The 144,179-nt window shown below is 37.3% G+C and overlaps 5 protein-coding genes across 8 annotated transcripts; 3 read left to right on the top strand and 2 right to left on the bottom strand.

Moving 5' to 3' along the window:
- Positions 1-15,362: 15,362 nt before the first annotated feature.
- LOC137760680 (olfactory receptor 6K3-like) lies at positions 15,363-18,418 on the top strand. The gene is given in 2 exon segments (XM_068537601.1): positions 15,363-16,329; positions 18,240-18,418. Coding segments are annotated over 2 exon segments (1,128 nt in total). The 5' UTR covers positions 15,363-15,380.
- A 5,383-nt stretch (positions 18,419-23,801) lies between these two features.
- On the top strand, positions 23,802-24,715 carry OR6K2 (olfactory receptor family 6 subfamily K member 2). The gene is given in 3 exon segments (XM_068537600.1): positions 23,802-24,125; positions 24,127-24,645; positions 24,647-24,715. Coding segments are annotated over 3 exon segments (912 nt in total).
- Positions 24,716-41,371: 16,656 nt separating this feature from the next.
- SPTA1 (spectrin alpha, erythrocytic 1) lies at positions 41,372-105,648 on the top strand. 4 transcript variants are annotated; one of them, XM_068538280.1, is made up of 51 exons: positions 41,372-41,611; positions 42,688-42,813; positions 44,474-44,614; positions 45,407-45,553; positions 47,362-47,495; positions 48,048-48,192; positions 50,744-50,898; positions 51,846-51,981; positions 52,083-52,184; positions 53,671-53,808; positions 54,400-54,510; positions 55,850-55,927; positions 56,073-56,228; positions 57,572-57,776; positions 59,172-59,353; positions 62,233-62,476; positions 63,748-63,870; positions 65,469-65,686; positions 66,506-66,598; positions 68,682-68,819; positions 70,044-70,195; positions 70,827-71,013; positions 72,221-72,322; positions 76,700-76,791; positions 77,671-77,815; positions 79,337-79,518; positions 81,489-81,588; positions 81,703-81,900; positions 82,700-82,843; positions 83,380-83,483; positions 83,924-84,086; positions 84,349-84,480; positions 84,994-85,131; positions 85,317-85,421; positions 86,478-86,686; positions 87,878-87,998; positions 88,596-88,717; positions 89,210-89,342; positions 89,856-89,954; positions 90,724-90,886; positions 91,486-91,562; positions 94,463-94,672; positions 97,037-97,333; positions 98,162-98,273; positions 99,407-99,452; positions 99,922-99,973; positions 102,377-102,564; positions 103,460-103,513; positions 103,903-104,049; positions 104,830-104,974; positions 105,523-105,648. In XM_068538280.1, exons 1-51 carry the CDS (start codon positions 41,375-41,377, stop codon positions 105,646-105,648), a joined length of 7,254 nt encoding a protein of 2,417 aa, XP_068394381.1. In that variant the 5' UTR covers positions 41,372-41,374. The 4 variants fall into 4 exon arrangements, with proteins under 4 accessions (XP_068394381.1, XP_068394380.1, XP_068394379.1 ...); XM_068538279.1 differs by having other exon boundaries at positions 41,375-41,611; positions 98,162-98,274; positions 99,435-99,452; XM_068538278.1 differs by having other exon boundaries at positions 41,375-41,611; positions 89,856-89,958; positions 90,719-90,886; positions 98,162-98,274; positions 99,435-99,452.
- A 5,837-nt stretch (positions 105,649-111,485) lies between these two features.
- OR10Z1 (olfactory receptor family 10 subfamily Z member 1) lies at positions 111,486-112,399 on the bottom strand. The gene is given in 2 exon segments (XM_068538276.1): positions 111,486-111,931; positions 111,934-112,399. Coding segments are annotated over 2 exon segments (912 nt in total).
- A 24,167-nt stretch (positions 112,400-136,566) lies between these two features.
- LOC137760678 (olfactory receptor 10R2-like) lies at positions 136,567-138,363 on the bottom strand. Its single transcript, XM_068537598.1, is given in 3 exon segments — positions 136,567-136,650; positions 136,652-137,596; positions 138,358-138,363. Coding segments are annotated over 3 exon segments (1,035 nt in total).
- Positions 138,364-144,179: the final 5,816 nt, after the last annotated feature.

Here is a 144,179-nt window from a genome sequence, read left to right as displayed (position 1 = left end):
TATAAGATAAAACAATTGTGCACACATCCTGAGATTAGAAATAGCTGGGTTTCTAGGAAAACCACTGTAGGAACAAAATGCACATGTGCAAATGAAACACAGTAAGAGTCATGAGATGAAGATTAGAAGCAAAATATGCAAACTTGTAGGCCATGTTATGAGATACTGGAATTTACTCCAATTGCCAAGTGAAGACACTGAAGAGACTGAAGTAAGATATTAGATTCTTAGAACAGCATTCCTGTTGTATGAATACAAATTAGAGTGGAGCAAATGTGGAGGTGGAAAAGATGATTTAAGGCAACATAGTAATGCTTTTCTGCTACAAAACAGACTGCCCCCAGAATTAGAGCTTAAAACAGAAACTATCTCTTTATCTCATAATTTATGTGTTAATTTTGGCTGGAATCAAATAGATTGTTCTTTTAGTCCTGGTTCGCTCGTGCATCGAGGGTCAGCAACTGTTTGCCTAGAGCTGGCTGAACTAAGACAATGTTAGCTAAGACGGTTGCACTCTTTCCCAAGTCTTTCCTCCTGCAGCAGGCTAGTCTCTATTGTTCACATAAAGGCTGGTTGGAGTGTAAATACAGAGCCTGAATGCACGGGCTTCTTGAGACTCGACTGAGAAATGAACACACGATGTTTTCTGTTGCATTCTATAACCAAATTAATTCACAAGGGGGACTCAGAGGAGGGAAAGAGATTTCATTTCTTGGTAGGAAGAGCTGCTAAATCACCTTGCAAAGGGCATGGATACAGGGAAGAGTTAAGATTGTGCCATTTTCTTTTCCATATGGAGATGATTGGTATCCCCACATTACGCTAAAATCTTTATTGGAACCATTAGGACTAATCCTGTATGTGTGGTCTCATATTGAGGGGTAGTGGTCTATATTTAGAGCTTGTGGTAAAGGAGTATCTTCAGCAAAGTAGACACATTTATCATGGCATAGTGTGTTACAGTCAACAATGTTATTGCAATGGATATTTTATCTTCCTCAGGGAAATTTAACAGGCCTTGAAAAATGCCACTATCCTTTCAGAGGGTAGGGAAGTTAAAAAACAAAAAACAAAAAACCCTAATCCTGTTGAAAGAAATTCTTCATAATAATATGTATTCATGTGTATTGATTCTGAGCAAATCTATCAAAAGAGGCCAAACATAAGGAAGACTTGGAATTCTTAACACAAAGGAGAACTAATGAGAGAAGATCAGAGGAGGAGGTTTCTACTAATTATCCTATGGGGAAATAGAATTGCTGTTTTTCTCTAGTCATCAGGGGAAATCTTCCAGTAGAGAAATCTCCCCAAGAAGGTTTCAGAAACAAGTATAACAGTCTTTCCTGATGTACTTAAGGGACTTGAACTGCTTAAACACAGAAAAGGGAGCAGACCTCATTGTCTCTGTCAGAGGTAAGAGGAGAATGCACGTGGGTCCAAGATGCAGGTTTGTCCAGTGTTAATGAGAAAGTAAATTACCTACTGGGTAGAAGGGAAGGACACTTATCTAGTGCTCCTTCTGTTGACGTAAATACCAAATATTTGGGGACATATTTGAGATTGCATGAACAGCTGAATGGAATTAGGTTCAGAGGGGAGGAGATATAAGATTAAAAATTAGTGAAAATGTTATGTTTTATCTGGGGCATGATGGGCTGAATAATTAAGACTTTTTCCCTAATAATGATATAGTTCCTCTGCTTTTACACCTTCAGATTTTCTCTAAATTAACTCTGATCCAGGAGATACCGTTTTACACACTGGCTTCTGTTCCCAGTGAAGTGAATATAAACCAAACGAGAACATGAAATAAAGAGAGGTTAAGTATATCAGTAGCCTATTTCTGAAAATCATATCCCAGAATATTGACTCAAACTAAACAGTCTGTAACTCCAGATCAATTTTTTTATGCACATCTTCCTTTCTCCAGTGGGATTGGGTCAGCTCATTTCTCTTCTCCCAGTCTCCAACAGATAAATTTCATATTAAGTTCTGTAGAGCACAATATTGATTTTGCTAAAATATAAGCACCTAGATTCTATTAAAAGGATTAATACCAGTCACTCAGGGGAAATAGAGATGCAAGAAACACAAGAAGACAACAGCTCTGATTGCTTTAGAGGTCCAAAACCTCTCCATTTTAAGGAATTAGTAGTAGTTATCTCTTCACTGATTTGTAATTGGAGATAATATAAATCTTCTTTGCCCCTTCCCTTAATCTCTTTATGGGTATGTGCCAGGGCTCAGCTGAGCTAAGAGAGAGTTGAACTGCCAGGGGTCAGAGTAGTGGATTAAAGCAACAACTGAAACAAGTGAAAGTAACAGTGAATCTTTGAATCATTTACTGTGATAGTGTGATGAGAGAAAGTGCCAATTCCCACCTCCTCACCTCCGTTTCATAGCTCCCATGAAACTGAGCACCAATATAGAAATATTTTAAACCAGGCTTCCAGATAATATTTGGACACCTTTTTCAATCCTAACATATTTGGCCATTATCTAGTATAATAGTCTTTTATCATTTGTCTGGGAGTCTCATCCCAATATAGCTCTGTCCTTACTAATCCCGACTAATATAATTCCTTCCTATTCTTTCCTATGACTCCCCAACAGCATTTTTTCCCTTGGCAAATAACCTTCTCTGTGTCTATAATGTCTATTTACCTCCTCGCTTAACTGAAATCAACCTCTTTTCTAAAAACAATACCTTTTTCAGATGAAAGTTGCCTGTTCTACCACTTCCCATGTGCCTCTAGGCTGAGGAAAATTCTAGGGAAAATGTCTTATTGGTATTCTCTACCTCCTTATATTGCTGCTACCTAAAGATTGTTTCTTTGGCATATAGTTTGATACCTTCAGTCCTAGTTGGGTCATCCAAAGACATTAAAGTCCACAAGAATGACTCATCTAACAACTTTTCTCAGAAAATTTTACTAAATGCCCTTGAATTTATAGCATCGATTTTCTCCCATGTCTAGGACTTTAGACATATAGTAAGTATTCCATCTTAAATATTTTAAACTTTAATATATTTGTCTTTAAGAATATGGTCTTTTCCTTTTAGCTCATTAATTAGATCATTTCTGTTACAATTCCTCTTGAGTCTCATTGAAATATCAGTCTCTAGACCTCTATCTATTTTCGCAGTTATCAATGCCTTATTGTCTTCACATTCTTTTCCATCCATCTTAAACCCCCAAATCCACAAAGCTAAAGAACTTATGCCATTATCTTTGGGTGTTTTTCTCTCTTGGACAAGTCTACCTCATTCTATCAAGTGCTTTGAGTCAATGTCACCATGTAATGTTTTAGATACTACAACTAGATTCCTGAATGCTGCTGAAGGGAAAAAGAAAGTGTGATCTCCATCCTTAGGTAGGCCATGAATATAACACAGAGAACACTGAATGTATTAGTTAGCTCATTTTTTTTCCTTGAGGCATTTCAGCCATTTTCTCCAAATCTCCTATCCTTAAAATTCTAATTCTCAGAAAATTACCTCGTCTGTAATTCAATTGAGGAACTTGAATAGGAAGACTTATGTATTCATTAAGAATCTCTGATTCTTTTCAATATCTCCAATGGATTGACTCTTTAGGAGCCTGACTGAAAAGATTTCAAGAACAGATTCCAAAGAGAGAGCTCATAGGTCACCTATTGGGCCTTCTTCCTACTTACAAAATCTTCTACTACTCGATTTTTAAAAGAATTTATTTATTTTTCTTTCTTTATTTTTGTCTGCATTGGGTCTTCATTGCTGCCCACAGGCTTTCTCTTTGTTTGCTTATTTTGAAGGCACATATGTCCCCATCCCATCCCCCAGCACTGTGTATATGTCTCTGTTTATGTTTTGTGTGCGCCATTTAGGGATGTATGTGTGTGTGTGTGTGTGTGTGTGTGTATGTGTGTACATGTGTGTGTATGAGAACTCTACATTGGAATCTGCATTTTCAGGTATGGTACAACAGTTGGACAGAGGTTAAGGTATGTTAAAAATGTGCATATTCTGTTAAAAATAGCAAATATTTAACCATAAGTTGCCCTAAGAAAGAATTACAAAAATAATTTTAAATATTCTAAATTTAAATCTATAAAGAAATTGGTAGAGGTCTTTTAATGTATGAAATGTATTATTTTGTTACGGTAATGTTAGTGATAAATAAAAATCATTAAAAAATATAAAAATTCAATGGAAGAAGTAAAGAAAATATTGACCACTAGAAAACTAATCTAGAGTTTTGACTTGAGAAAATATCATAAAATTCAAAGAAAATATAATGTCATGCAAGATAGATTATGTGAAAACTAAATCCTAGAAATGCAATATTAATGAATTGAAATTCTGGAAATAAAGAGACTATAACATGAGGAAATATTAAAATTTCTACAACAGTTATAATAAATGAAATTATCTTGAAACAAAGCCATACAAAAATCAATCTGTTTCTAACTAAAATGGAATACACTGTATTGTCTGTGTTTCAAAAAACATAGGCTTAAGATTTATGACAAAAATTGATAGAATCCAAATGAACAATGGAGAAATTCACAATCAAACTGAAGGTTAAAAAAATAGGTTAACAGAGGACCTTCAAGATGGTGGAGGAGTAAGACGTGGAGATCACCTCCTCCCTACAAATACATCAAAAATACATCTACATGTGGAACAATTCCTACAGAACACCAACTGAATGCTGGCAGAAGATCTCAGACTTCCCAAAAGGCAAGGAAATCCCCACGTACCTGGGTAGGGCAAAAGAAAAAAGAAAGAACAGAGACAAAAGAATAGGGACGGGACCCACACCTCTGGGAGGGAGCTGTGAAGGAGGAAAAGTTTCCACACACTAGGAAGACCCTTCACTGGTGGAGATGGGGGGTGGGCAGGGGAAATCTTTGGAGCCACGGAGGAGAGCACAGCAACAGAGGTGCAGAGGGCAAAGCGGAAAGATTCCCTGACAGAGGATCGGTGCCAACCAGCACTCACCAGCATGAGAGGTTTGTCTGCTCACCTGCCAGGGCAGGTGTGGGCTAGGAGCTGAGGCTCGGGCTTTGGAGTTCAGACCCCAAGGAGAGGACTGGGGTTGGCTGTGTGAGCACAGCCTGAAGGGGGCTAGTGCACCACAGCTAGCCAGGAGAGAGTCTGGGAAAATGTCTGGACCTGCCAGAGAGGCAAGAGACCTTTGTTTTGAGGTGCATGAGGAGAGGGTATTCCTTCCCAGTGTGCTCACAGAAGGCAGAGCACTGCCTAAGTGAGCTCCAGAGACAGGTGCAAGCTGTGGCTATCAGCTCAGACCCTAGAGACGGGCATGAACCACTAACGCTGCAGCCACTGCCACCAAGAATCCTGTGTGCAAGTTCAGGTCCTAACCACATCCCCCCAGGATCCTGTGCAGCACACCACTGCCAGGATCCCGTGATCCAGGGACAACTTTCCCAGGAGAACATGCAGCCTGCCTCAGGCTGTTGCAACCTCTGCTGCCTCAGGCTTGTCCCGCATTCCAATTATGACTAAGGTATCCCTCCCTCCCCCCCCACCCCCCCACCCCCCGCCCCCGGCCTGAGTGAGGAAGAGAGCTCTAAACAGCCGCTGCTTTAACTCCCTCCTGTCTGGGTGGGTAACAGACCCCTGAGGGCAGCCTACAAGCAGAGGGAGGGCCAAAACCAAAGCTGAAACCCAGGAGCTGTGCGAACAAAGAAGAAAAAGGGAAACTTCTCTGTGCACCCTCAGGAGAAGCAGATTAAATCCCCACAATCAATTTGATAAACCCTGCATCTGAAGAATACCTGAATAGACAACGAATGTTCCCAAAATTGAGGCGGTGGACTTGGGGAGCAACTGTAGACTTGCATTCTGCATCTAATTTGTTTCTGGTTTTATGTTTATCTTAGTTTAGTATTTAGTGTTTATTATCATTTCTGGATTTGTTTATTGGTTTCATTGCTCTCTTCCTTTGTTAAATATATATATATTTTTTCTCCTTTTTCTATTTTGTGAGTGTGTATGTGTATGCTTCTTTGTGTGATTTTGTCTGTATAGGTTTGCTTTTACCATTTCTCCTAAGGTTCTCTCCGTTTGTTTTATTGTTTTTCTTTGTTTTTGTTTTTGTTTTTCATTCTGCTTTTCTCTGAGCCGTGTGGCTGACAGGGTCTTGGTGCTCCGGCTGGGTGCTAGACCTGAGCCTCTGAGGTGGAAGGGCTGAGTCCAGGACCTTGGACCACCAGAAAACTCCCTGCCCCACATAATATCAATTGGTGAGAGCTCTCCCAGAGACCTTCATCTCAACGCTAAGACCCAGCTCGACCCAATGGCCAGCAAGCTCCAGTTCTGGATACCCCATGCCAAACAACTAGCAAGACAGGAACACAACCCCACCCATTAGCAGGGAGGCTGCCTAAAGGCATACTAAGTTAACAGACACTCCAAAACAAACTACTGGATGCAGCCCTGCCCACCAGAAGGACAAGATAGAGCCCAACTCACTGGAACACAGGCACCAGTCCCCTCCACCAGGAAGCCTACACAAGCCACTGAAACAACCACACCCACTGGGGGCAGACACCAAAAATAATGGGGACTACAAACCTGCTGCCTTAGAAAACGAGACCCCAAACACAGTAAGTTAAACAAAATGAGAAAAAAAATATATGCAGCAGGTGAAGGAGCAAGGTGAAAACCCACCAGGCCAAACAAATGAAGAGGAAATAGGCAGTCTACTGGAAAAAGAATTCAGAGTAATGATAATAAAGATGATCCAAAATCTTCAAAATAGAATGGAGAAAATATAAAAAAAATTTAGCAAGGACCTAGAAGAACTAAAGAACAAACAAACATGAACAAAAATAAATGAAATTAAAAATACTCTAGAAGTAATCAATAGCAGAATAAGTGAGGCAGAAGAATGGATAAGTGACCTGGAAGATAAAATAGTGGAAACAACTGCCACAGAGCAGAATAAAGAGAAAAGAATGAAAAGAATTGAAACAGTCTCAGAGACCTCTGGGACAACATTAAATGCACCAACATTCAAATTATAGGTGTCCCAGAAGAAGAGAAAAAAAAGGGTCTGAGAAAATATTTGAAGAGATTATAGTTGAAAACTTCCCTAATATGGGAAAGGAAATAGTCAATCAAATCCAGGAAGTGCAGAGAGTCCCATACAGGATAAAACCAAGGAGAAACATGCCAAGGCATATATTAATCAAACTATCAAATATTAACTTCAAAGAAAAAATATTAAAAGCAGCAAGGGAAAAGCAAAGAATAGCATACAAGGAAAGCCCCATAAGGTTAACAGATGATCTTTCAGCAGAAATTCTGCAAGCCAGAAGGGTGTGGCAGGACATATTTAAAGTGATGAAAGAGAAAAACATACAACCAAGATTACTTTACCCAGCAAGGATCTCATTCAGATTTGATGCAGAAATTAAAATTTTTACAGACAAGCAAAAGCTAAGAGAATTCAGCACCACCAAACCATCTTTACAATAAATGCTAAAGGAACTTCTCTAGGCAGGAAACACGAGAGAAGGAAAAGACCTACAATAACAAACCCAAAATAATTAAGAAAATGGTAATAAGAACACACATATTGATAATTACCTTAAATGTAAACGGATTAAATGTTCCAACCAAAAGACACAGACTGGCTGAATGGATACAAAAGCAAGACTCGTGTATATGCTGTCTACAAGAGACGCACTTCAGACCTAGGGACACATACAGACTGAAAGTGAGGAGATGGAATAAGATATTCCATGCAAATAGAAATCAAAAGAAATCTGGAGTAGCAATTCTCATATCAGACAAAATAGACTTTAAAATAAAGACTATTACAAGAGACAAAGAAGGACACTACATAATGATCAAAGGATCAATCCAAGAAGATGATATAACAATTGTAAATATTTATGCACCCAACACAGGAACACCTCAATACTTAAGGCAAATGCCAACAGCCACAAAAGGGGAGATTGATAGTAACACAGTAATAGTAGGGGACTTTAACATCTCACTTTCACCAATGGACCAATCACCCAAAATGAAAATAAATAGGGAAACACAAGCTTTAAAAGACAAATTAGACCAGATAAACTTAATTGATATTTATAGGACATTCCATCCAAAAACAACAGAATACACTTTCTTCTCAAGTGCTTATGGAACATTCTCCAGGATAGAGTATATCTTGGGTCACAAATCAAGCCTCAGTAAATTTAAGAAAAGTGAAATCTTATCAATCGTAAAATCTTTCCTGACCACAACGTTATGAGACTAAATATCAATTACAGGAAAAAGACTGTAAAAAATACAAACACATGGAGGCTAAACAAAATGCTACTAAATAACCAAGAGATCACTGAAGAAATGAAAGAGGAAATCAAAAAATACCTAGAAACAAATGACAATGAAAGCACAATGACCCAAAAACTATGGGATGCAGCAAAGGCTGTTCTAAGAGGGAAGTTTCTAGCAATACAATCCTACCTCAAGAAACAGGAAAAATCTCAAATAAACAACCTAACCTTACACCTAAAGCAATTAGAGAGAGAAGAAAAACAACAACAACAAAAAAACTCAAGTTAGCAGAAGGAAAGAAAACATAAAGATCAGATTAGAAATAAACGAAAAAGAAATGAGGGAAACAGTAGCAAAGATCAATAAAACTAAAAGCTGGTTCGTTCTGAAGATAAACAAAACTGATAGACCATTAGCCAGACTCATCAAGAAAAAAAAAGGGAGAAGACTCAAATCAACAGAATTAGAAATGAAAAAGGAGAAGTGACAACTGACACTGCAGAAATACAAAGGCTCATGAGAGACTACTACAAGCAACAATATGCCAATAAAATGGACAACCTGGAAGAAATGGGCAAATTTTTAGAAAAGCACAACCTTCCAAGGCTGAATGAGGAAAAAATAGAAAATATGAACAGACCAATCACAAGCACTGAAATTGAAAGTGTGATTAAAAATTTTCCAACAAGCAAAAGCCCAGGACCAGATAGCTTCACAGCTGAATTTTATCAAACATTTAGAGAAGAGCTAACACCTATCATTCTCAAACTCTTCCAAAATACAGCAGAGGGAAGAACACTCCAAAACTCATTCTACAAGGCCACCATGACCCAGATGCCAAAACCACACAAAGATGTCACAAAAAAGGAAAACTACAGACCAATATCACTAATGAACATAGATGCAAAAATCCTCAACAAAATACTAGCAACAGAATCCAAAAACACATTTAAAAGATCATACACCATGATCAGGTGGGGTTTATCCCAAGAATGCAAGGATTCTTCAATATATGCAAATCAATCAATGTGATACACCATATTAACAAACTGAAGGATAAAATCCATATTATAATCTCGACAGATGCAGAAAAAGCCTTCAACAAAATTCAACATCCATTTATGATAAAAACTCTCCAGAAAAGTAGGCATAGAGGTAACCTACCTCAACATAATAAAGGCCATGTACGACAAACACACAGCCAACATCATTCTCTATAGTGAAAAACTGGAACCATTTCCTCTAAGATCAGGAACAAGACAAGGTTGCCCACTCTCATTGCTATTATTCAACATAGTTTTGCAAGTTTTAGCCACAGCAATCAAAAAGAAGAAGAAATAAAAGGAATCCAAATCAGAAAAGAAGAATTAAAACTGTCACTGTTTGCAGACGACATGATACTATACATAGAGAATCCTAAAGATGTTACCAGAAAACTACTAGAGCTAATCAATGAATTTGTTGAAGTAGCAGGATACAAGATTTATGTACAGAAATATCTTGCATTCCTATTCACCAACAATGAAAAATCTGAGAGAAATTAAGGAAACAATCCCATTTACCAATGCAACAAAAAGAATAAAATACCTAGGAATAAACCTTCCTAAGGAGACAAAAGACCTGTATGCAGAAAACTATAAGATACTGATGAAAGAAATTAAAGATGATACCAACAGATGGAGAGATATACCATGTTCTTGGATTGGAAGAATCAATATTGTGAAAATGACTATACTACACAAAGCAATCTACAGATTCAGTGCAATCCTTATCAAGCTATCATTGGCACTCTTCACAGCAGTAGAACAAAAAATTTTACAATTTGCATGGAAACACAAAAGACCCCGAATAGCCAATGAAATCTTGAGAAAGAAAAATGGAGCTGGAGGAATCAGGCTCCCTGGCTGCAGACTATACTGCAAAGCTACAGTAATCAAGACAGTATGGTACTGGCATCAAAACAGAAATATTGATCAATGGAACAGGATAGAAAGCCCAGAGATAAACCCACGCACATATGGTCACCTTATTTTTGACAAAGGAGGCAAGAATATACAATGGAGAAAAGACAGCCTGTTCAATAAGGGGTGCTGTGAAAACTGGACAGCTACATGTAACAGAATGAAATTAGAACACTTCCTAACACCATACACAAAAATAAACTCCAAATAGACTAAAGATCTAAATGTAAGGCCAGACACTATAAAACTCTTAGAGGAAAACATAGGAAGAACACTCTATGACATAAATCACAGCAAGATCCTTTTGACCTACCTCCTAGAAAAATGGAGATAAAAACAAAAATAAACAAATGAGACCTAATGAAACTTCAAAGCTTTTGCACAGTAAAGGAAACCATAAAGAAGACAAAAAGACAACCCTCAGTATTGAAGAAAATATTTGCAAACAAAGCAACTGACAAAGGTTTAATCTCCAAAATATACAAGCAGCTCATGCAGCTCAATATCAAAAAAACAAACAACCCAGTCCAAAAATGGGCAGAAGACCTAAATAGACATTTCTCCAAAGAAGATATACCGATTGCCAACAAACACATACAAGAATGTTCAATATTATTAATCACTAGAGAAATGCAAGTCAAAACTACAATGAGGTATCACCTCACACCGTCAGAATGGCTTTCATCAAGAAATCTACAAACAATAACTGCTGGAGAGGGTGTGGAGAAAAGGGAACCCTCTTGCACTGTTGGTGGGAATGTAAATTGATAGAGCCACTATGGAGAACAGTATGGAGGTTCCTTAAAAATCTAAATATAGAACTACCATATGACCCAGCAACCCCACTACTGGACGTATATATCCTGAAAAAACCATAATTCAAAAAGAGACATGTACCACAATATTCATTGCAGCACTATTTCTAATAGCCAGGACTTTGGAGCAGCCTAAGTGTCCATCGACAGATGAATGGATAAAGAAGATATGGCACACATATACAATGGAATATTACTCAGCCATAAAAGAAATGAAATTGAATTATTTGTAGTGAGGTGGATGGACCTAGAGTCTGTCATACAGAGTGAAGTAAGTCAGAAAGAGAAAGACAAATACCACATGCTGACACATATAAGTGGAATCTAAAAAAAACAGAAAAAAAAAAAAAACAGGTTCTGAAGAACCTAGGGGCATGACAGTAATAAAGACGCAGACGTAGAGAATGGACTTGAGGACGTGGGGAAGGGGAAGGGTAAGCTGGGACGAAGTGAAAGAGTAGCATTGACATATATACACTACCAAATGTAAAGTAGATAGCTAGTGGGAAGCAGCGGCATCGCACAGGGATATGAGCTGGGTGCTTTGTGACCATCTAGAAGGGTGGGAAAGGGAGGGTGGGAGGGAGGCACAAGAGGGAGGGAATATGGGGATATAAGTATGCATATAACTGATTCACCTTGTTATACAGCAGAAACTAACACAACATTGGAAAGCAATTATACTCCAATAAGGATGTTAAACATAAAAGAAAAAAACAGGTTAACAAACAGGACATGTTTGTTAACAGGATAAAATAGAAGTCATACTTGATTTGTGTAGAGTTTAGACAAGTATGTTCACAATGTAAAATTTTATTTAGATACATATTTATAAGTTTTGCACTTTTGTACATGAATTATCATTAAAAAATTTTTTTCTGAAAAAAATACACTATTATATTTCCTTTGGGGAGGGGATAAATTTTAGTTAGCCAACTATCTCTATATTTTTCTTTTTGGTTTTATATCTTTTTCTTGATTAAGAAATTCTTCCCCATATATATTTTGTCTAATTATTATTTCCTTTCTTCTCTTTTTTAATCTCTTTGAAGTAAATTTTGGGTGTGGTGCAAAATAATGATTTAAAATTATTTTGTTTTTTATGTATCCACTTATGTCCAGATCATATTAAATAAATCATCCTCTCCAGTGATACAATACCACATTTTGCCACAAGAAATGCTTCATTTCTTCCCCTATTGGTTTCTGGAACTAGCTATCTACCCTCTAACATGTTGACATATGCATGTCCTTACACAATATTGATAGGATAATTGTAGCTTTACAAGAAGTTTGAATATCTAGCAGTTAATTATTTCTCTAAGTAAGCCTTCGTTATCCAAATTTTCATGGTTATTTTCAAACATTTGCTGTGCCACATGAAATTTAAATTTTTTTTTTTTTATAGTTACTCATCCTACCACAAATAGACTCCATTGAGTTTGCTTTTAAATGGGCAGATATATTTTGTTACATTGGAACAAATACAATCTTATGTTAATAAGTCTGCTCACACACAGAAGAATTCCATTTTTACAGCAAATAGATATGTTTTTATTTATGTTCATAAATTCATAAAATTTTTGGAGGTATTTCTTATGGCAGCAAGGTGAGAAGAAATTATAGGGATTTCAGAAAGAATGAGTGGAAGGAAGTGGTATACAAGAAGCACATACAAATCTTTAACACATTTTGTGGTGAAAAACTGGGAATATAAAGAGTTCAGCAGAATCAATAGAAACAATCTGAAGGAAAACCCTGTGTATATTGGAGAAAAAACTTGCCATTCTTCCATCTTGTTTAGTGTGGCACACTTCCAAATCACCTGTTTTCATGGAAACTGTTCCTTTATCTATTCATTCATTTATTCACAATAATTAACATGCCAGTAAGTCTCCTTCAACATGTCTTATTTCTAGTGTTTTTGAAAGCAAGGGGTCCAATCAAGGCTCTTCTATATATGATACACTTTCAATTCCCTACCTAAATGGAGACTGGCTGGTTAAATCATAATGATGACAAGAAAAGGGGTAACAATGGTTACCAGAACCTGTAAGTCTTCCTTGGAGCACTGATTCCCCTTTGATCTGGAGATCTACTGAGAAAAAACTGCAGATGCACTCTGATAATTGACCCCATGGGGAAAAATAAGATTGCTTTCTATTTATTACCAATGGATGAAGCCCCTGTGGAACTCATTTCTTTTTTAGTATTTTTCTTAAGATGGCTGTAACAACCCTTCCAGAGAAGATGAAGGAACATTTAAGAATTCAGAGGGCTTCCCTGGTGGCGCAGTGGTTGAGAATCTGCTTGCCAATGCAGGGGACACGGGTTCGAGCCCTGGTCTGGGAAGATCCCACATGCCGTGGAGCAACTAAACCCATGTGCCACAACTACTGCGCCTGCGCGTCTGGAGCCTGTGCTCCGCAACGAGAGAGGCCGCGATAGTGAGAGACCCGCGCACCGCGATGAAGAGTGGCCCCCGCTTGCCACAACTAGAGAAAGCCCTCGCACAGAAACGAAGACCCAACACAGCCATAAATAAATAAATAAATACTTAAAAAAAAAAGAATGCAGAGACCCAGGGAAAAGGATGACCCCTACTGTATCTGGCAGAGGTGAGTTGAGGGTCACTGAGGTCTGGAAAGGAAGTATTCATTTCCTATGTTGGGGATGAGACACACTCTAAAGATTCAAATAATGAAGGTTTGGACAGGCTTGAATTTTGGCATTGGACTAGGGTTTATGAGAAATCGCCATCTTTGGAGTTCTGGGCTCTGCATATTTATAATCAGAAATAACATCTAGTTATTCAGAGTTTACAGCTGTCTAAGATATAAGTGCTTATAAGTTTCCTTCCTACCAATCTTCTGGATTTTTCTACCTTTAATTATGTTTGTAAGTCTGATCCAAACATATTCATTAAAAAATAGCTACTTTCAAGTGCTTAATACATGCCAGGGGTTGTGAAAGACAAAATGTTGATACTGCTGTAATAGAAGCTCACAGTCTAGTGAAGTTAAACAAATAAGTTACAATAAGACATAATAAGGATTATGGTAGAATCCTTCTGTAGGACACACAGATGAGAATAAACCCAGGTGTGTGTGTGTGTGTGTGTGTGTGTGTGTGTGAATGTAGGGAAGGAGATGAGACCACAGCAACAGTTGTAGAGCTTCTGATAGGAGGCAATGGCTGAGCTGAAACTTGAGGAAAGCCTAGGAAGTATTCAAGTGAAGAAAAGGGAGTAAGAGTGGCTTCTAAGAAGAGGGTTAACATTCACATAAGCAATGACCCAGGAGAAATCATGGTGAACTCTGAAAACTTCCATAGTGCAGCATGAGAGAGTGGCAGATGGGGAATATTGGATATACAGGTCTAAAGTTCAGGAAACATATCTGTGCTGGAGATCTGAAAGAACGGAAAACTACAGAGAGTATGTGTTCATCAACAACAAGGAAGGACATGGTTTTAGGGACCACAGCAGGAAGTTGGAGCACAGAGCCATTTATAGAATGGGTCAAGAAAATGAGTTTATAACACAAAATAAGAAACAGTGTTACAACAAAACACCCGAGAGGAAGCTTCCATTCAGGAAGAAGGCAAACCTGGAGACGGTGGTTTCATGAGAGCCAAGGAAGATAATCTTCAAGTAGCAGCAATCAGTAGTTTCTGATGCCAAAGTGTAGTTGTAATGTAATGACTGAAACTTTTTCACTGTTTTGCAGTTACCATGTCACTGATACATAGGACAGAATGGCTTCTGTATAGTAGTAGAGAAAGCAGTCACACAGCAAGTGATTGAGGAGTGAACAAGATCTAAATGACAATTAATAAATTGTTAATGACAATTAACAGTTAATAAATTGTTAATATTATTCTTTTAGAAAGCTGTTCAAGGTAGGAAATGATAACTAACAAATATGGATCAATATTAATATGATGGACTTTGATACATTAATTCCTTTAATACTCATAATTCTGCACTAATATTTTTCAACTACAGAAGACTCTGAGGCTCAGAGAGATTATGTAACTTGCTTATTTACCCAACTAATAAGTGGCAGAATGAAAATTCAGGCTCAGAATGTTTGATTTGAACCCATGCTACTAATCATCATGCTATATTGTCTCTCAAACAAAAAGATGAGAGATATAGACAAGTTATCAGTTATTTTGAATCTGGGAAATGTCAAAACACAAAAATACCAGGTAAAAAAATACCATTTACATTTATGCTGCACTGATTTTCTTCTCTGTTAGTTGGGTGTACCCTCTTCTTCGTTCACAGGTAGCTCTACTGGGGATATGGAGAGTGGAAATCTATCGGCAGTGACTGAGTTTATCTTCACTGGGGTCCCCAAACTCCAGGATGGTGGCCTCCTATACTTTTTTCCTTTACTTTTCATCTACACATTTATTGTAATCAAGAACCTAATGAACCCAATGATCTTCTTTGCTGTAAGGCTGGATGCCCATCTTCACAATCCCATGTATAACTTCGTAAGTATCTTTTCATTTCTTGAGATCTGATACACCACAGCCACCATTCCTAAGACGCTCTCTAATCTGATCAGCAATAAAAACACTATCTCTTTCATTGGCTGCCTCTTGCAGATGTACTTCTTCCATTCACTCGGAAACACTGAAGGAGGCTTGCTGACTGTCATGGCCATTGACAGGTATGTTGCCATCTGAAACACACTCCACTACCTGACCATCAGGACTCCCCGACTATGTGCTCAGCTTTCTGCAGGATCTTGTATCTTTGGTTTCCTCATCCTTCTACCTGAGATTATGTGGATTTCTATCCTACCTTTCTGTGGTTCCTACCAAATCCATCAGATCTTCTGTGATTTCACTCCTTTATTAAATTTAGCCTGCACGGATGCCTTTGTGGTCTTGGTGCAAGATGTGATTCATGCTCTCGCTATTCTAATAACAGGTCTGATTATTTCTCTTTCTTACATTCGAATTGTCATTGTTATCCAGGGCATCCCTTCAGCTGAGGGTCATAAAAAGGCCTTTTTCACCTGTGCTGTGCACATTGCTGTCTTCCTGCTGTTTTTTGGCAGTGTGGCCCTCATGTATCTTAGATTCACTGCTACTTATATACCATTCTGGGACACCACCATTGCTCTAACATTCTCTGTGCTTGCTCCCTTTTTCAATCCCATTATATATAGCCAGAGAAATAAGGACATGAAAGATGCTATTAAGAAGCTTCTTTGCTCCCCAAAGGTGTTTAATATATCTGGTATGTAATTTAGGCTGCAGTCCTCTATACAAATGGAACTTCTTCACAAAATATTGAGCCCAAATAGACTAGGGTTTCAAAGAATTATACAATTAGTCCAACTTTCTTCACCATAAGCTGGTGAATAGACTGGTAAAGAAAGTCCTCCGAGGATTTACAGAGATGACAACAATAACAATTCTATTTCTGACTTTCTAAGGTCAGTATAATTTTTTTTCTGTATCTATAATCTTGTTTATTTGATTTTAATTTACTCTGTTATTTCAAAATGATTAATTGTATAAATGTTAATATAATACTAATAGGTATTACCTTTACTACTCAGTGCCTTTCTTTGATATCTAATCTGTCTTTACAATACTCTTAGTTTCCTTACGAAACCCATGTAGTTCAGTGACAGTACATGATAACTCTCTGTGTTACTAAGGTGATTTCTCTAAGCCCTTTCAATAAGTTACTGGACATTAAGAAGAAGCAAGAATTCCTGGCACCCAGGCCATTGACTTTATCCCCCTATCTTTGTTTCTTTTTCAGTCAGCTTTGCTGACATTTAAAATACATGTACTGGCTGGCTTACTTCACTTAGTATGATAATCTCTATGTCCATCCATGTGGCTGCAAATGGCATTATTTCATTCTTTTTAATGGCTGAGTAACATTCCATTGTATAAATATACCACATCTTATTTATCCATTCATCTTTAGATGGATATTTAGGTTGCTTTCATGTCTTGGCTATGGTAAATAGGAAAGAATATATATATGTATGTATGTATATATATATATACACACACATACACACACACATATATATGTGTATATATATATATATATATATATATATATATGAATCACTTTGTTGTACACCTGAAACTAACACACATTGTAAATCAACTATACTTCAATTAAAAAAAGAAAAAAATACATGTACTGATGTGATCTGCATGTGATGCTATCATGACTGGGACATCATGGACTACATTTGGTATTGTGTTAACTACTATAAAAAAACAATTAGGAAGGTCAGATTCCTACCCATGGAAACTTATTATCTTATTTAGAATCAATGCAAGAGAGCGTTAAAACATAATAAATGCATATATTTCCATCTAAAGTCAATCAAATTTATTAATGACTTAATCCACCTCTCTAAAACATTGTTTATTTTCCTTCCATGTTGTGTTAAAATATGTAATTTGTATAATATTTTTAAGATAATATATATGTGATATGATAATAAATATGTTAAAACAAAATTATGTACTAAAATGTATTCATGTTTCCACAATATATTTAAAACCATCAGTTTAATTATGGTAAAGTATTTCACTGATTGGACATACAAATTATTTCTCCATTTTGTTTCTCTATTGTTTGTTTCTCTATATTGTTTTTTGACTATCACCATTCTTATAAATAGGGCAATTATCATTTTCTTGCATAAAGTCCTTTCCATTTTCAAAAACTTCTGTTTCAAGGTAAATTTCAAGAAATTGACATTAAAAGCAAATGTGCAAATATGTTTATAGCTCTTGGTAAAAATATTGCTTTTGTAAATGGTTGCACAAATAATGTATCAATGTAACACTTATGATACAACTTCAATAGTATGGAAACTGATGTATAGATTAAATGAAAGTCTAGTTATTCTGTGGAGCATATCAATTCTATCGCTGGCAAGCTGAAACTGTAGTACAACTATAATAAGAAACTGTGGTAATTTGAGTCTTTGGTCCCAATTCTTCACATCCCTGCAACAGATTTATAAATTCATAACTTTACAACGAATGGATTCATGGTGGGTAGCATATACTTTCCTGTAACACAGATTTGGATTGGGCTTTTCCTTTAATTGACTATTGAGACATCAATGAATGTTACAGGTATTGAATATGTTCCTTTGTAGTTAGGTTTGCTTCAGATAGCTGCTTCCCTTTCATCACTGGACCCATATGAAGCCCTGCCTCAGAGTCACTGGTTCAGAGAACAAGAGACATGTGGAGCTGACCTGAAGTCTGGTGCCTGGAGCCCAGAACGCAGAGCCCAGAGCCTGAAGTTGAGCATAGCTCATCCTATTGCAGCTGACTAACAGACTTATGTGTGTGAGGATAAATGATTATTGTTTTAAAAACCATGTGTGAAACACTTAATAAATTACTGTACTCTGCTGTGTGTGGGCTTTGTCTGACATTGTACCATCCTGAGATTTCAGAAATTTAATAACTAATGCTTCTTATCTGAATCTTAAGATATTCTTTCAGGTTGTAGGTATTTTAGAACTGTATTGTTAATAATCTTTTAAAATAATTCCATTATTTCCAGAAAGGCTACCTGCATCAGATGTGTAGTTATTTAACCATGCTACCTGTTCTTTTGTATGTTAAAGAACTTTTACACATTAAAGGGATTTGAGATCATTTAGAAATAGAGCAGGGGCTGAGTAGTGGAAAGTAAAGAGATGCAAAGGAGTCATTCTTTGGACATTACATTCTCCTTCCTACATTTTTTCTTCATTGTGTGGGTGGCTTAGAGTCACGTTGCACTTGATCTGTGCTTGAAAATAAAGTTATGGAATTAAAAAATCTTTCAAGGTAAAATGAATGCTAAAAAACTCTTCAAACCATGTGGGAAAAAGAAATATGCACAACAGATTGAATTTTAACAAGTAGAAAAGACAATTCTACATTTTTATCCTTGTTGCTTGTCATATGTGCATAAGCAAAATGTTTTGGGTTAGTCCAAATGTGGCACAAAATTCTTATTAATTCTATGTGATATTCTTTAACTAGTAACTGTTGTATTAGGAAAATTTGTGAGAGTGTTTTTGTCTGAAATCATAATACCACTCATTACTGCATATTTATTTAGCTTATTTTGAGTAAGAAAAGTCATTACATTTAAAGAAATGAAGGAAATGGATTACATTTTATTAATCTTTTTTATTCTCAGAAATTTTAGTGAATAAATGAATGAAAATGGAAACAATCTTAATAGAAGTAACATACAAAAACTATTGATTTGCTTTAACCTTTGGGGCACTGTCCTGCCTGTCATTTCTCTTCCCTGACCTTTATGCACAAAAAAAGAGGCAAAACAGGGAAAAATCAACATGATTAGCTAAAACACTGGCTACAAATTTCAATATGGAGCTAATAGGTGGAGCATATGGGAGGCCAATTATTTTTCCAAAATTTGGCTGAATGTCTTAGAAATAAGTAAGTAGATGTAAGCCCAGATCACTCTTTTTATTGTTCCACAAATCTCCTCCCCTCTACTGCATTAACATTCTTCAGATCTGACTCTTGGAATTTCAGCTTTTGATTTAGTTAAAAGCTAATCCAATCAGAAGTGCCATAGAAAAGGAAGTTTAAAAAAAAGCAAACATTTATTTCAATGACTCAAGTTCCTGGATTTTCTCATTTTTCCTGGATTGGAGTTGCCTCAGATTGGGGTTCTCCTAATTACAGGCCTGAACTTTTTTCCTAATTGGAACCATTACATGAATGATTGTTTTCTTACTTATCTTAACTCACTTGTGTAGAATTCCCAAGAGTCCATCTTCTCTTTCTAGTTAGGCTTAGGAAAAGATATACTTGTATACACAAAGGTGTGGGGGAGAGGGAAAGAGCTCTACAGGAAAGTCAGATCTTTTTAATCACTGACTGATGAAGGAAATATAGTTTAGATGGAGAGCTCAGGGTAGAAACATAGCAGCAGAGAAAAAGATGCTTGTCTCTTGTCTCAGTAGCTTTACATGGTTGACCACATCAGGGTAGAGAAAGATAGAGTCTTCACCCATGTTTATTCCAACTTTGGAACCCAACAGCAACAAGGTCAGTAAATTAACTAATTTTGGGGAATGGTAGATACCCAGAGAAAGAAAAATACTCACACATGACAATAGACAGCCCTAGTATGAATGTAGATACTGTGAGTAACTGTTGGGAAGGCTGGGCAAGGGGGAATCAGGAAAGATTGTTATAAGGCATGTTAGTACAAAGAAAAATGATTTCAGTTACTAAATTTCCCAAGAAATGGGTGGGATACAAAGGGGGGTCAAAGCTCATGGGATGGCTTTAAAACAACAAATGAGCATTGTGATTGATTTCTGAAATGTTTCAGGATTCAGTGTTTCAGGAATCAAGTGAGATTTCCAGTTCACTGTTAGGTATTAACGTCACTGACAATTGTACTAGACTTTACTGAGTTTTGGATAAAGATAGAGTGTTCACTGGGGAAAGTCTAATAGTTTTTCTTTTTGGTTTCGATTTTCCTTACCTTTTCTTTGGCTAGGCCACATCTCTTCAATAGAATAGGGAATTAGACCTGGGTCTGCTCAGGGGCACTTTCTTGAACTAGTAGACCAGTTTAGTTCATAGAACCATAGCCACAAGATGTGGTGACTACTACTGGGGACATCAAGACTTATGGGAAAGATCAGATATGCATATGAAAAATCAAGAACACTTAAAAGGGAAAATTATTTTAAGAGGAAAAGATATATAGATATATAAATATTACAGGAAATAGAGTGATTAGAGACATGTGGGATTAGCTTGGTAAAACTAGAAAAAACACATGTAGAATTTGGTTAGTTTAAAAAGGAGGCAGATTGGGAGACTGGGATTAACATATATCCACTAATATGTATAAAATGGATAACTAATAAGAACTTGCTGCATAAAAAAATAAATAAAATTCAAAAATTCAAAAAAAAAATAAAATAAAAAGGAGGCAGAGCTTGGAAAGAACAAGAGGATATTTCAGGCAGGAAAGATTTCTTTCAGGAATATTCAGAGACCAGAAAATGAAAGTGACATGTTTGGATTAATAACAGGTTTACCAAACTGTATTGGTAATGAATAATTTTTACAGCAACAGTAGATAAGATGGCTTTGTTTTCTGCTGAAATAACAAAAAATCGTTTCAGTGCAATATTAAAGAAAGACAATGTAGTTGGGAGTTTGATGGGACTTAATCACATAATCAATGAAGAAATATATCTATAGCTAATATAAATAATAGACCATTAATAAAGTGCCCTTTCCTAATGCACACACAACACAAGGTTATTAATCAATGACAGACAAAAAGGGAGCTTATTTTTTCCTATCTCAGTGATTAGAAAAGTGTTATCCTAGAGGATTTGAGATTGTTTCCTTTTTAAAGAAGGGACAATTTAGAGGAAGAAAATGATGAGAATGTAAAACTTAAGTATAGGTGTAGAAGGGGAGTCACATGAGTAAACTGATGCTCTAGCAAGATTAATCTTGAGGGAATGGAGGCTTGTATGAGAAAAGTAAGACTGGAAGCAGAAACATTTGGAAACCCATTACAATAATGTAGACATTATGACTAGACATTGAATTAGGGGTAAGACAATGGAAATAAAAGATATTGATAATACAGCAAAAAAAAAGTTAAGCAGACTTTGATGATTAATTAGGTTTAAGACGTGATGGGACAATAGATGCAAAAATGTGTAAAGTTGGTATCTAGAAGAAGAAAAATAAGAAAATCAGCAAGGGAACATTGTTGAGTGTCGGGGGTAAGGATGGTGTATTAATTTACTAGGGCTGCTATAACAAAGTATCAGACTGAATGGCTTGAACAAGAATTTATTTTCTCACGGTTCTGGAAGCTAGAAGTCTGAGATCAAGGTTTTGACAGAGTTGATTTCTTCCAAGGCCTTTCTCCTTGGCTTGTAGATGGCTGCCTTTCCTTGAATTTTCCTATGACCCTCCTTCTGAAACTGTGTCCAAATTTCCTCTTCTTATGACACTGGTCATATCAGATTAAGACCCAACCTAATAACCTCATTTTAATTTAATTATCTCTTTACAGACCTTATCTCCAAATACAGTCACATTTTGAGGTATCAGGGTTAAAATTTCAACATATGAATTTTGGGGGAAGGACCCAATTCACTCCATAAAAGGTGGAGGTGGCAACTTTGGGTCAAGGTGATGCGTCTAAGTGGGAGAGTCCTAAAGAAAATGTGGGGCTCAGGACTGAGATACAAAGCAAGGAATTCTGGAGTCACATTAATTAATGAGAGTTGAAAACCTAAGGAGCTGATCAATAATCTTGAATAAATGAGTTCTCTCTGAAGAAGGGAATATGGAATGAGAAACAAAGAACAAAGATAGAATTTTGTGTTATTTCCATAAACTTGGGAGGTGGAAGACAGAATAGCCAATGAGGTAAACCTGTATAATGTAGTGTGGAATAGGCAAAAGAAGGAAAGACTTCCAAGGATTGGGTGATTGACCTTCAAAGGTTAGTGGCAACAAAGACAGAGGGAGGCCATTGAATTTTCAGTCAGAAAGTCATTGGTATAATTTAAGAAAAGAGATATGGAAAGTTGAAAGATAATTGATTCAAAGGGATTCAGGAGGGAATGAAGACAGTAAATACGTATTAACATGATAGGAAATAACGATGTTGATACAAATGAGAGAAATAGTCTGAATAGAGATAGGACTTTCCTCTCAAGATAAGATTTGTGCATATTTGATAGCAGAAGAGAGGAAATCATTAAAGAAAGTAAAACAAATGGTTCTGAACAGGAAATAAATGAATAGGACAATATATTAAAATGTGTTGTATTTAAACTGTATTCTACAGAACACTACAGCTCTCTATCTCCACCTAACAACCCAATATAATTATACCAGAAAAGCTTTGCATTTATTGTTTGACATAGTCAGTTTCCATCAATTATTTCATTTGACTAAAGGCTTCTGGTACAAAATACATTTCAGATCCATTTTCCTAGAAGATGGAGAAGGAAAAGAGAGATGAAAGAAAGGATGTGTTATTTAGAGGCAGAAAAAGGAGGAAGAGGGTGGAATTTATTAATGATGTCTGTCTTCATCATTAAAATATTCAATTAAATCATATGCCAAGAATCAGATGAGGAACTGAAAGCTTAGAAGGAAGAATTTTGAAACAGTTATGGGGAGATTGTTAGAAAATCAATAAGACTTGAATATGGGCAAAAACATCACTTTGCTATTCTTTCACTACCTCATCTGGTTCTTTCTTTGTCTAAATGCAGTGGTTTTAAAAAATGGTCCTCTGATCAGCAGGATTAGCATTGCCTGGAAATCTGTTAGAAATGAAAATTCTTTGACCCTACCCCAGACCTACTGAATTAGAAACTCTCAGGATGGGGACCCGTAATCTCAGTTTTAACAAGCCCTCCAACTGATCCTGATGCATTCTGAATTTTGAGAATCATTGGTCTAAAATACTTGCTGTGTTTTCTGACTGTATTTTTTTTTCCATACTCCAATTTTAGTTGTAAGTATCTATGGAATATGGAATATTCCTTCTTCTTCTACAGCCCAAATACAGGGATTTATTCAGATGCTGGCATTTGGTAAGTGTACTCACTCTATGACCAATAGTAAGCATCTCCTAGAAGGCTTGAGTGCAGTAGGAATTGAAATGTCATTTCTCACCTGGAGATGGAGAGCCCCAATCAAACCACAGCTCAGTTTATCTTCTCTGCTTTCCCTTATTCCTGGGGAGATCCTGTCATCTGTTTTGTTCCACTGCTCTTCATTTATGTTTTCATTGTTGTTGGAAACCTAGTCATCATCACAGTGGTCCAGCTGAATACTCACCTCCACACTCCCATGTACTTTATTAACGCCCTTTCTTTTCTGGAGATCTGGTAAACCACAGCTACCATACCAAAGGTGCTGTCTTGCCTGCTTAGTGAGAAGAGTATTTCCTTAAGTGGTTGTCTCCTGCAGATGTATTTCTTCCATTCCACAGGCATGAGTGAGGTTTTGTCTCCTGACAGCTATGGCTTTTGACTGTTACCTGGTCATCTGCAGCCCTCTTCATTATCCCACTATCATAACCCCTAAACTATGTGTCCTGCTGACTTTAAGCTGCTGTATTTGTGGCTTTATCATGCCCCTCACTGAGATTGCCTGGATCTCCACACTGCTATTTTGTGGCTCTAATCACCTTGAGCATATCTTTTGTGACTTCCTCCCAGTGCCAAGCCTGGCCTGCCCAGACACACAAGACATCATCATGATTCAGGCAGTGGATGTTGTCCATGCAGTGGAGATCATTACAGGTGTGATGCTCATTTTCATGTCCTGTGTTGGTATTGTGGCTGTAATTCTATGTATTCGTTCAGCGGAGGGTCATTGCAAGGCATTTTCCACATCCATCTCCCACCTCACTGTCTTTCTGGTTTTCTTTGGCAGTGTGGCTCTCATGTACCTACACTTCTCTGCCACCTACTCCTTATTCTGGGATACAGCCATTGCTCTGGATTTTGTAGTTTTGTCTCCCTTTTTTTAACCCCATTATCTATCTGAGGAATAAAGAGATAAAGGAAGCTATAAAAAAAAGCACATAAGTCAAGCTAACATCATTTTTCAAAAGACCAGGGACCTCAAGTAAGATCTAGCAGTTGGGAGTCTATATAATTGTTGGAGCCTTTTATCCTCAACTCTCTGCAATACGTCTTTCCCATCAGCCTTTTGCTAAAACGGGTCTCCCAAAAGTCACCAATAAACAAAATTCACTAATAACTGAACTCAATAGTTTCTTTCAAACTTTATTCAATTTGACATATTTTGGATCTGACTTTTTTGATTAAGTTTTCCACCACTCAGTTTATTCAAGGTAAATTTAATTTGTGGAAGTAATCTGGGTAAAAATTTACTAATTTTAACAGAGTCGAGAATTCTGTTTGTAAGATATGGTAATTGAAAAACCATCTTCATAAGACTAAGTTCTCTCCATGGTATTCCCAATGGATATACCTGAAGGATAACCCTAATTTCTAATTGAGTATTCATGTATTGATAAATAACAGTCTAGATGTTTTTCAGCAGGTTCTATTATGAATCCCTTGTATGATTTATATCTTGGCAGTACTACACAATATTAATTCCATGTCTGTGTCAATAACAGGCACTAAGCCCTGCGTCTACCTCTAATGAGCCTGTGTGTGTCAAGTTAGTGGAGGCTGTTTTGCTGAACCCCAAATCAACTTCATTAATATCAATGACCACTAGAAATGAGGAGAATGGATAGGCCTCTTTAAAACTAACAGAGAGAGAAACCCCGTAAAAGGGTTGGTTGCAGTTCTGTGGTAGTTAAGGACTATGGCAAAGAATCTCAGGCCAAGAAGGTCACTGAAGAATATTTTAAGTGCAATAAATGAACAAACAAAAACCTTGGCTCTAAAAAAAAGTAAAGTAATATAACTAATCTATTCATTAGCTAATCAATATTTTTTCATGATAAATTGAAAAGTGTAATCCTTGGTTTCACTGTAATCAAATGTTTTGTACTTATTAATTAAGCAATAATATCAATAAATATCTACTAAGTAGATAAACCAATATCACCATGCTGCATTCTGATTGTCCCAGACAACTGATCAACCATATTGGACAACAGTGCTTCCCTTTCAACCTCTTCTCCCTTGGATTTCAGGGTGCTGGACTCTATTTTTTTTAATCTTATTTTGTTTGAGGGCTCTTTCTCTTGTGGATTCTTCTCTTTATGCTTCATAAAAGGTGCTTTTCTCCAAGGCTCACACCTCATGGGGATGCAATAATAAAGCTGATTACTATGCAAATATTAGTAGATTTTCACTCTTCCCTAGCCCACCTAGGAATCCTATGGTAGTCAGCCTCACTTCCCCACTAGTGTGCCAGAGCCATGCCCTCATCCTCACCCTTGTCTTATGATGCAAAGACAGAAGTAAAGGGAAATGTCTTATAAGACGAGGATAATGCTATCTGATAAAGAATTCAGATAGAGAAGAGAGAAAATGTGAGAAAAATCATAGGTTGTGGGTGGAGAGGTCTTGGTACAGGAAAGTCTTCAGAAAGTATACTTAGTGTAAGAAAATAAGGGAAGAGGGAAAAAGGGATATGAGAAGTGTTGCTGGGTTTAAATAGTGTATGTATTTTTAATGTTCTACATAAAACATGAGGAATGAAATTACTGATTGATTAATTATTTTAACTGTACTTTTCTAAGTACAATATTGTTACAGAATTGATATACATAAATCTCCAGCATATGAAAGGGTTACACAGTTTTCTTATCTGTTTTGTCTGTTTTAAGATTTTGTAGTATATAATCAATTTCTCAATAAAAGTCCAATTAACAATCAAGTTAAGAAGAATAAAGGGAACTTTATTTGAGCCAAACTGAGCATTACAACCAGGGAGACAGGCTCTCAGAAAGCTCTGAGAACTGTTCCTCCTGTTAGAGGTCAAAGGCACAGTCAGATACATTTTCGAGACAAAATATCATGCATCAAAATGGCATATTGATATTTTACATAAAGTTCAACAAGGATACATAGTCCAGGCAAGCAGTTACAAAGCAAGCATCAAGTCATCATGACTCCCTACAGAGTTGGGAAAGAACAATATTTTTTTTAAAGAAGTTACATTGCTAGGGTCAGAAGAAAGGAAAAAAAACGATCTTTACGGTCCAGCAGACACTCCCATCTTTGAGAAGTTCTTTTTGATGTGTAATGCAGATGCACACTGCACATTATGGAGAGAGAGAGGAGGCCCAAATGGACAAACAGAGAGAATTTTATGTTTAAAAGTTCTTGTACTGCCTTAAAATATAAAATTTATTTATCACTTTCCTAGTCCCTCAAAATTTATCATTGTCCCTAAAAATGCATATAGCTGAAACTACCTTTTTACATCCATACTTTCTCACCTTCTATCTGCTCTCCCAACTGAGACTACTTTATTTCTTAAAACTTAGATCTTATTGCTTTACTATACTGCTTATAAAGGTTCTAAGATTAAATACACCCTCACTCCAAATTGTGAATGTAATTTTCCTAGCTAACCTGTGTGTATCTGTGCATGCGTGTGTGTGTTCATGTGTGTTGAATAAAGAAGATTCCAAACTGAGAGAAAAACAAAAGGAAAAGAAACAGCGTATGGCAGTGTCTGATGGTCAAAAGTAAGGACACCATTCAGAGGGGAGATCACGGCGCTAATCTACTGGTGGAACTTCTTACAGTGATTTTTTTTGAATTCACGTTGCTGAGGGTTGAGCAGTGAGTTCTCTCACACTGCTTCCCACCTCACCAACCTGCTTATTATATTTTATGATATTTTGGGGAGATTATATTAAATACATAAATAAATGAATGAAAGAGTATATAATCACTTACTGAAAATCCTTCATAACTAATGACACGTAATCTGAAGATGGCTATTTATGTTCACTGTTAACTACTTTCCATCACTTTTTTAAATGTCAGAAATCTTATCTGCATGAACATATTGAACAACTAATTATTGAGCAAATTTTACATGTCAAGCAGTGTGGTACGTTCTGGACAAAGATACAACCTCTACCTAAAAGAGTTTCCACTAAGGAATTGGAGAGGCCCATAGAAGTACAATATAAAAAGTAATAACAACAAAATTCATAAAATCATGGCAGAATTAGTAACTGTGCTGGAAAATCAAGAAAAATTGCAAAGAGAAATTGTATTTGTTCTGAGACATGAAGAATATTTATTATATACTTACCTTTATTTTTTAATCTTTATTTATATACCTTTAGAACTCTACTTGCATTTAATTTAGGAAAAGTTTTTGGTACAAACCAACATGGGCTTGAGGACTTGAGGCTGGTTTTAATAAGAACTATGGCCTATAAACCAAGTTTTCACTGGATTAACTCACTTAATCCTCATACAAACTCATGCAGTTGATATTATCACATCCATTGTGCAGATCAAAAAACAAAAACCAAGAAAACAATTGAAGCAAACAGACTTTTTAAGTTCACATAGTTGGCTAATGATAGAGCAAGTAACAAAAATGAGTCCAGACTTCAAACTGCCATGCTTTTCTCACCAAAGCAATACTTAATAGTATTGTCTCAGCATAACTGACTGTGCTGTTCTTAAACTCTCCTAATAAGCATATTTTAACTTATTCATCCCTTTAAAAAATGAGAATAAATAATTATTTTGATTATAACTAACATTTATTTTCTCTATGTGCCAGGCATATAGTGTTTCACATCTCTTACTTTATTTAATACTTACAATATAAGTCATCTCATCATTTCTAATTTGCAGTTGAAAATACTGAGACAAAGAGCAGGTAAGTAATTTACCCATAAAAGTAGCCAAACAAGGACAGGAATCCCAACACTCTGACTCCAGAGACAATGGACAGTAACTGCTCTGAAGTTTCATTGTACTTTATCTGTGCCACTCTTATGACACTGCTTGCTTTCTACCTTGAATTATCATTAATACATCCTACTTGAAGCACTGTGTCATTGGTTCATATGTGCATTGCTCCCTGTGCCTAGCACTGGGCTCTACATAATAATGGCCTCAATAAATGACTATTGAATTGCTTCATGACTTCTGATTTTCTGTACTGTCACATCTATGGAGAGTGCAAAAAGGAGGAGATGCTATGAGTTACCGTTCCATTGCTGACATTATTTTGCTCTTGTTAACTTTCCTGCAGTTTGAATAATAGATTTTCAGAGGTTTGTCTATTGAAACAAAGCATCTAGATTCCTAGAAAAAGAGTGTTTGTTACTCTTTTAAATTCATTTACCTTAGGGCAAGTAGGTATGAACAATCTAAAACTTAATGGCAGGCTGAAGGTTTTAAAAATGTTGATCATTATATAGCTAGGAAACAATTTCTTAGATATTTTACTTATAAGTTCAGAATTTCTCCTCCCATCACTATTCTAACCTATTCATTTGCACATATTCATAGCCTGACGCAATTAACACTTTCACCACTTTTCCTCTGTAATATGAGTATGGTTACCTAATTATATCTTTTCCATCAGCCATAGGGACTTTGAACTATCTCTGTCTTAGGCATTTCAAGAAACTTGCTCTGTATGTAACAGCAACCTGAAAGGAATAGAAATGGTATATATCATATAATTCTAAAGAGGGAATTACATGCCAACTCTGTACCACTTGCTGTTCTAGGCATTACATATAAAACTATTTTAAAAAGAGAAAAAAATCCTTGTACTCACGGAGTCTACATATGAAAGGATGGTGGACAATAATCTAAGTAAAATGTAATTATATTTTAAATGGTAGTAAGAGATGGTAGGGAGAAAAAACAATAAGATACGGTTAGCGAATAAGGAGTTTTGGGGCTAGAATGTGATTAATTTTAAGTAGGGTAATCAGGAACGGCATCTCTCAGCAAGTATTATTTGAATTATGGCCAAAAGAAGTACAAGAAAATAAGTTCTAGGCATGTGAATATTTCAAGGAAGAATGTTCTAGGTAGAGGGCATGGAAGTGCAAAGACTATAATGTAAGGGCATTCCAGGTGGCACATGGATAGAGTGATTGGGGTGGATGTGGAGACATAGATGATGAAGTCAGAAAAAGTTTTGCTGGGCCAGATTACATAAGAACTAAAAGACCATTGTAAAGGTTTTTGCTTTTCATTTGGAGTAAAGTAGGACCCATTGGAGGGTTTTCGGCAGAGAAGCAAAATTATTTCATTTACCTTTTAATAGGATTTATCTTAGTTTGGTGCTGAGGATAGACTGAAAGAGGGCAACAGCAAAAGCAGACACTTTTGGAGGTTATGCAAAATCCAGGCAAGGGTTGATGGCTTGGGCCAGGGTTGCAGTATGAATGTTTTAAGAAGTAGTTGGTTCTAAAGGAGGCAAGAACATACAATGGAGAAAAGACAGCCTCTTCAATAAGTGGTGCTGGGAAAAATGGACAGCTACATGTAAAAGAATGAAATTAGAACACTCCCTAACACCATACACAAAAATAAACTCAAACTGGATTAAAGACCTAAATGTAAGGCCAAACACTATAAAACTCTTAGAGGAAAACATAGGCAGAACACTCTATGACATAAATCACAGCAAGATCATTTTTGACCCTCTTCCTGAAGAAATGGAAATAAAAATAAAAATAAACAAATGGGACCTAATGAAACCTAAAAATCTTTTGCACAGCAAAGGAAACCATAAACAAGGCATAAAGAAAACCCTCAGAATGGGAGAAAATATTTGCAAATGAAGCAACTGACAAAGGATTAATCTCCAAAATATACAAGCAGCTCATGCAGCTCAATGTCAAAAAAACAAACAACTCAATCCAAAAATGGGCAGAAGACCTAAATAGACATTTCTCCAAAGAAGATCTACAGATTGCCAACAAACACATGAAAGGATGCTCAACATCACCAATCATTAGAGAAATGCAAATCAAAACCACAATGTGATATCACCTCATACTGGTCAGAAAGGCCATCATCAAAAAATCTACAAACAATAAATGTGGAGAGGGTTTGGAGAAAAGGGAACCTGCTTGCACTGTTTGTGGGAATGTAAATTGATACAGCCACTATGGAGAACAGTATGGAAGTTCCTTAAAAAACTAAAAATAGAACTACCATATGACCCAGCAATCCCACTACTGGGCATATACCCTGAGTAAACCATAATTCAAAAAGAGTCATGTACCACAATGTTCATTGCACCTCTATTTACAATAGCCAGGATGTGGAAGCAACTTAAGTGTCCATCGACAGATGAATGGATAAAGAAGATGTGGCACATATATACAATGGAATATTACTCAGACATAAAAGGAAACAAAACTGAGTTATTTGTAGTGAGGTGGATAGACCTAGAGTTTGTCACACATAGTGAAGTAAAAGAGAAGTGAGAGAGTAGCATTGACATACATACACTACCAAATCTAAAATGGATAGCTAGTGAGAAGCAGCTGCATAGCACAGGGAGATCAGCTCAGTACTGTGTGACTACCTAGAGTGATGGGATAGGGAGAGTGGGAGGGAGGCTCAAAAGGGAGGGGATATGGGGATATATGTATATGTATAGCTGATTCACTTTGTTATACAGCAGAAACTAACACTACATTGTAAAGCAATTATACTCCAATAAAGGTGTTAAAAAAATAAAGCATATGGGAGGAAGTGCATAGGTTATATGCAAAAAAAATAAACACACCTACACACACACACACACACACACACACACACACACTATTTTAAATAAAAAGGATGAATCCTGTGGCCTGCCATTTCCAAATATTAAGTCATACACCTATGAGTAGTAGGTTTAAAAGAGAGAAGATGGTAAATGAAATCAATATATTTTTATGAGTTTTGTTTTTAAACCCAGAGTTAAACCCGACAGTAAAATATGCTACATATAAAGCCTTCTTACCTGGTGGAGTTCCATAATACACTGCGGTGTCCTTTTCTCTGTACTAGCAAGAGAGCAATTCAGCAATTTGGCTTCCTTTTGACAATTAGAATGAGAAGTTCATTTGGTCATTACATCTGAATCCTAAGAATCAGATTCCTTCAAATATCACCAGGCATCATGGGGCCCTTGGCATTGCCTTGGCTCCTAAAACCTGAGTCCCTAAATTCATGACTCACAAACTACTATAATATCTCAAGACTATAGGGGACTCTTTCCAACAGTACCAGGAGTGCTGTTGTGACATTCCCAGGACTTTCAGTGGCAAAGGTGACTTCTCTCTGGTTCTGTTTGAAATAATTTCTGCCCAAAACATCCAGTGATCTGAAATCATATCACAATAAACTTTTAGGATATCTGGTATGCAAAGTGAAGAGACCCCTGAAGCAGTTATATTAGGTCTATTCTTGAGGAGAGGGATATAGTTTATATTGTTTCTTTCTTTAAAATGTTATCTGTTGTCCAATGAGTAAGTACTAAAACTCTATATAATAAAGAAGTTGTAATTAAAAAAAAAAAGTAGTTGGTTCTAGAAATATTGTGAAGGTATCACTAATTGATTTGCTTACTGATTGAATATGGGGTGTGAGAGAGGAGACAAGCTTGACTCCAAAGAATTTGGTCTAAAGAACTGGAAGAATGAAGGTTCCATTAAGTGGGATAAGGCATTTGTTTCATTTATATATTTATTCCCTATCTTCTTCCAAAAAGTATTGGAGATCAAGTAGTCAAACACTCTTTCCAACTCCAATTACATATATCATTTTCTTTCTCCATGTTATTTGTTTGCTCCACATAGGACATGCCCACTGAGAAGAACTGAATTTATTGCGCTCATCTACAGGAAAAAGGGAGATGACAAACTTTTTCTCACTTTTCAAAATTCAGGTCAAAGTTGTCATAGTTGTGAATTCAACTTGCTCAGCCATATGCTATTTACCTCTCCACTTTCAATAAAATTCATTTCCATTCATATATTTTTTATTATGTAAGTTTCAGGTGGAAAGCATTATAATTCAACATCTGTATATGCTACAAAGAGATCACCACCACAAGTCTAGTTACCATCCATCACCATTTTACCCTCTCCCCAACTAACCCAATTAGCGGTTAGCCTTCCCCTCTGCTAACCACTAATCTGTTTTCTGTATCTGTTTTTTTTTGCTTTATTGTGTTTGTTTTTTTAAGATTCCATATATGAGTGAAATCATATATTATTTGTCTTTCTCCATCTGACTCATTTCATTTAGCATAACACTTTCAAGTTTCCTTCATGTTGCTGCAAATGGCAGGATTTCGGTTTTTTTTTTTTAATTAATTAATTTATTTATTTATTTTTGGCTGTGTTGGGTCTTCATTTCTGTGCGAGGGCTTTCTCTAGTTGCGGCAAGCAGGGGACACTCTTCATCGCATTGTGTGGGCCTTTCACTGTCACGGCCTCTCTTGTTGCGGGGCACAGACTCCAGACGTGCAGGCTCAGTAGTTGTGGTTCATGGGCTTAGTTGCTCCGTGGCATGTGGGATCTTCCCAGACCAGGGCTCGAACCCGTGTCCCCTGCATTGGCAGGCAGATTCTCAACCACTGCGCCACCAGGGAAGCCCAGGATTTTGTTTTTTTATGGCTGACTAATAATCCATTGTGTGTGTGTGTGTGTGTGTGTGTGTGTGTGTGTGTATCACATCTTCTTTATCCATTTGAGCATCAATGGACACAGGTTGCTTCCATATCTTGGTTATTGTGGATAATGCTGCCATGAATGTAAGGGTGCAAATATATTTTCAAATTAGAGTTTTTGTGTTCTTTGGTTAAATATCCAGGAGTGGAATAGCTGGGTCATGTACTAGTTCTATTCTTAATTTTTTGAGACATCTCCATACTGTTTTCCATAGTGGTTGCACCAATTTACAGTCTCATCAACAGCGTACAAGGATGTCTCCTATATGTGGGCTGTGTATGCCTTTCTATTGTGTTGGAGTCATGACTGCTTAAGTGTGCTGGTGTGCAAGCCTGCCTCCCACATTCACACATGTTTACTGAGCACTTATTAGTGTAAAACATCTGATTAAAATAGAGTATAAAAAGGAATTGGAGAAGCAGACAAGGTATTGTATTATTAACCATGATATAGAAAGTGCAAAATTAATTGCTATGGGAGTACCACAGAGAGATAAATTTAATCTAACTAGAATAATTCATGGGAAGTATTATTTGAGCTGAACCCTGATTTATTCTTTATTCTGAGCAGGAGAGGGGCTGATATAGAGGAAAGAAATGAAGGAAATATAAAGGGGACAATTCTGCTAATTATAAAGTTGTGTTCTTGGGTAACAGAGGCAATTGACTATATAAGCTGAATCTTACGGTGTGGCTAGCTAGGAGAAATACAGCAATTTATGCATTTGGAATATTGGTTCTTTTTAAGTGATCCCTCCCATTTGACCATATTACACAGCACATGGAACATAGTAAGCTCTGACCAAATACTTGAATGAACAAATAAAAATATAATAAATGAATGGATTATCCAATTACTACTTCCTTTTTTCTTTCTATTTTTTTTTTCTGCCCCACATTGAGAAGATTTTAAGTAAAAGTCAGACAGCAGTGATTGAATTCATATTCACTGGATTTTTTTTTTTTCATTTGCAGGAAGATGAACTCTTATTTTTATCTCTTGCTCCTAATTTACCTGTTTATCATCACTGGGACGCTTATGGTCTTCTTTTTCATCAAACTGGATTCCCACCTCCACACTCCTGTGTATTTCTTCATCAGTGTCCTCTCCTTCCTGGAGATCAGGTATACTATAACCATCATCCACAAGATACTCTCCAATCAAGTCAGCGAGCAGAAGACCATTTCTCTGACTAAGTGCCTCCTGCATAAGCATTTATTTTACTCTCTTGTCATTTCTGAGCTTTACAAACTCACCACCATGGCTACAGGCAGATACCTGGCCATCTGCAACCCCTTCTATTACCCCACAATCATAACACCTCAGTCTTACACTCAGCTGACTGTAGGCTGTTGTTTCTGTGGCTTCTTCATGCCACTTCCTGAGATTGCTTGATATCTACACTATTATTTTGTGGTCCAAATCAAATTCAATATATCTTTTGCAACTTTGACCTCATCCTGAATCTGACATGCATGAACACTGATAGATTATTTTAATCAAGGTTTTAGAAATTGTACATGCTGTGGAGATCATCATGGTTATACTGCTTGTGGTTTTGGGTTATGTTTGTATCATTGCAGTAATCCTACATTATCTGCTCTGTTGGCTGAAACCAAAGGCCTTTTCTACATGTGCTTCCCACCTTGCTATTTTCTTGATATTTTTTTTGGAAATGTAGCCTTTACATCCCTGTGCTTCTCTACTAAGGATTCCTTTTCCTGTAGTGGCCATTAGCCCACTCTTTGCAGTGTTATGGCCATCCTTTAACTCAATTATCTAGTCTAAGGAGCAAAGAGATCAAGGAAGCCATAAAAGTGCACACATGCCAATCTACTATCAAATAAGACAAAAGACATACCCATTAACAAAGTATATTTATGCCAGTATCTGTATTTATGTTTTCAGTGTGTTGCTGCTGTGTTTATTTTTTCTGTGCACTGATTCTATGTGGGACATTTATCCATCCAATCTCTGTTCACTTAGGAAATGTCCTCAGAGATTGATTAATCATAGAATACAAAGAAAATGGGGCAAAGACTCACACAGTCCCGTCGTTTATTCTTTGAATCCAGAAGGACTCATAAAATTCTACCTCTGTCCTGACACTGTTGCAGCAAAAATAGAAATGAGACTTTTCTGATAAACAAGGAAAATTTGGAAATGATGAACAGGCTGGAGAAACAACATAAACAGGCCTGAAAGAGTTAAGCAATCTTGGTTATTCTTTAGCTGTTACTACTAACAAACACTTGTAGCTAGACTTGTCCTTCACAAAACTGATTATTCTCTGACTCCATATGAATTACTCTTTGCACTTGGCATTTCTTCTCCCCTTACACTCCCTTGTAGCACTCTTCATTTCAGAAAGAAGGTCACGAGCCATAACTTCAGGGACAACAAACCAGTTTGCTGAGCTGCCTGATGCCAGCTTTGGCCATGAATTTGCAGAAGAAAAGAAATGCAAGACCTTCACTACTTTGATCCTTATCACCTACCCCAGACCATGGGCCCCAGGTATAAAATCTTTTCCGATTCCCCAAGGAGGGGGGCACAGTTCTCGAGGTGTTAGCCTACTGTGTCTTCCCTTTGCCTGGCAAAGAAAATAAAAAGCCTCTCTATTTCTTATCTTCCTGTTCTCTGTCTCTGTATTTTTATTTAGCATAGGTGCACAGGGGGCCAGATTTGGCAAAACATCTCCTGCTATAATTAGCTGAAACAAGAAAGAAACAGTCTTTGTTTTGTGTTTCTGTAACACATTTCTTGAGCTTCAACTTAGTATGATTTTTATTCTATCCTGTGTCATGGTTTACATGTCTTCTGTGAGCGCTCTAGTTTGTGAACTCTTTAAAAGTAGGTATCTTATTTTGTTCATCTCTATATTCCCCATGCCTGTTAGAATTCTTTGCCCAGAGAAATGCTCAATAATGGTTCACTAAAAGAGTAAATAAACAGAGGTATTCTTTGTCTCCTGACAAAATTATAATTTATAAAAAAGTTATGTTATACAAAACTAAGGCTATTCACACATTCAACAGAGGATGGCAGGGGAGCCAGCGATAATGAATAAAGATAAGATACATAGTGTATTTACACTTAGAGTAATTTTTAATAGTGAAATGATGCAATGTCACAGATAATCCACTTAAATTTCAATGACTGGCCTTTATTTACATGTTTAATAAGATTTTATTGATATCTTGGGAATCTAAACCCTTAAATATAAGAATTAAACTTCAAAGTTTAGTCATGGTTATAAAGGAAATAATGTTTAGTCCTGGCTCCTACTTTTCTTTATTCTAATAAGAAATATTTTTTTTTAGTTGTGCTCTTTCTTCCCTGAGTAGGACCATGTCACCAAAAATGCCATTTTTATAAAGTTTGTAAAGATTTAGGCCTATATGGTTTCCTTAAGGGTTGCTGTACTCAGAGATAATTATCACTGGATGGAAACATTCATCAATTTTATATAAGAATTTCTAATGATACATTGCAAATCATTCTTTAAATGATAAGCACTTCAGATTTCTGATTCAGAACAAAATATATGACTTGAAGTAAATGAAATATATGTGCTTGGCATTATTCATAACAATAAAAATTATTTTTTGTGTATATTTAAATAAAGTGCTTTTTAATCAACCATCTAAATTAAGTCATATAAAAATTCTCTGGAATAAGTAGCCTTGTCATTACTATTCCCATTATATACTTAATAAAATTTAAGCAAATTTCCAATATTCATCTGATTATAAAATGGTAGAATTGAGTCTTCAGATTAGATGGTTTCAGTTTCAAGTCCAGTGCACTTTCCATTATCCCAAGGTCTTTTTCAATTATAATTACATAGTTTGTTGTTAAAGGAGACATCATGGGTTTTGTTTTTTCTTATTCGCATTGAATAATAATACCAAATAAATAAAACAGAAAAATAATAAAATAAGTAAGGGAGAGTGAGAGAAGATAATGGTAAGGGAAAAAAAGAGTTTTATTTTTTTTTATAGGATTGTAAACTTTAATTATGTAACTTTCCTTATAGAGTTAAGGGACAAATAACTTTAGAGGACCGGAAGAGATAAGAGTTAAAGTGGATACAGTTCACTGCAAAAAGGTCTTTCTATTTTTTTGAATGACAATATTTAATATTTTAACCCATTTAGGAGACAACTATTTGAGACCTTTTAAAATGAGAACTAACTAGAGAAACAAAAATAAAATTTTAAAAATAAAATAATGACGACTTCTATTCCATGGGAAAACTTAGTTTTACGTTAAAGTTAACATATTTTTCCTTGTTGGTAAATGGGCCGAGAAAGTTGAACTCCAAAATATCCACAGTAAGCGTATGAATTTTAGTGTTGCAAATTGGAGAGACTTTAGAATTTGGGGATATAAAGTATCTCTTGGAGTTTCTGAGTCCAGGAAAAGAAGATCTGATAACTGAGAAGAGACTCAGGCAAGCTGGGCAGTGCTGATAAAACTAGTGTGTGAAGTACAGTTCTTCCCAGAGCTGATAACCATGATCAAATAAAACAGCTCTCCAAATTACTCCCACCCTGTAAAACTGAATATAAGACTTCTCTTTAATGAAGCTGTCTGTGATCAACTCACGCTTTCCCTGTAACCTCTTAGCACTTATTTATATACATGGCTACATGCAATTTTAAAGATTATACATGATTCTAAACATCTACAGTGTCTCTCATACATTCTTTACCTGTGTCCCCTGTACTCAAGGCCTCCATGTCCTCAGAGCCAATAAGCATTCTTGGAAAACTATAATAGTGGCAAGAAGGTCAGAGGTCCAAGTGTTAAGCTACCAGGGTTTAAGAGTTTTCCATCATGCCCTTCCATCAATCCCAAGGAGACACCCTGATACTTGTACTAATAATGGTAAACATGCTCAGAGACTGAAGAAACTCTGTCAATCTAAAGGGAGTGAGAAGATAAGGTGGGACTGAATTTAAAGTCAGCAGCAGCCAGAGTGGCAGCCAGGGTGTTGGTACAGAAACTATTAGCATGGATCTCTCCTGGGTGCAACAACTGAAAACTCAAAGAACACTTCTGTCTTGATGTATAAATTCTCTTCCTTGTCTCCTGTGCACTTTCACATTGATACCTGCTCTAATGACTATTGTTCTGGTCCACTTTTATTCTATTTCATGATGACCAATCCTGCTAATTGGGTCCTAATATTTCTTTGGTTACAATGCTATCACATGGTTGACACTCTTGGTGAGAAGATCCTGGAATAAGTCAACCAGAAATATTGGGGGACTAAGAGAAGATTGACTAAAACAGATGAGTGGCACGATGGTCACACTCACATGGATTTTATCCTTTGTTTAAATACTTACAAACCAAACAACCATGGCATGAGACTACCTCTCAGAGACTACTTTTGTTTTCTCATATAAAAATGAGGTTGATAATATCTGCTTCACAGAATCTTCTAAAGAGTAGAAATTAATGTAAATTAATCATGTCAATATATAAATTAAGACATGGTAAATTTGAATTGATTCTTATCTCTTGGATAAAGATTAAAAATATATTTCCTCCCTAACCAACTCCAGTCAGTGTTTCCCTGGTTCATGTAATATAATGTATTCTCTAAGATTTGTGTTCATGCCTTTAGCACCCAAATTTGATTTTAATATAAAGAAACTATGTGAAAAAGTAAATATTATACTTTCAAGAAGAAAATTTAAAGCTCTCTCAATTTCATTGGGTGAGATGATCCAGGAAGAAAGGAAACTAGAAATGTAGAACCTTGATCTACCCTAGTAGACCATGAAAGCTAGATTGTTCAAATTGGATTTATATTGGAATGAAGTTTGGCATGGATAGACCCACTGTTTTTTAGGAGGGTCTGAAACCATCCCACTGTTTTCTTTTGGTTTGTTTGTTTCATTTTTGTAAAGTTGCCTAAAAGAACTATATGTTTGGAGAAGGATTTCTGTTTCTTTTCTCTCCATTAAAAATAATACATAAATTAGGATGACTTTTATCCCACAGTTTAGAACTCTGTCCAATTTTCAAATATTTTATGACTTCTTTAGTTTGTCAAATGAAGTATCCTAATTTTTGTTTCACAAAATACAAATAAAAAAGCATATATCTTACTTCCTTTGTTCTTTTTATTTAAATGATTAAGGGTAATGCTAAATCAGACTTTTAAGAACCCAATCTGCAAGGCAAAGAATAAAATTTTCTTTCTATTTTGACAAAGGCTCTACAGCCAGAATTAGGATGTCTTGTTGCTTAAAGGCTGCTAAAAATTTGTAGTTGGGTTTTGATGGAGTCGTTGATTTGCTTTTCCTAGAGATAGGTTAGAACAAGAGCATATGTATGCCCTGAGTTCTTGTAATTCTGCACAGAGTGTGAAGAATGGGCATCCCAGAATTCCTTCCTGATTTACAATTGTCAGATATAAAACCTAAAACTAATCAAAGAAACAAAACACCATCTTAACACTGCCTCTATCTTACGTCTATAACTGAGATTTTTTCTAATTTTTCATCTAAAAATTTTGCTTTCATTTTTTAAAAAGTCCTGTTGAGAAACTTTGAAAACCATAGTCCCGCAAGCCGCTGAGTCACCCAGCATCTGTGAAAGTTAGCAGCTGCTTCAGCTGTATCTGTCTCCTGAAGATAATGTAGATTGTAGCTGGCGGGATTCTGGCCCAAGTAAAGGGCTATTTTTTTCTTTGTCTTGCCACATATGTAACGTTTCTCTCATCTCTATCTGAATTAGACTAGACAACTACATGTGAATTGTTTCTCTTTCTCTCTCTTTGTCTCTCTCTCTCTCTCTCTCTCTGTCTTTTGGATACATTTTATTTTGACAGGTTCTTGACCTTTAGGAAAAGCATAACACTTTCCAAAGGAAACCGTGAGTACAGAATTCTTTACAGTACAATTTGTCACCAATATAATTAGGAAAGCTGTCTCCTTTGACTTTTCTGTACTATCTTTGACAGGATCAGCAAGAATTGTTTCTTGATTCTTAAGAAGTAAAGAAGTTTAATTTTAACTCTTTTTATGAATGTCTCACTTTAAACAGTGACCTTGAGCTTTTGACTATGCAGCACCAAAATCTAGCAATGACCTATTTACATGGGTTCACATGGAGAACAACCTAGTAACTTGGAGCAAAGTAACACACAGTAAAAGTTTGAGTCTCCATAGAAGGATTTAATTCTATAGCCAAACTTGTAAAGGCCATCCACAGAATAGCAATTATGTATAGCAGAAGGAGACTAAAATTTAAGCTTTATATTGAATGTTTTCATTGCGGTAAGCTAGGAAAACTGTGCTTATATCCAGAAGAATGAAGGTGGACCCTATGGAGATTTTGCTGAATGTTGTCACAGATAGGTTGGATTCTACTATAGGAAAATAATATTTTATGTTGTTTGATAGTAATATAATGTTTTATATAGCAAAAGCCAATTACTGAGATGATAATAATTTGAAATTTGTGATAATTAGGTTGCAAATGTGCCAAACTTTTGATTTGTAGTGTTTATAAATAAAGCAAATAAAAAGAGTAAACAATATATTAGTTATATTTTTATGTAAGAAGAATTCAATCTTTTCAAACTTTGGGATATATCATTCATCAAGTTAATTGCAAGTCATTTTTATTTATTCATTAAATTAAGTTCATCCTTATCAGTACATGTTAACACCTTTTCAGCCTTTGAAAGCAATAAAATTATATTTCTTTTTTATCAATCTGAAACTCTCTGATTTTGCTAATTTAAACTTGTCTTCGATTATTAGTCCAATAATAAGCATTTATCGAACTTTATTAAGTTTATTAAATTTATTAATGTTAGCACACACTTATGTGAAAAGTTGGAAAAGTTTTCTGAATGATCAAGAATTATTAGCCTAAGTTGTAGCTGTTTATGGTTAAAATTATATAAATGTACTACAGTCTTTCTAAAAACAGGCTTTTATAGGCTTAAAGATATCTGAACATAAGTCCAATACGAGTAAATGCCTTGAGACATATAAAAGGACAGTATACTAGAGATCTGAGAATCAGCAATAGGTAGAAGCTTTTTAACTTGCAGGCTATGGAGAGTGGTGGACCAAAGGTGCTGGAAACAGCAGAAGAGATCCAGGAGAGGCGTCAGGAGGTGTTGAACCGGTACCAGAGGTTCAAGCAACTGGTTGCTGAGAGGGGTCAGAAGCTTGAAGATTCCTATCACTACCAGGTTTTCATACGAGATGCAGATGACCTCGAGAAATGGATCTTGGAGAAAATCAAGATTGCAGGCGATAAAAGCTATGAAGACCCAACTAACATACAGGTCATTTAGTTTCATTGACTTCCCCAGAGTAGACTCTAAGATCTCTAGGGAGGGAAACATTTTCATAATGTAGGTGTACATCTGGTAAACTGTAGAGGGATGATGTAACAGAAAGATTAGACTTTGGGGACTGTAATTCTGTCTTTAAATAGCACATGTTTTCAACTCCTTAAACCTCAATGTCTTATTTACAAAGGGAACTCATTCTAGATAATACTTTATAAACTCATTCTGAAGTTAACCCATGGGCCAAACACTGAGAATTCAAAGAATTTATGACACACTATGTGATTTCAATATTTTGTGACATTAAGGATGGAATTGAGGTGAAGAGACATCAATGTTTCTGAAACAACTGCTCTTCGCTCTCCTCAGAAAGATATGAGTTAACCAGGGTTTTTCCCAAATGACTATTCATGCCTCTTGTTAAGTTCAAATGAGAGGTGTCAGGTGGAGAGCTTTGGTGGAAGCTCCCACTCCTACTTGTACAATGTTATAGAAAGAGGCACAGTCAGGATCAGAAGAAAGGCTTGCATGCCTAAAATGTGCAATGGATATTGGAGAGGAAGCACCTGGAACAAGAACAAAGTGTTATCTACTAAATGGATCAATTTATATATGACAGCAAAAGCATAATCTGGCATGCAAAAACTTCTCAATTAAAAAAAAAAGCCATTGTTGCCATGATCATCTTCCTCATTGTTCACTACTTTCAGTAACGTTTAGTTCCTCTTTTCTGAAGAGGAAAAACTCTGTGTTACATTATTTCATTTCCACAGAAGGCAATTGAGAATTTAAAATAATATTTACTGGAAATTCCTCGAAGGCAGTGGGGACTGGAAAAAAACTTCCTCTGTGGTCCTGGACATTGAGCCTGGGACCCTTTGAAAACCTAAGTGCAGTGGTGCCACCACCTTCTTTTAGAATAGGACTCCTCCAGGTATGGTCATAGGTTATCACTTAATCTAGGTTGGGAAACAAGTAGTTCTGACTGCAAGAAAGAAGACGAATAAAAGAACCTCCCTTCCAGGGAGACCAGGCTGCATTAGCCATAAACTCTGATTTCTAATCTTCAGGGGAAATATCAGAAGCATGAATCCTTTGAAACAGAGGTGCAAGCAAAATCGAGGGTCATTCCTGAGCTGGAAGAAACCAGGAAAGTTCGATTTCCTGAGGGGCATTTTGCCCATGAGGACACCAAGGTAAATTTATGGCAGGGCTCTGTGAGAGATGTTTATAATTAAGTTATTATGTTGATTATGTTACCAGAGTTTTAATTGATTACAACACGTATAAACCTTGATATAACTGGCTTGGAACCATGGTACTGCCTTATATCTTTTACTTGGGTTGGGGCAGGAAAAATGATGGGATGTCCTAGTGTTCCTTGGAATGGGGAGAAGAGCTATGATACAAAGCTGTCATCAAATAGCATGACATTCCTGCTTATGCCACCACAGTATAGGTGGCTCAAGATCAAACCCACTTCAACCCAGATGAATTGGTTTTCTGAAATGTCCTTTCTACTTAATTCTTCTAGCCTCAGGGTCCTTGTCCCTTAAACTCTCTAAACAAGGGATGCTCTTTCTTTGAATCTTCTCCGAAATCTTTCTCCCTTTGTCTATGATGCCTCTTTCTCTTCACAGCCCACATACTATGACTACTATTGTAGTCCTCCATACCCTCTCATCTGTTCATTTTGGGGAAAAAAAAACCTCCTAAAATCCCTTGTATTCCCTAAACCCTGAAGACTGAAGATCACCACCACTATGGAACCCATTATTAATGTATCAGCTTTTTTTCTGACTTAATTCATATACTTTTCCAACAAGTTTGTGTTGATACAGTCAATTCAGGTTCTTTTTTGTATAAGTGATTTATTTTACTGTTTAAATATTAAAAAAAAATTTCAAAACAAATTTGTGTTATATTTAAAAATTAGGGCTGTAGTTCCATATTTAGCATACAAATTCTAGCTTGCTTTACTGTCAGCAAAACATGGTCAGGCGATACAGACATTAACCAGAATAAACCTTATTAGAAAGAAGACTCTGTAACAAGAAAATCTCAAATTTTATTTATTTTCATAAAATAGAAATCATTTTGTATAATTTATACAAAAAACAATCCCTTACGTTAATTAAAACATTCGAGAAATGTTTGAAACATCTTCACATCTATCAGAATCACTGGGGCTATATCAGTCTGTACCACGGCAGGATGCAGAGATGAATGTGGTCTACATGTTACATGTTACCTTAGGGCCATGAAGTAGTTGAAAAATACAAGAATCTTGAATGCATAACATATATGACACCTTCAATTTTACAGTATATGTAAAATCTGGTCTTCTAAGCTAACTTGGCATTAGAGTCCTCAACTACATACTCTCAAATTCTCATTGCTTTGGTGCCACTATTTCTTTTATAAGTCAGAAAAACGTTGTAACGCTTATCCTTTCTGACAAACAGTCCATGCTAAGTTTTTTCTATGCCTTTTTCAGTACTTTGAACACCCTCTGCCCATTGTCTACCTATCAAAATTCTACCTATCCCTCAAGGTCCAATTCAAATGAGCACTCTTTCATGAATTCTTATCCTATCCTGTCTTATTGTCTGTAATCACTTCATCCTCTAAAACCCCAAAACATTATTAAGTTTATTCTATTATGGAAGATCATATGGTTTAATTGCTATTCACATACATGTCCTATTTCCTCCTTTAAATATCTGTTGCTCAATTAATGCCCAAGTGAAGGGGAGGAGGGATTTTTATCCAGGTCCCTCTCTGCACAGGTTTCTGAGTCTATACCTGCTTCTCCACAGCAGGTACTGTGCCTGAGTGGTTTTACTTTCCCCATAGGTCCTTCTGGAGGAACTCAGCCACCTGTGGGACCTGCTGCTGGAGCTGACTCAAGAGAAGGGCACCCTGCTGCTGCAGGCCCTGAAGCTTCAGCAGTACTTACAGGAGTGTGCTGACATCTTGGAGTGGATTGGAGACAAGGTATAGGACCAAACAGTATACATATAAGACTTCCCATCCATCTGCCCCAGACATCCCATAGCCATTTAATGCAGACCTTTCATAAAGAAGTCAGGATGTCTCTTCCTGGGCTTAGTTCCTTGGAAGAAAGAGGAATGTTGGCAAAGATTTAGGGGTATTCTGGAGGTAGTTAACATTGTAGGGGGATAAGTCTAAGTGTATGACTCTGAATATGAAGAAGGCAAGACTTACACAAAAACTGCATTGAAAGATGATCTAGGATTGTCCCCGTTCTACCTTCCATGAGCCTTCACTCCTAGATTTTCGCTCTTACTCTGTGTCCAGCTTAGAGCATTGCAGTTCTTTACCTAATTCTTTGTCTCAGTACCTATAACTAGGGAGGATTTTATTTTCTACATACTTAAAGAATAATCCTATGGTTAGGACTGAACATTTACACAAGCAAGTGCATAGCACAATACTTTTGTAAATGCTCAGTATGTTGAATTGAGTAGAACCAGGATGAATTTATTTTTCAGGTTCCAAAACACAAAAGGGTGTTCCCAGGGGCTTTTGCCAACAATGTTCCTGGTCTCTCCAAAGAATTACCCCAAAGACCACTGTTCCCTGGGCCAGAATGCCACCTCAGGAAATACACTGCTGCTTCTGGCTCTTTCCTGAAGGGTTCTCCCAAGTTCCACCAGTATCTACTTCTGAGTTATCCTGGGAACGTGAGCAAGGATTTTGGGCATTTGACCTGCAGGAATTCCTAAATGTTTACGGGTGACTTAACGGAGTTTTCTCTGTCTACAGGAGGCTATAGTGACATCAGTGGAGCTGGGTGAGGACTGGGAGCGCACAGAGGTTCTGCATAAGAAGTTTGAAGATTTCCAAGCGGATCTGGCAGTTCGAAAGGAGAGAGTGAATGGAGTGAACCAATATGCCAATGAGTGTGCTGAGGTGAGGTGGGGAACAAGAGAGCCAAGCCAGGGAAAGGGTCTGATCTTCAAGAAGACTCTCTGGCCATTAGTAGATGGGACATTGTGAGAAAGCAGAGGTATGCCTGTCCCTGGAGCAACATGCCCAGAGCAGTTTCCTTTCCTTTCTGAATTTATCCCTTGCCAGTCCACGGAAATGGAGATGTGAATGAGTGAGTGTATATGTGTTTACATAAAGGAATTCAATCCACAATGGGGTTACTCCTGCACCATGCAGTACATTGATTTCTCAAATTTATGAAGCACTCTTTCTTCATGAAGAAGAACCAGAATAAAGTGGCAAAGAATATAAAATAATGGTGGGCTATCATAATATATATGATATCATTAAACTAATTTTTTTGTGTTTTGGGGGGAAGGGAAAAGGAGGCAGATTTACCTTCATTTTCTTAAGTGCTTAAATAAGTTTTTAATTTCTGGGCATCTAAAAACTCAGTGTGTGAATCAATAATCCTAACATATGTGAGAACTGGGAAGTCAGTCTGATTTTATATGTACATGAAGGAATTAGAAATTCTAACAGTTGGCTATCATGCTTTTCCATTTAAGGTTTCATTATCACTGCAACTTTATAATGGGAATGATGTTTCTGTGTTAATAGAACCAAGATTTCAGGATGAAAGGGTACTGGAGTAGGGGAAAATAACATATTTCTCAATTTTTTTCCAGGCCACGTTTCCAACAGTCCCCAAATTTTCTCCCTCTATCACCTTTTTCTTATTGTGGAGATTTTTAAGTTAGCTATTACTATCTACCAAACTACCACAAACAACCTATTTTTTTCAGTGAAGTAGATTCACTGATTCATGATTCAGTGACTCAGCTGCTCAGCTGGGTTATTCTGCTGATCTCACCTGGTATTCTTAAGTAACTGCAGTTATACAATGAGTCAGTTGGGGTAGAGGGTCTAAAATGGCCTTGCTCCCATGTCTGGAGATTTAGCAAGGAAAATGAAGGTTTTCTCCATATGCTCTCTCATCTTTCAGTAGATCATGCTTTTTTATGTGTTCCAAGAAGGTAAGAACAGAAGCTGAAAGGCCTCTTGATGCCTAAGTGCTGGGGATCATAGAATATCATTTCTATTTATAAGCGAGGAAGGAGAAGCAGAAAACTCAGTCCGATGAGGCTTCAAAATAGAAATGGAAATGGGAATAAATGGGGATAGGAGGAGTAGGGAGACTTGGGCATTTGGGAACTACTCAAAATTGTCAAGTATCAAAATGGGCTGATGCTGCTAGTTTAATCTAGTATTCATAAATCTCATTGCTTCAGTTAGTTTGCAAAAATGTGTGAAGTTTTCTGCAAAATTAAGTTTATCTGCATGTCTGTATAATTCTGCAAAGAGGGAAATAGCTCTCATTAGATTCTCAAAGGTATCAGGACCCCAAAAGAACCAAGACACACAGTATTAGAGTTTTGAAAAATTAAGTCAGATTTCACAAAGGGAATTTTCTCTTCTTTTCCTTGGTTTCCAGGATCTTGAGGGGAGTTAGCAGACATCAACATGATGGAGCTCTGAAAATAATGAGGTTGGACAACCTGTGTTAGTAGGCTAGTCTGGAGCTGTGGGCAAAAGATACAATATCTGGCGGTTTGGTTTTCTAGATTTTGGTGATGTGGATCAAGTAAGAGTTAGGGAGCAGGGCTAAGGTGAAGTGTAATATCTGGCTAAATGGCCATCCTCCACTTCTGACAAAGTATGGACCAGTGTGAAATAAGAAGTGTTTAAATGATTTTTTGCATTAGTCCAGCATTGACTTTCTCCCACAGGAAAAGCATCCTGAGCTGCCCTTGATTCAGTCAAAGCAGGAGGAAGTGAATGCAGCCTGGGAGCGGCTCCATGGTCTGGCTCTCCAACGACAGAAAATGCTGTCCAGTGCTGCAGACCTCCAGCGATTCAAAAGGTAGGAATCTCACCAATGAACTGTAGGAAACTGCAATAGCACCATGTTTGTTATTTGTGTTAGCCTCTGTCTACTGTTAGCAATTAGTGGCCAATACCTCTAAAAAAAGAAACTCATGTGCTTGCCTTTAAGACAACAAGGGAGAGAGTAGTTAAGAAAATTGTGACCCACTCTATAGCCAAGTATGTGTCTAATGGAGCTTAAAGCAATACAAATAGCACTGGTAAATTAGTGATGGAAGCTCTGCAGAGGCAAGAAAAACAGATTAAGAACTGGAAGGGAATGGAGGGTGAAGTTGGGAAGAAGGACATTCGTGAAGAGCTGACCCAGGTATAGGAAGTATATCCGGAGGCTCAGTTGTCAGGATGCCCAAGTCTCTAACTCTCAATGGAAACCATTAAAAGCAAGAACACTTTACATTACTTTTTTGCTAGTGTGGGGGAAGATAGGGTAATTTCTGACTGAGTGAGCTAGACTGGTCCTTGCTGTGTGCTGTTTGCCCTGGAATGCCTGCCTTCTTCCTTTGCTGGAGCTCATGGAGATGTCTGACAGGGATGTGACTGAAGCCATCCAGTGGATTAAGGAGAAGGAGCCTCAAGTCACCTCTGAGGACTATGGCAAAGACCTTGTGAGCTCTGAGGCACTGTTTCACAGTCACAAGACACTTGAGAGGAACCTTGCAGTCATGAATGACAAGGTAAGCCTGTTGGAGGAATGGCTAATCCCTTGAGCTAGAAGAGGCATTTGGTGTTCATCTCGTCTCCATAGGACACAGTAAATTCACTATTTCAATGAAGGAGATATTTTGTGCCACTTGAATATACCTCCTTATTCTAGTTTATAACTTTTACATGAATCTTGGATATCTCTTATTTTATTTAATTATTTTTATTTAAATATACATATATGTTTTATATATGCTTATGTTTTTGTAATATATTTCATAATTTAAACCAAAATAGATAGCTTCAAGAATGGTTTCCTAATCTCACTCAGTACCCTATGGCCAGAGAGTCTTTTCTTTTATCTAATTACGCTTTCTCCTGTTGGAACTGAACCTTGTTTCTTTTTGTCCTTCACTCAGTCAAAAAAGGAGTAAGCTTCTTCTTCCCCTTTTATAATAAACTCAGACAGTTAAAACACATTACTAGCTCATGCAGCTGAATATCAAAAAAACAAACAACCCAATCCAAAAGTGGGCAGAAGACCTAAATAGACATTTCTCCAAAGAAGATATACAGATGGCCAACAAACACATGAAAGAATGCTCACCATCACTAATCATTAGAGAAATGCAAATCAAAACTACAATGAGGTATCACCTCACACCAGTCAGAATGGCCATCATCAAATAGTCTACAAACAATAAATGCTAGAGAGGGTGTGGAGAAAAGGGAACTCTCTTGCACTGTTGGTGGGAATGTAAGTTGATACAGCCACTATGGAGACCAGTATGGAGGTTCCTTAAAAAACTGAAAATAGAACTACCATACGACCCAGCAATCCCACTACTGAGCATATACCCTGAGGAAACCATAATTCAAAAAGAGTCGTGTACCACAATGTTCATTGTAGCACTATTTACAATAGCCAGGACATGGAAGCAACCTAAGTGTCCATTGACAGGTGAATGGATAAAGAAGATGTGGCACATATATACAATGGAATATTACTCAGCCATAAAAAGAAATGAAATTGAGTTATCTGTAGTGAGGAGGATGGACCTAGAGTCTGTCATACAGAGTGAAGTAAGTCAGAAAGAGAAAAACAAATACCGTATGCTAACACATATATATATAATCTAAAAAAACAATAACAACAACAAAAAATGGTTCTGAAGAACCTAGGGGCAGGACAGAATAAAGATGCAGACGTAGAGAATGGACTTGAGGACACAGGGAGGGGGAAGGATAAGCTGAGACAAAGTGAGAGAGTGGTATGGACTTATATATACTACCAAATGTAAAATAGACAGCTAGTGGGAAGCAGCTGCATAGCACAGGGAGATCTGCTCAATGCTGTGTGACCACCTAGAGTGGTGGGATAGGGAGATGCAAGAGGGAGAAGATATGGTGATATATGTATATGTATAGCTGATTCACTTTGTTATAAAGCAGAAACTAACACATCATTGTAAAGCAATTATACTCCAATAAAGATGTTAAAAAAACACATTACTAAACCCACCTTTGGGTTTTCTTCTGGAAACTGGAAAACCCCAGTTCCTATACCTACAGTAGGTATAGACACACTAGAAATTGGAGCAAGCCTGTTTTCTTGAATGATTCCCATTCTTACTTCTTCCCGTCACAACTTAACCATAACTTAAACTAATTACGCCTGAGCTTCTACAGTGGAGTCAGCCCACAGGAAGATCCCTACTTGCTATGCTTTAATCATAGCTCTGTCCCTGGGTCCAGTTTCTGAAAATGATTTCACCATTCTACTTCTTTTGTTCTTCCTCATTTTTCCTCTTTGGTCTTTTTTTTTTTTTTTTCTAATTATGGATGATAAAATACCATGATTTAATGAATAATGATAATGAAATCTCAAGTCCTAGACAACACCTAATTACAGTTGGGTATAGTAGAAGGTCTAATGGTAACATGTGGAATTTGCCCTAGTAAGCCTGCTCTTCAAGAATTGTGCTCAAAACGGCCTGGCATTACTGAAATTTTCTTGGCAGAAATTTTCCTTGGCAGAAATGTCTTTCTGATTCCCACAATAATATTTATGGAGTTAGTATAGAGGGTAATGAAGGACAGATGTATGTCTAAACATTGCTTCTGACACTGACTAGCTCAATGACCTTGGGTAAATAAAATACTCAACCTCACAGTTTTCACATACAAGGGGAACAAGAATAGTTTTGCCTCACAGTATTATTAAAGGAAGACTATAAAACAAGAAAATGCATATGAAGTGCTTAGCACAATGAAAGACAAAAAGTAATCAGAAAATTATTATTGTTAATATATATATTAATATAAATATATCAATATAAAAGCACTAATAAATTATTCTAATTCTTATGATTATTATGTTACATTCTTCCCATAAAACTTTGCCAAGAGGACCAGAATGCTTGGATTTCCCACTGTGTTTCTTTTTCTTTTTTCTTTTTTTAAATTATGTAAGTTTCAGATGTACAGCATTATAATTAGACATCCGTATATACTACAAAGTTGCCATCCATCACCATACAGTTGACCCACCTTCACATACTAGGTTTCTTTTTCATCCCAAAGGTGAAGGAGTTATGTGCCAAAGCAGACAAGTTGAAGCTTTCCCATCCTTCAGATGCAGCGCAGATCCAGCAGATGAAAGAGGATCTGGTCTCCAACTGGGGACACATTCGCACCTTGGCTACCAGCAGATATGAAAAGCTGCAGGCTTCTTATAGGTGAGAAATCCTTCTTCTCTATTGCTTTACCTATCTCTAGGTCAAAGTATAACATCAAAAGCAGAAATAAAAGAGTGAAAGGAGTAAAATAATGAGTGACCCAACCCTCCTGCTTGCTCAGTAGAGGCAAAAGAAATTTTAATTTGCCAGGAGAAGTCCTTTGCAGGCTGATATAATCCTCAGCATGACACCTCCTTTCACCTGTACCCTTCCTGTTTTCCTCTGTTTGTACATTTGTAAGAAGCTATGAAGTGGTCCATGGAGCTGAAAAATTAGCTGAAGAAACATGTCAAAATCCTGGCCCTAGCTAAGGAACTGGAATTAATTTGCAAGCTGAAGAACACAAAATAAATCTAGAATTATTTCCTGAATGTAGGTCAGCTTACAAAACACCTGGACATCATTTCAGTAGTTAATTTTTATGATTAGTTATTAAATCACGAGGAAATAGTGTTTATCTTATTGATATGATTTAAAATGAACTGGTGAGCTTTTGATTTCTTTGAATAGGTAATCTTTTTTTTTGTAGTTTTTGTTTTTACTGATATGGTGAAGGGTGAACTAAAATACATGAGGGCTCCTAACCCTAACTCTAGTCGTCCCTTAGGCTTCCTGTTGGTTATGTTATGTCCTTATTTATTGGCCTCCTTGTGAGTACTTTATTCTACTTCAAGTGCATCTGGGATGTGACTTTGTGATGTTGGAGATGTCATGTCCAAGTGCTTCATCACACAGTGACACATCTGCCCTAGGAATACATAACCTGGAGTGAAGGATTTACAACCTGCACTGCTAAAGGAATAGGAAGTACATCAGAGGAATGGGAGGTGTAGGATTAGGGCAAGACGCATGTTGTACATCTTAGCCCAACCCAACCCTGACTCTTTGTTCAAAGTCCATTTGTATCTGGTTCTTCCTTCCTGTCTTTTCCCTTACCTTTCCCTCAGGTACCAGAGGTTCTTATCTGACTATGATGAGCTCTCAGGCTGGATGAAGGAGAAGACTGCTTTGATCAATGCTGATGAGCTGCCCACAGATGTGACTGGTGGGGAAGCCCTACTGGACAGGCATCAGCAGCATAAGGTAGAGAGGAAAGGCCTCCCTAGTAGGAGGAAGAGGGCGGTTTCCAACAATGCCAGAAGGTTTCTTGCTGCATTTTAAAACATTTTGTCTCGTGACCACAGAATGAGATTGACTCTTATGATGACCGATTTCAATCTGCTAATGAGACTGGTCGAGCCCTGCTGGATGCCAATCACGAAGCATCTGACGAAGTCATGGATAAGGTAATCTAGTTTAACAGAATTTGTGAAATTTTAATACATATTAAGCCTTCACTTAATCCCATACTAATATAACAATCTCTGAAAGAGGACAGGAGATGTATAAACATCTTAATATGGGCCCAAATATCACCCTGCTTCCTTCATATGTTGCTTTAGCTAATTTGAGGCATTTGAAGTTCTCAGGACTTGATGTGTGCTTCCTCACCTCTGAGACATTACTTCATCAACCTAACTAATTTCATCACCTACCTTCTACCTAATTTGAAACCTCCATACCATCTTGCCTTGTCACATGTGCTCTGTTTTATCACTTTCCCATGCTCATCTCTAGATTGTGAATTCTTTGAGGGCTACACCTTATTCATCTTTGGGTTCCCTAAGGTACCTAGTATGGTTCCTGGCACATGGCTCCCTTTCTTATCTCCTCTATACAACCTCAAATCAAACTGATTTTCCTATATCTGTGTTTCTCAAGTCTCCATTAAGCAACAGGAAAGCTTTAAACACTCAGAATTCCACTGAATGAAGATTCAGGTTTGCCATCATCCTAACCTCCTAGATCCCAAGGGCTCAGCTAAACCTTTTGATCCCTGAGACATTTTACTCCAGTCACAGAGTCACAGGAACTCCTTGGGATGACAACTGAAATAAGATTTGCAGGCTCTTTACGTATCATTAGATTCCAAGCACAGCCCCCAGTGCTATATGATGAAGGTTGAGATGACCATATTTTCAGTTCATCAAGAACTCTATGGGAAAATTATAATACGGATTTTTATTTTTAACTATTTCCTGCCAAAGGAATAGTGGGACCCTAAATCCTTGAAAACTTACTTATTATCCTGGGATTCTGAGAATTGTTACTGTCTTTTTAATGGAGTTAACACAGCACCTGTTTAATAAGCTGGAATTTCTTGGGCAGATGCTTGGGCAGAAACAAAGGCTTTTATGAGTTTGAGAATGTCACTTTCACCGTGATGGTTCTTATTTGCTTTTGGAATAGAATGCAAACTTCTCAATCTGCTCATTTAAGTGCCCTATAAACTTGAATTTCATTAAATGTTTACCTTTTTAAGATATTGCACTTTCCTCTGGAGCACTTCATATAATCTAATGATTACTTGGAGTAATTACTTGCTTGGGGTATTATGTCCTCCTACAATCCTGATCCACACCTCCCTGCCCTTCAAATCTTTGTTTGATACAATATTTTCTATACTTCTACTCCCTCGTTCTTCGAATTGGAATTAATCTTTTCTTCTTTATTTATACATATTAAGTGTGGTGTACCTCTGTTATGGTATTTATCCCGTTTTTCCTATACTACAGTGATTCACTTAGATGTTGCAGCCTTAAGAGGAAAGCCCATTTCCTATTCATTTTTGTATCCTTCAAAAAGCCTTGCATTTATTAGATGCTCAGTGAATATAGGATAAAATAAATTAATTTAATATCTTCCTGGCACATTATCTCTTCCTTTCCAAAGATGGCAGCACTTACCTCCCATTGGGATGCTCTGCTGGAACTGTGGGACAAGCGTTGGCAGCAGTATGAGCAGTGCCTGGAACTGCACCTCTTCTACCGTGACAGTGAGCAAGTGGACAGTTGGATGAGTAGACAAGAGGTAACAAAGGGGCTCAGAAAGTGTCCAGAAGCCATTTCTCCTTCTCCTTACTTACTACTATCAACACCCTTACAACCACTTCAGTTCACCTGGGAACTGGAGGGTGAGCCACAAGGAGGAGAAAAGATTGGCCCTCTCTGTGGGGCTCTTGAAGTTCCCTCGTGGACAAATGCACAGAAAAATACCTAAATACAAAACAGAGTCTTTAAGCTCTACTGAACATGAGGTGAAATGAATATCCAGTTGTTAAGAGTTCAGCAAGAGAAAACGTAATGAGTCAGGAAGGGTTAACGAGAGATTTCCTGGAGGAGGTGAGTGGTCCTCTTGAGTATTTGAGATCTCAGAATTGTGCCTAGATTGGTTGGTTCAGACACAGAGACAAAAGTGATAAAGTTGTATGAGAAGATTGGGAAGGGACTCAAGCTCCTGCTGCTAAATGTTAGCCTCTATCTCCTCTCCTACTTTGTGCTAATTCCCACCTTGCTCTCTATTCCCCTCACCTCCTTCCTTACTCCTTTCTCAGAGATATTCTAAAGGGAGTGTTTCTCACCAGTGAGGTACAGCTGGGACGTATCTTTCTGTCTTCTATAGGCCTTCCTGGAAAATGAGGACTTGGGAAACTCCTTGGGCAGTGTTGAAGCCCTTCTTCAGAAGCATGATGACTTTGAGGAAGCCTTTACTGCCCAGGAGGAGAAGATCACAGTAAGAAATGGGCCCTGGTTTGGGTATTGGCCTTATGTTTGTATATATCATCTCATAAAATACCAATCCTTAGAATCACTCATACCTGTCAGACATAACATGAGGGTTGTTCTTTAAAGAGAAAACATCCAGAAAAATAATCATACCCATTTTTTATCAATACATTTCTATTCCACAAAATATATTTAGAAAGTTTTAATGATTTTGAGCCATTTATATTTTCTGATGAAGTGCATGATTGTCTTATTTTTTTCTGCAGTATAAATAGAAACTATTGGATCCATATCTGACATAGAATCATAACTTAAAAGTTTGAATGTATTATTTACTTTTTATATTTATTCCCCTCCGATAATATCTCCATTTGGTTTTCTTTAGTAATATCTAGATATCTAAGTAGTATCTACTTTTTCCTGTATATCTTCATCTATATGTTTCTTATTTAATGCAACTATAGTCTTCCTGTGAACTGTAAGTACAATGTCCCAGAAAATGTCTTATATCAATACATAAGCAAGTCTCAGAGAAGTGTGAAGAAGACTTTATTTGTCCAATCTACTGTATGTTCCCTAGGACAGTGCTGACTTTAAACTTGTACGTATGCATGTATACCACCACCAGCAGCAACAACCACACTAACAACAAAATTCCAAGTCCTCTCTGTTAGTCTTCAGTCAATACAGAGCTTAATATGGTCATCCCCGGTCCATATGCTTGTTAAGTTGATTTTCACTGGTAAAAGCTAACCGTGTAAAATAAATTACTGTTTATAAAATGCTGTTGTTTATTTTAGATCACTTTCCTATTCCCAATCAATTAATCCATCCTGAGCCCTAGCAATTTTGGGAATCACGAATGAATATGAGTAAAAATTCATGTCTATAATTTGTGACTCCATTCCCCATGTAGCTAGAGATATAGATGTAGATAAAAGTATATATGATATATGATGGATGGAAGGATGAATAGATAGGCAGATAGATAGATAGGTAGATAGAGACTGGTGGCACTGGACGTGACTATATCAATAATGCTTCCTCTTAAAAATTTAAGACTAGATCAGATATGCACCTCGTAGTGACATCAGGATTCATTTACTGTAAACTAGATTTAAAAAAGAAAAATTGTGACATAGAGAAGGTAATTAACCTGCCTGAGATACAATACATTTTGAAATACAATTTATAACAGAAATCAGAAGTAGGACCTAGATCTTCTGACCCTGAAACTTGTCTACTTCCGACATTATCATGCTTCCTTTTTAAACAGCTAGCCAAACTGGGGCCACTTACTCAGTGGCCGCTGAGGGAAAACCACTCCTTTTCTTTTTTTTTTCCAGACCTTAGACAAGACTGCAACCAAACTGATTGATAATGACCATTATGATTCAGAGAACATTGCTGCTATCCGGGATGGGGTATGTCCAAGGTCCCAGATGTGCCTCTGCCTGCTTATGCACGGGATCAGGGAAAGTGTTAGAGCATGATAACCTTGGTGGGCAGTGAATCTCATGTATCCATATTTGATTTTGCTGACAGTGAGTTTGTTTATGGTTTTTGCAGCTGTTGGCCCGACAGAATGCTTTACGTGAAAGGGCTGCCACTCGACGCAGATTGCTGGAGGATTCATTGCTTCTGCAGCGACTGTATCAGGACTCAGATGACTTAAAGAACTGGATCAACAAGAAGAAAAAGTTGGCAGATGATGAAGATTACAAGGTAGGCAGGATTTGCAAACTGCAGACCCTGGACATACTCATCGGGACTGAATTTCATGGAATTAGTCTTGGAACTGAAAGGACAATAGCGTTCAGCTGGTGAGCCTCGTTTTACAGGTGGAGAGACAGAGTCTCAGAGAAGGGCAATGACTCCTCCAAGACTGTACATCTAGTTTCCGGTTTTCCTACACCCTGTTGCCCATCACCCCTTTTCTCTGGCACAATTTCCAGTGGTCCTTAACAGAAAGGAGGAAGGGAGGAACTCTCCTTATTTAGCTGCTTATCCCCTTTTCTGTTGCCCTCTGCACGCTTATAGTAGGAAAATGTTGTGTCTAATCATAATGTACATTCAAGCTACCTGGAACTCAAAGGTAACCTAATGGTTTGATATAATATAGACTTACACGGTTTTGTAGCTGGAAAGGAACAACTCCTTATTTTACAGATGAAGAAACCAAGGATCTGAATTGTGAAGTGAGTTGCCCAAGGTTAGCCAAGAATCAATGTTTAGAATGCAGTTTAACGTAAGGGGTAGAAGCATGAATTCTTTTTGGAGAAGGTAAAAACTGGGCTTGAATTCTGTCCCTCTTCTGTCTTAGTTTGTATGACTTTGAAAAATTTCTGAATTATCTCTGAGCTATACATAGGTTTCTTTACCTTCTGCTTGTGTAAACACATATTTTTCACTCACAATATAAACTATTATGCACACACACATATATACTCACAAATTTTTGCATTTACAATCAGGGCTAGAATTAGTCTCTTGATTTCTAGGCCAATATCTATTCACATTCTAGATATCATTTAGTCTTAAATGTATACCTCTGATGTTTTTGTTCTTACATTTTTTTATAGAACTTTGAGCATCTAATCTGTACCTTTCATTCTGGGAAACTCAGCACTATGTGCTTGTGTTCTCCTGAGGAGTTATGGTTCCAGTGTATGCAGGGTAAACAGAACTTCTGTATATGCGACAAAAGGATGGATGTTTCATATACTAGGACAGGAATGGAAAATAATCTCCGTCTTTCATGACAGCTCTGATAGATTGTTAATGCTTGCATGGGGTGTCGTATTTAAAATGATCTTCAGACTATATCCAGACTCAATAGAAATAAATTCAGGGGTTGATTAGCCATGTCTGTCATTTGTATAGAGGAGGGATTGGTCACACAGTTTCCTAAACCTCTCCTGGCTCTATACTTGGACTAGGACAGTTCTGCCTTATATCCTCTTCTTAGTTCAGTTAGATTTATAGTGAAAAGAAATTCCTGTCCTCAAAATGTCTGCCCCTCATTCTTCAAGGAATGGTTTTCTTTAATTGTTTTCATTTTGTCTTAGGATACACAGAACTTGAAGAGCCAGGTTCAAAAGCAACAAGTCTTTGAAGAAGAATTGGCAGCTAACGAGATCCAGCTCAATAACCTACAGAAAACTGGCCAGGAGATGATTGAGAGCAATCATTATGCCTCTGAAAGTGTGGATGTTCGTTTGAGTGAAGTTGCCAAACTCTGGATGGAATTGCTGGAGGCTACAGCACAGAAAGGTTAGAAGCAGAGTCTTGTTGAAAATGAATTCCTAAATTCTGAAACCCACCTTCTTCATCTTTACCACCTTGAGTTTACCTAGTGGCCTCTATAAGAAGGAATGCTACTCATTTGCTTCCCTGTGTCTTCCTCTATTGGTCAAGAAATTTAAAAATCTAACCTAAATTTGTCACATTATATATTAACACAATTTTATGTTTTCTTCATGTATGTAGGTCTTTTCAACTGAAATTACTTTTGTTTTCCTCACTTTTTTTTCCACTTTTTTCTTCCTCTTGAATAAATATTCAGATACCATGAATTCAGTATTGGCTATGCACCTAAAACTAGTGTCCTTAAATTAGATTATACATATTTTGGTTCTATAGATGAAACAAGGTTTTCTGGCCCAGGGTATAAAATTAGACATTAAAATATTGTTGGTGCCTCATATGATGTTCCCATGATATTTTATTCTTACGAATAGGGCTTAATGACTTGTTGCTTTTTTTTACCTATCTGAGCATGTTCAGGCTTTGTTGTAAGCTCCTAGAAAATTCCCATGTCTGCTTGAATAGCCTCTACTTAAATTTAACTTCACCTCTTATTTTGGAAAATTAATCAATTGTCATAATTAACACAAATAATGAAGTTTCTCTGTCAATCTCCCCCTTGTTATAAACATCATCTATAGACATGATTCTGCCCTGGTTATAGAAAAGATACATCATACTGATTTTGTCAGATGTCATCCTGATTTTTGGTTTAGGAAAAAAAAAATTCAACTTGATTGTAACAATAAGAAGTTGCTGCTACTCTACATCATAGTAATTGCTTCACAGAAATAATGCAAATAATTGCTCTAAGATCATAGAATAAAGAATTTAGCTGAGAACAATGTGGATAATCAAGATATTCTCTGGAAGAGAAAATTGTAGGGCATGGTTTGTGATGAAGGACAGGCACTAAGAGAGGGGCCTAGCAAAGTTCTGAGAAAGATATTTAGGAAAAGACACTTCAAAATTTCAAACTGAGCCAACCCCAAGTTTTATACTTCTCTCAGAAAATGCAGTGTTTGTGTTTGAATCCCTTTGAAAAGGAGGTCTCAATAGAGAGTAACAAGTGACATGAAAATACCCAAGATAGTTAAAATCTAACATAGCAGCACTATACCTCAACAAGAAAGGAAAAAATTGTTTATCTTTGCTTTGAGAACACTACTATCTTCAAAAACAAATACCACCTGAATTCTACAAATTTATGGTAAGTTCTCGTATAATCACATGGGAGACAGTTATACTTTTTCCCACTGGAGGGTCAAAATATTATATTGCTCCTTAAGTTGATGTAACATGTTTTAGCATGTAATGAGGATCAGTTATGACACCTGTCTTATACTTGCTCTCTTTTCCTAGGGACCCAGTTATATGAAGCTAACAAGCAACTGCAATTTGAAAATAATGCAGAAGACCTGAAGCACTGGCTGGAGGAGGTAGAATGGCAGGCTAAGTCTGAGGATTATGGGAAAGGTCTGGCTGATATACAGAATCTGCTCAGGAAACACAGCCTCCTGGAGTCTGCTATGGCTGCTCGTCAGGTTTGTTGCTAGCTCTTTGGCCAATTATAGGCCAAATCACCTGTATATGTTCTGAGCACACTGATCATAAGTAATTATTGTTTTAAAAAGAGAGAGAGAGAGCAGGAAACCAAAGGTAAAAATTCAAAACTTTTAGTTGGTCAACTATCTCTTTCCCATATCTCCTTTAATCCAGCCTTTCTCCTGTGTGCCTTGTGTCTTTTGTCAGAACCCCATGGTTGATAAAAGACTTTATTGAGTCTTCTAAATACAACATTGTACTCTCAATCCAAAAACCTGGGTTTTATATATAGCCTTATCACTTACTAGTTCTGTGAAATTTGGTGTATCTTTTCACCTTTTCACATCTCTGTATCCTCACTTGTAAAATAAAAGTTTTTATAAAATTGCCTCTTTCTATTTTGGCATCCTGCAATTCAAAGTTTGAAAATATTTTTAATCGTACCATTTTTTTTTTTCTTAAGAAAATTGAAACCCAGAGAAGTGAAGTATCTTCCCCAATGTCACAGAGAAAATTAACAGCAAGGCCAGGACTAAGAAGCAGATGTCTAGGCCCTTAGTTTCAGAGTTACCCACTGAAATCCCACCACACTGTTATTTTAAATAAATTTATCCAATGAGTTTCTAGAGTATAGATACTGCATGTGAGTTTCTGGAGAACTCAGTGGAAATCCACTTCCAGCTGACTCAATCTCTCATCCTAGGAATCCTAGCTTGTATTTAAAAGTTATTCTGCTGTTCCCTACAAAGTCCCACTGATTTGTCCTGCTAAAATACACTTTTATGATGTCTGCTCTTTGATTACTCTTAGTTAAAAGGAAAAGACAGAATAATCTACAGAAAATAGAAATAAACAAAACAAACCCAGTCACTTACATAGCTCTAGGTATGGTTTGATGGAGCTTGAAGTAAAAGGCTGGAGTTAGGAAAACCATATAAAGAGAGCTTTGAAATCTACATGGATGAAGAGAGTTTGCAACAGATTTTCAAAGAAGGAAAAAGAAAAGATTTGGTGAAAAGTAAATAAAAACATACAAAGAAGAGGAACAGCATATGTAAACATGTAATAAATGGGAATATTTGACCTTATTTTGGAAAGTTAGGACCCTATTTTGGAAAGTTTGGAACAGAATGTATAAACATGTAATAAGTAGGAGTATTTGACCCTATTTTGGAAAGTTTGACCCTATTTTGGAAATTCAATCACCAGGAATTTGTTCTCCTGTTATGGAACACAAGCTCTTGTGCCCAATGCACAGTGAGGCCCCACAAACCAAAATCTCAGAGTTTGGAGCAGAGAAAGGTTTATTGCAGGGCCATGCAAGAATAGATGGCTTTGATTTCAGATGGCCTCAGCCTGTAGCAGCTTGGAGCAGGGTTTCGGTTCCCGGAGAGGTATTGAGCTCGGACTGAGGCAGTGAGAGCACTGAATCCTAGCCACTAGACCACCAGGGACCAGGAGCTAAAACAGAGGGTATGGGAGGGATCTGTCCCGGGAAGGTCCCATAGGATTCTCCTTAGTTACACTCCTAGTTGGAGTAGTGGCTAAGATATCATGCTTGCAAAAAAAAATTTAGTTACGGACTATTAAAGCTGGAAAAGAGCATGAGTATTCTCTAGCCCAAAGTCCTTATTATATAGATGAGGAAACTATTATGAAAATAGGTGAAGAGCTGGATAAAATGGCAATTGACTACCAGCCAAGTCTATCTCTTTAGTCTGAAGCATCTTGCACTACATTAGCTTTCAAATAGTACAGTGGAACCATAATCATGATGACATTTATGATGTTTGAAAATCACTCTATTACACAATGATGTTTTTCAAAGTTAAAATGTCCTAAGAGATGAGAACAGTTGGCTAGTAGGAGATTTTAATTTTAACTCTTTGCGGAGCCTTTATTTCTTTATGGAGAAGTGAGTATACATTTAAAGAAGCTATTGATGATCAATGGTTTGTTCCAAATTAAGAAGAGATAGATCAAACCCTGTGTAGGTTGAGCACTGGACGGCAAAATAGAATAAGTAAAACCAATACCTGCTGCTCATCCATTTTTTGAAGAACTTCTCTTATCACCACCACCCCCATTCCAACATCAAAATGAAACAGCAGACAAACAAAAATCCTGTGTTCTGTGCTCCTGCTAGACAAGTTACTGTTGACCTCATTTATAAAGATGAAATGAATCTCTCGTATCTATTTTACCATATAGTAATACGATTAAAATTTTATTTCTGGGAAGATCCTTCAAATTTCTGCTTCTATTTTCCTCCTTTCTCAGATATGACCCGAATGGGGACCGTTATTTACTTAAATTCATACAATTAGTTAGTGGCCAAAGAAAGGCCTTTTAATTTCTCTTTCTGAGGTTCTGACATTTGTTTTTGTAACGTCACATTTCATCTCATAGGCATGGTTCCTGCTATGCAACAAACTTAAGCCTCAGAAATTTCCTTGTTATTTACAGTTCCAGATCATTTTAAAGGGTGAGAAAGAGGCTGGAAAGGGAACTGAGATAGAAAAAGCCTCCTGCTGTTTTCTTTGGGGCCTCAATTTATCACTACTCCCAAACAAGCAAGCATTTGTAGTTCTGGTTTCCCTGATTTCTTTGGCACACTCTATACATATTTTGTCCTTTCTAACACGTGGTTTCAGAACTACTTTCTTATAAATAGCCTTTAGCTTGAAGAATTGGTTCTTAGTGTAGCAAACTTTCCCACTCTATTTCACTGATTAGAAGTTTATACATGAGTACATATAGAGCTGATTCTCCTCATCACCACCCACCCCCCGTCCTGCCCTCCATGCCAGATGCCCAACTCTCATCCTTTTTTACTGAATGATGGGATTTTCTAACACCGATGCTATTTTTTCCTCAGGACCAGGTGGACACCCTCACAGACCTGGCAGCATATATTGAAGAAATAGGCCATCCCAATGCTGGGGACATACGGGCAACGCAGGAGTCCCTGGTGTCTCGGTTTGAAGACCTGAAAAAGCGACTGGCCAACCGGAAGAATAAGCTCGTTGACCTTCTCCTCCTGCACCAGATCTGCAGAGACACAGAGGATGAGGAGGCCTGGATCCAAGAGACTGAACCTTCTGCAGCTTCCACCTACCTTGGTTAGTACAGCCGTACAGCCCGAGCAGGCAGAGCCATAAGGAGAAGACCAAGGTCTGCAGATAGTTTGAGAGATCTGGGATACAGTAGCAAAGTTTGCCCTCAGGTCTTTCCCCTTAGACTCTTGAAAATTTTTCCTGCTTTCCAAAAAAAAAAAAAGATTTTTTAATAATTTATACTGAGAAGTTTACCTCCTAAAACCAGACGTGAAGAATGCCATGAATTTAAGGCCTCTGGGAAGAGCTAAAGTGACCAGCTTTTTGCTACTTGCTTTAAGTTAAGTTATAGCCAAGGTCCTTGGCTGAGCGGTCATGGTTAGCGTTTGAGGTCACAAGTGTTTTTGTTTATATTGTCAGTGACTCCCTTTTATAAGAGGAGCTATCACAAGGATATGTATGAGCTATTACAAGGATAAAAGGGGTGAAGCAGCAGATAAAGTACATAATTTCCTTTCCTTTGGAATCTATCAGTCCACCATTGTTAGTGTCAGGACACTTGCATTGAAATACAGAAAAAAAGTGCACATAAATATAATGCAAACTTAATACACATGTATTGGGTACATCTGTGAGAGGCTGGACCATATGACAACAGAGGGGCTTGTCTGGGAAAACATCCTAGAAGAGAAAAGATCTCTTTGAGGGAGAGACGGGCATAGAGGGTTTCTGGAGACATTTAGTGTGAAGTATATGGAAGAAAATTTTGGAGGAAAGAGAGTTGAAGTGTGGACGGGAGACAGGGAGGATGAAGTAGACAGCTGGAACAGGGGATTTTAGAAGCAGGAAATTAACGGTACATAGTATTTATTATGTGCTTGTTAGGGCACTTTTTGTAAGTTTTGTCTAATCTTTACAAAGAAAACTACAAAACGTTTTTTTTTAGTTTAGAGGACTTAATAACTTTCTGGCATCCATAGAAATAAACAAGTGGAAGATCCTGCTTTTTATACCACAGTATGTTGAAAGAAAATTGGTTGCATGAAATTATTGGAAGTTTGAGCTGAAGAGTTATGTGCCTTTCTACCTATCATCCAAAGAGAAGAGTGATTTATTCATTGTCTTTTGTAGAATAATGCATTTTCTTAGTACAAAGAGGCAAGGGGAAGAACAAAGCTGAGCAGAGCTAATTCAGACAAACAGCATAAATTTTAGGAAGCCCACTTAACGAACTTCAATGGGAAGAACTTGTAGGTCCCAGAGTTAAAAAGAAGTACAGTAGCTTCTTATTATTCTGTGCACTATAACAATGACCTTGAAATTATTTTTATCTCTAGGCAAGGACCTGATTTCCTCCAAGAATCTTCTGAACAGACACCAAGTCATCCAGGCTAATATTGCCAGCCATGAGCCACGCATCCAAGTGATAACAGAGAGGGGGAACAAAATGGTAGAGGAAGGTATGTATGATTCAGATTGAATTGACCTGTCATCACTGTGCCAAATTTATGAGAAGTTTTTTTTTTCAATTTTAGGGCTTCATTCCTTTATCTATGTTGATACTTTTACCTGTATAATTTTCCTTCTACATGAAGTTCCTCTAACATTTCCTGTAGTGAAGTCCTGCTAATAATAAATTATCTGGGCTTTTGTTTTGGTCTAAAAGACTTCCTTTTGCCTTCATTTTTGAAATACATTTTCACTGGATATAAAATTCTTGGCTGATATTGTCTTTCTTTGAGCATTTTAAAGATGCTGCTGCACTGTCTTCTGACTTGCCGAGTTTCTGGTGAGAAGTCTGCTCTCATTACTATCTTTGCTCCTTTGTATGTAATGTCTTTTTTTCCTCTGACTCTTTTATCACTGGTTTTCACCAATTTGCGCCAATTTGATTACAATATAACTTGGTGTAGTGGTCTTTGTTTCTTTAGCTTTGCAATCGTTGAGCTTCTTGGATCTGCTTTCTTATGGTTCTTCCAGGGAAGTTTTTATTCTGGAACTAATTTAGAGACTAGTCCACTACTAAGGTGTAACCCTTCCGAGGATATTACTTCATGTATTATAATATCTTTTCACTTTGGTAGGAGCTAATTTTAATTATTCACAACTCTATGTGACCTTAGGAGTTTTTTGGCCTATTGCTTTCCAGTCTTCTTTGCCTTACCCTTGAAGAGTTTCCTGACACATGTGTGCAAAGGAGTAATCAGTCACATACTTCACGGGACCTCTCTGTGTATCCCCAAAACTCCATCCCCAGTACAGCACCCTTCTCAGTACTCTGCTCCACAAGCTCTAGCTGTCTTGTCTTCCCCCAACTCTGATCTCTGTCTCCTCAGCATGGTGTGATTGCTAGTTCTATTTGGGCTAGTCCTCCCAGCACTGCAGTCTACAAACTGCCCCAGGCATAAACTGTGGCAATCATAAGGCATAGCTCATTTCTTTCCCTTCTCTCAGGAGTCACACTCCTCTGCCTATCTTCTGAAAATCATTGTATCTTACACTCTGTCTTGTTTTGTAGTTGTTTAGGATGGGAGAACAATTCCTGTAGTAATAAATCTTTTATGGGCAAAAATGAAAATCTGCTTGTTGATTTTTGCCAACACTTCACTGTATCTTCTTGGTTTATCTGTGGAGGTGTTCACCAAATTCTAAAAAAAACATACTTAACACAATCCTAAGAATGAATTTTAATTCACTGATACTAAAAAAAAAAAAAAAGAAATGAAAATCTGTTGAATTTTCTGCTTAAGCTAGAGAATACACGTTTTTGGAACTCTGAGCAGTACCCACATATAGGTATTTTGTTTTCAGTCTGTATATCAGAGATTGTACCACCCAATTCACCACCACACATATACCCTATCCCCCATTAGCATCTATTGATGCTTAATCTCACTTATGACATCCCAGTTCCCAGGAACTTAGGTGAAATGTCACATTGACTACATGCAACATCATTCTCATGGCTCCCTCTCTCTCTCCCAGGTCACCAAAAGGATTAAAGTATAATGGACATTAATGAGGGTAAAACTCTCCTTTTCTATAACTTACTCCATAGGACACTTTGCTGCAGAAGATGTGGCCTCTAGGGTGAAGAGTTTGAATGAGAATATGGAATCTCTCCAGGCTCGAGCTGCTAGACGGCAGAATGATCTTGAAGCCAATGTCCAGTTCCAGCAATACCTAGCTGACCTGCATGAAGCAGAAGCATGGATTAGAGAGAGGGAACCTATAGTAGACAACACTAACTATGGGGCTGATGAAGAAGCAGCTGGGGTAAGGTGGGCACAGGGAAGGATATTGTCTAGTACTCACCAAATTAGTACCAAATTAGTACCTGATTAGATTGTGTGACAACTACAGGTTTTCTCAGATTTTTTGGAGTTTCCAGAGTGATAACTTTTGGCCTTCATCTGCTGCGATAACCTGAGTTAACAGAAATCCCAAAAGATACACTATGTTTTCCTTACCCCACAGAGATCCATATTTCTTACAGATTATCTAAGCCCAAAAAGGCATGACCAGACATCTATGCCTGCCTTGGTCCCATCCTAAATTTCCCAGACTGAGCTTGGGATTTCACAAACCAACTATAGTTTTAACATATACTTAATTACTTTATTGTAATAAAGTCAGGCAGACACATTGGGGCAAGAAGAACTTCAAAGGTCATAATTACCCTTTATACCCATTTCTTTGTTTTGCTCATTGTCCTATGGTCAGCCAGTATAGTATTTCACAAACCCTATGCACTAGAAATACTTGACATGGGCATCTAAACTTATGCCAATATTTAATCCTACAAAGCAATGTTTTCAGCAGTATCCTTTTTCAGCTGTGATGTGCATTGAGAAAACACTTGCAATTTGACTTTATTTTGATTAAAGCGAATATATTGATATTGTTGTTCATTTAACTCTTATTTTCTTGATACTTGCAAATTTAGAGTTAAAAAATTTATTATAGGTGGAGAGTGTCTCATACCAGGAATTAGGACAATAAGTATAACACAAAACAATAGTTGAAACCCTCCCCAGTGATGCTTAGTGTTCTTCCTGTATTTGCTTCTGATGACCTTCCCATCAACAAATTCAGGCTCTTCTAAAGAAGCACGAGGCTTTTCTGGTGGATCTGAAGGCTTTTGGAAACAGTATGCAAGCTCTTCGGGATCAGGCAGAAGCCTGTCAGGTAAGAAGGACTTAGGTATGACAAGAATCACATTCTCCACCACAGAGTAAAAGGAATTAATTAGGAGATTCTCTTTGTTACCAGTTTTTACTTTACATAGTCCAGGAAGCAAATGTAATAGAAAATAGTCCTGTGATCTTTTTTTTTTTTTTTTTTTTTTTTTAATATGTGGGAGGTTCTTGGTATTTTGATTATTATTTATTTATTTATTTATTATTTATGGCTGTGTTGGGTCTTCGTTTCTGTGCGAGGGCTTTCTCCAGTTGCGCCAAGCAGGGGCCACTCTTCATCGCGGTGCGTGGGCCTCTCACTATCGTGGCCTCTCTTGTTGCGGAGCACAGGCTCCAGACGCGCAGGCTCAGTAGTTGTGGCTCACGGGCCCAATCGCTCCGCGGCATGTGGGATCTTCCCAGACCGGGGCTCGAACCTGCGTCCCCTGTATCGGCAGGCAGATTCTCCACCACTGCGCCACCAGGGAAGCCCAGTCCTGTGATCTTTAGGCAGGCACTGTAGCATCTTTGTAGCATCTACAGAGATTTAGTTTATAAGAATTTCTCAGTAAGTATTATCACTTACTCACTGGTATATTATTTTTTTGCTTTCCTTTTTCATTTTATATTTTCATTCTCCTTCTTTTCTTACTTCTTTTATTTGCATCTCTCCTCTTATATTCCCTCCTGATTTATTTCCTCCCTTTCTTAGTTTTTTTTTTTTTTTTTATATACTGACACTTATTAAATGTCTACCATGTGCAAGCATGAATAAAAAATAATCCTGACTTGAAGGAAAATTACAGTCTATTAGGTCATAAATTTTAACAAATAATTGCATATAATAGATATATGAACAGGAAAAAGAATCTCAAAGAAAGGAGTCTTTCATTCTCTTGAAATAAGAGTGCTGGAAGATAGGAAAATCTTCATAGCTGAGGCAAGCCAGTTTACTTTTTTTAAGGGTAGTTTACTATGCACATAATGAGAAAAAGGGCTCTTCTAGTGAATAAGCTATGAGAGCAAATGCACTGAAGCACAAAATAATCACGTGTATTTGAGAAATGGGAAATGCAAAGGATTGAGAATGTGAGAATGGCTAGACTGCAAGGTGAAAATAAATGTCCTGAAGAGTGATGGGAGCTGGAATCAACTAAATGATACGGGTATCTCATAGTATAGTGGAAGCAACAGAGGTACACTTCTGACATTCAAGGAATTCTGTCTTATGAGGGGCTCTGAATCCATACACTGGGAGTAGAAAAGACATAGACTCACTATGTCAAGTCAGTATATATTTAGAGAGCTTTGGTGCTGTGCTTTCCTCAAGCTCTGCACAGTGGGTGCCTACACAAAAACAGATGGATTTATGAATTGTAAGTTATGAGGAAACAGTACTTGAAGGATACAAAATCAGAGGGATATGTAAGAGGAAGTACATCTTCAGCTCCAATCTGAAGAAAGTGTGGGCTGTTGCTTATGAAGGGGGATTATATTTTGTTCATTCTCTCAGAGATATGATATTTGGGAAAAATGAAAATCAAAGAAGACTATACCTTGGAGGACAGGTTAAGAAGGAGAGAGAGACAAGATATTTGATCTCAGTTTATGTTCTCAATTTTTAAAATTCTGTGGCCTTTCCTGTGCTGTAGATCACTCATCTCTAAAAAACAAAGTCCACGGTTGCTTGACAAAATGCTTTAAAGACCCAGGGAATGGAGAAGGTGATGAGAGATAGTGGGTCTTTCACTTTCTCAAACAATTTTCTGGAACACGGATGCATACAATCCTTTATTGTCTGCTTAAGAACTGGTGGTTTAGAGCATTTAATATGTTTTTGAAAACTTACATTCTTACTTGCTCACTCTGTGTTCATATTTCCCAGCCCGCCTGTCCCCTGAGAATTGTTAGGATGGAACGATATCTCTGAAGATGGCATATTGCAGTAGCTCTGTTACTGGCAGCCATGTAAGAGATTTCAGCCAGGGGATCCCCTCTCCTGTAAGGTGCAGGGATGGCCCACCATGGGTAGCCTGTACAGGGAAATCTTTCCTATGGGTGACTGGCTTGTTCTGCTTACTGTTTTTGTTCAGCAACAACAGGCTGCACCAGTGGAGGAAGCTGCTCGAGAAGAGAGGGTTGTGGCCTTATATGACTTCCAGGCCCGCAGCCCCCGAGAAGTCACCATGAAGAAAGATGATATCTTAACACTGCTCAGTTCCATCAACAAGGTGACTTTCCCTTCTACCTTTCTCCCCATCAACAGGGTGGCTCTTGCAGTCGACTCTCCCAACCCTGTCAGATACCCATATTTTAACCAGTCAATATTTTTCTATTTCTCTCTCTCTTAAATAACCATAATTTATTGAGCAGTATCTTTCCTCCAGATGCTGTGTAGGATCCTGTACATATCTTTTGAGATTATAATACCAATTTTACAGTTAACAAAGTGAGGACTCAAAGAGCTTAAGTAACTAGCCCAAAGACATGTAAGCCATGAGTGACAATTCTGTAATATATTTACAGGATTAAACTGTCTCTTTCTTCTCATCTTTCCTTGCTCCTCTTCTGACCCATTGTTCCTAGTAATGGAACAAAAATGGCTGGGGTTAAGAGGAGCCTGGTCAAGGAGAAGTCTTTTGTCAACTTAGATTTTCTTTAGCCCTTATGACTGTGAGAATACTGACAAAGTATTGTCTAGGATTTTAAATATATTTCTCATAAGAGCACGAGAAATATTTTTATATTCTAATGCTTCATTAATCTCCAAAAATGATTGAGAAGAAAAAAAGAGAGCTTGGGATTTGTTACTCTGAGGGCAAGTAATTTTTTTAGAGAAGCAAGATTTTTATTATCAAATAAGCTGTGTTCCAGTCCTCTTTTCTCTTTACTCAGTCTTCTTCATTTCACCACATTATTCTCTGAGGATGTTAACTCCAGAGCAGTTAGTATAGCAACCCTCCTGTGGAGATCAAGGTCATACTTAAGCATAAAGCATTCGCATAGGTGAATTTCAGGGCAACACACAATATTTAGGGGCTCTGGGAGAGGGATGGTGAGAAGTTATTATACAATATTGTCATACACAGGTGTTTCACCCACGAAAAGCCCAGTTCAATTCTGGCCCTATGGGTTTTTTGTGAATTCCTAGTGGACAAAATGCCCCATCATGAAGAGAATGGCTGTCAGTTTTTGAAAACCTCATCACAGTTAAGGATCTAACATCAAATATCAGATTCCTTGACTTCAGAGGCTTATCTCTGCAATTCCTGCAACTTCTGATGTATCGTCTTTGTAATATATAAAAATTATATGCTACCCATAAGCAATGGTTTGCTTCATCTGGCCATCAGCCTGTCCCTTTGCCTAGAGACTTAGTTATGAGGGTTAAAACTTCTCCTATATGTGGCTTTTCCAAGAACTAAGAAAGAAGTGGGGATTTTCTCTCCCTTAAGGACTGGTGGAAAGTGGAAACTGATGATCACCAAGGCTTTGTGCCAGCTGTCTACGTCAGGAAACTTGCCCGTGATGAGTTTCCTATGCTCCCACAACGGAGGCGAGAAGAGCCAGGCAACATCACCCAGCGTCAGGAACAGATTGAGAACCAGTAAGTTCTGAAAGCTGGAGAACAGAACAGTCTTTGGCCAAACATTTCAGATTGGTCAAAAACACGTCTTATGATTCTATATCTGTTAGATTAAGGATGCTTTGCAAATTCACAGATTTTAAGAGCTGAAAGTAAACTTAGGGTATTCAAACCCTTTACTTTTTAAATGAGGAAAGGGAACCCCAGAACCATTAAGTCAAGTGCCAGAGGTCAGACACATATTAGGGTCACGTATTCTGACTCCCTGCCTGGCACTCTTTCACTCTTTCAAGGTTATCAAAAGGTCTTCTGACTTCCGCGTGAACTTTACTATGCCAGGCTACTTCATATCCAGTTGTCAATAGGAATGTGAGATTTTCACTTCTATAGAATGAGGAAGGCGTATTGCCAGTCATACTGTTGGAACATTGACATTTTTATTGTTTTTAAATGAAACACTTTTGTCTTTCTGTTCTCAATGCTATTTTCCTTCCATCTTTATTCCCTCTTCTCTTTACTGTTTTCTTTTGATTTTTTACTCCCTCTCATTTTTGTCCCTTTCATTCTCTCCCTTTCTCACCCTGCCTCTACTCTTCTGTGTTTTCTCCATCTCTTATTCCAGATTTCCCACTCTCTTTGTTTCTTCACCCAGGTACCTTTCTCTCCTGGATCGGGCAGAAGAACGCAGACGTCGTTTATTGCAACGTTACAATGAGTTTTTGCTGGCCTATGAGGCAGGAGACATGCTGGACTGGATCCGAGAAAAAAAGGCAGAAAACAGCGGGGTGGAATTAGATGATGTTTGGGAGCTCCAGAAAAAGTTTGATGAGTTCCAAATGGTGAGAAAGAGGAACCAACTCCTCTAGATGGCTTTATGAGGGTTATCATCATTTCCTTTTACCCCATATCTCCTCCTCAGTAAATCCTTAACTTCATATTTGCTAAATATCCTCCCCAAAACTACTGAGACTTCCACATTTCAAATATTTCTCTGGATATTACAAGTGGAAGGAAAATGCAGAGGAAACTAGTCACCCTGACTTTGCAGCCTGCAGTTCCTGCCACTTCCACATCCTACTGGAAGTGCTGGTCTCCCAGAATCTTCACAACTTGTCCTATACTGTCTTGTGTTCCTGCTGCCCAGGTTGAGATGGGGTGTTGTGAGACTCTTGCAATGTCTAATTATGGGGCAGAAGTTTGGATGGAAAGGTGGGAAGAACAACCTGACTTTACAACCAGAAAATTTCTAATTGTCTGCCTACCTAAAACCTTTCCATTCTCCTTTATTCTCTCAGATCCATTCTATTATTTTAACTAGCAATTAGTATAAACTACTTCCTCCTTTCTTTTCCATATGATACTTTCCTTACACATGGAACTCAAAACTATACAAAGCTATCGATCGATCAATCGATAGATAGATAGATAGATAGATAGATAGATAGATAGATAGATAAAGATAAAGCACATATATATACATATGGAGAGAGAGAGAAGTGAAAGAAAGGGAAGGGGAAAAAAAGAGGGTACAATTTATAAAAGAATACCAAGAATGAGACTTCCATGAGGAAACTCATTAAAAGGCCATTGCATAGTGAAATAAACAATGTCATCACCGTAGACATGGTGATGAGTTCCCTAGAGCTGTTACAACATACCTTAATATAAGCAAATTGCAACTCAGGTAATGAAATTCCACAAAAGGTGGAAGAATTTGTATTGGTAGCAAAGAGCATTACATGGCTCAGGTATAAACTCCTTTGATGGTATAATTTAATCCAGGGAGAAATCTAGGAAAAGTAATGTGCTCCATAATCCATATAAATAAGAGCTCTCTTGTCACGTTTTTGATAGCCACTGGGTATCAGGGAGTTTAAAGGTACTCTTCTTTGTGGCAGATTGGAGGAAGGCAGTTTGCTGTGTACTGCAAATGTGGTTAGCAATATGTTTTAACCTGTAGCCAAGTCGGGGCAAAGATGAGCAGGTAAGTATGAAAGATTCTTGAGAAGGGGATTTATACTGCTTTGGATACATTTTCCCACCTAGGATTTGAAGACTAATGAGCCTCGGCTGAGGGATATCAACAAGGTGGCTGATGATCTTCAATTTGAAGAGCTTCTGACACCAGAAGGAGCTCAAATACAGCAGGTAACTATGGCTCCTTATTTCTTCTCACCACTAGGTTTGGGGAATCTTCATTTCATTTAAAAATACTTAATTTCATATTCTGAAGATCAACTAGAACATGCAGAAGGTAATGGCAGTATGGAGCTAGCTACAGGAAAGGTCAAAGGAAATAGTCCAGATAGTCCAGCCATGTATCCATTTTGACTGATCTGAAATCTATAAATTGCCACACACCCCCCATTGCCACAAGAAATTCAGTGATCAAATGCATGAATACAAAGAAAATGCAGATAAAGGAGCTATGACAGTGGGAAGTGGTTAATCAATAAAGTTTACTGGAAGAAATACTCTGATAAAATCTGATGAAAGAAGAATATAGGTAGTAGAGATGGGGGAGAAGGCATTCTAGACCTGACTCAGATTTGGACTTGTGGTTCCATAAAAGATGTAATGAATTAATAGAATGTCTAGTCCAGTTCTCTGAGTTGTCATAAACCAGTGAGGATAAATTCTCTGCCTCCTTTTGTGGTGATTGACCTGGGATAAGAGTGAGAAGGAAAGTGCATAGGAACAATTTGCTTACTCTCTACAGTAAAATAGGGTTCTAAGAGGCTACCTGGTTTAGTCATTTCAAGACACAGAGGGGTATTATATTTCTCATAGAGAAAGGTAATACCTTCTAACTACCAAGGCAACACTTTCCACTCATTTTTCAGAGGTTATAATGTATCTCTGTGGCAGCCAACATCAATTGCTGCTCTAAGGTGGATTGTTCCACCCTAGAACATCAGTTTCAGAAGAAAACTAATTCCTTTCTTAACTACATTGGCATAGTTGAGACCCAAGTTCAAGCTATCCAAGAAAGAAAGAAATCTGTGCATTTTCTAAAGGAGATAATATGAAAACAACCAGGGTTTAAGCCCCATGTAGTTTTTTTTTTTTTTTTTAACATCTTTACTGGGTTATAATTGCTTTACAATGGTGTGTAAGTTTCTGCTTTATAACAAAGTGAATCAGTTATACATATACATATGTCCCCATATCTCTTCCCTCTTGCATCTCCCTCCCTCCCACCCTCCCTATCCCACCCCTCTAGGTGGTCACAAAGCACCGAGCTGATCTCCCTGTGCCATGCGGCCGCTTCCCACTAGCTATCACTTTTACATTTGGTAGTGTATATATGTCCATGCCACTCTCTCACTTTGTCCCAGCTTACCCTTCCCCCTCCCCATATCCTAAAGTCCATTCTCTATTAGGTCTGCATCTTTAGTCCTGTCTTGCCCCTAGGCCCTTCATGACCTTTTTTTTTTTTTTTTTAAATTCCATATATATGTCTTAGCATACGGTATTCTGTTTTCTCTTTCTGACTTACTTCACTCTGTATGACAGTCTCTAGGTCCATCCACCTCATTACAAATAACTCAGTTTCGTTCCTCTTTATGGCTGAGTAATATTCCATTATTCCATTCCATTGCCACATCTTCTTTATCCATTCATCTGTTGATGGACAGTTAGGTTGCTTCCATGTCCTGGCTATTGTAAATACAACTTCAATGAACATTTTGGTACATGAATTATGGTTTTCTCAGGGTACATGCCCAGTAGTGGGATTGCTGGGACGTATGGTAGTTCTATTTTTAGTTTTTTAAGGAACCTCCATACTGTTCTCCATAGTGGCTGTATCAATTTACATTCCCACCAACAGTGCAAGAGGGTTCCCTTTTCTCCACACCCTCTCCAGCATTTATTGTTTGTAGATTTTTTCATGATGGCCATTCTGACTGTTGTGAGATGATATCTAATTGTAGTTTTGATTTGCATTTCTCTAATGATTAATGATGTTGAGCATGCTTTCATGTGTCTGTAGGCAATCTGTATATCTTCTTTGGAGAAATGTCTATTTAGGTCTTCTGCCCATTTTTGGATTGGGTTGTTTGTTTTTTTGATATTGAGCTGCATGAGCTGCTTGTAAATTTTGGAGATTAATCCTTGGTCAGTTGCTTCATTTTCAAATATTTTCTCCCATTCTGAGGGTTGTCTTTTCGTCTTGTTCATGGTTTCCTTTGCTGTGCAAAAGCTTTGAAGTTTCATTAGGTCCCATTTGTTTTTATTTCCATTTCTCTAGGAAGTGTGTCAAAAAGGATCTTGTTGTGATTTATGTCATAGAGTGTTCTGTCTATGTTTTCCTCTAAGAGTTTGATGTTGTCTGGCCTTACATTTAGGTCTTTAATCCATTTTGAGTTTATTTTTGTGTATGGTGTTAGGGAGTGTTCTAATTTCATTCTTTTACATGTAGCTGTCCAGTTTTCACAGCATCACTTATTAAAGAGGCTGTCTTTTCTCCACTGTATATTCTTGCCTCCTTTATCAAAGATAAGGTGACCATATGTGCGTGGGTTTATCTCTGGACTTTCTATCCTGTTCCATTTATCTATATTTCTGTGTGTGCCAGTACCATACTGTCTTGATTACAGTAGCTTTGTAGTATAGTCTGAAGTCAGGGAGCCTGATTCCTCCAGCTCCGTTTTTCTTTCTCAAGATTGTTTCGGCTATTCAGGGTCTGTTGTGTTTCCATACAAATTGTGAAATTTTTTTGTTCTAGTTCTGTGAAAAATAGCAGTGATAGTTTGATAGGGATTGCACTGAATCTGTAGATTGCTCTGGGTAGTAGAGTCACTTTCACAATGTTGATTCTTCCAATCCAAGAACATGACATATCTCTCTATCTATTTGTATCATCTTTAATTTCTTTCATCAGTGTCTTATAATTTTCTCCATACAGGTTTCTTGTCTCCTTAGGTAGGTTTATTCCTAGATATTTTATTATTTTTGTTGCAATGGTATATGGGAGTGTTTTCTTAATTTCACTTTCAGATTTTTCATCATTAGTGTATAGGAATGTAAGATATTTCTGTGCATTAATTTTGTATTCTGCTACTTTGCCAAATTCATTGATTAGCTCTAGTAGTTTTCTGGTAGCATCTTTAGGATTCTCTATGTATAGTGTCATGTCATCTGCAATCAGTAACAGCTTTACTTCTTCTTTTCGGATTTGGATTCCTTTTATTTCTTTTTCTTCTCTGATTGTTGTGGCTAAAGAGGAAATCAAAAAATATCTAGAAACAAATGACAATGAAAACACAATGACCCAAAACCTATGGGATGCAGCAAAAGCAGTTCTAAGAGGGAAGTTTATAACAATACAATCTTACCTTAAGAAACAAGAAAAATCTCAAATAAACAACCTAACCTTACACCTAAAGCAATTAGGGAAAGAAAAACAAAAAAATACCAAAGTTAGCAGAAGGAAAAAAATCATAAAGATCAGATCAGAAATAAATGAAAAAGAAATGAAGGAAATGATAGCAAAGATCAATAAAACTAAAAGCTGGTTCTTTGAGAAGATAAACAAAATTGATAAACCATTAGCCAGACTTATCAAGAAAAAAAGGGAGAAGACTCAAATCAATAGAATTAGAAATGAAAATGGAGAAGTCACAACTGACACTGCAGAAATACAAATGATCATGAGAGATTACTACAAGCAACTCTATGCCAATAAAATGGACAACCTGGAAGAAATGGACAAATTCTTAGAAATGCACAACCTTACGAGACTGAACCAGGAAGAAATAGAAAATATGAACGGACCAGTCACAAGCACTGAAATTGAAACTGTGATTAAAAATCTTCCAACAAACAAAAGCCCAGGACCAGATGGCTTCACAGGCGAATTCTATCAAACATTTAGAGAAGAGCTAACACCTGTCCTTCTCAAACTCTTCCAAAATATAGCAGAGGAACACTCCCAAACTCATTCTATGAAGCCACCATCACTCTGATACCAAAACCAGACAAAGATGTCACAAAGAAAGAAAACTACAGGCCAATATCACTGATGAACATAGATGCAAAAATCCTCAACAAAATACTAGCAAACAGAATCCAACAGCACATTAAAAGGATCATACACTATGATCAAGTGGGATTTATCCCAGGAATGCAAGGGTTCTTTAATATACGCAAATCAATCAACGTGATACATCATATTAACAAATTGAAGCAGAAAAACCATATGATCACCTCAATAGATGCAGAGAAACCTTTCAACAAAATTCAACACCCATTTATGATAAAAACCTTCCAGAAATTAGGCATAGAGGGAACTTTCCTCAACATAATAAAGGCCATATATGACATACCCACAGCCAACATCGTTCTCAATGTTGAAAAAGTGAAACCATTTCCACTAAGATCAGGAACAAGACAAGGTTGCCCACTCTCACCACTATTATTCAACACAGTTTTGGAAGTTTTAGCCACAACCATCTAGTCTTTAGACACCACTGAGTTGTCTGAGTTAGCTCCCTAACTGAAGTCTGTGTTTGCCTCTTTCAGGAATTGAATGCCCGCTGGGGGTCCTTGCAGAGGCTGGCAGAGGAACAGCGCCAGCTGTTAGGCAGTGCCCATGCTGTCCAAATGTTTCACAGGTAAGAATTTTAGCTGAAAAACACTGCTACTCTAGAACCCACTCAAGAACTGCCAATTCTACTTAGTATAGTAGATCCATAGCTATAAATTTAACACTTCTTCCTGGAGAAAATCAGAAATCAGGCGCTTCAGTAGTAGATTGCTCACTTGACACATAGGCTACTCCCAGACAACCAACTTCAATTTTCTAGTACCTAGGCTTGGGCCCTGGTACATACATAATTAGCAGTCTTTATATGTTTTCATGATAGTGAATGAAAATTGAAGTTGAAACAAGAGGTTTAAGTAATTACATTTCTGAACTAGAAGTAGACAGTAGAGGGCAAGAAACATCACATTGACTCCAACTGTTGATTCAACAATTTTTATGTTTGATTTCCAAATATGTGTCTATACTAAGAAACACACACAACTAAGTAAGCAAACAAATGAATGAACAAGCCTAATGAAAACCAAACACCTTTACTGTGTATAAATGTATTTTTGAATATTCAGAGAAGGGAAAACTGAAATGCAGACTTGTTTAGAATGGCTTAAGTTGGAAAATCATGAAATGTAACAGTTAAGCATGGAGCTTTGCCATCAGGCTCCCTGGTTGAAAGTTAGGCTCCACCATTTGGCAGTGGTATAACCTTGAAAAAATAGTTAATTTATTTATTTTTTTTCTGCTTAGCCTCTTAAGCTTTAGTTTTCTCATATATAAAATGGGACTGGTAATAGTAACTAGGCCTCAAGTAGTTGTTGTAAAGATTAAATACACCTAAGTTCTAACACATTAAAAAGGATGATGATGATGGTAGTGACGACTTCTTTGTGAACTCAGCTAGTCTGCCTCTAGTATGCCTATTATTCTTAAACTCTTCACTCTCATGTACCAGAGAAGCAGATGACACCAAGGAACAGATTGAGAAGAAGTGCCAGACCCTCAGTGTTGCTGACCCTGGCTCAGACTTGTTCAGTGTTCAAGCCCTTCAGCGACAGCATGAGGGCTTTGAGAGGGACCTCATACCCCTGGAGGAAAAGGTGAGACGTGCTTTTAAGCTTTTCCAACACGTTCATCTTCATATTTATACCTATTAATGTCCTTTTCTTTGGTTTTATTGCCCAGTCTCTTATTCTTATAGTTCTCTTTATCCTACTCCATACGTGTACTTTTACCTTGTCCCTAAGGTAAGACCACTAAGAGGGTATGCCCCAGGACCATTCACTGGAGGAAAAACTCTTTAAATTTTTAAAAATTATAGTTGATTTACAATGTTTTGTTAATTACTGCTATACAGCAAAGTGATTCAGTTATACATATATATACATATATACATATATATACACATTATTTTTTTATATTCTTTTCTATTATGGTTTATCATAGGATATTGAATATAGTTCTCTGTGCTATACAGTAGGACCTTATTGTTTATCCATTCTATATAGAAAAGCTTGCATCTGCTAACCTCAACCTCCCACTCCATTCCTCCCCCAACCCCCTCCCCCTTGGCAACCACCAGTCTGTTCTCTATGTCCATGATTCTGTTTCTGTTTCATAGATATGTTCATTTGTGTCATATTTTAGATTCCACATATAAGTGATATTATATGGTATTTGTCTTTCTCTTTCTGACTTACTTCACCTAGTATGATAATCTCTAGTTGCATCCATGTTGCTGCAAAGGGCATTATTTCATTCCTTTTTATGGCTGAGTAATATTCCTTTGTATATATACCACATCTTCTTTATCCATTTATCTGTCGATGGACATTTAGTTTGTTTCCATGTCTTGGCTATTGTAAATGATGCTGCTATGAACATAGGGATGCATGTATCTTTTGAATTATAGTTTTGTCTGGATATATGCCCAGGAGTGGGATTGCTGGATCATAGGGTAATTCTTAGAATTCTTCTTAAAAACTTATTTTTAGTTTTCTGAGGAACCTCCATACTGTTTTCCACAGTGGCTGCACCAAATTACATTGAGGGAAAATATATTGAAAATGAACTTCCTACTATCTAAGTACCTCTTTAGTGAGTTCCAATAGGCCAGAACTTACAGAAGTTAGTTGGAAGTCAGCAGCCTAATATAAATAGGAAATGGCCAGATCTATGCCTGAGTATGGTACAGAGTTTCCTTAGCAAGAGATTGAAGGAGCTTAATCCTACTCTGACCAAAAAATGAACTCTAGAGCTTGCCAAATACACTCTGGAAAAATCAGAGACATCATAGAACTTGCATTATCATGCAAAGCAAAAAGAAGCACAGAAAATGTCTACATTGAATAGATTTTCACATTAAAAATTAGACACTTGCCACCAACCGAGTCAATCACCCTGCCTGATAGCCTTGTTATATACTTATTTATTTGTTTGTTTGTTTATTTATTTTTACAAAGGTTTATTCTTAAATGTACAATATTTTATAAAGTAGCAAGGTGTTCTTGTACCTCATTGAAGTCTATTTGAGGAAGGAGAACCACCAGGGCTTGGAACTCTTCCTTTGCTAGGATTCAGGTGTGACTCCAGGCTGATTGTCAGAGCTCTTGACTTCCTAGGTGGCTGTATTGGGGGAGACAGCAGATCGGCTCATTGAGTCCCACCCAGATGCCACCGATGACCTGCAGAGGCAGCGACTGGAGCTGAATGAGGCCTGGAATGACCTGCTGGGGCTTACGGAGGAACGTAAGGAGAACCTACAGGAGGACCTAAAATTCTTCCTGTTCCTCAGCCAGGCCAGGTAAAGCTCCAGAGGCAGACTTCCACCAGGTGGGGTGGGCAACTTCCAAGTCTGGCCCATGAGCAGAGCATCTAGGAGCAGTCTAGGTACAGGTGCTCTTCACTGCTGGTTTGGAGTGTGCCTCTAGGCCCAGATTGTACCTCCAGTAAGGCACAAAATTCTCATTTTCAATATCTCAAGCCAATTCCTTCAAACTGAAATATTTCAGTTTGAAGGAGTGTGCGGTTATCTATACCAATTAAGTAAGTTTCTATAGAGTGTATATTATATATAGGGTGCTATATCAGGAATTACAGGATATAGGGGGGTTTAGTCTACTGGAGAAGCAAAGAAGAATACAGATAACCATGGTAGAACATAATACAGCCCAAAACACACATCCTAACAAATAGATGGGACTATGCAAACAAAAGTGTGAGAATAAGAAAGGTACAGAATACCCATGATGTGGGGACAGCTAGAGCCTGGGTTTTGTATGTCACAGGGGTAAGGAGAACTAGCAAGAGATAAACTCAGAAATGTTAAAATCAAGTCCTGGAGAAGTTTCACTGCCTTGCTAAAGACTTTAGACATTATCACATTTTAGCAAATATGCACTTTATCTGTGGAACAGTTCTCACATCCTGCCCCATCATATCAGTCTGCTGAGAGGATCATTTAGAATTGAGGGTTCAGGAAGTAGTAGTTTGCAATGTAACACTTTTGAAGAAAAAAGGGGGCAACTTTGGCAAATGATTGCAGTTGCCCTTGGCAACACCCTCCCCAATTCAGGGTCTCTGGAAAGCTATAGTTTTTCATACAGTATAAATAAATAGCATCCATACTCATTCCCCCAAATCATATATATGCTCATATATCTCTGTATATATAGGTTCTACCTGTAATTCAGATACCAAGTTAAATGCCGCCTCTTTCTCTTTATGAAGTCTTACTTTTCAATATTTCAAAAGCAATATCCCCACCCTCAGAGCAACTCTAACACCTTATTTTATCTCTTTAGGACAGTCTTGCTTTTTAGTACTTTTTAAAAATATGTATTAGTGTCTATGTTTTGTTTGCTTTTTTTTTCTTCTTTCAGTATAAAGTGTGAGCTCCTGGAAGGCACAAATATATCTCTTTCACAATGTTTGGTGCTTAGTAAACACCCAATAAAACTCAGTTGTTTAAATAAGTGAATAAATAAGTTTACAAAAGAAGAGACCATTCTGCCCTAAAGCTCCTGATTCCTATTTAGCAAACAAGAGCAAGGGCATTCTTCATGAGATGCTTAATCTGACCATCATATATAATTTTTTAAGTCAATGCATTATTATTTGACATTTACCATCTGGAGCAGATGGACTTGAGCTCTCCTTGTCTAATTTCTTGACTGCTAAAAGAGTGGGAAATGGCCCTGATTTAGTCAATAGCACAGGAGTAGGGGGTGGAGGTGCTATGTGTGTGTATGTGTTGGACAGAAACATGTACTGGATTCTATTGGGAATAAAAATAAGAAGAAAGACATGCATTCCCTGAGATTCTATACTAAAATAGATCTTTAAACCCAAGATCTGTCCACTTTAAAGGAACAGGACTTGTTAGGAGTAATGGAATATGTACCAGTCCAGGATTCCAGTGTCTGAGTTCTACTCCAGATGTCTGCTTTTAGTTTTAGCACATGGGCAAATTGCTTACATTCTCTAGGCCAACTTCTTCATCTCCAAAATGGAAAGAAAAGAATTCCCAGAATTCTACACAAAATCATTGCAAGAATCAAAAGAGATAATAAGTGAAGAAAATTTCAAATGCAAGGGAATGCTATTATTAAGTTATAAAGTGAAAACAACAAATCTAAAATGTGTGAAGCATATAAACCTGATAGAAAATACTGATATGGAAATGTTTTCTAGAGGAGAAAAAGCCCAAGGACAGACAGTTCTATAGCAAGTTACAAGGTTCTCTTGTCAATCTCAATATGTCTCTTTCTCTAGGGACCAACAGAATTGGCTCAGTGGCATTGGTGGCATGGTATCATCCCAGGAGTTAGCTGAGGATTTAACTGGCACAGAGATCATGATAGAGCGACACCAGGTATGGTTACAAAAGCCGTAGTCCCTGATCACATGACCTCACAACCTTCCCTCATTTTACAACTTTGGTGAGATGTCACTGGTCTCACCAGTCTCTGCCCCCTTTTGGCCACAGGAGCATCTTGCTGAAATGGAGGCCGAGGCTCCCACCTTCCAAGCCTTAGAAGACTTTGGTACAGATCTTATGAGCAGTGGGCACCGTGCCAGCCCTGAAATTGAAGAAAAGCTTCAAGCTGTTAAACTAGAGAGAGATGAGTTGGAGAAAGCTTGGGAACAACGCAAGAAGATGCTAGATCAGTGTCTGGAATTGCAGGTACTGCAAATTCCCAATCATTAGGCAGGATTAGCTGCAGTCTGTTCCATCTATGTAATTTTACATGGTTAATACACGTGCTTATTTCACTGGACTTCCATGCTGACAGCATAAGGGCATCTCTTGATTATCTGACATTGTATTTCCTGCTCTGTAGACTGTTCATTGTGGTGTTCTTTACTCCTTATTCCTGTTAAAAAAACAAACAAAATGGGGGTCAGTCCCAGGGCATGGGGGGCGTAAAATTGGGTGATTATACTTTGATTGATTGAGGGTTTGATTGATTGAGTTTTATTGAGAACCTACTGTGTGCAGGGCCCTGGGAACACAAAGATTAGTAAGATAGTGTCTCTTTTCTAAAAGTAATGAAATTAGACATGTAGGCAGATCATTCTCATACAGTAAGATAATTACTGATAAAATGTATGAGTGTTTTGAGATTATGGCAGACGGAGTGATTAACGCTTTTGAGGGAAGGGAGTGAGAGTGTCACAGGCTACCCTGAAAAATACCAGAGTTTATTAGAGTCTTAAAGAAATAACCAGCCAGTACTTATGTATAGGATATGGGAAATAGTACCCCAAGAATGGAGTATAGCTTATATGAGAACATAAAACATGTTTTCAGGGAAGAGTAAAAGGTCCAGTATAGCTAAGATTTATGGTATGAATGTTTCTTGGAAGAATATTGGCACCCCTTATAGGGTCCCTTATATCAATATCACAGGAGACTGGGGAGATAATTTCCTCTGTCCACCTGGAATGAATATATCATATACATTCAACTTTATTCCCCATAGTTTTTCCGAGGGAACTGTGATCAGGCTGAGAGCTGGATGGTGGTACGTGAGAATTACCTAAGGTCAGATGATAAGGGTTCCTTAGACAGTCTGGAGGCCTTGATGAAGAAACGTGATGATTTGGACAAAGCAATCACTGCCCAGGTAATAACAACTAACATAAGAATTCCAATAATAACTATTAGTAATAATAACAGAAATTCTACACATGTTTGTGGTTTATACTTATTTTAATTCCCATTTGATTCTTAGAGAAAACTCCGAAGTAGGCAGGGCACATGGTGGCTTAGTCTTAGCCAAGTCGCATGTGACATTGGACTTTTTACTTTAAATCCAGCTTTTTAAAACTTGACTTTTAGAATTGGAAGCTATTTAATATACTGTCTAACATCCCATCCAATGTAAGAATCATCTTCTACAATGGCCATGGGAAGTGTCTCTTCTATAGGGAACTCAGCACCATGCTGAGATGGGAAGTAGCTCATTTCTGTATCATTATTGTTTCTCCTCTTGTTGAGTTAAAATCCACCTCCCTGTAAGGCATTTACCTTTTGGCCTTGGTTTTGTTTCCCTTTGTGAAGCCACAAAGGATATCACCGTCCTTTTCTAGGAGGGAGTCTGGGATTGCATGAAGAGCCTAATTTCTGTGCATCTGGGTTTTTTCTCTTTCTTTTATCTAGGAAGAGAAGATCACTGAACTAGAACTTTTTGCTGAGCAGCTCATAGCTGATGACCACTATGCCAAGGAAGAGATTGCTGCTCGGTGCCAACGGGTACTAGACAGGTCAGTCCTGAGCACTTGTTCTGTGAGTTATAGGTAGATGTAGCAAAGTGGTCTCTTTGTTAACATTGAAGATGGTGGTAACACTGAGTTCTCATTTCTAAATGCCTAAAACTATCTTGAAAATTTGGGAAATGTTCTGATCTAGACTCATAGAATGAAAGACTTGGAAGTTACCTTAGAAATTACCTGACTTAATCACTTTATTTCATATATGAAAATAATGAGACTGTGTTATATATAACATATAAATATATAATAATATGTAATATATAAGGAAATATATGAATAAATAATATATAACTATGTTATATATATGACATATAAATATATAAATAATGAGAGGAAAAAGGGTAGGTAAGCAAATAAGAAGATTCATGAATATGGCATCAAAGCTTGGTGGAAGGGTAGAGGACAGAGAGTAATCTAGCCCCGATTTCCAGATGGAACGTTCTCAAAGAACAGCTGATTGCTGAGCGAACGAAACTTGGAGACTATGCTGACCTAAAACAATTCTACCATGACCTCAAGGACCAAGAAGAATGGATCAGTGAGATGCTGCCCATAGCCTGTGATGAATCCTACAAAGACCCCACCAACATTCAGGCAAGTTCAAGATAAGAATCTTAGAAAACTTCAACATACTCATATTGTTGGATGAATGGTCACCTTGCGATACTGAACACTCCCTTACTGTTCAGAGCACTGTCACTGCCTTCAGGGACTTCTGAGTCTAACGTGGAGTGAGTTCTTCAGAAGTTATCATCACCTTGGTTATGATAGAAATGTTAACTCTTCCTTTTAAACAGAATTTATCTCATCTTGCTTCCTAAATTAGGTGGTAATTTAGTTTCTGCTTTCCCTTCAGAGAAAATATCTGAAGCACAAGACCTTTGAAAATGAGGTCTATGGCCGAGCTGAGCAGGTGAAAGGAGTCATCACCTTGGGGAACACTCTGATTGAGAGGAGGGCATGTGATGGCAATGAAGAGACCATGAAGGTAGGTTCTGCTCACAATGGGTTTTGGGCTACAAAGGCACATGAAGAGAAATCTTTTATACTCTTTCAATGTTTCCATGTGTAGGGCTATGGAATATGTTTCATAGTGGATTGTCTTTCCTTTGATTTTTGCACAAAGGAGGAGGAAAATAGTGATGCTCAGACCTTATCACTCCCATCATTCTCAGTACCTTGACCTCCAAGAAAGCTTTAGACTTAATTCTTATGTGTTATCATGCTTGCCTTATATTTTCTATCCTTACTACTAAGAGCTTTGATATTTAGGCATCAGCCTCCGTAATCAGCCCATGACCCTTTATTCAAAATTTCTTCTAACACCTCCCGTTGCTTTCCCAGATTTAAACCAGCATAACTGATTTAAAATATCAATATATAAAATTCCAGTACTGGCAGATTTTGACTAGACCCTAACTCCAGAGCCTCCCTACGTTATCCTTTCAAGTTGTCACAGGACCCTAAACACCATAATGACCACTCAATTTTGGGAGGCTAGGGTCAAGTAGAAGAGTTGGAGAAAAACTGGGACTACTTGTTTGAGAGAACAATTGACAAAGGACAGAAGCTCAACGAAGCTAGTCGCCAGCAGAGGTTCAACACAGGCATCCGGGACTTTGAGTTCTGGCTCTCAGAGGTAATTTTACCTGGAAATGGTGTGGGCATGGGAGCTTAATAAATACTTGTCAGATAAACAGACTTTTGCATGAACAATTTCCTTGACTCTTCTTGGGAAAAGTTTGGGGATGTAGTTGCTAATCTTGGTCTCCTTAAAGGCAGTTTGCGTCTGGCAGCTTTATTTGTTTATCCTTCCATTCCCAGGCAGAGACACTGCTGTCCATGAAAGATCACGCCAGGGATTTGGCTTCGGCAGGAAACTTGCTCAAGAAGCATCAGCTATTGGAAACAGAGATGTTGGCCCGAAAGGTAAGTAGTGTTGGAATCCCACTCCTCTGGCCAGAATGGAAATGTTTGTGACTTTTCTCTCTCCTGTCTTCGGAGTCCATTTGAGAACATAGACTTGCAAAACTGAACGTAGTGTTCTCATCCATCAGTCATTATAATCAGGCCAAGTCCATGGGCTTCAGAGCCATTAACCTATTTTCATTAAATTATATTGAATAGATTATAAGACTCCAAGAAGTAGATCCTAAAAATGATCTTGTTTACTTTTTAATGACCTATGCATATAAACTCACTCTCTTCCAAAGCTGAATATCTGATCTGGTCTTTGATAGAAAATAGAAGTTTATTTTACAGAACTACTGAAAAAAAAAAAAAAAATAGGGGACACAGGCTGTGGAGTTGAACTATAAATACACTCTGAAAATTCTATGGAGCATTCCAGTTGTATCCTAATATCAAGCATAGATGTGTCCTGGGAGCTGTAATAAACATTCAGACAGGTGTTCATTTCACACTGGAGCATTTTATATTATCGGTTTTATTGGGTAACACAGATACCCACAGAAAGGGCAAGAAGTCAAAGGCTTTCTAAGTTCAGTTTCAGGACTTGATATTCCCTGTGACATCACTAAGGGACAGACTTAGAATGCAAAGAGACACAGAAGGAGGCTGTGTTCTGGGTGGGACCAGCTGAAGAATATTAGCAATAGAGTAGCTTCTTCTTGAATATTTCAATCCATCAATCTGTGTCATAATCTGCACTGTGAAAAGATAGTTCTGCTTGGAGACACAGCATTGTTCACCAAGGTCTTATTTTCCATATGGGGAGAGGAAGAAAATACAGGGGAAAACATCAGAAGGCCAAATGTATAGTTCGAATAATGTAGCCATGCTATCCATATTGCCTCTGGTCTTGCACTTATCCAATCTGAGTTAAAAGAGCATAAGGTCAAATTCATTATCTTCAAAAATGATCTATTTGACCCAGTCTTTGAACTTAAACTAGTGGTGGTTAAAGTCCAGGGTCTACTTAATATCTATACTATACTATTCACTGAGGACACTTGGGCTTTCTAGGATGCACTCGAGGACCTGAATATGTTGGCTGCAGATCTGATTTCCAGCGGGACTTTCAATACTGACCAGATTGTGGAGAAAAGGGATAATGTCAATGAGCGCTTCCTGAAAGTCCAGAAATTGGCAGCTGAACACCATGAGAAACTTAAAGAGGCCTATGCCTTGTTCCAGTTCTTCCAGGACCTAGACAATGAGGAATTCTGGATAGAGTATGTACTGCCAGCTCACGTTGCATAGATAGTCCAAGAAAATAGATAATCCACCAAACATGTTCTTATTTGATGCTGAAATGAAATACATAGTTGCTTCTTGCAGTTCGCATTACTTCTTACTCATGTCTGCCTTAGCCTAAAATGAACATTGGTTTTATTTTTCACAAATTTTTTCACTGTACGCAGGCAGAGGGAGACAAGCACGGAGGGAGTGGGGAGCAGTTCACATACATTCTGGGAAGAAAATTAAGAAACTGTATATATTTGTTTTGGATAGTTCATAGAATGTGTAATGCTCATTCTGAATGAGAGAGCTGAGCATTTACAACTTACCGGACTGATGAGATCATTGTCGTGATTCTTTCTGTATCTTGTGTATCTCTTGTAATATGCCACTGAACTTGACACTGGCATAAAATGCTGCTATGCTGCTATGGTATTATTGCTAATTCTACTTTTGTTGTAAAAAATATGATTGGAAAATCTTAGCAAATTAAATTACTTGCCCTGCTTCCACCCTGCCTCATCATGTTCCTCTTCTACAAACCTGCTGATTCTTACTTGTAATCAATGAATTAGAGGAAAGAAATGTGCATAGGGCAGCTAGTAGGACATTTTTGAACCTTCTTAGAATTAGTAAGATGATATAATCTTGTCTACGAAGTCTTTTACCAAGCTTCATGGTGATATTCAAACATTTTACACTCAGAACCTATCCAACGGCCATGATTCCTATAATGTCCCTCTTTATACCTATTCTACCTAAATTAGTTACTGATATTAACAGACAAAAATAACAAAGGTCATATATGCATATATGTTTGTATATGTATATATGTAGGTGTGTGTGTCTCTAATTTTCACGTTTTTTGAAAGAGAAACATTACTGTAAGTTCTTGAGCAAAGAGGAGAAGATACACACATAGACAGGCAAAGGAAGTAATGGGAAGGCTGTTATGGCTATGCATATGGCAGAGATCAGTATGTTATTTTAATTTTTATTGCCATAAGTCAAATATTTTGCTGAAAGCCTCTGCCTCTAATTAACTTTGTGATTAATGACACCACAGTGTTCCAGAATTTACCCCCACCCCACCCCCAGCCAAACACACACTCTTAGAAAACCTTCATTTTAGGATGACATCAGATGTCTAAAGTCTACATTTTTTGTTTTCTCCTTGGTCTTAGGGAGAAGCTGGTACGAGTGCGATCCCAGGATTACGGGAGGGATCTGCAGGGGGTTCAGAACTTACTGAAGAAGCACAAACGCCTAGAAGGGGAGTTGGTGGCACATGAACCCACCATCCAGGTAGGAATATGAAACCTGAAAAGACTGGGATAATCTAATAGTAGTCCATGTTATGGATAAATAGGTTGAGGTTACAAAACGTGAAGGTGGCATGCCAAGGTCACACAGAGAGTTAGTTGTAGAGTTCACAAGTGTTCTCCTCCACATTTTGTCTCCCATGAATAGAAGAATCTGCATGGAAACTCATGCTCTTCCATGGAAGGAGCACTTTTAGTCCAGGGCACAATTGCTGACAATTAGGTTACAGGTTGGGACATCTGGAAAAGCTGTACCTGAGCTGAGCTGTATGAAGAGGGCAACCTTGAGTCTTGGCTTGGCAGCAGGGTCACCCTGTGACCACGAATAATGCATAAAGCAGATCCTGGAAAGTAGCCTCATTCAAACATCAAGGTATTTGTTCGAATACTTGGTGAAGTTTAGCTTGCTAGATCTTAATGCAGCTTTCTTCATTCTCCCAGGATTGTCAGGACCACCTCGAGTACCTCCAGTTTGTAAATGAGCCAGAGGGTGTGAAGGGCTAGATACTTTGCCAGGAAACTGTGGATAAATGGGGAGAGGTTGTGGGGTAACGTGACATGGAGGGGGTGTGTTCTTCAGAATGTGCTGGATATGGCAGAGAGGCTGGGAGACAAGGCTGCCGTGGGGCGAGAGGAGATCCGGGAGAGGCTGGATCAGTTTGTTCAACACTGGAACCAGCTCAAAGAGTTGACCAAGGTTCGGTGAGTTGGGGCTATGAGGCCCAATTCTCTTCTTGGATTGCAGGTATTGGGTTGGTATTGAGAAGATACTTGAGTGCTTGCTCAGCATTTCTCCCCAGCTACCAATCTCTGTCTAATTTCTAAGTGCCTGCTCAAATGCCAAGTCTTCCATGAAGCTTTCCCCATGTACCCCAGGCAGAAATGACACTGCCTTTGTGTTCTGAATATACCTCTATTCTTGTGCTTACTTGCAGCTGTCTTTTATCATTGTCACCCTACACGTGTTATCCTTCATACCACATTGTCCCTCACATCCCCGTTTTACTTTATACATCTCCCCAGTCTTAACATTACACGCAGTGCTTAGTAATAAAAGAATGATGGAATATTTTTCTCCCTTATAACCATATAGTCCTATAGCCAATTAAAATCTTACAAGATAGTTCCACTCTGCTACATTCCCACTGCTTACTAGTTTTTTCTTATCTTTTGGGATTTACTTTCCTCTTACAGAGGGATTCGGTTGGGAGAGTCCCTAGAATACTTGGAATTCATGGAGAATGCTGAGGAGGAGGAAGCTTGGATCAGTGAAAAGGAAGCTATGGTTACCCGAGGGGATTCTGGAGACACTTTGGCTGCTACTCAGGTGAGTAACAGGCTGAATGGATCAATTTTCTTCTCTTCAATTTGAATCTTTTCTTAAGTAGTCAACATTTTCACCTGTAAAATTAGAATCTTTCTTCTGGTGGAAGAAAACTTTCAGGTCAGTTCTTAGTATACGATGTTCTTGATACTTAATATTTTTCTGCTAGATGGAATGTTTCCTAGAATTATGTAAATTTCAATGTGGAGAAATCCTTATGTATTACCTTGATCAACACTCATTCCCAAATCCAGAAAAGTCTAAGGTCACATGGTAAGTCAGAAACAATGTCACTTGTATTCCTTTGGCTCTTTTTCTGGTAAGATTGCCTTTCTGGCAAGTGAAGAGTTTGGGGAGAGGAATTTAGTGGAGCTATGCAGGAGTAAGTGGACACTCATCTAGTCTGCCAATTTAGTTGAATCATCCCTGGTGAATGGCATCAAAGGGAATCAGAATGTGAGTGGGATAGATTGTCTAGTCTTGGAAGTTTTGATTCTCACTGACTCATTTACACAGAGCTTGTTAAAGAAACTCGAAGCTTTGGAGAATGACTTCGCTGTCCATGAGATCCGAGTGCAAAATGTGTGTGCTCAAGGAGAAGACATCCTGAGCAAGGTGAGCTGCGCTAGGGGTTCTGGGTCAAAAAAGGATTTTCAAAAAGGGATTGGCCCAAATGTAGAATCATGAGCAGTGCTAAAATCATACATAGAACTTTGATAATCTCTTCTAAGCTGCTTTTTTGTTATTGTTGTTATTTTTTCAGTAAATAATTATTTATTCAATTTCTGTTTTCTGGAAGTTTTTTTCAAGTTCTTATAGGTACACTTTTTAGCGTTTTTAAAAAATCATTTGTTGACACTCTTACTCTTATCCTCTGCAGAATATGGCCTTTAAAAATATCTTATACGTGACTTGCTTTGGTCATAGAGTATTGTAAGAATGTGAAGAAATTTCTTTGCATGCCTCTAGAGATGAGGACCCCACTGAAACCTCTTTGTAATTTGAGAACTATTGTTTTGTTTAACTGCTTGTTTTAACGGAGGCTCAGTGACCTAAATGCTGAATCCTAAACAATACAAAGAATCCTAAACAAAGATGACTCTGTACCTTCGAGATGCTTATGCCAACTAAGAAGATCACACTTATATGGACAAACATGAGAAGATTGTCCAAATGCTGGGGTAGAAATAATCATCTGGGTGGAATAGATATTATTCTATTATAGGTGAATAATAGAATAATTTCACTAGACCTAGAAGAGAGTAGCTATATATTTGGAATGGGAGAGATGAGAGCTTTTTAATAGTACTAAAGAATTCACATTTCTGTCCCTGGACACTCATCAGTATATCTGTCTCTCCTCCTTTCGACCTTGGTGTTACAGGAGGAAAGTCAGCATAAAGAGAAGATTTCTACCAAGATAGAGGCTCTAAAAGAGAAGGCCCCTTCTCTGGCCAAGGCAATGGCTGCTTGGAAGTTACAACTGGAAGATGATTATGACTTTCAGCAGTTCATCTGGAAGGCTGATGTGGTTGAGGCCTGGATAGGTACGACATGTGAGGGCCAGAGTCTTAGGTTTGAGAAACGCTGACAATTCCATTTATAGAATGGATCCTGGGGCTCTGTTGCTTACCATGGGAAGAAAGATGCTCCCTTCATTACTCCTATTCCGTCTGGACACAATTACAATTACACTCACACATGTGCAAACACACACAGGCCCACACACACACAAACACACAGAGACACATGCTGAGGGGATAACTAAGTACTATAATTCCAGAGAACATCTTTTTTTGAAACTGGTGATTTCACATGTGATATTCAGCAAGATAGGGCCATGGCAAAACATTCTAGGCAATAAACTGTGTGCTTGATTTACTTATAATTTATGTCTAGTCTGCAGTTTTCCTCATGAAACATTCAGAAGTCCTCTTGGCTCCAGCTCTGTTTCAGTCAGTTTTATCCTGTATAAGTCTAGAAAAACAATTCACTGGACCCTACACCCCCCATATTCCAATGAATCATCTGTTTTGAGAGTCAGGAGGCTCTCTTGTGGCCTATAGTAAATATTCTTTTTCTCCTTACCAAGGCTGATACAAGACCAACTCTATTTCCCTTCTTATTAATTATCTTTGCTCTTCAGCTGAGAAAGAAACAAGCCTGAAGACCAATGGCAATGGCGCAGACCTCGCTGCCTTCCTCACTCTCCTGGCAAAGCAGGTGAGAGCAGGGTTGCCTTGTTGATAGATGCCCATGAAGTCCAAGACCCACATCACACAGAAGCTTCACAGAGGATTATTTCATTCCTAAATTTGTGGTTTTACTGTCTGTAGGACCTGTAATATTGTTCCCCTTTCCTTCGTGATAGAGATAATTTGCTAGTTTTCTCTCTCTCATCAGTCTTGCCAGTAGGTGTTCATTTTTAGTAGAGAACCAACTTTTGGCTATATAATTTTTCTCTGTTGTATCTTTGTACTATAGTCCATTAATATCTTTTTATACCCTTATTATTTTTTAACTTCCTTTGATATTACTTGATTTTTTTAAATTTTAAGATAGATATTGAGGTTGTTAAATACTTAACCATTCTTCTTTTCTAATATATTGATTTGAGGATATACATTTTCCTCTAAGTAAACCCTTAGCTGCATCTCACAAATTTCATATGCTATTTTTGTTATCATTCAATTAAAAATGTTCTGTTATTTCTAACTTAATTTCTTTTTTGACCCATTGGTTATTCTGTCATTTATTGCTTAATTTCCAAATATTTGGGAATTTTCTAATTATCTTTTTTGACATTTATATCTATTTTATTTAACTGTACTTTAAAAATACAATCTATATTATTTTAGGAGGTCTATAGCCAACAAATGGTCTCTTTTAGTGAATAGTCTTTGTACAATTGAAAAGAATGTGTATTTTGCAATAATTTATATTACCTATCAGATTTTGTTACTTATGTTGTTTAAATATTTTATTTTTATATATTTTAAAGCTAGGTTAAAAGTTGTGTTGACATTTAGAATTATGAAATAATCTTGATGAACTGATTCTTTTAATTATGAAAAGTTTATCTTTCTCTCCAATGACACTTTTTTTTTAACACTTCTTAAAATTTTTTTCATCTATTAGTATACTATACCAATTTTCTTTTGTTTACTGTTTACAATGTATATCTATTTCCAACCCTTTAAAAAATATTTTTATGCCTTTATATTTCTTGTTTTTGTTGTTGATTTGGTACATTTATAAATTGCAAAATGGTTACCACTGTAGCATTAGCTAACACCTTCATCCTGTGACATAATTACCATTTCTTTTTTAAGGTGAGAACATTTAAGATCTACTCTCTTAGCAACTTTAAAGTACATAATACAGAAATATTAGGTATAATAACCATGCTATGCATTAGCTCTCCAGCACTTGTTAATCTTATAAATGGAAGTTTGTTCCCTTTGACCAATTTCTCCCCATTTCCCTCACCTCCCAGCCCCTGGCAACCACCAATGTACTCTAAGTTGGCTGTTTCTCTAAGTTTGGCTTTTTTAGATTCCACATGTAAGTAACATTATACAGTATTTGTCTTTCTCTCTGACACTTATTTCACTTAGCATAATGCCCTCAAGTTTCATCCAATTTGTTGCAAACAGCAAGATTTCCTTCTTCCTCATGACTGAATAATATTCCATATGTGTATATCACATATCTCCTTTATCTATTGTTCTGTTGATGGGCACTTAGTTTGCTTCCGTATCTTGGTTACTGTGAATAATGTTGCAATGAACATAGAAGTGCAGAGTGTCTGTATGTCTTAGATGTGTCTTTTATAAATATCATATAGATGAGTATTGATTAATTATCTATTGATGATTTTAATGGAGTAGTGAATCCATTTACATTTAAAGTAATTAATTCATGAGTTTTATTTAAAGCTATAATTTAACACCTCCCCTACCCTATCCCCTATGCAACCCCACTTTTTTCAGTAATGATTCAAGATGTGATTTCAGTTTTCCTGAGGACTAGCCTTTTTCAGTTTGCTCTTAAACCTAGGGCCTTTAGAGGTTTCAACTAAACCTCTTTCACTAAGTCTGCTCCTACTTGATGTGTCCTGATCTCAGCACTGTGTGGCTGCAGAAAACTCTTAGATTTTAGATTCTTTAGACTTTAGATTCTTTAGATTTTACATTCTTAGCTACTGTTTTCTGCTTGACTTCTAGGACTTGTGTTTAGGAATCTATAAATACCCTGAGGGGGACATACAGGAAGATTATTGAGCCTCCTTTTCTGCAGCTCCCTTTTCATGATTTCCTCAAACCGTGGATGACCCAGTTTCCCAGAACTCCAATTTTTGTTCCTTTAGTTCCATGAGATGATCAAAAGATCTGAGCATCTGCTTCCTCCACTACCTCACCCTGTACAGCTTATACTTCAAAGGGAAAAGTGATAGAGAGTATTACTCTTAATTTGCTACTATTTCCTTCTCCCTGGAATTTTGATCCCTCAAGTTATAGCTACCTGAGTTGCATTCTGATCCCTTTCAAACAGCTGATTTTTTGTACTTTTATCCAGCATTAAAAGTTGTTCTCAAAGGGAGAGTTGGTCAAATACATACCACCCTGTTAAAGCTGGAAGTGGAACATCCTGAATTTTGTGATTCTGGTATCATTTGCACACACACACGCACACACACACAATCATTTGTATAACTGGCACCTGTATAAGGTCTTTTATTAGTTTGCATACTTCCACGATTTCTAGTAGTGCACTACTGCTAATTAGAATGTCAAATCTAATAAGTGATATAAAAGAGTCTTAGAATGTGAGCCTTAAGAAGGATTTAGTTTTGATTTGGAAAAATTTGGAATATCGCATCATGCTCCAATACTCCCTTAATATTAATTTTGTACCTAATCTAAAATCCAATTTTAAAACACTGGAATTTAACTATAATTCCAATCCCAAATGTTTACGAAAGTCTCTAAGTCCTATTTCCTTTTCCTTGGGCATCGCTCTAAACTCTTGTGTAGGTCCAATCTGGTGGAACCCAGGTATGAATGACCCCTTGGAATCTGCATTACTTTTCTGTTCACAGCTTCTCTATGGGTCTTTCTCAGGACACACTGCATGCCAGTCTGCAGAGCTTCCAGCAAGAGAGACTGTCTGAGATAACTGACCTGAAGGACCAACTGGTGGCTGCTGAGCACAGCCAGACCGAAGCCATTAAGGAGCGCCATGCTGCCCTGCTGAGGCTCTGGGAACAGCTGCTGGAAGCTTCTGAAGCCCACAGACAGGAATTGCTGGAAAAACAGCTGCCCCTACAGAAGGTAAAAAAAAAAAAAAAAAAAGATGAACCACCATCAGTCCTAGATTATCTGTACCTTAGCCATGAAATCCAGAAATAGATACTGGAAACCGTGTTTGAATACTATAGACATTTAAGTGAGTACATTGCAAAGAATCAGGACGACATTCTTATGAGCAAGAAGCAATTCATTTTTTTAGATTGATAGGGAATATTTTTTTGACTGATTTATCAGTTACCCAGCTGACTTATGATGGAAGCCAGGTACATATAGTGGAAACAGGTAGGTGAGACAAGCGATAGAACATCTTACTCTATGGAAGAACTAACACTGGCATGTAGGAGTCAAAGTTGTCCTTGTCTTTTTTTCTAACTCATATAAAAGGAATATTAGACAAGTATAACTTATGTTCTCATCTTTCCTAGCTGGGAGACCTTGCATGTGTCACTTAACATTTCTGAACCTTGATTTCTTTATTTATAAAATAGGGTAATATCACCATCATATCTGGTTCTATGTTATTACTATTAAAATAGATAATAGATCTGAAAATGCAATATAAACCACCATGTTCTATATGGATATAAGTTATTAAAATGTTCTTTCTAGTGGTGGCTGCTAAGGTATTGGATGTTGATGATAAAAATATTAATAGTAAAAGGAAGTCAAGATGATCAGTGAAATTACTGAGTATTTCTAGACCATAAGAAGTATTGTACTTGGCAACAAGTTAAGGTAGGGAGTTACAGGAATCAGAAAACACACAAATAAAAAATCAGACCCTTAACTAATTTCTACTCTATTGAAGGACATGGAACCTACAGAAATTAATCTTAAGTGAAAATTTAAAGCAATTAATGGGCAACTGCATATCCATATCTATATATACACACACAGACACATATATGTACATACACACATTCTACATAAGAAGATACTTCACGCTCTGATTCTATTTTACTTAATTTTCAAACTGCAAAGAGTTTTGTTATTTTATTTTATGATTTTAAAATCTTTGTAAAATCTTCAGTTGATACATAATATTATGAAAATAATATGGCATTATTTATAGGTTTTCATGTCCTTCTTGGGTAGGGGCAATATTAGTTTTCTCTGTGTTTAGTCTATTTTAGTGTATAGATTGCTGAAATGAATACAGAGAAGGTGTAATGGTGTAATACCTTTGTAATCTCCTTCCATTTGGGTCAATTTTCTCCTCTTTAACTCCTATGTTTGGAGATGAAAACTGATTTTCATATCTGTATAACATAAATCTCTTTGAAAGTACAATCTGCTGACCCAAACTATATGATGTATTTTATTTCATTTTTTTGTTATAAATTTATTTATTTATTTATTTTTGGCTGCGCTGGGTCTTCGTTGCTGTGCACGGGCTTTCTCTAGTTGCGGCGAGTGGGGGCTACTCTTTGTTGCGGTGCACGAGTTTCTCATTGTGGTGACTTCTCTTGTTGTGGAGCACGGGTTCTAGGTGCATGGGCTTCAGTGGTTGTGGCTCGCAGGCTCTAGAGTACAGGCTCAGTAGTTGCAGCACATGGGCTTAGTTGCTCTGCAGCATGTGGGATCTTCCCGGACCAGGGCTCAAACCCGTGTCCCCTGCATTGACAGGGAGTTTCTTAACCACCGAGCCAACAGGGAAGTCCCTATGTGATGTACTTTAAATCTAAAACTTTTCTATTACCTACTGTTTGGGACAATCCATGCTATTTCTCTCATTTAGAAATTCAAAGTCATTCAGAGCATATGAATAACTCCAAAGAGTATTGCATGGATAAGGATACAGGTTAGAGGGTAGGAAATGGGTTTAAGCGGGGGATTCAGGCATGAGATGAGCCCAGAACAAGGTTTAGAAGGAAGGTAGGATGAGAACTCATTATATGCAAAGAGACATCAAAGAAGTGTGGTCTGCAGAAGATCAGAGGAGAGAAAGAAGAAATGCTTATCCCACAAATGATATTTTTTATTCAATCAATTATCCATTCATTCATTTAACATTTATTTGTGCATGTTTACTATGTACCAAGTAGACTTGGAACACAGACGTCAGAACAAGAAATCATGAAATCTTATCATTGAAATCTACCCTTGCCACTTTTGGAATCTTATAGCTAATATAATCCTAGAAGTCATCCAACTTCATTTGTAAGTGTTGGAAGAAAAAGAGAAAATGCTAGGATCAGGGCTTGTACCTTGAACTTGCATGTCCATCCATCTGATCACATGGTCTCCATTGGTTTTAGTTCTGCCCTCTTAGAGTGTTGGCCCTGAAAATACTTGAAGACCGTCATTTTTATTAGCCTCAGTCTTCTTTTCTGCTGACGAGCTTTATCAGAAAAGGTGGAGGTGTCTTTTTTTTTCCCTCTATAGGCCGAAGATCTATTCATGGAATTTGCACACAAGGCTTCAGCTTTCAACAACTGGTGTGAGAATGCTGAGGAGGATCTGTCAGAGCCTGTGCGCTGTGTCTCACTGGATGCAATTCGGCAGCTGCAGAAGGACCATGAGGGCTTTTTGGCCTCCTTGGCAAGGGCCCAAGGAGACTTCAACTACTTGCTAGAGCTAGACCAGCAGATTAAGGCCTTAAATGTGTCCTCTAGCCCCTATACCTGGTTAACAGTGGAGGTGCTGGAAAGGATCTGGAATCACCTATCTGACATCACCAAGGTAGGTTGGGGCAGAGCAGAGAGTTCCTCTAGCTATAGTGAGCATGCTCACTTGATATATTATCCAAGTTTGGGGACTTTTGAGAAAGAAAGGAACACTATTAATAATTATATTGGGACAGCAGTCATGCACCGAGACAATCTAAGAAAAAATTTGGAAATATGTTCAAAACAGGCATAGCCCTATGCCCTATAGGTTAGAGTCTCAAGCATCTGGGTGTTGAGTGGTGATTCAAGGAAGCAAGCACGAGCTCCAGGAGATGGCTCTAAAAATAGGTTATGAGAAGTCCATGAGGCTTGTATATATCTTTACAGTGTATATACTCCAAGGCATTCTCTATTTTATACACATCTCCAAAAGTGCCTTTTTAATGTGTTTGTGTTTAATTTTTGTCTGTCTATAGTAATGCTCATTACGGAAGCTATGGAAAGTATTTTAAAATTTTACAAAGAAAAATTTCACTATAAAATCACCAGTTTCATTTGGCAACTCATTATCTTTTCCTTTAAAGCTACTTTTATGTTCATTTAAATGAAATTTCAACTGGAAAAAAATTGAGTTGAGGAAAGATTTGCTTTTGTTACTAGTTTATTTGTTACTGGGCTTGGTAACACCTGTGAGTAGTTATGGGAAGTTGCATAAGCTTCTTTCACATTTCTGAGATGAGAAGAGGTGGGCTGGAAGAAAAGTGAGCACACAGGCAATAGTATTGGAAGATAGGTGAGATTTGGAAGAAGGAAAATGTGCAGGTGAGCCTCAGAAACAGTTATTTTATTGCAAAGAAAGGTCTGCAATGTGCACATTACTATCTGTGATTTGGGGTTTTAGGAAAGAGAGCAGGAGCTGGAAAAGGAAGAGGCAAGACAGGTCAAGAACTTTGAGATGTGCCAAGAATTTGAACAGAATGTCAGTGCCTTCCTTGATTGGATCGTGCAGACCAGGTGTGCTGTGATACCCCCAAACTCATGATCCCTATGCTATACTTTCCATTTACTATAGGGATGAAATACATAACTATGGGAAGGAAGGGGAACTCTTACAGTATTTATGCTGTCCGAAAATCACCATATCCTGTCTGTGCTTTGTATTTGGAATCGACTGTACTCTAAATCAATCATTGCAAAATTGAGAAATGAGAATTTCATCTCGTTGCCCATTCTGTATTCTCTCCTTGATACTCTCACTTTTTTTCCCTCTTGCCTATAATTACAGTCTAAAAATAATAACAGTCCTTTATGTTTGCCTTCCCCTTGTACTTTACAAAGTATTTCTATGATCCATTATCTCAACTTTCAGAGCAACCTTGAAAAGTGTACAGAGCTGATCCTATTACCACTGTTTCCAAATGTGGAAAGAAGTTCAATAGATAACGTGACTTGATCAAGGTCACATATGTATTTATTGGCACAACCAGAGCAGAGTACACTGTGAATACTTCATAGGAAATTATTATGTTGCTTGACTACTAAAACTGTGAAGAGAATCAAGTGAGATAATATATACTAATTGCTTTTATTAAATGCAAAATGTTCTATACATGAGAATAACATTTGTCACATCTTCTGGGGCAAATGACCTGGAAAAGAGGAAACTTAGAAGGTATAATAAATGAGTAAATGGTCAAAGTTGGTAAACTGTATTCAGCAGGTGGGTCAGCATTGTGGAGTTAAAGTGTTGGTTTAGACAATCCATGCTACTGTTCCTACAAACACATTGACAAGGATAAATCAGACAATGAACAAAAAGAAATTCTGTATCATGGCTAAATAAAACATCTGACAGAAAGCAGAGGATACACAGCTCACCCTCCTCTGCCTCTGGTTTTGTTCCCTCCTCCCCTGGCAGCAGGTGCCCAACACTGAGCATATCACCTGACACCTGAGCCCTTCATCCTAAAGTAAAGAGATGCACAGAAGGCTCTGAGCTTCTCAGTGTGGGGGACACTTTGGGGACAGTGGGTGGAACAGGTTCATACTTTCTAGGTACAAAGAATTTAGAATGTATCATAAATCTGAAGAAAGAAGATCATTTCAGTAAACCATGTTAACATGTGATTTCACTTTTCTCTCTTCTGATTCCTGTTCTGGACCTCCATATCCAGGGATTATTTTCTGGATGGGTCAGTATTTTATGTTATCATGTTTGTTTTGTCGTATCATTCGAAATAATTAGTTAAGGAGGCCTTAGTACTAAAGCGTCTTCATCCCATTTCAATCTGATGGTCCCTAAGTAAAATGTGGGGTAAGAAAGAGAAGCAAAGTGTATATCATTCTGACCCTACACCCCACTAGGTGAAGTCTTGCCTACATTAGGTTAAGGTATATATCCAAGAATAATAACTAGGAGGGAAGTATGGAAGCTTTCTCGTAGGCAGAGAAGAACTGGGACAGCCTTACTTTCCTTTTCATTTGTTGCCAATAAACAGAGAGGGTTTGGTCTTGTGAAAATTTGGCATTGTGAAAATTCATTTCAGAAAGGCCATATAACTTGGAAGAACTATAGAAGTGTAGGGGTTTTGAGTTGGTCTGTTTCTGTAAAATACTGACCTCTGATATTATAAATAATGTTTTCCTCTGGTTCTTAACTAGATCTTTGCTGAAAGAAACAGGAACTCTGGAATCCCAGCTGGAAGCAAATAAAGTAAGTAATGTTCATTCATTAGCTCTAAACATTGCTGGAATTACAAAAAGTGCAAGAAAAACTACGCAAAGGAAGCTGGTGATTCTTTTAGGTAAGTCCCCTGGCCCAAAAGTCAAAAGCCTAAGGCTCTGGTGTCAACCCTGCCAACAATTTGCATTCTAACCTTTGGCCACCACTTCATGGACCTGGATGCCAGTTTGCTTAAATCTCAACTTCAATTTCTGTATCTATACAATGGAGTCAATAATAGCTACATTATAGACTTACTCTAATGATTAAGTAAGGGAACAAATGCAAAAGTTCCTGGCCTACAACTTGTAACATTGAAAAATTTCTGTTATTATTAGATGTGGTAAGAAAATAAATTTGAATCTAGATTATCTCTTAATAATTGAGTGAAGCAGTGGGCTACACCTCCTAGAGAAATGGAAATAAAATCAAAAATAAACAAATGGGACCTAATGAAACTTAAAAGCTTTTGCACAGCAAAGGAAACCATAAACAAGACGAAAAGACAACCCTCAGAATGGGAAAAAATATTTGCAAATGAAGCAACTGACAAAGGATTAATCCCCAAAATATACAGGCAACTCATGCAGCTCAATATCAAAAGAACAAACAACCCAATCCAAAAATGGGCAGAAGACCTAAATAGACATTTCTCCAAAGAAGATATACAGATTGCCAACAAACACATGAAAGAATGCTCAACATCATTAATCATTAGAGAAATGCAAACCAAAACTACAATGAGATATCATCTCACACCAGTCAGAATGGTCATCATCAAAAAATCTACAAACAAGAAATGCTGGAGAGGGTGTGGAGAAAAGGGAACCCTCTTGCACTGTTGGTGGGAATGTAAATTGATACAGCCACTATGGAGAACAGTATGGAGGTTCCTTATAAAACTACAAATAGAACTACCATACGACCCAGCAATCCCACTACTGGGCATATACCCTGAGAAAACCATAATTCAAGAGTCATGTACCAAAATGCTCATTGCAGCTCTATTTACAATAGCCAGGACGTGGAAGCAACCCAAGTGTCCATCAACAGATGAATGGATAAAGAAGATGTGGTACATATATACAATGGAATATTACTCAGCCATAAAGAGGAATGAAACTGAGTTATTTGTAGTGAGGTGGATGGACCTAGAGACTGTCATACAGAGTGAAGTAAGTCAGAAAGAGAAAAACAAATACTGTATGCTAACACATATATATGGAATCTAAAAAAAAAAAAAAAAGAAAGAAAATGGTCAGAAGAACCTAGGGGCAAGATGGGAATAAAGATACAGACCTACTAGAGAATGGACTTGAGGATATGGGGAGGGGGAAGGGTAAGCTGAGACAAAGTGAGAGAGTGGCATGGACATATGTACACTACCAAACGTAAAATAGATAGCTAGTGGGAAACAGCCGCATAGAGCAGGAAGATCAGCTTGGTGCTTTGTGGCCACCTAGAGGGGTGGGATACGGAGGGTGGGAGGGAGGGAGATGCAAGAGGGAAGAGATATGGGAACATATGTATATGTATAACTGATTCACTTTGTTATAAAGCAGAAATTGACGCACCATTGTAAAACAATTATACTCTAATAAAGATGTTTAAAAAATAAAATAAAATGGCAAGAAAAAAAAAAAGAAAGCAGTAGGCTAGAACAGTGTTTTTAACCTTAACCTTATTTTCTTTCCCCCCACCACCAGAAGAAAAATTTAACTAATTATATCTAATTTATCCCTAATGAGAGAACTTAATGCTAAAAAGATGTTGTCAGACAGGATTGATTTTTGGAGGGCCACAAACCATTGTAATATCTAATATGTTTTCACAACTACCCCCCTCATCACAACCAATTCACTCCTCTCCTCTTTAGGAAAAGACATTCCCATGTTCAGAAAACATGACCTAAATGCAGATGTTTGGCATATAATATGCCTGAATGACAGAAGAGTCTTGTGGAAGTCTGTCCAAGCCAATGAAGGAGACTGAAGTGTGAACACTGGGAAGTTTAAGTGGACCTCAGAGCTCAACCACAATCAATAGTGCAAATAATTCATGATGCAGATCACTAGGAGCATGGATCCTGGAAATCCTACCCTTCTTTATCTGCAGTATATAACTGTTAACACTTAAATTTATATACTACAGATTACCAGAATGATAGAAGTCATATCAGTTAACCTTTCTGCCACTTTATAAATGAGGAATACAAATATAAGTGAGGTGGTTTTCCTGAGTAGTTCATTTTTTACAGAGGACAGGAAAACTCCTGAAGATAATTGAAAAGGAACAATGAAGGGAAGTCTAAATTTATCAGCTTCTTACCTTCTGTATCATCCCTAGGTTTGGATCTCATACGCTGGGTGACTGCCTCTCTTTGTCTTTTTCCAGAGGAAGCAGAAGGAGATCCAGGCAATGAAGCGTAAGCTGACCAAGATTGAGGACCTGGGGGAAAATTTAGAAGAGGCTCTGGTCCTGGACATTAAATACAGCACCATTGGGCTGGCTCAGCAATGGGACCAGCTCTACCAGCTTGGGATGAGAAGACAACACAGTCTGGAACAACAGATCCAAGCCAGGTATTGAGAACCTACAGCCAGGGCTGGGCAAGGGTGTGGGTGGTGTTAGGTATTAGAAACTTAGCTCCAAGAGCTAAAGTTTGGGGTACTGTATACAGGAGTTGCTTCAGTGATAGTACATTCACTATCCCCAGAACCGATATTCTCTCTCTTTACTGACCCACAGAATGACTATTTCTCTTTTTATAGGAGGCTATTATAAACTGGGGCACAGTGGTCCCATCTCCCTGTGTCTACTCACCATCCATTTCTCTGAGTCTATTCACCATCTTATATGACCTCTTCAGAAAGCGTTCCCTTTTGTAAAATTCCCACCGAAATGTCTAGAATGAAATAAATATTCAAAGTATAGAGCAGAAGAGAAAATTTCATTTTTTTTCTAAATAAATTAATTATATCAGAGCAGCCTTAGTTCTCCATAGCTATTTTGGCAGCATTAGTTATCTGGATCAGAGATTGGCAAACTTTTTCTGTAAAGATCTTGATAATAAATATCGTACAATTTGTGAGACATATAGCCTCTGGTTGAACTACTCAACACTGCTGTTGTGAAGAGAAAACGTCTATTGATAATTCATAAATGAATGAGCATGGACATGTTCCAATAAAATTTTATTTATGGACACTGAAATTTGAACTTCTCATAATTTTTAATGTTTAAGGAAACAGACTTCTTCTTTTGATTATTTTTAATCATGTAAAAACCATTCTCAGTTCATTGACTATACAAAAGTGAGTGACCGACTGGATTTGGCCCATGGACCATAGTTTGCCAACCCCTGAACTAGATCACTTGACTAGCATAATAGTCACTAAAATTCCTCTCTTATTCTTATGGCATGTCTTTTTTATTTCTCTGTTTATTTCATGGGTTAATTTTTGTTTTTCCTTTCAGAGACATCACTGGTCTGAGTAAAGAGACACTACAGGAGTTTGAAACAGCCTTCAGGTGAGTATAACTTCAGAGTTGATTGGTTCTTTGTTTTCCAGACAATCAGAATGAATTTCCAAGTAACTATTTTTTTTTTTTCCCCTCAATGTGGTTTAGTAGGATCTTAATTGAAGATCTAGATATGTTATTTAGCTTCAAGTCTTGGCTTTTAGTATGTCTATGAGATTCCTTGATTTTAGGAAATACATTTATTTTATGTTCAACATTTTATTCATTTCCCTCCATCCATTAGGTTTTAAAAAAAAGTGTGAAAACACAGGCAAGCTCTCCACTCAACTGATAACCTTATGAAATGTTACTAAAGCCCCAACTAGTACAACAAGAACTATTCTTTTCTTTTTTAATCTGATTCCTATTGAACTTGATAAAATGTTTTTATTCTTTAGGCACTTCGATGAGAATTTGACAGGTCGCTTAAGTCACAAAGATTTCCGGTCCTGCCTGAGAGGGCTCAATTACTACTTGCCCATGGTGGAGGAAGGTGAACCTGAGCCCAAGTTTGAGAAATTCCTGGATGCTGTTGATCCAGGGAGGTAGGAGGAAGACCAAGGGCCAGACCATAGCAGGGAATGAGGCTTGGGGAGGGGGGGACAAGCACAGAAAGTAAAATTATCCATAAAATATGAAATTAATTCATCTTGAGAGTAGGAATATACAGACCACCATAAATGAATTGAGCAGCTTTTGGTGCCCTTTTAGGATTAGCTCAGAAGTTCATGGCACTAACTCCAACTCAGGCACCAGCTCTGCAATTTGTTCAATTCCTGGTTTATGTTTGATCTATGAATTTCAGCTGGTTCTGAGAAAGGAACTTGAGAGAATAATTCCTTCCCTTGTGTAAGATCTTAATGAGATATGGATTATTCAAAGGCCAGCTCCTGCAGATGGGGTTGTTGTGTGCTTGTGAGGGTGGAACAGAGTCATAGAGGGATTATGTTACTATTAAGGACCAATTCTTTCTTATACCAAGGACCAAAGAAGATCAGAAATAGAGGTCTTCAACTCAACTTGAAGAGCTTGAGATACTTAGAGACTGGTGTTAGTGGAAAATCCCCAAATTCTACTTAGAGAGTCAGGCTGACTGACCCATGTGGAAACAGAGGCTAGAACTTAGGAAACGGTTTATTTGGTTGTAAGGGCATGAGGATGTGGGTCAAATAGAGATCCTAGCCCATAGTCTCAGAGAGCTGAGATGGGAAAAGCACTTGGAGAATCCAGCTTCTCTCTGTCTGAGACACTGAGTAGGATGAGAAAGGGATCTGCCTTCCTCTTTGTCTTAAGAGGGGACAATTCCTGATCTATTTCTCCAACAGAAAGGGCTATATCTCACAAACCGACTATACCGACTTCCTGATCGACAAGGAGTCAGAGAACATCAAGTCCAACGATGAACTAGAGGATGCTTTCCAAGCCCTGGCAGAGGGCAAGGCCTATATTACCAAAGAGGACATGAAGCAGGTCAGATTCCAGTTTGCATCCACTCTCATTACACTCTCATTATAATCTACATTTTGTTCATCTCGGTATTGGCTGCCTACTTACCATAGGCAACCACATTCCCCTCCCCCACTTTTTCTCAGATAGTATTATGCACTGGATATCATTTGCTTTGCTCACTCATGTTGTCTTGACACAACTCAAAAACCTACAGTCAATCTCTAATGACTATCAATGTCAATCCCAAACATGCTACTTGGCTTTTAAGGTTATTTATTTATCCTGTTTATTTAATAAGTCAAATTTAGAGAATGGTGTAGATAGTGCAGCCAGAGTGAGATGGGACTCTTTGGATAAGAACTAAGTTGAAGAGATGAGTTGGTCTTATTCATTAGAAATTATAGATTTCTTTCTATAAGAAAAGCACGTGATAGGACCAGGGCTGGTTTCTTCTTCCAAAGTCTCTCCACTTCCTGAGTTTAGGGCATATTAGAAGCCCCAAAGAGCCAGCTATTTTTAATTCTTATTACTGTATTTCTTTTTTTTTTTTTTTTTTTTTTATGTTTCAGGCCCTAACCCCAGAACAAGTGTCATTCTGTGCCTCACATATGCAGCAATACATGGACCCACGGGGCCGAAGCCAGCCTGCTGGCTATGATTATGTTGGCTTCATCAATTCCTACTTTGGCAAGTGATAAGCAGCTTTTCCTGGGTCAGAGAATCTTGGTGTTGTGGGAAGTATTGGGAGATGAAGGAGACAGGCAAGTACAGAGAGTGGAAAGATAGTCGTGCGTGTGTGTGTGTGTGTTTTACATTTATTGCAGGACCTGAAAAAATTCTCGAGCTTGGGAGATAAAGGCATTAACAAAATTGGAGGAGGGGAGGCCATGGGTTTATTTTACATGCAACGAGTCACTGCTGAGGGGTATTAAACAAGGTCTCTATTTTTCGTTTGTTGGGTTCTACCTATCCTTATTATTTTGGGTTTTTTTTTCTGATTATAGAATAAAGTATTTCCTTTAAAAAAACATTTTTTGAAGTTCTTTTTGATAGAGCAATATGAAGTAAAATGTTCCTGACTCAATTGGGTTTCTATATTTCTGAGAATTGTACTGTAAATATAGGCAGCTAATTACACTGTAAATAAGTGCTTGGATACAGTAGATATATAAGATGCAAGATAACTTACAAACAATGTTTCTTGAGCTTGAAATGTGTTTAAATTCTTACATTTGAAAATGGAGATATTTGATATTCTGGGAAACCCCAATATTTTAGTCTATGAAATGGAATCACACAGAGAAGACCAGCACAACACACATTTTCTTCTCAATCTGTCCATTTTTCATACTTCCCCATTAGAGTGAATGTTATTACTCTCAGAACAGCAAAATATGAGCATGGCAGGTCTTCTTTTTGTCCTGTATGTCCCTGAATTTTCTCCAAAATTTTAATGTGATAAAAAGAATCCTTGTTTTGATTTACTTATATCTCCTATTAGTGTTAAGAGTCAGTAGAATTTTTATAGAATTAAGGAAAAAAACAAATGACCCAATTTTATTCCTATTTATGGCTGAGTAATATTCCTTTATATATATATGTACCACATCTTCTTTATTCATTCATCTTTCGATGGACGTTTAGGTTGCTTCCACGGAGTGAAGTAAGTCAGAAAGAGAAAAACAAAGATTGTATATTAACGCATATATGTGGAATCTAGAAAAATGGTACAGATGAACCTATTTGCAGGGCAGGAATAGAGACACAGACGTAGAGAACGGACATGTGGACACAGAGGGGGAAGGGGAGGGTGGGATGAATTGGGAGATTAGGTTTGACATAAATACACTACCATGTGTAAAATAGATAGCTAGTGGGAACCTGCTGTATAGCACAGGGAGCTCGGCTCGGTGCTCTGTGGTGACCTAGATGAGTGGGATGTGGGGGAAGGAAATCCAAGAGAGAGGGGATATAGGTATATATATAGCTGATTCACTCCACTGTGCAGCAGAAACTAACACAACATTGGAAAGCAATTATACTCTAATAAAAAAAAAAAATAGCTCAAAAAGAAAAAAGAAAAGAAAAGAAAAGAAAAGAAACAAGAGGTGGTGCTGTTTCCAAATAATTTCCAGACCAGGTTTGATCTGAACAGGTTTGAATGCTGACATTCTGTTCTGACTTGTCAAAATTTATGGTGTCATTTGCTTGTGAGAAGACTTAGTTCATTTCTTTGCTCAGTATGAAACTGCCTAGCTGTTTTTGTATCCTGCACGAACAGTCTCCACCTCCCAATCCATGTATATTGCCACTTGGTTACCATTTCAAGTCTCAATCCCATTCTTTGTATAGAAATTAGTCCTTGCTAAGGGACAAATCCTGTCACAAGGAGCCATTTAAAGAAATTTTGGTTAAAACTATAAAGCTGTCTTTGCTGCTAATAATGTATAAGTGTTTGTACTGATTTTTACTTAAACAATTGGGTGCTATGAAATATGACAATAAAAAAAGTATTTCAAAAAATGTTCATAAATGTCTAAATTGTGTTACCAAATTATGAGTTACCAAATATGATTACAGTTGAAAATATTCATAACCCAGTAAGCCATCAAAATTCAGCATCATTTAATATCACACTGCCCGAATATGGAAAATCTAAAAAATGTATGTTTGTAATAACCAAAGGCAAAGGTGACTATGGTTCCATTCTTCTCCTGAACCCTGCCAAGTATCTGTAAGTCCTAAATCAGATTATTAGGCATGTGGTGAGTCTTTAAGGCAAAGGACCATTAGTACCATCTCATAAAAAGAGATTAATAATGTAGAGGCTAAAGAAGATAGTATTTATCTAAAGAATCAACAAAAATGCCCTAAGAAGATGGTACTGTTAGAGTTACATACAGCATCTTCTGAAATCAAATTCTGACCACCCATACACTCAAGCAAAAAATGGTAATATGGGAATTATCATACATAACTTAATTGGGGACTATAAATATTCAATTTATAATATTATAACAATTAGAACTTGTATCAAATTTTCCTCTTGATCTCAGGGTTAAGTTCCTCATATTTCATAGTGATCTTTTCTTGACGTTCTGTTTACTTACTTTGAACTGGAATCCCTGCTGCTTCTTGGTAACTCTCTTCTTTACAATTTATAGAGGGGAGCCTGCCTCTGAGACCCAGCCCTGTGGCTACATTCTTGATTTTTCTTTTATGATTCCTACTGCTTGGTTGGGATTCAAAAACTATTCCACTCTTAACAGAACTCTCCCTTTTACATTTTATGGGCTTCCCTGATGCCAAACATTTGCCTGGAAGCCATCTGATTCTTTTTTCCTATAGCCTGATCCATTTCCCAGTATCTACTCTTCTCAGGTCTCTGGATCTAGGTCCATCTTCCTACATTCTCCAGTCAGACACTGTGCCAGGTAACAGCACTTTACTCTTCTTTAGATGGTTATATCATGAAATATAAGGTGCTGGACACTGCCGGCGCTGGCTTCTGCCAGCATGAACTAGGTAACAAATATGTCAAGCTAAAGTGATACTGCCTAGAAACTCCAAATAATAAAATATGGTCGGGCTTCCCTGGTGGCGCAGTGGTTAAGAATCTGTCTGCCAATGCAGGGGACACGGATTCGAGCCCTGGTCTGGGAAGATCCCACATGCCGCGGAGCAACTAGGCCTGTGAGCCACAACTACTGAGCCTGCACGTCTGGAGCTTGTGCTCCACAACAAGAGAGGCCGCAATAGTGAGAGGCCCGCGCACCGCGATGAAGAGTGGCCCCCGCTTGCCGTAACAAGAGAAAGCCCTTGCACAGAAACGAAAACCCAAAACAGCCAGAAATAAATAAATAAATAAATAAATAAATAAAGGAATTTCTTTAAAAAAAATAAAATAAAATATGGTCATATAGGGTGTTTCATGTATGGCAGACTCTATTATAAAGATTTTATCTTAATCATCACAAAAAGGCCTACAAAATAGATACTGTTAAAATTTCATTTTGCCATTGAGAATGGAGGCACAGAAATGTTAATAAACTTCCTCTAGGTCACACATATAAAAAGTGGCAAAGCTAGGCTTTAAACTCAGGAAATCTGACTCCAGAGCTTTATGGAATTAATTGGCTCTTTAAAGAACCATGAGTTGGGCATATGTGGTCATGTTCACATCAGAGGAACCTCTGCTTTGCTATGTGTATATGTGTGTATATAACTGGGAGGAGGATTTGTTCTTTTTAATCACATGGCCATATTCGCAATCCAAGGAGGGAATTTGAATCACCTAGGCACATTTTGTAAACTATTTCTGCCTGTCACCCCAGATCAATTGTGTCAAGGTCTATTGAGATGGCTTCCAGGAACATATACTGAAAGACCCCTCATGTGATTTTTATACCCTTTCATACTTAAGACTACCACATTTGGAAGGTAGATTGACCTTTGAGTATTACATAGCAATTTTTAGAACATCTTTACCCATCATTGCTGAGTGTGCATTTAGGGAATGTTATGCTAGATGAACTGAATACGTTTTGGAAATGAATTTGCTCAAATACCTCAATGCAATGAGGAGATTACTTCCAGACCTAGTGAAAAGGAACCTAGAGTACATGGCTTTTCTCCCCTAACCCAAGTCCTTTCTGCCATTTAACTAAATCTCCTACTTCTCTACAACCTATTCTCTTCTCTTGGACTCGCTTTCTTCCTGCCAAATTTGATTTCCACCGAAATCTCCCTAGAGGATGTGTTTCTTCCCTGAGAGCATGGAAAAATATGGATTCCTATCTGAAAAAACATTCCCCCAATGTAAGTTCTTTCCTCTCTCTTAAGTCTTGTCCCACTTCTAACTCACTGAAGAATCACACGAATCTGACATTTTCAAAATCTCTTATGTTTCAATTTCTTTCAGTTTCCAATACCTCTATCCTTGTTCAGGTCTTTTTGCCTTTCTTTAAATGATGGCAATGGATTTCTTACTGATCTTCTTGCCTCTGTTTTCTGCTTGGTGAGATTTATCATCCTCTCTGCTGCTGGATTAATCTTCCTAAATCACTTCCCAGATTCAACTCCACTCTCTGCTCAAAGGTATACTGTGTCCTACCTTCCACTGCCACAAGCATCAAGTCTGAAGCAAGGTATTCACAATGCTCTCCTCAAAGAAATCTTAACCCAAGTTAACTTCACCCATCATTTGTGAGACATTTTTGTCCCTCTGGACAACTCACCACACTCTGTAATAAGCCTATATTGTCTTGTCACTGAGACTGTAGTTATTCTGTTCCGTCTCCTTAGAATATATGTACTTTATTTCCACTTACTGCATTCAAAATTTACTCATTCTTTAGGAACAAGTTCAAGTACTACCTTAGACATGAAATCTGCTCTGATCCTCCACCGAGAATAACCTCTCCCTAAACTAAAAGCCAGTATCACTTTGCTTAGCACATTATTAATAGTAGCAGCTGACATTTATTGGAAGATTATTATGATCCAGTTATTGCACTAAATTATTTACATGTATGACCCTGTTTAGTAAGCAACACAAAACTACAAAGTTACAACCATTTTACAGGTGAGGACTTTGAAGCTGAGAAAGATTAAATAACTTACCCAGGGTCACACTGTAAGTGGCAGAATCTGTATTCAAACTCCTTCCTGACAACTGTGTGAATTCATTCCACATTTACTTATCCCTAGAAATGTCTGGTACCGTGCATGACATATTGTGAGTGGAAAGTAAAATAGGCAGGATAGAGAGTTCCACCATAGATTCTAAAGAGTAGTATCCATACTAGGGAGTGACCCAAGTGAGGAGGTCCTTACACCCAAGATTAGGAGGCCATTAGAGAGCAACAGCTATTATTGAGGAAAATAGGAAATAAATATATTTTCTGAAATAGAAGTTACCCAACTAGAAGAGCCAATTAAAAAGAAGAGGCCAAAGTAATAATGAGCCAGAGATAAAGAAGACAACTACATAAAAAGATTAAAGACACCTTTTGGGAGAGAAAAAATAATAATAACTGACCTCTTCATTTAGGAAAGCATTCAAACTGATTTGCCAACCTGATAGTCACTGAGTTTCAGATCTTGGAAGAACATTATTGGTCAGATAATCTAATTATGTAATGATTTTAGAAATCTCTACAGTATCCCTGGCAGGGCCCCAGCCTGCCCTGTTTTGAACTTGGGCACTTGAAACTCCCCTCATCTTGTTCAGCTCAGTTAGAAAATTCTTAATGAGCTGGGTTTCAGGAACTAAGCATGGTGTATGGGAGGCTGAAAGTGAAAATTCAGATTCTGAGATCAGTGTGAGTTAAGCACAGTAACAAGAGCAGGAAGCCCTGCATCTGCATTCCCCAGAAGCCCTGGGGGGGCATGCAAGAGACAGGATGGGGCTCTCTCGGGGAATTGGAGGTGGGGTAGCTTTGGCCTAAAGCCCTGAATATCTGGCCCATTGGCCTGGGTTTCTGGGGTATGTCCAGCCTACATAGAGGAGACTGTCCCATTAGGGTAGCCTTCATCCTTTACCCAGCAATCTCCCTCGGAAAGCATTTCTCAGGGCTGTCTGCACAGCCCGATTTCTTAGACTATTAACAGTGGGATTGAGGAGGGAAGTCACCACAGTATAGATGACAGCAATAAGCTGGTCCCGCTCAAGAGAGTAACTGGCTTTGGGTCTCAGGTACATGAAGGAGGCACAGCCATAAAGAACAATGACCACTGTGAGGTGTGAGGGGCAAGTAGAGAAGGCCTTCTTCCTCCCCTCATTGGAGGGGATCCTCAGGATTGCTGTCAGGATGCAGGTGTAGGAGATAGTGATGAAGGAGAAGGAGACCAGGATGACCAACAGGCTGAGGGTAAGGATCCCTAGCTCACTCAGGCCTGTATCTCTACAGGCCAGGCTCAGCACTGGCAGCGTGTCACAAAAAAAGTGCTGGATCTCATGGGAGATGCAAATGGAAGGTGGAAAATGACCAGTGTCATTCCCATCCCAAAGAGATACCCACTCAAGAAGGAGGTGCCAACCCGGCTGGCATAGTGTAGTGGGGCACAGATGGCTACATATCTGTCAAAGCCCATGACAGCCAGGAGGAAGCAGGTGGTACAGGCCCACGAAGCAGAGAAGAACATTTGGACAGCACAGCCCACATAGGATATGGCCTGCCCGCCCCTGACCAGGCCGGAAACCATCCTAGGGATAATGCCCAAGGTATAGCAGGTCTCAGAGAAAGGTAGGAAGGAAAGGAAGAGGTACATGGGGGTGTGCAGATGGCTGTCGAGCCTGATGACTATGATAATGAAGACATTGTTGGTCAGGGTGAAAAGATACAGGGAGACGAACAATGCGAAGAGCAGGAGTTGCAGTTTCCCAAAGATGGAGGAGCCAAGGAATACAAAGCCCCTGCAGAATGTTGCATTGGTTTGCTCCATTCTGAGTGACATCCCTGATAGATTTGATTCTTTCCACCTTGCCAGGAGATGCCTTGTTTCTTTAGAAGGCAAGATGAGGTGGATTCTCATTTCTTTGTACCTGTTGTAACTCAAAAAGAAAGCTCTTTTTTAGACAGCAATAAACTTCAGAAATACACTTATTAGACACACGGATGTATGGATCTATTCTCACATGTGTATATGTGCATACATGAATACAAATATACACAATATGCACATATGTGCACATGCATACATGACTACACATGTGCAGGCACATATATACATGCATACCCATGCAAAGCACTCACACATAATTATGCACATTTTACACATTCAAAACTCTGCACTGCACATTTACCATTAATATTACATTAATGGTAATATTACATTACCATTACAGTGCACATACATTGTAAATGCATATATATTCAGAGAGCACATACATATGTAGATATGTACAACACACATACATTCATACCAACCTCCTACATAACACTGTCACATAATACACATGTGGACACAGACATGTTGCCTGTTAGAACTTGAGGTTGGGTGGATTGATGGATATTATTTTATAGACTAAGCAACAGAGCCAAGATGGTAAAGTGACTTTCTTGAAGTCATAGAAAGCCAAGACCAGAGAAAAAGTGCCTTGAGTCCTAATCTAACATTATTTCCCCCAAACAATGATGACTCTTCTCAGACACTGTAGGACAGTAACATGAATACAGAATAAGACACAGTTTGCTCAACAATAATCTCTTGTATCTATAACACCCGTTCCACAAGCCCTTTTTCATGTGAGTCTATGCAGAGCACTGAAGGAAAAGTCAGAGCTCAGGGCAAGTTGCATATCCCTTAGCCAAAGATCAGCTGTCAGTCTCCACTGTCCCTGAGAGATTAGGCAAAAGAGGATTCTCCACTCACCTGAAGAGGCTCATAGTGAGGGCTAGTCCTGCCTTTCAGCATCCATGTACTAGACTGACCCACTGCCTGTGGGAGAAGGGACCTGAGATCCAGCTCAGAAACTCCTATTCTGAACAAAGAGTGATGTTCCCAAATGATAACAGGGAATCTTCCAAACCCCTATGCCCATGTGGTGAATCATATCTACTTCCATCAAAACAGCTTCTCTCTCTGAAGATTCTCCAGTCCCAGTGGGCCATGTTTCAGGAAGCAATCTATTTGTGCTTGTCATTGAATGGAAATATTCTTCTGGGAAAAGCAGAAAAGGAAATGTGAACAAAGGGATGCTAAGATTGTGATTCAAACAATAATTTATATATCTATTTTGCATCAAACATTGTATCGTTTTCTTTTTTTTTTTCTGAAAGAGATTTTATTTAAAGAAAACAGAAACAAATTTATACACTTAACACATCAAACATTTTTTTCTCATTTTATTTTTTTATTTTAATTTTTTAATTAATATTTGTTGGAGTATAGTTTATTTACAATATTGTGTTAGTTTCTGCTGTACAGTAAAGTGAATCGGTTATATATATACATATATCAACTCTTTTTTTAGCTTCTTTCCCCATAGAGGTCATTACAGAGTATTGAGTAGAGTTCCCTGTGCTACACAGTACGTACTTACTAGTTATCTATTTCATACATAGTAGTGTGTATATGTCAATCCCGGTCTCCCAATTTATCCCTACACCCCTTACCCCCTGGTAACCATAGTTTGTTTTCTACATCAGTAACTCTATTTCTATTTAGTGGACAAGTTCATTTGTACCCTTTTATTTTTTAGATTCCACATATGAGTGATATCATATATTTGTCTTCCCCTGTCTGACTTAGTTCACTCAATATGACAAACTCTAGGTTCACCCACGTTGCTGCAAATGACATTATTTTGTTATTTTCTTATGGCTGAGTAATATTCCATTGTGTATATGTACCACATCTTCTTTATCCATTCCTCTGTTGATGGACATTTAGGTTGCTTCCATATCCTGGCTATTGTAAATAGTGCCACAATGAACATTGGGGTGCATGTATCTTTTCGACTATGGTTTCCTTCAGATATATGCCCAGCACTGGGATTCCTGGATCATATGGTAGTTCAATTTTTAGTTTTGTAAGGACCCACCATACTGTTCTCCATAGTGGTTGTACCAATTTACTTTCCCACCAACAGTGTAGGAGGGTTCTGTTTTCTCCACACCCTCTCCAGCATTTACTGTCTGTAGATTTTTTTTTTTTAATTTATTATTTTTTTTAATTTTTGAATTTTATTTAATTTATTTTTTTACACAGCAGGTCCTTATTAGTCATCAATTTTATACACATCAGTGTATACATTAAACATGTCAATCCCAATCGCCCAATTCATCACACCACCACCACAAGCCCCCCCGCCGCTTTCCCTCCTTGGTGTCCATATGTTTGTTCTTGACATATGTGTCTCAATTTCTGCCCTGCAAACCAGTTCATCTGTACCATTTTTCTAGGTTCCACATATATGCGTTAATATACAATATTTGTTTTCCTCTTTCTGACTTACTTCACTCTGTATGGCAGTCTCTAGATCCATCCACGTCTCTACAAATGACCCAGTTTCGTTCCTTTTTTATGGCTGAGTAATATTCCACTGTATATATGTACCACATCTTCTTTATCCATTTGTCTGTCGATGGGCATTTAGGTTGCTTCCAGGACCTGGCTATTGTAAATAGTGCTGCTATGAACATTGGGGTGCTTGTGTCTTTTTGAATTATGGTTTTCTGTGAGTATATGCCAAGTAGTGGGATTGCTGGGTCATATGGTAATTCTATTTTTAGTTTTTTAAGGAACCTCCATACTGTTCTCCATAGTGGCTGAATCAATTTACATTACCACCAACAGTGCAAGAGGGTTCCCTTTTCTCCACACCCTCTCCAGCATTTCTTGTTTGTAGATTTTCTGATGATGACCATTCTAACCAGTGTGAGGTGATAACTCATTGTAGTTTTGATTTACATTTCTCTAATAATTAGTGATGTTGAGCAGCTTTTCATGTGCTTCTTGGCGATCTGTATGTCTTCTTTGGAGAAATGTCTATTTAGGTCTTCTGCCCATTTTGGGATTGGGTTGTCTGTTTTTTTTAATATTGAGCTGCATGAGCTGTTTATATATTTTGGAGATTAATCCTTTGTCAGTTGCTTCATTTGCAAATATTTTCTGCCATTCTGAGGGTTGTCTTTTTGTCTTGTTTATGGTTTCCTTTGCTGTGCAAAAGCTTTTAAGTTTCATTAGGTCCCATTTGTTTATTTGTGTTTTTATTTCCATTTCTCTAGGAGGGGGATCAAAAAGGATCTTGCTGTGATTTATGTCATAGAGTGTTCTGCCTATGTTTTCCTCTAAGAGTTTGATAGTGTCTGGCCTTACACTTAGGTCTTTAATCCATTTTAAGCTTATTTTTGTGTATGGTGTCAGGGAGTGTTCTAATTTCATGCTTTTACATGTAGCTGTCCAGTTTTCCCAGCACCACTTATTGAAGAGGCTGTCTTTGATGTTCAACGTTTTGGTGAGTCACGATTCTCTGGTTTTTCATATCATTAACTTAATAGTCATTTCCATATATGGCCTTTATTATGTTGAGGCAGGCTCCCTCTATGACTACTTTCTGCAGAGTTTTTATCATAAGTGGGTGTTGAATTTTGTCAAAAGCTTTTTCTGCATCTACTGAGATGATCATATGGTTTTTATTCTTCAATTTGTTAATATGGTGTATCACATTGATTGATATGTGTATACTGAAGAATCCTTGTACCCCTGGGATAAATCCCACTTGATCATGATGTATGATCCTTTTAATGTGTTGCTGGATTTGGTTTGCTAGTATTTTGTTGAGGATTTTTGCATCTATGTTCATCAGTGATATTGGTCTGTAGTTTTCTTTTTTTATGACATCTTTGTCTGGTTTTGGTGTCAGGGTGATGGTGGCCTCGTAGAATGAGCTTGGGAGTGTTCCTTCCTCTGCAATTTTTTGGGAAGAGTTTAAAGAGTCATTTGCTGCAATATGATGGACTTAGATATTATCATAGTGAGTGAAGTAACTCAGACACAGAAAGACAAATATCATATGATATCACTTATATGTGGAATCTAAAAAAGAAAGGGTACAAATGAACTTATTTACAAAACAAAAGTAGTGTCACAGGTGTAGAAAACAAATTTATGGTTACCAGGGGATAAGCAGGGAGAGGGATAAATTGGGAGACTGGGACTGACATATACACATTACTATAGATAACTAACAGATAAAATAGATAACTAATAAGAACCTGCTGTATAGCACAAGGAACTCTACTCAATACTCTGTAGTGACCTATATGAGAAAAGAATCTAAAAAAAAAAAGAGTGATTATATGTATAACTGATTTCACTGTGCTGTATACCTGAAACTAACACAAATTTGTAAATCAACTATACTCCAATAAAAATTTTAAAAAATAAATAAAAGCTTTTAATGTGGACTATAAGGACAAACAAGCAAACAAAATAAATGAACAAACCAATCCAAACAAAATAAACACATAGATATCTAAAACAGAGTAATGGTTACCAGAGGAGAAGCATCTGGGGAGAGGGAAAAGGGTAAATGGGATCAACTATATGGTGATGAATGGAAACTAAAATTTTGGTGGTTACCACACTATAGTATATACAGAACTGGACATATAAAGTTGTGCACATTAAATTTAATAATGTTATAAACCAATGATTCCTCATTATCTCAATAAAAAGTAAATTGAAAAATTAAAATAATAAAAGTTTGAAATAGATTATTAGTGTTAGACCATTTGCATCTGCTCTTTGGACAATTAAATTATATTAAGCTGAAGATGTTGCTTTCTCTGGAAAATTAGGTTTTTCTCTTAAGTGCTCATGTTTATGAAATTTTGAAAACACATACCACCCATCAGCTGGCAAAGAAATTCATTTCTCTGCAAAACACTTCCTTCTATTTCTGATGAAAAATCTGTACTTAATTGTTTTTCACTATAGGTAAAATGTCTTTTTTGTTTTTCAGCGATCTCAAGATTATTCCTTTATCTTTAGTTTTCAGAAGTTTGACTATTTGTATCTTGGATTTCTTTGGGGATTTCCTGTTTGGTGTTCACTCAGCAATGAGGGGAGCTAATTACCAACCTTCAGGGATTGTAGTTCCCTACTTACCCTTCTCTGACATCATCCCAGAGAAGATGTTAGGGCACCTTGTTACAGCCTCATAAGCGTGGAAATTCAAGCTCCCTACTTTATTTGGTATGGGTGCAGGTGGTGTTAGAGTATTTTCTATGGTATTTATCTGTAGTAAAATGGTACTTCTCTAAGTAATAGTTTTTCTTCTGTCTTAATAGGCAGCCGCTTTTCTGGTCCTTTGACTAGAAGGAGCAGGGCTTTTTTGTTTGTTTGTTTTTGTTGGGAAAGCATCTGTGTTGATTTCAGAGACTTCTTCTATATGTTTTAGATATAATGCCCAGTTTTTAGTTGTACTAAGTGGGAGGAATGAGGAAAAGTATTCCTACTTCATCCTCTGGAAGCAGAGGTCCTATTTTTGTCAGATAAGTTTTATCACAGAGAGTTTCCTAAATAGAATGAGTGAAATTTGTTAACGCAAACATTTTTGAATATTAGGGAAATAGAGGGATAGATCTATAGATAGCTGAAGTATGTTATAAGCTAAAGATTTTAATAAAAAGTCTACTGAACAAGGTGATTGAAATCAATAGTATTTATATTTCCCCCAAACTTCTGAATATAGAAAAGTTTGTCAAAGTGTTTATAAGTAATAGATAAACAATTATAACTGACAATCACTTGATAATAAATAGAAAATCCTTTCATGATAAGATTTTCAGAAATTGAAAAGTTGAATGTTAACGATAGGCAATAATTTTTTTTTGCAAGCCCAGTAGATTTCACATCATTGTTTTTAAAAAACAATAGAAAAAAATAAGTAATAATATTGTCCTCCAATAAATTATTAAAACTCACTTTTAATGATGGACCATTAGGCTACTAATGAAATATAACTTAGAAGGAATTCAGAGAATTAAGCTGCATTTATTTTTTTGAAAACTGGAATAAAAATAATCCTGATCAATCTTGTTTTAGCAAAAAGAAATATTATTCATGGATATATTAGATATATCTATTGAACATATCTAATAAATATATTATAATGAATAAATATTATTTATTCATTATAATAAATATAATGAATACATATTATCCATTAGATATATATTAGATATATATTAATTTTTGAAGCATCTCTTATTCATGGATAATTTTCTATCAAATTTTTATTTACATTTATTCAAATTTTCTTTTACCAACAATATATTAAAACATTAAAAAATCAACCTGTAAATATGTTGTTGCAGAGAAGTTTGATAAGATGATCAGTTAGAAACTTATAAGTATATATATGTATATATATAAACATACATCAGCAAAGTTCATAGAGAAAAATAAAAGCTATGGTTTAAATGTAAGATGCAAGGTAACAAATTACTATTGCATTTAAATTCCATTAATTTTTTTTTAAAAAAAGAACTACTGAAGTATATTAAAATATCAATATATGCAATGTAAGGGAATATTTTATGTGGGGAGATTATTTATCTCCCTTTACTAAGAATGGACAACTCCCAATATAAAGGACATTTCCCAAAGAGATCTTAAATGACTTGATGCAGTGGGAAGAGGAGACTGGCTTGGCATTTTTATGAGGACTAGGGAGAGAATGCAGGGTGAGATTTCCCATGCAGAAGCTTTCCATGGTTGGAGCACTGGCCTTTTTTATCAGCTTGCCCAGAAGTGTGGTAGAAGAGGAAGAGGAAGGGATATAATGGTTTATAAACTGTCAGAAAACCAAAATATGAAGTCAGGCTCTTTAATAAATTCTGCCAATATTGCACTGTCTTGATTAATGTAGCTATACAGTAGATGTTAATATCAGATGGAGTGATTACTTTCATTTTATTCTTCTTTTTCAAGAACTGTTGTAGATATTCAAGGGCTTGTGACTTTCCATATAAATTACAGATTAATTTTTTCTTTCTCTACAAAAACAAACAAACAAACAAAACCTTTCTGGGATTTTTGAAAGGCATTGTATTAAACCTATAATGAAGTTGGGAAACAATTTTGTTCTTCTTTTACTAGTTTCTGGAGATAGAACTTAGATTATTTATTTGAGACCTTTCTTCTCTAATGTAAGCAGTTATTGCTATAAATGTACTTTTCAGTACTACTTTAGCTGCATCCCACAAATTTTAAGTTGTAATTTCATTTTGATTCAGGTATATGTATTGTTTTTATATTCTTTGAGACCTCCTCTATGACCCATGGATTGTTTAGAAATTTTTTTCACATGTTCATAAATTTTCCTATAGTCTTTCTGCTGTTGATTTCTAACTGATTCTATCAGGTTGGAGAACCATAATAAATTCTGTACAGTTTCATCCCTTTAATTTTTTGATCTTGTGGTACAGGATATGGTTTATCTTCCTGTTAGATGTAGGATGGGCTACTTTCCAGGCCTTGCTGGCAATGCTACTTTAGACAGACAGGCAGGGCTTGCTGGTATGAAGTGGGGACTGAGTTAGAATTCCAGGTCTGCTGACACTACAGCTACAGGCAGAGTAGAGTCCCCACTGCCATTGACTATGTGTCTATCTATTAAGTCCCTTCTGGTTTCCTGGTCTTTTGGCAAGAGAGAACATATTTTTAGTATTTAATTTAATCTCCTTCCTCTTTTTTTTTTTTTTTTTTTTTTTTTTGCTCATGCCCATTGACAACTTCAGGTCGAAGGTTACAAGGCTTTCCACATCCCAGTCTGAGGTAAATGGGGGATAAAATAAAATATCTGGGGACTCACTGTGGTATATTCTTCAAGTCCTGAATTCCCCAGTCTATCCATATTCTCCTTTTCCCTTTTCAGAGTCATTTATTATTGTCTGTTGAATTATTTCCAGGTTATTTAGTTGTATTTAGAGGGGATAACAAATAAATTTAATATACAACATTTAGTCTGGGATATAAGCAAATTAAACTTTTTAAAAAATTGTCAAAAACTTCACCAAAATGCCCATATATTTTGTCATTTTTATATCACCAACAGAAGTGTATGAGTTACAGTTTTCTAAATCTTCACTAATACTAGTATGGCCTTTTTTTTTTTTTAATTTTTAGACATCTAATAGTTCTGTAGTAGAATCATATTGTACTTCTAATTTGTATATCCTAATGACTTATAAAGCTTAACATCTTTCCAGGTTCCCCTTAGTCATCCATATATATTCTTTAAGGGTTTTTAAAATCTCAGTGTCATTATATCTATGTATTGGTTTGGCCAAAAAGTTCATTAGGTTAATGAACACTTTGTTCAATAAAGTTCTTGGTGAACATGAAAAATGTGTCTTTTATTTTTACTTGAAACCGAATGAACTTTTTGGCCAATCCAATATCTATATATCTGTACTATTTTTGAAATATGTTTATTTAACAAATTTTATGTAGTCATTACATCAGTGGAAGTATTGGACTACAACAAGATACTTTATCCCACCATGAACTAGAATACCAACATTTCTTGTTTTAGAAGTCTTCCCAACACTTCTCCATGGTACCTTCTCTGACCACTCTGGCTCATTTTCTCTTATCTTGTCTGACCACTGTTTGAATTCTCAACACACTACAGGATAACTCACTTTCATTGGCTCTACCTTCATTCTGAAAATGAGTCCCCCTAAGACCAAGTTCCTCTGTCAAGTTTATGAGTAACCTCTCTATCCATAACTTTATTCCCTTTCTTGTCCTGCACTTGTTCCCCCTCACAACTGAGGAATATCAGAGAAAATGGGGAGTTGTAATCAAGCAGGTCCCTATGGGGCCTTCCTTCCCCCGATGTCCTCTGCCTACATCTTATTTGTAGAAAAGCTTTAGTCTCCCAGACCTCCCCTGAGTCACAAAAGTCTGGTTCAATTGTTAATAATTGGAAGAATGTGAACACGTAGTAACAAAAACAGTAGTTGTTCCAGGAGAACTCGTAACACTAAACAATACATCAGCCACATAGCAGAGTTACAGAACCTTTACTTTCTCCCTGGAGGACATAGATAACAGTGTCTGACATGCATTCCTGAGTTGTTTTACGGATATTAAAACATCCACAGAGTGGAAGAAGTTAATTTCATGATGACATGAGCATGTAGCTCCCAATCTGCCTGGACCCTGAAGATTGATGAGGTGGTGTTAACCCCTGAGACACCACCCTGTTACCTCACCATCAAAAAATCAGAGAATCGTTGATGAACTGATCACACACCCTGCAACTCTCTCCCTCAACTTGCCTTTAAAAATCCTTCCCTGAAATCCATTTGGGAGTTCAGATTTTTTTGAGCACTGCCACCAATTCTCCTTGCCTGGCCTTGTAATAAATGCTACACTTTCCTTCATCACACCCAAAGTCAGTACATTGGTTTTAGTGGGAATGGGTGAGCAGACCCAATTTGGGTCCATAACATTTCTTCCACCAAGATATCCATCCCTGTAAGAAGATACTATTCCTAATACTTTTCTGAGTTCTCCCATAGTACAGTCTTTAAACACTGTAAGCTCTTAAATGATACCCAGGGAAGAATCAGTGATTAGAGGGAAAGTGTTTATAATGAGTGGAAAAGTGAATTGAATGAGCATTAGGGATGCAGGTTACTCCCCTCCCTGCCAAAACGAAACTTATGAAGTTGCAGGAAGCCTTGGTTATGGGCAGAATATGAATCCTGCAAGTTTTAAATCCCCAGAGATGACCAGAAGAGTTTTACAAGTTACATATTACACAAAGCCCTGCAACTAATGAGAAGAAATTACAAAGTTGAGAAAGAAAAATCTTTTACTCTCTCTGATGAAAGAAGAGAGAAGTCCCTGAGGGACTCCTAACCAGAACCAAGGCTCTAGAACTGAGGAATCTCAATCCCTGACGATTATCAGATACTATCTCTAAAAGAGTAGGTGGCAAGGCTCTAAGCCACTGCAATTTATTGAGTGTTGGGAACTAGCACATTGGCCTAGGCTCACACCTCATGTCTAAAAACTCTAGAGCCATAGAAAGCTGAACTACACAAAGTCAGGACCTCTTTTCTCACTTCCTAGGTGGGGAAACTTAGACCCAGGAGGTACAGGGACTTTCCCAATGTCACTAAATTAGGAGTGATAAAGTTAAGAATCCAGAGTCTTTGACCAGTGATTTTCATACTAAGTTGATCTTTGCCTCTTTTGAGTGAAGAACAAAGTATGCTTCCAACAATGTGAAGACTATTTTGGAAGAATATAACTGTAACACTGAATTGGCATTGGAACCCTGATAAAATACACAAGGTAGGAAACTGTTCTAGATGGTCTGACTCTCTTTTCATCATAACTAATTGTCACTATATTTTCTCCAAATTATCATTTCTCTTTACCTTTGGAAAGAGTGTGTATTTCTTTTGTCAGTAAATCCATATCCCAAATTAAATTTCAGAATAACTGATGTAGCGACAATTTCAGAGATAGCTGAGTGTAGGGTGCAGCATATATAATATAATAAATATAAATACATATTTATGATTATATGTGATAAATATAAATATATACATAAATAATATATATTTTCCCAATTTGGGGTACTTAGTTAATCCTTAGTGTCACAATCCATATAGTTGCATTATTACGTATTTACTGTGAAGAGTCATGAGACTTTACAAACTTTAGTGTGTAAATTGCTTTACTGATGGAATTTTTCAAATGGCTTAGTGAGAGACAAAGGGGCATATTAGAATTCAGTATTTCTTGACAGGGAGATAAATTCTTTTGAAGCAGTCCAGAATGCTTCAGAAAGCTGTTTATAGGGGAAAGTGAAACAGTAATTTGCAAGCATAGATTTGGGTACCAAAGAGACTCACACTGAGTTTGGATACTAGGCGGCTTACCTAAAAGGCTGTATTGATGAAGCCCATGGATCAATTCAACACTGTCCAACATAATATATGCTTAGGAAAACAGTCAGAGGAATACTCTAGTCTTCTCTTTGGGACATAATTACAGATAAGAAGCTGTGGTTACAGTGAGAGAGGGAAACAGGGATGGAGAAAGACTTCACAGGAAAAATTAGGTCATGTGACTCATGTGTGACTATGAAAGAACAAAAGTCTTGTCAGGTCTAAGAGGACAAATAATCAAAGAGATCTATACGGTAGAGTCAGTAGGTTGTGAAATATTTCTGGAAACATTTATAATTTAAACCATTTTCCTAGTGCTTCTTCTGACTCACAGTGACTAGCTAGATTCTCCTTTGAGAATGCTTTTTTTTTTAAATTTAATTTTAATTTTATATGGAGTATAGTTGATTTACAATGTTGTGTTAGTTTCAGGTGTACAGCTAAGTTATTCAGTTATAAATATACATATATCCATTCTTTTTCAGATTCTTTTCCCATAAAGTTTATTACAGAATACTGAGTTAACTGTATTATACAGTAGGTCCTTGTTGATCATCTATTTTATATATAGTAGTGTGTATATGTTAATCCCAAACTCCTAATTTATTCCTCCCCCCCTCACATTTCCCCTTTGGTAGCCATAAGTTTGTTTTTGAAGTCTGTGAGTCTGCTTGGTTTTGTAAAAAAGTTCATTTGTATCATTTATTTTTCGATTCCACATATAAGTGATATCATATGATATTTGTCTTTGTCTGACTTACTTCATTAGTCTGGTAATCTCTTGGTCCATCCATGCTCTTGCAAATGGCATTATTTCATTCTTTTTGTGGCTGAGTAGTATTCCATTGTATATGTGTGCCACTACATCTTTATCCATTTCTCTGTCAATGGATATTTAGGTTGCTTCCATGTCTTGGTTGTTGTAAATACTGCTGAAATGAGCATCAGGGTGCATGTATCTTTTTGATTATGGTTTTCTTCAGATATGTACTGAGGAGTGGGATCGCTGGATCATATGGTAGTTCAATTTTTAGTTTTTTAAGGAGTCTCCATACTGTTCTCCAGAGTGGTTGTACAAATTTACATTCCCACCAACAGTGTAGGAGAGTTCCCTTTTCTCCACACCCTCTCCAGCATTTATTGTTTCTAGACTTTTTGATGATGGCCATTCTGACAGGTGTGAGGTGATATCTTTTTGGATCTACCTTCTAGAGTAATGAAAATAAAAACAAAAAGAAACAAATGGGACCTAATTAAACTCAAAAGCTTTTGCACGGCAAAGGAAACCATAAACAAAACAAAAAGACGATCCACAGAATGGGAGAAAATATTTGCAAATGAAGTGAACAACACATGATTAATCTCAAAAATATACAAACAGCACATGCAGTTCTATATCAAAAAAACAGACAACCCAATCAAAAATGAGTAGAAGATCTAAGGAGACATTTCTCCAAAGAAGACATACAGATGGCCAAAAAGCACATGAAAAGATGCTCAACATCATTAATTATTAGAGAAGTGTAAATCAAAACTACAATGAGGTTATCTCCCATAAGAATTCTTAATATTAGCCTGAACCAAATCTAATGAACAGTGAAAGGTCTGTTAATCTCCATGCCCAAGATCACATGCTATACATTGTTGAATAACAAAATAAAATAGAAATTTTTATATATTCAGCAGTTTAAAAAAAAATTGACCTACTCATCCAACAATTACAATAAATCATTATTCTTGAAATGCTCTCCAGTACCCTTAAAAGTGAAGACATATATGACTCATAGTCTGTTTCCTCAAGGAGAAAACACTGATAAATAAAAAAAAAAAAAAGTACCATTTAAGTCAAAACAGTTTGATTATTGTTACAAATATGACACTTCATAGATATAATTATCTTATTTCTATAATGAAAAAAATAATCACACCTGCCTTACACATTTCATAGTTGTCAATGTCATTTCCTTTACGTTGTGAAGAATAAATTCAATAAACATATGAAAGAATTTGGCAAAATGTGTGCTCTACAAATGAGTTATTAATTATGTTGATGTGCAGTAGAGGAAAAATCATAGGTCAATGTATACAAAAATGAGGGAATGCATTAAATATAAAGAAAAACATGTTGTGGAAGTACAAGGAGGATGAGATTAAATGAGATATAGAATTATCAAAGAATACCTAGAGTCACTAGCTGGGCAGAAAAAAATTCAGGAGGAGCAGCTTCAAGATGGCAGAAGAGTAAGACATGGAGATCACCTTCCTCCCCACAAATACATCAGAAATACATCTACATGTGGAACAACTCCTAGAGAACACCTATTGAATGCTGGCAGAAGACATCAGACCTCCCAAAAGGCAAGAAACTCCCCACGTATCTGGGTAGGGCAAAACAAAAAAGAAAAAAAAGAGACAAAAAAATAGGGACGGGACTTGCACCAGTGGGAGGGAGCTGTGGAGGCACAGCCTTTAATGTGAAGGAGGAAAGGTTTCCACTCACTAGGAAGCCCCTTAGCAGGCGGAGACTGCGGGTGGCAGAGAGGGGAAACTTCGGAGCCACGGAGGAGAGCGCAGCAACAGGGGTGCAGAGGGCAAAGCAGAGAGATTCCCACACAGAGGATCGGTGCCGGCCAGCACTCACCAGCCCGAGAGGCTTGTCTGCTCACCCGCTGGGACTGTTGGGAGCTGGGAGCTGTGGCTCGGGCTTCGGAGGTCGGATCCAAGGGAGAGGACTGGGGTTGGCTGCGTGAACACAGCCTGAAGGGGGCTAGTGTGCCACAGCTAACTGGGAGGGAGTCAGGGGAAAAGTGTGGAGCTGCCGAAGAGGCAAGAGACTTTTTCTTGCCTCTTTGTTTCCTGGTGCGTGGAGAGGGGATTAAAAGCGCCACTTAATGGAGCTCCAGAGACAGGGGCAAGCTGTGGCTATCAGCGCGGACCACAGAGACGGGCATGAGATGCTAAGGCTGCTGCTGCAGCCACCAAGAAGCCTGTGTGCAAGCACAGGTCACTATCCGCACCTCCCCTCCCGGGAGCCTGTGCAGCCCGCCACTACCAGGGTACCGTGATCCAGGGACAACTTCACCGAGAAAACACATGGCACGCCTCAGGCTGGTGCAACATCACACCAGCCTCTGCCACTGCAGGCTCGCCCCGAATTCCATACCCCTCCCTCCCCTCGGCCTGAGTGAGCCAGCGCCCCTGAATCAGCTGCTACTTTAACCCCATCCTGTCTGAGCGAAGAACAGACGCCCTCAGGCGACCTACACACAGAGGCAGGGACAAATGCAAAACTGAATCCCAGGAGCAGTGCGAACATAGAAGAGAAAGGGAACTTTCTCCCAGCAGCTTCAGGAGCAGCGGATTAAATCTCCACAATCAAATTGATGTACCCTGCATCTGTGGAATACCTGAATAGACAACGAATCATCCCAAATTGAGGAGATGGACTTTGGGAGCAACGATATATTATTTTTTCCCTTTTTCTTTTTTATGAGTTTGTATGTGTATGCTTCTGTGTGTGATTTACTCTGTATAGCTTTGCTTTTACTATTTGTCCTAGGGTTCTGTCTGTCCATTTTATTGTTTTTTGGGTTTTTTTAGTAAAGATTTTAGCACTTGTTATAATTGATGGATTTGTTTTTTGGTTTGGTTGCTCTCTTCTTTCTTTCTTTCTTTCTTTTTTTTTATTACTTCTTTAAAATATTTTTTAATAATTATTTTTTCATTTAAATAACTTTATTTTATTTTATTTTACTTTATTTTATTTTATCTTACTCTTTATTTCCTTCTTTTTTTTCTCCCTTTTATTCAGAGCCGTGTGGATGACAGGCTCCTGGTGCTCCAGCCAAGCATCAGGGGTGTGCCTCTGAGGTGGGAGAGCCAAGTTCAGGACACTGATCCACAAGAGACCTTCCAGCTCCATGTAATATCTAACGGTGAAAATCTCCAAGAGATCTCCATCTCAACGCAAAGACCCAGCTCCACTCAATGACCAGCAAGCTACAGTGCTGGACACCCCATGCCAAACAACTAGCAAGACAGGAACACAACCCCATCCATTAGTATACAGGCTGCCTAAAATCATAATAAGGCCACAGACACCCCAAAACACACTACCAGACGTGGACCTGCCCACCAGAAAGACAAGATCCAGCCTCATCCACCAGAACACAGACACTAGTCCCCTCCACCAGGAGGCATAAACAACCCACTAAACCAACCTTAGCCACTGGGGACAGACACCAAAAACAACGGGAACTACGAAGCTGTAGCCTGCAAAAAGGACACCCCAAACACAGTAAGTTAAGCAAAATGAGAAGACAAAGAAACACACAGCAGATGAAGGAGCAAGGCAAAAACCCATCAGACCTAACAAATGAAGAGGAAACAGGCAGTCTACCTGAAAAAGAATTCAGAATAATGATAGTAAAGATGATCCAAAATCTTGGAAATAGAATGAAGAAAATATAAGAAACGTTTAACCAGGACCTAGAAGAACTAAAGAGCAAACAAACAGTGATGAAAAACACAATAAATAGAATTAAAAATTCTCTAGAAGGGATCAATAGCAGAATAACTGAGGCAGAAGAACGGATAAGTGACCCGGAAGATAAAATAGTGGAAATAACTACTGCAGAGGAGAATAAAGAAAAAAGAATAAAAAGTACTGAGGACAGTCTCAGAGACCACTGGGACAACATTAAAGACACCAACATTCGAATTATAGGGGTCCCAGAAGAAGAAGAGAAAAAGAAAGGGACTGAGAAAATATTTGAAGAGAATATAGTTGAAAATTTCCCTAATATGGGAAAGGAAGTAGTCAATCAAGTCCAGGAAGCACAGAGAGTCCCATACAGGATAAATCCAAGGAGAAACACGCCAAAACACTTATTAGTCAAATGATCAAAAATTAGATACAAAAAAAAAAAAAATACTAAAAGCAGCAAGGGAAAAACAACAAACAACACACAACGGAATCCCCATAAGGTTAACAGCTGATCTTTCAGCAGAAACTCTGCAAGCCAGAAGGGAGTGGCAGGACATATTTAAAGTGATGAAGGAGAAGAACCTACAACCAAGATTACTCTACGCAGCAAGGATCTCCTTCAGAATGATGGAGAAATTAAAACCTTTACAGACAAGCAAAAGCTAAGAGAATTCAGCACAACCAAACCAGTTTTATAACAAATGCTAAAGGAACTTCTGTAGGCAGGAAACACAAGAGAAGGAAAAGACCTACAATAACCAACCCAAAACAATTAAGAAAATAGTAACAGGAACATACATATTGATAATTACATTCAATGTAAATGGATTAAATGCTCCAACCAAAAGACATAGACTGCCTGAATGGATACAAAAACCTGTATATGTGCTGTCTACAAGAGACCCACTTCAGACCTAGGGACACATACAGACTGAAAGTGAGGGGATTGAAAAAGATATTCCATGCAAATGGAAATCAGAAGAAAGCTGCAGTAGCAATTCTCATATCAGACAAAATATACTTTAAAATAAAGACTATTACAAGAGACAATGAAGGACACTACATAATGATCAAGGGATCAATCCAAGAAAAAGATATAACAATTGTAAATATTTATGCACCCAACATAGGAGCACCTCAATACATAAGGCAAATATTAAGAGCCATTAAAGGGGAAATCGACAGTAACACAATCATAGTAGGGGACTTTAACATTCCACTTTCACCAGTGAACAGATTATCCAAAATGAAAATAAATAAGGAAACACAAGCTTTAAAGGGTACATTAAACAAGATGGACTTAATTGATATTTATAGAGCATTCCATCCAAAAACTACAGAATACACATTCTTCTCAAGTGCTCATGGAACATCCTCCAGGAGAGATCATATCTTGGGTCACAAATCAAGCCTTGGTAAATTTAAGAAAATTGAAATCATATCAAGTATCTTTTCCGACCACAATGCTATGAGACTAGATATTAATTAAAGGAAAAAAATCTGTAAAAAATACAAACACATGGAGGCTAAACAATACACTACTTAATAAGCAAGAGATCACTGAAGAAATCAAAGAGGAAATCAAAAAATACATAGAAACAAATGACAATGAAAACATGACAACCCAAAACCTATGTGATGCAGCAAAAGCAGTTTTAAGAGGGAAGTTTATAGCAATACAATCCTACCTTAAGAAACAAGAAACATCTCAAATAAACAACCTAACCTTACACGTAAAGCAATTAGAGAAAGAGGAACAAAATAACCCCAAAGTTAGGAAGGAAAGAAATCATAAAGATCAGATCACAAATAAATCAAAAAGAAATGAAGGAAATGATAACAAACATCAATAAAGCTAAAAGCTGGTTCTTTGAAAGATAAACAAAATTGATAAACCATTAGCCAGACTCATCAAGGAAAAAAAGGGAGAATATTCAAATCAATAGAATTAGAAATGAAAAAGGAGAAGTAACAACTGACACTGCAGAAATAAACCGGGTCATGACAGTTTACTACAAGCAACTCTATGCCAATAAAATGGACAACCTGGAAGAAATGGACAAATTCTTAGAAATGCACAACCTTCCGAGACTGAACCAGGAAGAAACAGAAAATATGAAAAGACCAATCACAAGCACCGAAATTGAAACTGTGATTAAAAATCTTCCAACAAACAAAAGACCAGTACCAGATGGCTTCACAAGCGAATTCTATCAAACATTTAGAGAAGAGCTAACACCTATCCTTCTCAAACTCTTCCAAAATATAGCAGAGGGAGGAACACTCCCCAACTCATTCTACGAGACCACCATCACCCTGATACCAAAACCAGACAAAGATGCCACAAACAAAGAAAACTACAGGCCAATATCACTGATGAACATAGATGCAAAAATCCTCAACAAAATACTAGCAAACAGAATCCAACAGCACATTAAAACGATCATACACCATGATCAAGTGGGGTTTACCCCAGGAATGCAAGGATTCTTCAGTATACACAAATCAATCAATGTGATACACCATATTAACTAATTGAAGGAGAAAAACCATATGATCATCTCAATCGATGCAGAGAAAGCTTTCGTCACAATTCAACACCTATTTATGATAAAAACCCTCCAGAAAGTAGGCATAGAGGGAACTTTCGTCAACATAATAAAGGACATATATGACAAACCCACAGCCAACATCATCCTCAATGGTGAAAAACTGAAACCATTTCCACTAAGATCAGGAACAAGACAAGGTTGCTCACTCTCACCACTATTATTCAACATAGTTTTGGAAGCTTTAGCCACAACCATCTAGTCTTTAGACACCACTGAGCTGTCTGAGGGAAGAGATATGGGGATATATGTATATGTATAACTGATTCACTTTGTTATAAAGCAGAAACTAACACACCATTGTAAAGCAATTATACTCCAATAAAGATGTTAAAAATAATAATAAATAATAATAATAAAATTAAAATAAAATTATCTGTACATTCAACTGTGTCTGGCACATAGTAGGTGCTTCATAAACATTGGTTGAAAGGATAATTGAATATATACATGTTTGAACACAGAAGATGAAGATGGGAATTGTAAATACATTTTGTATTGTTGGGGGTCTTTTTTTGGTTGTGCTGCACAGCTTGTGGGATCTTATTTCCCTGACCAGGGATCGAACCCACGCCCTCGTCAGTGAAAGTGTGGAGTCCTAACCACTGGAACACCAGGGAATTCCTGTGAACACATTTTGATTTTATGGGCCTTCTGGTTCCTCCCTCACTCCCTTCCAATTGTGTCTGTTCTAATTTGTCATTTTTCAGCTATCTTTACTTTCTTCCCTTATAAATCTCACTCTTTTTGTTCCATCTTTCCTTTTATAGATTTGTAGATTTATTCCCTCTCTCTCTGTGTCTTTCTCTGTGTCTGTGTCTCTCTCTGTGTGTCCCTCTGTCTCTCTTTCTCTCTCCCTCCCCACATTCCCCCATTCTCTATTTTTCCACAAAAGATATTATCTGTTCAATCTAAGTAAAGTTACCATCTCATCTTAATTGACTCATTTGTATTTAAAAATGTTCAAAGCCAACGAGTGGCCCAAGATTTGTAGAAAAACAAATAAAAATTTAGAAACATTGTGTTTTCAAGATTTTAAGCATTAAAAGAACAGTTTTTTTATATTTCCTTACCATAGATTTTATGACAAATTACTTTTCACTTCTTCTATTACAGTTAGTTTTTTTCAAAATTAGCTTTGTAAAGTATGATTCCATTAATAAATTTCACCTTTTTCAAGTGTGTTCAACGAATTTTGGAAAAGTATGTAGTTGTAACACAACAACAATCACAATATAGAACGTTTCCACCATCCTTAAAAGTTTCCTTGTGTCCTTTTTAACTAAATCTCTTACCCATACCCCTAGACCCAGCGACTGGCAACTGATATGCTTTTTTTTTTTTTTTTTAATCACTTTAACTTTGCCTTTTCTAGGAATTCATTTAAATGGAATCACACAATATGTACTCTTCTGTGTCCGGCTACTTTCACTGATCATAATGACTTTAAGATTCTTCTATGTAGTCATATATATCAGTCATATGGAATTGCTAAGTGTTATTCCATTGCATGGGTAGAGCACAATTTGTTTTTCTAGTCACCAGGTGATGGACATTCAGGCTATTTCTAGTTTGGGGCTTTTATTAATACGTCTTCTATGAATGTTTAAGATTAAGTTCTTTTTTTTTTTTTTTTGTAAATGTAAACTTTAATTTCTCTTCAGGAGATGAGGGTTGTTATAGTGTTGTTACTGGACAGTATGATAAGTTCCTGCTTAAGTTTATGAAAAAGTTGCCAAATTTTCCAAAGTAGCCAAATCATTCTACATTCCTATAAGGAATGCATGAGACTTTCAGTTGATTTATGACCTCACCAATGGTTAGTAATGTTAGAATTTTGATGCGGTCGTTTTCAGTATCTCATTGGTTTTATCTTGCTTTGCCCTAATGTTGAGCATCGTTTCATTGACTTTCTCAAAATTTATAAAACTTCTTTGTAAAAAAAAAAAAAAAACAAAAAACGAAAAACAACTTCTTTGTGGGAGTGTCTAATCAAATGCTTTGCCCAATTTTTAAGTTAGGGTTTTTGTCTTACTATATATTAAGCTTCAAGAATGCTTCTTATACTCTGGTGCAATTATTTGTCAGATATGTTTTGCTAATATGTTGTTCCACTTGGTGGCTTGCCTTTTATTTTCTTAAAAGTGTCTTTCAGAGAGCAGTTTATTTTCTTGTAGTTTTGAAAGCTAGAAGCCCCAGATCAAGGTCCAAGCCAATCATTTCCCGTGAGGACTCTTCCTGGCTTGTAGGTAGGCACCTGTCTCTGTGCACTCACAGGGTAGAGAGAGCACAGCCACATTTAACCTTAAATATCTGCACAAAGACCCTATTCCAAATGCGATCACACTGGAGGTTGAAGCTGCAACATATGAATTTTGAGGGGACACAAACATTCAGTCCATAAGAAAGAGTGTGTAGACTTGATATTATTTCCCCCTTAAACATTTGGTAATTTTTGCCAGTGAACTAATCTGGATCTGTTTCTATTGAATAATATTTCTCCTGCTCCTGGTTTATATTCCTCCTGCATCTTTGAATGTCTAATATCTTTTAATTAGATGTCAGAAATTGTCGATTTTATGTTTTTTGCTGCTAACATTTGTTGTATTAAGTATGATTATATCTTGTTCAGGTCTGACTTTATTTCATTTAAAATCAGTTAAATAATTTTAAGCCTTCTCTTAAGCTTTTTAAAGTGCATCAGAGCAGCCTTTAAACTAGTACTGATTTATTCCAACTGCTAAGAAAATACGATTATGAGGATTCTACCTTGTGCTGTGTGTCCTACAAAGTCTACTCTGGTTGTTGGGAACATAAACTTCTTTTTTGAGCTCTAGGGATAATGTGGTTTATTGCTTACAGTAGTTTTTTCCCCATCTTCTATAAGAGGTATTTTCTTCTCATAGATGTGTGTGTCAGTACTCTGCCAAAGACTTGATGGAATTTGTTTTTTTAGACATGTAGAGTTCTTTCTGTGTGCTAACTCCTTTCTAGTTCTCTTTTTGGTAAAAGGCCCCTTTGTCCTCTCTGAACTCCAATCTCTGTCTTCATAACTCAGTGAGATCACCTGGCACTCTTTGGATTACCCCTCAAACAAAAATTGTGATAACTAAACTTCTAACTTTAGTACTTAAAATTTTTAAGTAATTTTTTTTCTCACTGCATCATGATCACAGAGTAATATCTATTATTTGTGTTTTGGGAAAGTATTTACCGTCACCTGGTTAATACCAAGACATAGTTACTAGAATAATAAACACCCCTAGCTAAATAAGTCAGTCAGAGACTGCTCTTTTCTCTTTTGGCCTCTCCACCACAAACTTCACTTTCAGCATTTTTTAAACTAAAGTTAGCCTTCTCTAGTGTCTGCTATTGGGATTCATATTCTTTGCTTTGCACCCTAGAAACTGCTTACAAGTTATAAGGTGGAGAAATGGTTTCTCTTCTTTCATGGACCACATCTTATGCTGCCTGCTGTCCAATGTCTGAAAACTGATGTTTTGCATATTTTTCCAGTGTTCCATTTTTTTAAGTTGGGGGTGTTCCAGTCCAATCTCTATTAATTCATCTTGGGAAAAGCAGAAGTTGTTATTTACCTTATTGTTGATATTCATTAAATTTCATATATGATATTTTAATTTAAAAATGTTTAGGAAAGGGAACTAAAGAAAAAGAGAAAGGGAGCATCATTTACCATATATATATATATATATATATATATATATATATATATATATATATATATATATATATATAACTATTAGCAGCTTTTATTTAATCAAAAAGAGCCACTATTCCTATCTGTGTGAGGAGTTTGGGGAAGTATGTAGTAGAGTCAATATTTTTAAACAGGAACAATGTTTTTTTTATCTTTGTTTCTTCCATCATATAACCGGTACTCAGTAAATAGTTAAAGAAAGAGTAAATAATTCATAGAACCTGAAAGCTGGCTTTAGCAATTTATTAAATTGATATCAGTCTGTTGATTCCCCCCACAACTTCATTTTCCAATATCGATACTGAAACTGCTTTTTCCTACCTAAAAAATTGACAAACTGTTACCCAGTCCAAGCTTGTACTGTTCACTATACTAAAGGTCAATAAAATCGAGAAATGATTTGTTGGGGCAAAGAATAGTGACTTTATTCAGAAAACCAGCAGACCGAGAAGATGGTGGACTAGTGTCCCAAAGAACCATCCTGCTGGAGTTAGAATTCAGGCTTCTTTTATACTAAAATGGAAGTGGGTAAAGTCCTGATTCCGGGATGTGTTAATTTCTTCCTTCCTGCAGCCATTCACAGGTGGACCTGGTCAGGATGTTTCCTGTGAGCTGAACAAAGGTATTTTAGCTTAACACTCATTATATAGGAGACAGGGTTCCCAGAGATGGGCCATTATGTATAATTTAAGCTTATAGGTAACATCCCTTTGGTGATTAACTTGTAGCAAAAGCAATAGGATACAACGGTTAAAAGAAATAGCTCTAATATAAAGTCAGATTTGTTCTTCCCTAGTACAAAACCAGAGGGAAGTAAAAATGTCTTTAACTAGGGGTTGAATTGATCAACTCAAATGATCAATTCCTTTGAGTTCCTCTAGCTTTCTTTAGATCTATATATTGGAGAGCATGTATGGTCTGGTATAACCAGCCAGAAAGTGCACAATCTGAAAAACTTTAGATACATTCATATTTTGAATATACTCACATAATTTCAAATCCTCAATCCCTGTTTTCTAAAATGAAAAAATGAAAACCTAATTGCATGGAGAGGGACTCAGGGAGCACTGATAAATAAGAAACAGACAAAATCAGATAATTTGCAAAGGAAGAGGCATTTGAGAAAACTAAAAAGAACTATTTCGCTGTAATAAGAATGAAGAAAATATTAGAATAATTGTGGTACAAGTACGTTTGCAGATGCAGTGACAAGAAAAAAGAGGTGATTTCAGTTTGATACCTTACATTTTCTCTAAAGTATGATGCAATGTTATCAGGTAACATTGTGTTTGGAAGGAGTGACTGAGAGGGCTATGGGAGGAGATAGTAGTTCATTGTTGTTTTAAGTAGAAGTGAGCATATGTGCAATACCTTCTGCAGAGAACAGAAGATTGATAATTGGTGATAATTGATAAAGAACAATACAACTAAACTAAACTAATCAAAATAGGCTTCATAAAGATAGGAATGTGGATATATAATATAAAATCCTTTAGTCTAAAAGACATAGGGGTTAGAGAAGGGTACACATGCGATAGAGCTTATAGGGAAATGTTAGGGAAGAAACTCAGGCTGTATTAGTATAAAATTGACTTCCAAGATAAGGGAAATGATTATCCTAAGTCACCTGGAGTATTACACCCATTCCCTGGTGACTCTTTTGAAGAATGCTATTAACAGAATGGAAAGTACCTTGAGAATAATCCAGAGAAAGATGACTAGGATTTATCAAAGGAGTCATCACCTAGGTTAAAGGTGTTTTTAGGAAAGCATACATCATTCATCATCAAATATTTGAATTGCTGCTGTGTAAGTGAAATATTAGACACAAGATATGCATCTCTGGAGATAATAAGTGGGACCAAAAGGAAGAAGCTATATAAAAGTGGAGCTTTATAACAGAGATATTTAACAGTGGTTAAACTAGAGGCTGAAATACTGCAAGTGAGATTCCTGCAATGACAGAACAGTTGGAAGTGATAGTCTTGAGTCCATTCCAACACTAATAGCTCATGGTTATGTTAATAATTTTCAACTAGATTTATTTCATTTTCTCATGATTTTTTGTGAAGGGTCCTGTTAAGGTTTTGCTAAACTATTGAGAACTTGTGATGACTGAACCTTCTATACTGTATTACCATTCACAATGTTACTTATCCTTCCTGGAAGAGACTGAAATCATTCTTATTTAAATATTCTGAAAAATCAAAATATCTTCCCTGTTCATATTTAAGAGCTTTGGAAATATGCATCTGATTAAGAATTACCCCAAGTTTAAGAATGCACTTCACAAAGCCTATCAAAATAATACCACGGAGAATCTTTCACTATGAGGTTTTAAAGTGTTATGTAAATGAAAGACAACAGTATCATCATTTTATAGTTATTGATATGTCCTCAGAAAAGATTTTTTTTTGTATATGTGAAGTATTCTCATTATAGAGCTTTAGGATAAAATCCTCTTCTGCCAGTCACTTTCTGAATGGACATCTGGACATCCTTGTTCCTGAGGCTATACACCAGGGGATTCAACAATGGAGTCACAACTGTGTACGTCACTGTCACGAGCTTATCTCTTCTGGATGAGTACTTGGATGATGGTCGCAGGTAGACAAAGGAGGCACAACCATAGTGAACAATGACTACAGTAAGATGGGAAGCAGAGATGGAGAAGGCTTTTCGCTTGCCTTCAGCTGATGGGATCTTCAGGGTGGTATGAGCAATGAAACCATAAGAAATGAAAATGAAAGTCAGGGGGCCCATGAGTGCTAGAACTCCACCAATGAAGATGATCACTTCGTTGATGTAGGTATCAGTACAGGCAAGCTGGATAACTGGTGAGATGTCACAGAAGTAGTGGTTAATCTTGTTAGGGCCACAGAAAAGTAGTTGAAAGACTAAGAGGGAACCTATCAGTGAGAACAAAAAACCAATCACAGCACAAGTGGCTGCCAGTTCTCCACATACCTGCCAGCTCATAAGAATAGAGTACCGAAGTGGATGACAGATGGCGGCATAGCGATCATAACACATGACACCAAATAGAATGCAATTAGTGACAGCAAAGCCAAGGAAGAAAAACATCTGAGTGTCACAGTTAACAAATGAGATTGTTCTCAGCAGAGACAACAGATTTATAAGCATCCTGGGCAGGATGACAAAGGTGTAGCCTGTCTCAGAGATGGAAAGGATCCCTAGGAAGAAGTACATAGGTATGTGAAGGCTGTGATCCAGGTTGATGACAGTGAAAATGGTGATGTTTCCACTCAGGATAATCAAATATAGGCACAGAAAAACAGCAAAGAAGATGAGCTGGATTTCTCCAAAGTTGGAGAATCCCAGCAACAGGAACTCTGTGACAGAGGAGAAATTAGTTTGGTTGACTTGTTCCCCAATATTGATCTACAGAGAACAAGAATGAAGAAACATTTTTTACCATGAAAGGTGGAGATAGTTAGTTCCACTATGGGTTGAAGAATACTAAATAGGAGAAGCGGTAAGGACTAATGCTAGTAGGAAATGCCCTATCAATCATGTCAGTTTATGGAATTGTTTCCAAAAACTCAGATTACATGTTCCCACTGACGTTTCTGCATCTCTCATAGTGTTTAAGTCTAGGAAATTATTTTCACACTCCCTACTTCAAATATCAGTTAGGGAATGAAAGTGTCTGAAAACTTCCTGCATGCCAACTTAACTCTACCATTTATTATCTGTGTAATCCTCTGTGTCTCAGCTTTTTCATTTGTAACATAAAGATACTAATAGCACCTCTTTACTAGTTTTCTTATGAAAATTAAAGCACTTAGCAGAGCACATGCATACTGTAAACTTCTAGTAAATGTCAGTTTCTGCTACATAAGTTATTTAATTTTCAGGAAGTAGTGCTAGTTTTTCTTAAGTTTCCTTTTGGAGATACTTTAAACATATGTCTGCTTCAGGTTTTATTTTTTTAATCCTATTGTTTTATTTTCAAAAAACTACTGGACCAACATGCAAACCCAACTCCTATTTGTGTTTATTTATGGAGACAATAATATTGTGTTGACTTTAGTTCATCCTTTCCCCTAATTAAAACAATCTATTTGACTCACTCAATCCATGGGATTTGGGTGGGACCTTAGTGCATTTTAAGTAGCTCTAGAGAAACACAAAGTTCTTACAGTCATGTTGATAATGATCTTACTAACTGCCTACCATTCTGCCAAGAATATAGACCTGATTTAGAATTCTGCTGTAACTGTAGTTTCAGACTTCAGAAGGAAATAAATCGAACAAATCAGACCTTACTTCAGTATGAACCATTACAACTCTTCACATTTTCCCTGGATTTTCAAAAGAACTCACCATTGCATTGGACACACCTGGCCTCAAGGAGTTTCAGCTCCTCCAATTACTCCTTACTAAAGGATGAGCAAATTCTTTCTGCTTTAATTCAACTAAAATCAAGTTTGAATTTGTAAAGTAATAAAAAACATCAAAGCAACCAAATAGTTGGAAAACATAAGGCACGGAAATGGAATACAAAAAGAAAATTTTTTACCTAATGTATAATAGCTCAATTGAAGAAACCAGCTGACTGTTAATCCTACATTTTTGAGGTATATTTCTTAATCTAGACCATCTTTGAGTGTTTTCACTTCAGGATCCCTCACTTTCAAGAGAAGCAGAAGTATCAGTTTCATTTTTCTATCTGAATGGAGCATAGTGACCATTAGGCTAATGGGTAGATTTGACAGGTTCTCTGAGTAGACAAGTCATTATTTCTATCAAATTATTTATTCATTAACGTGTTAATTTATTGATAAATTAAATTAATATTTCCATTTACTCCATATCTACTTTTATTCTTTTATTTTTTTAAATTATTTTTATTGGGGTATAGTTGTTTTACAATGTTGTGTTAGTTTCTACTGTACAGTAAAGTGGAGTTCCCTGTGCTATACAGCAGGTTCTTATTAGTTATATATTTTATACATATTAGTGTATATATGTCAATCCCAGTCTCCCAATTCATCCCACCTCCAATACATATCTATTTTAGTATAAGTAAAGTACCATTAGGTAAAGTACCATTCTTAAATAATAGTAAATCACCTTGCCTTCTTCAACAAATGGAAAGACTATGTCTTCTCATCTTGCAACTCGCCTCTGTGCTTTTGCTCATCTTTTCCCCTTCACCTGGAAAACCTTTATTCACTTTCTATCCATTCTTGATCACCTAAATAGAAGCTGCAACCTCTGACTACTCTGGTCTCCAATGATAAGAGTGATATCAACTTTCCCTTCTCTTAAATTATTTAGCTACTTTCTATTGTGTATGAAATGTATCATGAAAGTACCAGCCTCTACTTTTTCATACACCAGAGTGTAAATACCTTGGGAGCAGTTTTGTATTTCCCATAGCATATGAATACAAATTGCTACTTAAGAACTATTTGTTTAATTAACTGATGACTAAATATTTTATTTTTTTAAAGATGGCAGCTGTAAAAGGCATTATCTAAGCTCATGAAAAAGATGGTGGAATTTTAAGCCTTGTATGGAGAATCTGGGAACAGAGATTCAGCTCACAACCTACCAGATCATACTGCAAACTTATAATTATGTTACCTACATAATAACATGTCACACAACCAAGAAGTTGTAGAACATTAACCAGACCCAAGTTCTCATGAATGTCCCTACCATTGTTTTTATTATTATTACTATTACTACTACTCTGGTTCTTCAAAATACTTTAATGCATCACTAGATGGCTAACAAAACAAACCACTAGGATATTCCCTGAGGAATGTAATTTATTTACCTCCTCAGTTCCCATCTGTGAGGCTTATGCCGTAGATTATTTGTCCACAGAATGTTACGATTGTGAGGTCTAAAAACAGCAGAAGAGCTGTAAGTAGAGATAACTCAATTATGCATTCATTTCTTTTACTTCCTCATTGCTTATTAGACTTTTCTAATACACCATTTTCACCGGAGAATAGTTTCATGTGACATTCAAGAATGGACATTAAATGAAGTAAATGTAGAAAATTCACTCTTGATAGGATATTAACAGTTTGTCCTTTCTTTTTCAATCACTCAGGAAAGCCTTTCGAAAGGAATCAGTCTTTCAGAGATGATTGATAGAGAGGGAGTCAGTTCCATGGGATTGGGGAGCATATTTTATAACCCTTGTTTGTAGCCATCCCTGTGCCTACTACAGTTCATTGGTGGTGCCCTGTTTATCACCCCAAAGCCCTGTATTACCCTCCATCTTCTAAGTCTATCCTATATATTTGTGCCTTGCTCTCCCTACATGCTCTTTTTTAACCATCATTAATAGATAGACTAAAGCTCATGGAATAATTAGAACATTTCTAAAATTATCATTGGTGACTGGCACTTCTCTATCACTAGACCCAAACACTAACTTTACTCAATTTTTCACATAAAATAACCCAACAGGGCCGATTTCTCTAAGTTCCCTAGCACAGAGCTATTAGAAGTCAGTGAAACCTAGAAATCTAATCAAATAGGAGTCAAAAATTAATATTACTACAATCATTTCTATTTTGAAATGACTCTATTCTATTTCTTTCTACTACTGACATCTCAGTACCCCCAAACTCTGTATTCCTTCCTCCTCTGCTGAGAAATCTGAGAAGTATCCCCTAAAGCATCATTGAAGAATTTTCTTTTGTCTCTTATTAGTTGTAGCCCCAACATGCTGGTTTATATTTATACTTATCAAAACTCCAGGGAGCTATTATTGCAACATAATTTTTGGCACAGTTCCAATACTTTCAATGAGTAAAGAGGATGCGGAAAACAACATGGATCCTAAATCTCACAGGTCCAATAAGATAAAAAGGGAACAGGAGAAAACTGACATTGGCAATTAATTGACAATTAGCCCCAGGTTGCTTGGTAGCTCATTAGAAACTGAAGGTTGTTGCAAATTAAGAAAAAGAGAAGTAAATATGGAAAACCCATATTATAAGAGGTAACACACGGCTGTATTTTCTAAGGTTGCTAGGTGAGGGAGAAGTCCTTTACTTCCTTGGACTTCACCAGGGCAAACAAAGCCTGCTTTATCATTGCAAAAGAAGAAGCAAAGTTCTTCTTTTTAGTATAGGTTCATCTGAACTCTACAAATTCAGTTTCTGCACCAAGGATAGGGGCATAGGAGCATAGTGTGAGGGATGAGGAAGGGCGATATCTTAGCTAGCAAAACTGAGACCTTGAAGAACAGTGACAAAGAACAGGTTTGAGGACTGAAGGAAAGTTGTGGACTGTTTATGTGCAGGTCACAGAGATGATACTCCACTTCTTCCTGGCTTGATGGAGATGAAAAGACCTCCAATCAAGTGTCGGCCTCAAGGGTAGGGAGTAGGATGAAAAAATCTTGAGTAGCATCCTACAAGGCTTGGTTAGTCCCCTAATTATCCTCATTCTTTCCTGCAGTTCTCTGTTGGACTGACCAAAAGCAGATGAGAGAGTTTGTGGGGTTGAAGGAAAAACAGTTAAGTGCCTGTTCCACATTTTTGTGCCACTGTTTTCATATCCTATATTTGAAATGAAGTTAAAGTCAAGCTATCTGTTGCTGGGCTCAGCCAACACAATTTCTAGACCTTTAAATTTTCTAGAAATCTTTATTCTTCCTCTTCTGTGAGATAATGAAGAAAAATTCACCCTCTCTACCCTCCCTCATGAGTCATGAGAGACTCACAGGGAGAGGTCAGAAAAGATTGCAGGCACTTAGTCAAGGTCTTCTCGCATTTGACTCTGTTGCAGATCTCATCAGTGGCTACGGGCAAAGAAGTACCTGTTGGCAGTCCCCAGCATTTGTTCTCAGAACAGCAGAAACTCCCAAGTGAGATGATTACTGACTCAGTTTTTTATTTCCAGTTATACCATTTTCAGAGGCTACCAACAGAGATATGACAGTAGCTACTGCTGCTTCCAGCAATTTTCAAATGTGCACAACAGTTCCTCTTAATAGTTGCTGAATTCCTGGATTTCTTGGACAGCTGGTCTGCTCAGTGCATCTTCCCAAATAAACATTTCCCCACGGGGTGCTGACCAAGTCTTCAGCTTTGGTGCTGCAGAAGCCTTTAAAGAAATCTGTTCAAAGACCTCTAAGGTATCGGAGCAGAAATAAATCTGAAAAATACTGCAGTTAGTCACATTTCAGAATCACTTCTTGAAACAATTGTGGACTTAAGATAACCTCCATAACTGTATGAGCCAATTCCTGTGAATAGAATGTATATGAATACATTCTGTTCATTGTGTTTCTCTGGAGAACCAAGACCAATACACAAAACATACTCTGCACATAAGTGATAGATAGAAATGGAAATGGAAAAGTGTAAAGAAGAAATCTTAAAAATTATAAAAAGAAAACTGTTGTATGTTAATCAGTAGCTTTGATTTTCTTATGAATGAAACACAATACAAACCAGCATAAGGAAAGGGAATCTATTAGCTTAAATCACTGGGAAGTTCAAGACAAATCTCATCAGATATGGCTCAATTCAGAGACTTGCATTACAACATTATGCTGAGTCTTGACTCAGAAGTCAACCTCTGAAAAACATCCTCATCTATAATTTACTTTTTCTCTTTAACATATATCACAATTTTATGTGCATTTAAATTATATGTTTTTTCATTTATATCTCTATTTTCCATCTCCATGGGAAAATTTTTCCTGTTTTGCTAAATTTTTTAGACTCATCTCTAGGATATTGCCTGATACATAATAAGTATTCAATAAATATTTGTTGAATAAATGAATAGTTTTTCTGTCTTTCACTTACTTAGCTTCACACTTTGTGTTAGATTTCTTTTGCAATAAGCTGGCTTTATCCAAATAACAGGGGAAAAAATGAAGATGAAATTCTTAAAACTCCACTCTTAGAAATACAATTCAAAAGGTTTTCAGTCTCACACAGCTAAATATTGAATTTAATCAATATTCTTTCTAGATAGAAGTTGGAGCAATGTGTGATTGATTTCACAGGACTTTTTACCCAACATATGGCAAGGGATGGAGGAGGTAGGGTTTGTCCCTTGACTGATACACTTGAAATGGTTCCAGTATAATTTATGTCTATTGTACTATAAAAAGTGAAAAAAAAATCCAAGTTATATTAGACTCAGTAGATAAAAGGAATACAATTCATCATTCCCATATCTGAACAAACACCAGAACATCAAATGATGAGTTGCAGGCAAATTGTGAATAATAGGCTATGACATCACCACAGGCTCAAGTTATCTGTTTTCTTAGCTCTTCTTTCTTCTCTATTTCAGTTTCATTCTTTTCTCGGTTTTCCTCATGGTAGTAAAATGGAAGGCAAAACTGAGGTCATCTTTCTTTTATCTTGCTTATAGAGAGAAGCAAAATAATAAGAACCTGAGTGCTGAGAGTATACTGTAGGAGTTAGACTCAGTTTCTGCTCCCTACTTTTGTGAGTATTGTGAGAAGACAGTAAAAATATTACAGCAGCAGCAGCAACATTTCTTTGATGTGTAGATTTCAGCTATGGTCAAGTTCTCTTAAATCAATAATTCCAGTGACAGACTTCTGATTCTTTCAAACTTTCCAAAATTTGTAGGCACACAATTTCTCAAATTAAATTTTCTTCTTAAGACACCTATATAATTTTATATTTCCTGCATTTATTTTCAACTGAATCAATGATTCAGTAGGAATTAAGAAAAATATTTAAATTGCATAAAATATTTTATTAAAATTTTGGGGTGTAACTTTCATAAAAGTAAAGGCAAGTAGGAATTTTGCTTCTGGTCTGAATGAGTTAAGTACTTGGTGTGTCAAACGTCTTGAAGATAACAACTACAAACTCTGGAAAAAACAAAAAGAGCAGCTACTTGAACACACTGGAGATAGAATAAAAGCAGGCAGGGGCTTCCCTGGTGGTGCAGTGGTTAAGAATCCACCTGCCAATGCAGGGCACACGGGTTCGAGCCT

The sequence above is a fragment of the Eschrichtius robustus genome, chromosome 3 (genome assembly GCF_028021215.1).
Source record: "Eschrichtius robustus isolate mEscRob2 chromosome 3, mEscRob2.pri, whole genome shotgun sequence".
Classification (NCBI taxonomy): domain Eukaryota; kingdom Metazoa; phylum Chordata; class Mammalia; order Artiodactyla; family Eschrichtiidae; genus Eschrichtius; species Eschrichtius robustus.
The sequence above is the reverse complement of the archived record's forward strand: the minus strand, read 5'-3'. Positions and strand labels throughout refer to the sequence as shown.

What these genes read in the sequence shown, in the direction of transcription:
- SPTA1 (XM_068538280.1), top strand. Translation starts at nt 41,375, where the DNA reads ATGGAGAGTGGTGGACCAAAGGTGCTGGAAACAGCAGAAGAGATCCAG. An exon ending in TTGCCCATGAGGACACCAAG is followed by an intron (nt 42,814 to 44,473) that starts GTAAATTTATGG and finishes CTTTCCCCATAG; the next exon opens with GTCCTTCTGGAGGAACTCAG. An exon ending in GAGAAGACATCCTGAGCAAG is followed by an intron (nt 89,955 to 90,723) that starts GTGAGCTGCGCT and finishes TTGGTGTTACAG; the next exon opens with GAGGAAAGTCAGCATAAAGA.